General features: G+C 42.4%; 2 protein-coding genes across 6 annotated transcripts; one reads left to right on the top strand and one right to left on the bottom strand.

Annotated features, from left to right (window-relative positions):
* The first annotated feature begins 51,464 nt into the window (after positions 1 to 51,464).
* Positions 51,465 to 55,914, top strand: LOC131203968 (interleukin-36 alpha-like). Its single transcript, XM_058194710.1, has 4 exons — positions 51,465 to 51,540; positions 52,874 to 53,002; positions 54,959 to 55,086; positions 55,699 to 55,914. The coding sequence occupies exons 1-4, from the start codon at positions 51,465 to 51,467 to the stop codon at positions 55,912 to 55,914; spliced, it is 549 nt and encodes a 182-aa protein (XP_058050693.1).
* A 19,977-nt stretch (positions 55,915 to 75,891) lies between these two features.
* On the bottom strand, positions 75,892 to 140,787 carry LZTS1 (leucine zipper tumor suppressor 1). Of its 5 annotated transcripts, none has more exons than XM_058194421.1 (5): positions 135,561 to 135,724; positions 134,780 to 134,910; positions 88,783 to 89,270; positions 85,977 to 86,798; positions 75,892 to 85,280 (listed from the first exon to the last, which is right to left on the bottom strand). In XM_058194421.1, exons 3-5 carry the CDS (start codon positions 89,125 to 89,127, stop codon positions 84,612 to 84,614), a joined length of 1,836 nt encoding a protein of 611 aa, XP_058050404.1. In that variant the 5' UTR covers positions 89,128 to 89,270; positions 134,780 to 134,910; positions 135,561 to 135,724; the 3' UTR covers positions 75,892 to 84,611. The 5 variants fall into 5 exon arrangements, with proteins under 5 accessions (XP_058050404.1, XP_058050405.1, XP_058050407.1 ...); XM_058194422.1 differs by having other exon boundaries at positions 135,589 to 135,713; XM_058194424.1 differs by lacking the exons at positions 134,780 to 134,910; positions 135,561 to 135,724 and adding an exon at positions 140,692 to 140,787.
* Between the last annotated feature and the right edge of the window lie 3,392 nt (positions 140,788 to 144,179).

Genomic DNA, 144,179 nt, shown 5'->3' with positions numbered 1-144,179 from the left:
GATAGACAGCTTCCTCCAGGTACTGAGGAAACTGTCACGCCACCACACTCTCTACAACCTTCGCCACAAAGCGAAGGTTGGAGACTGGACGATAATTACCCAAAATAGCTGGGTCCAGGGAAGGCTTCTTGAGGAGGGGTCTCACCACCGCCTCTTTCAAGGCGGCGGGAAAGATCCCCTCCATCAAAGAAGCATTTATAATCCTCCGGAGCCAGCCTCGTGTCACCTCCTGAGTGGCCAGCACCAGCCAGGAGGGGCACGGGTCCAGTAAAAATGTAGTGGCATGCAGCCTCCCCAGCAACCTGTCCACATCCTCGAGAGCCACAGAATCAAACTCATCCCAAACAACATCAACAAGACATGCCTCAGTCATCTCATCCGGATCATCGCAATCTTAGTCCAAGCTATCCCGGAGCTGAGCGATTTTATCGTATAGATAACCGCTAAACTCCTCGGCACGTCCCTGTAAGGGGTCATCCCGCTTCCCCTGGTGAAGGAGGGAATGGGTTACCCAGAACAGGGCGGCCGGGCGGTTATCTGCCGACGCAATGAGGGAGGAAGCGTAAGAACGCTTTGCCACCCTCAGTGCCACTAGGTAGGTCTTTGAAAAAGACCTAACTAGTGTCCGATCAGCTTCGGAACGGCTGGACCTCCAAGTACTCTCTAGGCGTCTTCTCCGGCGTTTCATCTCTCTCAGCTCCTCAGAGAACCTGGGGAACCAGAATAAGAATTGTGCAGGAGCAGAGTTTTGGATGGAGTATTGATACCGGGTGAGTGAGTGGCCAACTCACAGGTAATAAAGAAACAATGGGAAATTTTTAAAAGGAGTCCCAGTGTGGAAATAGCAGCTAATTAGTGTTGGGGAATGTTAATGGAAGGAGAAGAACAAAGCAGAAGTAGAAACACTAAAGCCCAAAATGGAGTTTGATATTTGTAATTGGAAATTGGATTTGGAGCAATTAAAAGTATTACAAGAAAAAGAAACCTGGAAGAAAATATTTTTGAAACAGGATTGAATATAAACTTTAAGAAAAAAATTGAATCTTAAAGGAAGAATAAAGAAAAACTTACAATAGAAAAACCCCATAAAGGATATTTCAATTGGATTTGAATTGGAATGTAAACTTTGAATTTGGAATATATAAAAATTAAGAAGAGAAAGAAGGAATTAGGAAAATATCTGATAAGTGGATTTAATACACAAAACTGGATATTTTGTTAAATTTTTGATTTGAAACTTGTGGATTGGAGAGAGCCATCTACTGGTGGAAAAAAGCACTACATTGAATACTTTGAAATTCAGAAAAAATATAGTGACCTTGATCCACAAGCCGTGAGAAATTTTAAGGAGGATTTGTTTTCTTCTCATATTTTACAAACTATATAAATGGAGGGGGGAATCCCAAATATGCTTGAAAGACTCATTGAGTTAAGATGCACACCATGTTCAAACTCCAACCATGTGGATTAGGAATTGAAGATGTTATTTTCTTGCAGCTTGCTCCTAGATAGGAAACTTGTACCAGAAAGTAACACCAGATAATCTGTGTTGAGTTTCATGGCATTTGGATTGGGACCACCTGGGACATCATGATTCCTTCTCTGTTTGGATAAGACCTCATCATATTGGCCATCACTACCTTGGGGATAGTACTGATTTCCTTATTGTGAACCATTTGATCAAATAATCTATGTTTAGATGGTCAACAATTGAACTGCTTAGTGGTGTCTATTGTGATTAGATAACAGATAGATAGAAATATAGACAGAAAAACTGATGTTTGTGACCTGCACAATGCTGACCTTCAGGTTGTCAGCATTTAATATTCATAGCACATCTATATTACATATTTGATTGTTGGGAAAGTGACATATTTTTCCCCTTTTTCCCCTCCTCCCAAAACAAAACAAAACAAAACAAAACCCCTCCCTCCCCACCCCCGGCTTCCGGGTCAATCACAAGGTAAAGTTATACATAAACCAAACATAGAATAAATTTTCCTTCTCCTCCTCCTCCTCCTCCTCCTCCTCCTCCTCCTCCTCCTCCTCCTCCTCCTCCTCCTCCTCCTCCTCCTCCTCCTCCTCCTCCTCCTCCTCCTCCTCCTCCTCCTCCTCCTCCTCCTCCTCCTCCTCCTCCTCCTCCTCCTCCTCCTCCTCCTCCTCCTCCTCCTCCTCCTCCTCCTCCTCCTCCTCCTCCTCCTCCTCCTCCTCCTCCTCCTCCTCCTCCTCCTCCTCCTCCTCCTCCTCCTCCTCCTCCTCCTCCTCCTCCTCCTCCTCCTCCTCCTCCTCCTCCTCCTCCTCCTCCTCCTCCTCCTCCTCCTCCTCCTCCTCCTCCTCCTCCTCCTCCTCCTCCTCCTCCTCCTCCTCCTCCTCCTCCTCCTCCTCCTCCTCCTCCTCCTCCTCCTCCTCCTCCTCCTCCTCCTCCTCCTCCTCCTCCTCCTCCTCCTCCTCCTCCTCCTCCTCCTCCTCCTCCTCCTCCTCCTCCTCCTCCTCCTCCTCCTCCTCCTCCTCCTCCTCCTCCTCCTCCTCCTCCTCCTCCTCCTCCTCCTCCTCCTCCTCCTCCTCCTCCTCCTCCTCCTCCTCCTCCTCCTCCTCCTCCTCCTCCTCCTCCTCCTCCTCCTCCTCCTCCTCCTCCTCCTCCTCCTCCTCCTCCTCCTCCTCCTCCTCCTCCTCCTCCTCCTCCTCCTCCTCCTCCTCCTCCTCCTCCTCCTCCTCCTCCTCCTCCTCCTCCTCCTCCTCCTCCTCCTCCTCCTCCTCCTCCTCCTCCTCCTCCTCCTCCTCCTCCTCCTCCTCCTCCTCCTCCTCCTCCTCCTCCTCCTCCTCCTCCTCCTCCTCCTCCTCCTCCTCCTCCTCCTCCTCCTCCTCCTCCTCCTCCTCCTCCTCCTCCTCCTCCTCCTCCTCCTCCTCCTCCTCCTCCTCCTCCTCCTCCTCCTCCTCCTCCTCCTCCTCCTCCTCCTCCTCCTCCTCCTCCTCCTCCTCCTCCTCCTCCTCCTCCTCCTCCTCCTCCTCCTCCTCCTCCTCCTCCTCCTCCTCCTCCTCCTCCTCCTCCTCCTCCTCCTCCTCCTCCTCCTCCTCCTCCTCCTCCTCCTCCTCCTCCTCCTCCTCCTCCTCCTCCTCCTCCTCCTCCTCCTCCTCCTCCTCCTCCTCCTCCTCCTCCTCCTCCTCCTCCTCCTCCTCCTCCTCCTCCTCCTCCTCCTCCTCCTCCTCCTCCTCCTCCTCCTCCTCCTCCTCCTCCTCCTCCTCCTCCTCCTCCTCCTCCTCCTCCTCCTCCTCCTCCTCCTCCTCCTCCTCCTCCTCCTCCTCCTCCTCCTCCTCCTCCTCCTCCTCCTCCTCCTCCTCCTCCTCCTCCTCCTCCTCCTCCTCCTCCTCCTCCTCCTCCTCCTCCTCCTCCTCCTCCTCCTCCTCCTCCTCCTCCTCCTCCTCCTCCTCCTCCTCCTCCTCCTCCTCCTCCTCCTCCTCCTCCTCCTCCTCCTCCTCCTCCTCCTCCTCCTCCTCCTCCTCCTCCTCCTCCTCCTCCTCCTCCTCCTCCTCCTCCTCCTCCTCCTCCTCCTCCTCCTCCTCCTCCTCCTCCTCCTCCTCCTCCTCCTCCTCCTCCTCCTCCTCCTCCTCCTCCTCCTCCTCCTCCTCCTCCTCCTCCTCCTCCTCCTCCTCCTCCTCCTCCTCCTCCTCCTCCTCCTCCTCCTCCTCCTCCTCCTCCTCCTCCTCCTCCTCCTCCTCCTCCTCCTCCTCCTCCTCCTCCTCCTCCTCCTCCTCCTCCTCCTCCTCCTCCTCCTCCTCCTCCTCCTCCTCCTCCTCCTCCTCCTCCTCCTCCTCCTCCTCCTCCTCCTCCTCCTCCTCCTCCTCCTCCTCCTCCTCCTCCTCCTCCTCCTCCTCCTCCTCCTCCTCCTCCTCCTCCTCCTCCTCCTCCTCCTCCTCCTCCTCCTCCTCCTCCTCCTCCTCCTCCTCCTCCTCCTCCTCCTCCTCCTCCTCCTCCTCCTCCTCCTCCTCCTCCTCCTCCTCCTCCTCCTCCTCCTCCTCCTCCTCCTCCTCCTCCTCCTCCTCCTCCTCCTCCTCCTCCTCCTCCTCCTCCTCCTCCTCCTCCTCCTCCTCCTCCTCCTCCTCCTCCTCCTCCTCCTCCTCCTCCTCCTCCTCCTCCTCCTCCTCCTCCTCCTCCTCCTCCTCCTCCTCCTCCTCCTCCTCCTCCTCCTCCTCCTCCTCCTCCTCCTCCTCCTCCTCCTCCTCCTCCTCCTCCTCCTCCTCCTCCTCCTCCTCCTCCTCCTCCTCCTCCTCCTCCTCCTCCTCCTCCTCCTCCTCCTCCTCCTCCTCCTCCTCCTCCTCCTCCTCCTCCTCCTCCTCCTCCTCCTCCTCCTCCTCCTCCTCCTCCTCCTCCTCCTCCTCCTCCTCCTCCTCCTCCTCCTCCTCCTCCTCCTCCTCCTCCTCCTCCTCCTCCTCCTCCTCCTCCTCCTCCTCCTCCTCCTCCTCCTCCTCCTCCTCCTCCTCCTCCTCCTCCTCCTCCTCCTCCTCCTCCTCCTCCTCCTCCTCCTCCTCCTCCTCCTCCTCCTCCTCCTCCTCCTCCTCCTCCTCCTCCTCCTCATTTAGCAAGCTTGATCATTGGGTGCTTTGTCAAATGCTTTGCTGAAATCAAGATATGTTATGTCTACCACATTCCCACAATCTATTATGGACATTTTGGGGGATTTTTAAATTTGTTTGCTTTGGTACTTTGGACTCCTGGCAACTGTCTCCAAAAGCCCCCACGGGGATTTCTTTTGTCCAGGAATATTTTGGAATCGATTTGCTGTTTTTTGCTTCCTAGGAGTCTGGGAGGGCGTGTGACTGACCAAGATCATCCAGCTGGCATCAAGGCTAATGAAAGATGCTTTCTTGGTTTCTAGCCTTTAACCTCCACACCAAATTGATTTTCTATTAAGGAAAATCCCCTTAATCTGATCTGACTCAGTTACCCACTCAAGAACAAAGAAACCATCTGCAAGCTTACACATTGTTTTAGATGAGCACAACACAGAACTATTTCTAAGATTTTTGATAAAATTAGTATTCTGCATATGGTACCCAGGCAGTGGTGGGATTCAAATAATTTAACAACCGGTTCTCTGCACTAATGATTTCTTCCAAAAACCAGTTCATCAAACTGGTCAAAAAGTTAACAACCGGTTCTCTGCACTAATGATTTCTTCCAAAACCAGTTCATCAAACTGGTCAAAAGTTAACAACCGGTTCTCTGCACTAATGATTTCTTCCAAAACCAGTTCATCAAACTGGTCAAAAGTTAACAACCGGTTCTCTGCACTAATGATTTCTTCCAAAACCAGTTCATCAAACTGGTCAAAAGTTAACAACCGGTTCTCTGCACTAATGATTTCTTCCAAAACCAGTTCATCAAACTGGTCAAAAGTTAACAACCGGTTCTCTGCACTAATGATTTCTTCCAAAACCAGTTCATCAAACTGGTCAAAAGTTAACAACCGGTTCTCTGCACTAATGATTTCTTCCAAAACCAGTTCATCAAACTGGTCAAAAGTTAACAACCGGTTCTCTGCACTAATGATTTCTTCCAAAACCAGTTCATCAAACTGGTCAAAAGTTAACAACCGGTTCTCTGCACTAATGATTTCTTCCAAAACCAGTTCATCAAACTGGTCAAAAGTTAACAACCGGTTCTCTGCACTAATGATTTCTTCCAAAACCAGTTCATCAAACTGGTCAAAAGTTAACAACCGGTTCTCTGCACTAATGATTTCTTCCAAAACCAGTTCATCAAACTGGTCAAAAGTTAACAACCGGTTCTCTGCACTAATGATTTCTTCCAAAACCAGTTCATCAAACTGGTCAAAAGTTAACAACCGGTTCTCTGCACTAATGATTTCTTCCAAAACCAGTTCATCAAACTGGTCAAAAGTTAACAACCGGTTCTCTGCACTAATGATTTCTTCCAAAACCAGTTCATCAAACTGGTCAAAAGTTAACAACCGGTTCTCTGCACTAATGATTTCTTCCAAAACCAGTTCATCAAACTGGTCAAAAGTTAACAACCGGTTCTCTGCACTAATGATTTCTTCCAAAACCAGTTCATCAAACTGGTCAAAAGTTAACAACCGGTTCTCTGCACTAATGATTTCTTCCAAAACCAGTTCATCAAACTGGTCAAAAGTTAACAACCGGTTCTCTGCACTAATGATTTCTTCCAAAACCAGTTCATCAAACTGGTCAAAAGTTAACAACCGGTTCTCTGCACTAATGATTTCTTCCAAAACCAGTTCATCAAACTGGTCAAAAGTTAACAACCGGTTCTCTGCACTAATGATTTCTTCCAAAACCAGTTCATCAAACTGGTCAAAAGTTAACAACCGGTTCTCTGCACTAATGATTTCTTCCAAAACCAGTTCATCAAACTGGTCAAAAGTTAACAACCGGTTCTCTGCACTAATGATTTCTTCCAAAACCAGTTCATCAAACTGGTCAAAAGTTAACAACCGGTTCTCTGCACTAATGATTTCTTCCAAAACCAGTTCATCAAACTGGTCAAAAGTTAACAACCGGTTCTCTGCACTAATGATTTCTTCCAAAACCAGTTCATCAAACTGGTCAAAAGTTAACAACCGGTTCTCTGCACTAATGATTTCTTCCAAAACCAGTTCATCAAACTGGTCAAAAGTTAACAACCGGTTCTCTGCACTAATGATTTCTTCCAAAACCAGTTCATCAAACTGGTCAAAAGTTAACAACCGGTTCTCTGCACTAATGATTTCTTCCAAAACCAGTTCATCAAACTGGTCAAAAGTTAACAACCGGTTCTCTGCACTAATGATTTCTTCCAAAACCAGTTCATCAAACTGGTCAAAAGTTAACAACCGGTTCTCTGCACTAATGATTTCTTCCAAAACCAGTTCATCAAACTGGTCAAAAGTTAACAACCGGTTCTCTGCACTAATGATTTCTTCCAAAACCAGTTCATCAAACTGGTCAAAAGTTAACAACCGGTTCTCTGCACTAATGATTTCTTCCAAAACCAGTTCATCAAACTGGTCAAAAGTTAACAACCGGTTCTCTGCACTAATGATTTCTTCCAAAACCAGTTCATCAAACTGGTCAAAAGTTAACAACCGGTTCTCTGCACTAATGATTTCTTCCAAAACCAGTTCATCAAACTGGTCAAAAGTTAACAACCGGTTCTCTGCACTAATGATTTCTTCCAAAACCAGTTCATCAAACTGGTCAAAAGTTAACAACCGGTTCTCTGCACTAATGATTTCTTCCAAAACCAGTTCATCAAACTGGTCAAAAGTTAACAACCGGTTCTCTGCACTAATGATTTCTTCCAAAACCAGTTCATCAAACTGGTCAAAAGTTAACAACCGGTTCTCTGCACTAATGATTTCTTCCAAAACCAGTTCATCAAACTGGTCAAAAGTTAACAACCGGTTCTCTGCACTAATGATTTCTTCCAAAACCAGTTCATCAAACTGGTCAAAAGTTAACAACCGGTTCTCTGCACTAATGATTTCTTCCAAAACCAGTTCATCAAACTGGTCAAAAGTTAACAACCGGTTCTCTGCACTAATGATTTCTTCCAAAACCAGTTCATCAAACTGGTCAAAAGTTAACAACCGGTTCTCTGCACTAATGATTTCTTCCAAAACCAGTTCATCAAACTGGTCAAAAGTTAACAACCGGTTCTCTGCACTAATGATTTCTTCCAAAACCAGTTCATCAAACTGGTCAAAAGTTAACAACCGGTTCTCTGCACTAATGATTTCTTCCAAAACCAGTTCATCAAACTGGTCAAAAGTTAACAACCGGTTCTCTGCACTAATGATTTCTTCCAAAACCAGTTCATCAAACTGGTCAAAAGTTAACAACCGGTTCTCTGCACTAATGATTTCTTCCAAAACCAGTTCATCAAACTGGTCAAAAGTTAACAACCGGTTCTCTGCACTAATGATTTCTTCCAAAACCAGTTCATCAAACTGGTCAAAAGTTAACAACCGGTTCTCTGCACTAATGATTTCTTCCAAAACCAGTTCATCAAACTGGTCAAAAGTTAACAACCGGTTCTCTGCACTAATGATTTCTTCCAAAACCAGTTCATCAAACTGGTCAAAAGTTAACAACCGGTTCTCTGCACTAATGATTTCTTCCAAAACCAGTTCATCAAACTGGTCAAAAGTTAACAACCGGTTCTCTGCACTAATGATTTCTGTCAAACTACCATTTACTATAATCTGTGCTGTTTTGCTCTCCATAAATTGCTCTAATTATTCTCTGATGTCTGTGTCTGTCTTGTTGGGTTGCAGAACCAAACCAGACAGTTATAGAGGTGCAGATGACAGACTCAAGAATTCCTCTGTAGAACTGTACCAGCAGCTCCTTGGGCAGTTTGAGCTTTCTGCATTTGCACAGAAAGAATGTTCCTTGTTGTGGTTTTTTGATAGAAGAGAATGTTTGTAGTCCAGGTTTTTTTTTTGAAAAAGTTTTTTATTTTTAAGACATACAAACATAGAATAACAGGCTTGAAAGGGAATTTGGAGGTCTAGTCCAATCCCCGCTCAAGCAGGAGATTCTAGACCAGTGATAGCTAACCGTTTTGCCATCATGTGCCGAAAATTGGGGAGTGGGGAGGGAATGGGGATTTTAGGCTTGCTGTCAATCATCAGCCATAATACTAATGATTGTTTTGAACAATATGCAGTTGTATTACATGAATGGCTATTTTATAGGTGAAATTATGACTGAAACCTATATAGGTTCACACTGTCAGGAAGTTTGTCCTTAGTTTTAGGTTGCTTCTCTCGTTGTTGAGTTTCCATCCATTGCTTCTTGTTTTGCCTTCTGGTGCTTTGGAAAATACTCCCCCCCCTTCTTTCTAGCAGCCCCTTAAAAGACTGTTGTCTATCACACCGTTGGGCAAAGCATGTGAGCCATTTCCTCCTTTCAGTGGTCCATGAAAGTGCATCTATAGCAGAGGTCTCTAACCTTGGCCACTTTAAGACTTTAAGACAGCAAAGCTGGCTGAGGAAATCTGGGAGTTGAAGTCCATAAGTCTTAAAGTGGCCAAGTTTGGAGACCCCAATCTATAGTATGTAGATAATAAAGTTGAAAAAAGGTGAACAACATTTTTGCAGAATTATAGATAGGTTGAGGCTGGGTGTGACAAGGAATGGCTGGGAGGAGGGGCCAGGCGAGATACCCCTTGACATGAGAGACATTGAGTTGGCCACACCCAGTCATATGACCATCAAGCCACACCCACTGTCACAATTTGGTTGACTTACATCAGCGAAATATTTCGGAAGGATTGGAATTAAATTTACAGCCCTGCCTCCATGTGTGGTCACACTGAGATGACGGAAGAAGAAATTGAGGGTCCTCAGCGCTTCCTTTGCAACACTCTTGTTTTGATGGGCTGCACAGTTGACCAATGGTGTTAAGAATGGCTCCAACATCTTCTTCTGGAGGAAGAAGGAAAGAAACGAGCAATTAAACACGTTCACTGGAGTTCTCTGAGTCTACTAGCGATAATGACAAACACACAGAAGCCCACAGAACATAGAATAACAGGCTTGAAAGGGAATTTGGAGGTCTAGTCCAATCCCCCGCTCAAGCAGGAGATTCTAGACCAGTGATAGCTAACCGTTTTGCCATCATGTGCCGAAAATTGGGGGGAGTGGGGAGGAATGGGGATTTTTAAATTTGTTTGCTTTGGTACTTTGGACTCCTGGCAACTGTCTCCAAAAGCCCCCACGGGGATTTCTTTTGTCCAGGAATATTTTGGAAGCGATTTGCTGTTTTTTGCTTCCTAGGAGTCTGGGAGGGCGTGTGACTGACCAAGATCATCCAGCTGGCATCAAGGCTAATGAAAGATGCTTTCTTGGTTTCTAGCCTTTAACCTCCACACCAAATTGATTTTCTATTAAGGAAAATCCCCTTAATCTGATCTGACTCAGTTACCCACTCAAGAACAAAGAAACCATCTGCAAGCTTACACATTGTTTTAGATGAGCACAACACAGAACTATTTCTAAGATTTTTGATAAAATTAGTATTCTGCATATGGTACCCAGGCAGTGGTGGGATTCAAATAATTTAACAACCGGTTCTCTGCACTAATGATTTCTTCCAAAAACCAGTTCATCAAACTGGTCAAAAAGTTAACAACCGGTTCTCCCAAAGTGGTGCGAACTGGCTGAATTCCACCACTGTACCCAGGCCATCTTTATGGGCAGGGGGCAGGGGAGGAGAGAGAGAGAGAGAGAGAGAGAGAGAGCGACGGAGGGAGGGAGGGAGAGAGAGGAAACCACTTCGTCACAATTTGGTTGACTTACATCAGCGAAATATTTCGGAAGGATTGGAATTAAATTTACAGCCCTGCCTCCATGTGTGGTCACACTGAGATGACGGAAGAAGAAATTGAGGGTCCTCAGCGCTTCCTTTGCAACACTCTTGTTTTGATGGGCTGCACAGTTGACCAATGGTGTTAAGAATGGCTCCAACATCTTCTTCTGGAGGAAGAAGGAAAGAAACGAGCAATTAAACACGTTCACTGGAGTTCTCTGAGTCTACTAGCGATAATGACAAACACACAGAAGCCCACAGAACATAGAATAACAGGCTTGAAAGGGAATTTGGAGGTCTAGTCCAATCCCCCGCTCAAGCAGGAGACTCTAGACCAGTGATAGCTAACCTTTTTGCCATCGTGTGCCGAAAATTGGGGGGAGTGGGGAGGTCTCACACCCATAACTCACTTGTCGAAGAAGAGGGAAAAAAAAGACACCGTCCCTTTAAATTGAGAAGCCAAGAAGCCTCCCAACTGATCAGCTCACTTCTCAGCCAGGAGATCGCTCGGTAAAGAAGAAGGTGGGGGGAAATGCTGTCGTTTTAAATTGACAGAATGGCTAGAAGCTCTTTTCTCGGTCAGCTGAACAACAAATTGGATAAGAGGAGGAATTCTTATATGATTCAATGTTTTTGAAGTTTTGGGGTTTGTGCAACATGGGCTTTGTGTTTCTAAAAAGGTTTGGGTGATTTTCATTGTGTTGAATGAGTTTTCTGTCTGCTTGTAAATGGAGCCGAACTTCCGGCTTCCACTTTCTTTGATCTCTGCTTACAAAGTTTCCTTTATGCAGCTGGCAGGAATGTGGAATTGCAGGCAGGTTCCTTGCTAGCAGCTTGATTATTCCTTAATTATCTGGGATATTTTATTTGGGAAATGAAGAGGGGGGAGTTTGATTCCTTCCCAGAACAGATTAGTGGGATATGGAGGAAATGGGGATTTTGAAGTAACCTTCCCCTGGAGTGGGGAGGGAATGGGGATTTTAGGCTTGCTGTCAATCATCAGCCATAATACTAATGATTGTTTTGAACAATATGCAGTTGTATTACATGAATGGCTATTTTATAGGTGAAATTATGACTGAAACCTATATAGGTTCACACTGTCAGGAAGTTTGTCCTTAGTTTTAGGTTGCTTCTCTCGTTGTTGAGTTTCCATCCATTGCTTCTTGTTTTGCCTTCTGGTGCTTTGGAAAATACTCCCCCCCCTTCTTTCTAGCAGCCCCTTAAAAGACTGTTGTCTATCACACCGTTGGGCAAAGCATGTGAGCCATTTCCTCCTTTCAGTGGTCCATGAAAGTGCATCTATAGCAGAGGTCTCTAACCTTGGCCACTTTAAGACTTTAAGACAGCAAAGCTGGCTGAGGAAATCTGGGAGTTGAAGTCCATAAGTCTTAAAGTGGCCAAGTTTGGAGACCCCAATCTATAGTATGTAGATAATAAAGTTGAAAAAAGGTGAACAACATTTTTGCAGAATTATAGATAGGTTGAGGCTGGGTGTGACAAGGAATGGCTGGGAGGGGAGGGGCCAGGCGAGATACCCCTTGACATGAGAGACATTGAGTTGGCCACACCTACCCAGTCATATGACCATCAAGCCACACCCACTGTCACATGACCATCAAGCCACACCCACTGTCACATGACCATCAAGCCACACCCACTGTCACATGACCATCAAGCCACACCCACTGTCACATGACCATCAAGCCACACCCACTGTCACATGACCATCAAGCCACACCCACAAAATAAGCCACGCCCACAGAACATAGAATAACAGGCTTGAAAGGGAATTTGGAGGTCTAGTCCAATCCCGCTCAAGCAGGAGATTCTAGACCAGTGATAGCTAACCGTTTTGCCATCATGTGCGAAAATTGGGGAGTGGGGAGGGAATGGGGATTTTAGGCTTGCTGTCAATCATCAGCCATAATACTAATGATTGTTTTGAACAATATGCAGGTTGTATTACATGAATGGCTATTTTATATGTGAAATTATGACTGAAATCTATATAGGTTCACACTGTCAGGAAGTTTGTCCTTAGGTCTAGGTTGGTTCTCTGCTTGATTAGTTTCCATCCATTGCTTCTTGTTTTGCCTTCTGGTGCTTTGGAAAATACTCCCCCCCCCTTCTTTCTAGCAGCCCCTTAAAAGACTGTTGTCTATCACACCGTTGGGCAAAGCATGTGAGCCATTTCCTCCTTTCAGTGGTCCATGAAAGTGCATCTATAGCAGAGGTCTCTAACCTTGGCCACTTTAAGACTTTAAGACAGCAAAGCTGGCTGAGGAAATCTGGGAGTTGAAGTCCATAAGTCTTAAAGTGGCCAAGTTTGGAGACCCCAATCTATAGTATGTAGATAATAAAGTTGAAAAAAGGTGAACAACATTTTTGCAGAATTATAGATAGGTTGAGGCTGGGTGTGACAAGGAATGGCTGGGAGGGGAGGGGCCAGGCGAGATACCCCTTGACATGAGAGACATTGAGTTGGCCACACCTACCCAGTCATATGACCATCAAGCCACACCCACTGTCACATGACCATCAAGCCACACCCACTGTCACATGACCATCAAGCCACACCCACTGTCACATGACCATCAAGCCACACCCACTGTCACATGACCATCAAGCCACACCCACTGTCACATGACCATCAAGCCACACCCACTGTCACATGACCATCAAGCCACACCCACTGTCACATGACCATCAAGCCACACCCACTGTCACATGACCATCAAGCCACACCCACTGTCACATGACCATCAAGCCACACCCACTGTCACATGACCATCAAGCCACACCCACTGTCACATGACCATCAAGCCACACCCACTGTCACATGACCATCAAGCCACACCCACTGTCACATGACCATCAAGCCACACCCACTGTCACATGACCATCAAGCCACACCCACTGTCACATGACCATCAAGCCACACCCACTGTCACATGACCATCAAGCCACACCCACTGTCACATGACCATCAAGCCACACCCACTGTCACATGACCATCAAGCCACACCCACTGTCACATGACCATCAAGCCACACCCACTGTCACATGACCATCAAGCCACACCCACTGTCACATGACCATCAAGCCACACCCACTGTCACATGACCATCAAGCCACACCCACTGTCACATGACCATCAAGCCACACCCACTGTCACATGACCATCAAGCCACACCCACTGTCACATGACCATCAAGCCACACCCACTGTCACATGACCATCAAGCCACACCCACTGTCACATGACCATCAAGCCACACCCACTGTCACATGACCATCAAGCCACACCCACTGTCACATGACCATCAAGCCACACCCACTGTCACATGACCATCAAGCCACACCCACTGTCACATGACCATCAAGCCACACCCACAAAATAAGCCACGCCCACAGAACATAGAATAACAGGCTTGAAAGGGAATTTGGAGGTCTAGTCCATAAAATAAGTACGCATGCCATCCATATAACAAGTCATAACCTTCTATATTCAAAATTCTTTCCTCTGTTAAGTTAAACCAGTCACTTATTACTGATAGGGTTACTGCTTCATAATATAGTTTAAAGTTAGGCATTCTTAAACCACCTCTTTCCCCTGAATCCTGTATTATTTTCATTTTAACCTCGCCTTTTACCCTGCCATATAAATTTATTAATCCCACTCTGCCAATCTTCCAAATTTTATCCTTTTTAATTATAGGTATCATCTGGAACAGAAACAAAATCTAGGTAACACATTCATTTTAATAGCCGCAATCCTTCCCAATAGGGATAACTGCAATTTCTTCCAGCCACTCATATCATTCTGAACTTTTTGCCATAGCAAGTCATAATTATTCTTATAAAGTTTCTTGTTCGATGAGCTAATATAGACCCTAAATATTTAACCTTTTTACTACCTCAAATCCTGTCATTTCCTCTAGTTTTTGTTTCTGTTGTATAGACATATTTTTAATTATCACTTTTGTTTTATTCTGATTTATTTTAAATCCTGATACCTTTCCATATTTATCAATTACTTCCAACAAAATCTACTTGAATTTATAGGATTCATTAACGTAACCACTACATCATCTGCAAAAGCTCTAACTTTGTACTCATATTGTCTAATCTTAATTCCTCTATTTTCATTAATTCTCGTATTTTATCTAATAATGGTTCCAGAGTCAAAACAAACAATAATGGTGATAAGGGACATCCCTGTCTTGTTCCTTCGCAATCTTAATAACTTCTGTCAAACTACCATTTACTATAATCTGTGCTGTTTGCTCTCCATAAATCGCTTTAATTATTCTAATAAAACAGTCTCCAAATTGCATTTTCTCTATTAATTTAAATAAAAAATCCCAATGCAATCGATCAAAGGCTTTCTCTGCATCCAAAAAAATAAGTGCCGCTGAAGTATTCTTCTTTTCCAAATATTCCAATATATTAATAATCTGTCTAACATTATTCCTCATCTGCCTCCCTTTTATAAAACCAGATTGATCAGTATGAATTCTTTGTTGTAAAACTAACATTAATCTATTTGCTATTATTTTTACAAAAATCTTATAATCATTATTTAAAAGTGAAATCGGCCTATAGTTACCAGGTTTAGAGCAATCTTGCTCCTCTTCGTATCAGTGAAATAAAAGATGTTTTCCATGACGGGGGTATTCCCAATCCTAATTGTATCTGATTAAATAATTCTTTAAGTGGGCCTAATATTTCATCCTGTGTTTTTTTATAATAAGTTGCTGTAAGACCATCTGTACCAGGGTTTTCCCATTTTAATTGTTTAATTGCCTCCACTATTTCTCCAGTAGCTATCGGCCGGTTCAGCTCCTCCCTCTGTTCTAATGTTAGAATATTCACCTTATAATCTTTCAAATAATCATAAATGTCCCTATCCAATATTTTGTCTTTTGCATATAGTGCAGTATAAAATTCTGAGAATGCCTTTTAATTTTATCCTGTTGGTATATCTCTTTACCTTTATATTCTATTTTTTGTATGACACGTGCTTTCTGTTTCTTCCTTAAATTATATGCCAACCATCTCCCAGGTTTATTTGCATTACAAAAGGTATTATGTTTAGCATATTGTATATTCGTTGCCACCTGGTCTGCCATTAACATATTAAATTGACTCTGTAATATTTTTATAGCCTCCTTAAGTTTATGATCTTGTGGGTTTTGAATTAATAACTGTTGCTTCCTTTGAATTTCTTCTTCCAAATATCTACGCTGCCTTTGTTTATTATTCCTTTGCCTGTTGTCCAAGTAAATCAATATCCCTCTAATAAACGCTTTGCTCGCTTCCCACACAGTTCCTATAGGTGTCCCTTTGTACATATTAAAATCAAAAAATTCTTTTAACTGTTTCTTACAATAAGTTACATTATCCTCATATCTAAACAGATTTTCATTCAACCTCCATGTTCTACCACCTTTTTTCCCTTGTAATAATTCCATCCATACTGGGCTATGGTCAGTTAAACACCTCGGAAATATCTTCGTTTTCTTCACCCTAGAAAGCAAGTCATTAGAAATTAAAATAAAATCAATGCGTGAAAAAGATTGATGCCTATCAGAAAAAAGTAAAATCTCTCTCATCTGGATTCCGTAACCTCCATATATCTCTAAACTCAAAGTCTTCCATCATTTCAAAAAGGATTTTGGTAATTTTGCATGTATAGGTATCTTCTTGGAGGAGGTTCTCTTATCCTTCTTGTATCAATTACTCCATTCCAGTCTCCTAATAAAATAAACGAACTATAATCCCAGAGGGTCAACCTCTCATGTAACATTTTGTAAAACTTTTCTTGTTGCTGATTAGGTGCATAAATACCTATCAACAAAGTCTTTTTTGCATCTATCACCAGTTCAATAGCAATAAATCTTCCTTGAATATCTGCCTCAATTAGCTTAGCTGGTAAATCCTTCCTGATATATACAACAATTCCATGCTTCTTTTCCAAAGCTGATGCAACAAAATGGTTACCCAATTTTGAATTAATTAAATATTTTTGGTCTGATAATTTTATATGTGTCTCTTGCAAACAAATCACATCATTTTTAAATTGTTTCAAGTAGTGAAATATTTTCCTTCTTTTCTGAGCTGAATTCAAGCCATTAACATTCCATGACAAGATTCTATTTGCCATTACTGGCCTCCTGAAGCTTTGAAGCAGACAACGGAAGCTCCTCCTCCGGTATCTTCCGTCTAGCTCCTCCCACAGCTTCCATAATGGGATCCTGACTTTTACTTTGAGACTGTTGCTCTTCTTTACGCTTAAGGGCTCCTCTTGTCACCCTTTGCTCTTGTGGTTCCTCTAATACTGGCAGCAATAAAGGCTCTTGGGTCACCACGCCTTCTTGAGTCTCTTGAAGTTTTTCTATCACTTCTATTTCGACTTTCAAAACTGTAGAAAGAAAATCCTTTGCCTTTAAAACATTGTCAATTCTATATCTCCTTCCTTGATAGAATAGTGTCAGTCCAACTGGCACCTCCCATCTGAATTGAATCTGATGTTTTTTAAGTTCTTGTGTAAAAAAAGCAAATTCCTTCCTGTCTCTTAACATCTTTGAAGGAATCTCTTTCAACACCTTCAACTCCTGTTCTCCAATTTTTAAAGTTGTCTGATATGAAACTTGCAGAATTTGATTTCTCATAGTCCTTTTCACAAAATAAACCACAATGTCCCGAGGAAGCTTTCTCTGTCTTGCAATCCAAGAATTAACTCTATATATTTTATCAATTTGGTAAGCTACCTCTTGGGGATCCGCTTCAATAAATTCAGCCAGTGCTTCTGATATAATTTTTCTTAAATCTTCTCCACGCTCTTCTCGCATACCACGAATTCTAAGAGCTCCTTCCATAAGGACAATGGGAAATTTTTAAAAGGAGTCCCAGTGTGGAAATAGCAGCTAATTAGTGTTGGGGAATGTTAATGGAAGGAGAAGAACAAAGCAGAAGTAGAAAGACTAAAGCCCAAAATGGAGTTTGATATTTGTAATTGGAAATTGGATTTGGAGCGATTAAAAGTATTACAAGAAAAAGAAACCTGGAAGAAAATATTTTTGAAACAGGATTGAATATAAACTTTAAGAAAAAAATTGAATCTTAAAGGAAGAATAAAGAAAAACTTACAATAGAAAAACCCCATAAAGGATATTTCAATTGGATTTGAATTGGAATGTAAACTTTGAATTTGGAATATATAAAAATTAAGAAGAGAAAGAAGGAATTAGGAAAATATCTGATAAGTGGATTTAATACACAAAACTGGATATTTTGTTAAAGTTTTGATTTGAAACTTGTGGATTGGAGAGAGCCATCTACTGGTGGAAAAAAGCACTACATTGAATACTTTGAAATTCAGAAAAAATATAGTGACCTTGATCCACAAGCTGTGAGAAATTTTAAGGAGGATTTGTTTTCTTCTCATATTTTACAAACTATATAAATGGAGGGGGGAATCCCAAATATGCTTGAAAGACTCATTGAGTTAAGATGCACACCATGTTCAAACTCCAACCATGTGGATTAGGAATTGAAGATGTTATTTTCTTGCAGCTTGCTCCTAGATAGGAAACTTGTACCAGAAAGTAACACCAGATAATCTGTGTTGAGTTTCATGGCATTTGGATTGGGACTACCTGGGACAGCATGATTCCTTCTCTGTTTGGATAAGACCTCATCATATTGGCCATCACTACCTTGGGGATAGTACTGATTTCCTTATTGTGAACCATTTGATCAAATAATCTATGTTTAGATGGTCAACAATTGAACTGCTTAGTGATGTCTATTGTGATTAGATAACAGATAGATAGAAATATAGACAGAAAAACTGATGTTTGTGACCTGCACAATGCTGACCTTCAGGTTGTCAGCATTTAATATTCATAGCACATCTATATTACATATTTGATTGCTGGGAAAGTGACATATTTTGTCATTAGTTCCATAATTTGATTTCGTGTATATATGTGTGTGTGTGTGTGTGTGTGTGTGTGTTTGTGTGTTTGTGTGTGTGTGTGTGTGTGTGTGTAGGGCTTGGCATTTTTGGGTCTTTTCCCGTGTAAGTTTGAGATCTTGCCGATGTTTCAATGAGGTCTCACTCATCATCTTCAGGCTGGTGTCTTCGGCTTTGTGCTTCTCGAGCAAAGAGTGGTTGGAGCTGCTGTCTCTCTATAAATACTCGTGGGGAGGTGGGGAGTGTTGCTGTGACCAGGTTGGTTGGCTCTGTGGTTGGATCCTGATTGGTAGATGGAGGGGGTGTTTGCAGATTGGTCAGCTGTTTGGTAGCATCCTGTGTGGGTGTGGTCCTGGTCTTTTGTTCCTGAGCTTTGGTGTTGTGGCCTCTGAAATTCTGTGATGTGATATCTTGAGCAGATGGCTGTGATGCAGCATCCCGGGCCCTGGTTTGGCTCCAAGTGTGAGGTCTTGTCATGTGTTCTAGGTGTGTATCAGCCTGCTTTGTGTGAGGATCAGAGGGGGACTCAGCAGCCATTGGTGTCAGCATGGTCTGGCTTCTGGATGGTGGTTGTGTTTTGTCTGTGGGATGGGTTTGGGTTTGAATCTGGTGAGGATGATTGGTGGTGGTGTTGTGTGCTGTCCTGAGTCCGGGGTCAATTTTCGTGGCTGGAACTCATTTTTTGACCAAAGCTGGTTTCCAGAGGTCTGGTAGGTGGGAGATGTCGTCCCGTTTCTTCATATTGTGGGGGTGTTTCTCTATTTCAATGGCTTCCATAATTATTCTCTTGTTATAGTGTTCAGTTTTGGAGATTAATTTGAATCCTTCCATTTTGTATCCTGTGGTTTTAAGGTGCTGGAAAAGGGAGGAGGTTTTTTCTTCTTCTCTGACTGTTTAAGTTAATTTAATTTTAATTTATTTAATTTTGTCAAAACAATATACACAAGCATAACACAAAAAGATTATATAATATAAAAACATATATATGAGAAGAAACAAGGAAGTATAAACATATATATATATATGTAGGGAAAGAAGCAAAAGGACAGGAATGGTAGGCACATTTGTGCTCTTATGCACGCCCCTTAGAGTCCTCTTAGGAATGGGGTGAGGTCAACAGTGGATAGATTTTGTTTAAAGCTTTTGGGGTTATGAGAAGAGACCACAGAGTCAGGTAATGCATTCCAAGCACAGATAATTCTGTTACAGAAATCATATTTTCTACAATCCAAACTGGAGTGGTTGACATTAAGTTTAAATCTATTGGTAGCTCTTGTGTTATTGTAGTTGAAACTGAAGTAGTCGTTGGCAGGAAGAACATTACAACAGATGATTCTATGAGATAAAACCAGGTCCTGTCGAAGGCGACGGAGTTCCAAGTTTTCTAAACCCAGGATTTCAAGTCTGGTGGAATAAGGTATTTTGTTGGTTGCGGAGGAGTGGAGAACTCTTCTCGTAAAATACCTCTGGACACGCTCAACTGTATTGATGTCAGAAATATGGTATGGATTCCAGATAGGCGAGCTGTAATCAAGAATTGGCCTAGCAAATGTTTTACATGCTCTGGTCAGCAGTGTGGTGTTCTTGGAAAAGAAACTACGCAGGATTAGGTTAACAACTCTTAGAGCCTTTTTTGCTATGTAGTTGCAGTGGGCTTTGGCACTTAGATCATTAGATATGAGAACTCCAAGGTCTTTGACAGGGTGGGGGTCGTCTGTAAGGTAGTGTCCATCAAGCATGTACTTAGTGATTGGGTTCTTTTTACCAATATGTAAGACTGAGCATTTGCTGGTTGAGATTTGTAGTTGCCAAATTTTAGACCAAGCGGTTAGATGGTCAAGGTCTTTTTGAATGGTAGATGTATTTTCGGTGGTGTTAAACAGTTTGAGATCATCAGCAAAGAGAACACAGTTACTGGAGATATGGTCACAAAGGTCATTTATGTATATTATAAAGAGAGTTGGTCCAAGAACGCTACCTTGAGGAACACCACTCTTGACAGGAACAGGATTTGATAGAGCATTACCAATTTTAACCAGTGGTTGTCTGTTAGACAGAAAAACAGATATCTAATTGTGTAGGGGTCCTGAAATGCCATAGGATTTTAATTTTAGGAGAAGTTTATCATGTACTACTGAGTCTAAAGCTTTGCAGAAGTCTATATAGATTGTATCAATTTTTTTGCCTATGTCAAGATTTGTAGTCCATAGGTTTTTACAGTGGAGAAGTTGTAAGTTGCATGATCATTTTTTTCTGAAGCCAAATTGTTTATTAGAGAGTAGGTTGTATATTTCTAAGTGGAAGGTAATAGATTGGTTAATGATGGATTCCATTACTTCGCAGGCGACGCAGCATAGGGAGATTGGTCTGTAATTTTCAACTAAGCTGGGGTCGCCTTTTTTGAAGATTGGAATGACTGTGGCTAGAGACCAAAGATTGGGATGAGAACTGGTTGTGAAAGCTTTATCAAAGATTATACTTAGGGGTTCTGCTAAATTAGTAGAAAGTTTTTTTAAGAAGTAAGCGCATAGTCCATCAGGTCCAATGGATAGAGATGGTTTCAAGTTGCGAAGAGCTTTTCCAACGTTATCTTCTGTGAAATCAATATGTGTTAAGTCGTCATACTCATTGCTTGTACGATTTGGGAATGTCGGATATGTGTCGTCACTGTTAACAAAAACTGAGCCAAAGAATATGTTAAAGAGGTTTGCTTTAGTTGTTCGTCAATGCATTCTTTGCCGTTAGAATCTTTTAGTGGTGGGATGGATCTAGAGTCTTTAAGCTTATTGTTCACAAAATTATAAAAGGCACGATTGGAATTTGTGCTCAGAAGATCCTCTTCTTGCTTGGTGTGGTAATTTGTGCATTCAGTTTTTATTTGGTTGCATATAATTCTGTAGCGATTTTTAAAATTTGCTGCATAGCCCTTTTTGTTTCTTCTCCAGAGAGATTTTTTTTTAGATTGAAGCTTTTTTATTGATATGGGTAGTTTGCTTTTTCTGATTTTGGTGGTAGTTAGTGGTACGTATAGTTTAATGACTCTATTGATTTCAAGTAGGAAAACTCTATAGTGGTATTCAGCAGTTATACAGGTAGAGAACAGATTTTGCCAGTCCAAAGATGAAAGATCGTTGTTTATAAGGTCATAGATGGCTTTTTTGAAGTTGTAGTTAGGAATGCTATTGGTATGACGATTTATGTAAGGGCGTATATTGAGATGAAAGTCAATCATGCAGTGGTCACTGTTGGAAAAGGGTAACTGTGTTTTTGTGTTCTGCGATGCGTGCATTTATTCTCCTATTAGTTTGTCCAATGTATGTGGCTGGGCAGATTTTGCATGATATTTCATAGACTCCTTGGTTTTCTAGATGGATCTTGTCTTTGGGGTTTCTATTTGGACAGGACAATACATATCATAGCATGTATCTTGGAGACAGTGGTGACCTTCTGGTGATCCAGCTGATGCAAATGATTTCTGAAAAGATACTCAACAATTTGTCCTCTTAGTCAAGTGTTTATTTTGAGTCATTAGATGACAGACAAGCAGATCAACAAGCATTTGTGATTTGCATTTTGCAAGTGTCAAGTCTTAATATTGATAGGCAAATGTATATTAAGTAGATGATTGAAGAAATGTGATGTATTATGTCATTGGTTTCACAATTTCATATGGATTACTCCTCTCGCAATTCATGCTTCTTCACTGGAACCAGAAAAACATCTGCAATACTACACCCAATGGATTAATCACATTATTTTCTAAAGCACAACCTTTATAAGTTTGGAGAAAGAAAAGAATTGAAAGATTCAAAGAAAAATATAGGTTGGATTGAGGGTGATGTTTGGAAAAACATGCTCTGCTTTTGTTTATGGTGTGTTGCAGAGGTCATGACTGTCACAACATATGCTTTGAAAAATTCTCCCTGGTCGAATTGTGGCTTTCCCGTTACATGGCTTATTAGGCTCAAGGCACCCTTGTAAAAGAATATTTTTCAATTTTCCATCTGAAAAAGAAGAAAATCGATTAGCACATCTCCATCATCGCTTGCACAGCAAACCCTGAAGAATGAAGAACTATCCAAGAAACCTCCTTAGAACAGCTTCCCCCTTGTTGGTACAGCTTCATCCCCACAAGCTATTGGTTTCCATTCTTCATTTGGATGGCAATTCTTGAAGTTGAGATGTAAAGCAGAATGTATATGATTTCACTGCAAGAAACTGGAAATGACATACCCAACAAACACACTTTCCTTTCTACCCAGAGCACAGAAAACATGGGGGACTGGATTTTTAGTAGGATAATGTGTGTCAGGTGCGGGAGAAATATTTTTATTAGAATAATACCAGATTTTACGTAGAAACACACATACCTTCAAAATATTTGACAATCTGACATGGTTGACCCGGTTTGGCAATACACGTTTTTGATGGTTTGTTACTGACCCATTTTGAACTATTCAAATCATAATTTTTGCAATTGATGCAGGTAAGAGCTTCAGCGGCTGGAAAAAAAGTAGGAAAATCTAGGTATTATAAATATAATTAATTTCTACAGCTCCCAAATTCATTTACCTCTCATTTTCCCAATTGTTTCACTTGGTAGTCGGTACAATAGAATTATAGGCAAAATGGTGAAACAGAAAAAAAATGAGAGGCATTCACAAAGATACCCCCCCTATTTTTAAAGAATGCCACAAATGTTGAAGGTAAAACTAGAAAGCTTTATAACATCTGATGAGGTTCAGCAGAACCAGAATAGTGTGCAGTTTTTTTAAAGGGAATATACAAGTGGAAAATGATAAATTTATAGTATTTTTGTAAAATATTCCACAGAAACATCACCACTGATGACAAGGAGAACTGTGAAAAATCAGTGGAAAATGTAAATATATATATATATATGCACCGCCTGCCCCACCACATACATTGGACAAACCAACAGAAGAATAAGTGCACGCATTGAAGAACACAAGAACTCATTCAAAAAAGAGGAACCAACTTCTTCCCTGGTCCAACACTTTAAAGTCATAGGACACGATATTGACTTTAAAAAGACCAGAACTATCGCCAAAACTGAACACTTTAACAACAGAATAATCAGAGAAGCCATCGAGATAGAAAAACGCCCACACAGCATGAACAAACGAGATGATACCTCCTGCCTACCAGCCATTTGGAAACCTGCCCTTATTGACAAACGTGTCCCTAACACGAGGAATGACACCAGACCCACACTCACGAGGTCCACACAGGATGTCACCACCACACATCCACCCAGAAAGCACACCCAAACCCACACTGATCAGGAAGCACGACCAAGGACCAGAAGCCAGACTGCAGCTGCAACATTAGCCATTTCAAACCCCTCCAATCCATACATGCAGCAGACTGACACCCACTACGAAGATGTAGCACGACCACGAACACGAAGCCAAACAGCAGCAGTGCAGCTCACCAGCTCAGATCCCCCTGCAACTCAGACTAATTTGAGCACAACCAAGCCCCCACCCAAACAGGACACACCCCCAGCCAATCAGAGCACAAAAAAACCCACATCCAATCAGAGCACAGCCAAGCTCCCACCCAATCAGTTCAAACCCCCACTAGCAGTTAAAAAGGAAGAAACAGCTGCAATCCCACATTGCTCCCAGAAGCACGAAGCTGAAGCCTGAAGATGACGAATGAGACTTCGTCGAAACGTCGCCAAGACACTTCCAATTTTACGCGGGAGAAAACCCGAATAACCAAAGACCTACATACAAACACCCGCGAAAACCTCAGAAAACAAATACATACATATATATATATATATATATATATATATATATATATATATATATGTATATGTATATGTATATGTATATATATATATATATATATATATATATATATACACACACACACACACACACACACACACACACACACACACACACACACACACACACATACATACATATATATATGTAGTTCTCAGTAGTTCCCGTTTGTCTAGTAGCCATTCAAAGGAACAATGGCATTGAAAAAAATGACATGCCCAGTTTTCACCCTTTCCAGCATCAGACATTTGGCCACTGGTTCAGATTTATGACTGTTGCTGTATCCCAAAGTCAAGCAATCATATTTTGTGACTTCTGACAAGCAAAGTCAATGGGAAAGCCAGATTTACTTAACAACCATGTTTCTAACTTGAGAGCTGCAGTGATTCAATTAACAAATCTGACAAGAAAAGTCCTAAAATATCTTTAAAAAGATAATTTCCATCTTCTCCCTCCTCCCTCCCTCCCTCCCTCCCTCTCTCCTTCCTTTCTCAACAACTGCAGTGGTTCACTTAACAACTTTGGGAAGAAAGCTTGCAAAATGGGGGGAAATCCACTTAACAACTGTCTTGCTTCAGAACAGAAATGTTAGGCTCAGTTGTGTCATAAGTCGAGGACCGCCCATATATTTCTCTTGGTTGGTATCTCCCTGTGAAGGAGCAAGGGTTGCCAACTGATCTGATTGCACATAGCCTACATTGCTTCTGGGCATTTGCAGTTTTTTATCTCCAGCAATGAAAGCCTTCTGAAGCATGGAAACCCTGGTCCATTCCTGAAGTTTGCTTTTCAAGGCACAGGTAGGTAAAATGTTGGCCATTTCCCTGCATCATCTGCTGAGGAAGGAGTTGGCAAGCCACACCACACTCTCTGTGGCTGAGAGTTTAGTTGGCCATCCCTCAAGAAGGGCCTTTGTGCCACCGGAAGGGCCCGGGAACCCAGAACTGATCAAGGAAGGGGATGTTTCTAGGAGCAGCGTGTCTACAAAATTAACCCAAAGGTGCTTTTCACGGAATAACCAATTTGGAAGGGACCTTGGAAGTCTTCTAGTCCAAACCACTTCTCAGGCAGGGAATCCTGTCCCATTTCAGACAAATGGTTGTCCAATCTCTTCTTAAAAACTTCCACTGTTGGAGCATTCACAACTTCTGGAGGCAAGTTGTTCCACTGGTTAATTGTTCTCATGGTTAGGAAAGTTCTGCTTAGTTGTAGGTTGCGTCTCTCTGATTCATGACCATCCTTTGCTTCTTATCCTGCCTTCAGGTGGTTTGGAAAATAGGTTGTCCCCCACCTTTTTGTGGCAGCCCCTCAGATATCAGAACACTGCTATCATGTTCCCCCTTAATCCTTCCTTTCATTGAACTAGACAGACCCAATTCCTGCAACTCTTCTTTGTATGTTTTAGCCTCCAGTTCCGTCAGCATCTTTGTTGCTCTTCTCTGTGCTCTTTCAGAGTCTCTACATTGTTTCTACAGTGTGGTGACCCAGAAAGTTAAAAAAACAAAGAAGTCCAGTTGCCTTTTGGAAAAGCAACTTTGGGACAATCATAACCTGGATGGGTTGAGGCCTAGGAAGCCCTCAGAATTCAAATCAACTGCACAGCCAACCAGTGACTGCAATGGGTTTCAACCAACCAACCGCCCCCACCCAATCAGCACATGACCTCCCCACCACAAGACCCACCACAAAACCTTCATCAATCAACCCACAAGCTCAGAGAACCAGTCTCCACCCTCATCCTCCACCCGAGCTACAGGTATTCACCCCTATTGCAAATGACTGAGAATCTCTGTAGAATATAAGAAAACAGGAGGCATATCTCCTTGAGGTTCTTCTTACCCATTGCAGGCCACTGAGCACTCGAGGAGAATGCCCACGACTCTGTTCACCCGTTTTGATGCCAGGTGACACATTGCCTTTAGACATTCTTCTTTTGTGGCAGGGTCCGAGATCTTCAGGAGGTGCATGTAGATTTCCTTGAGGATCATGGGCAGCTAGAGCAAAAGAGAGATCAGAGGGATGAGACCGGGTGCAACCGTCATAATATGGAACAAGTTTGCTAAGTACCTGAATTTTATCTCGTGACCCTGGGTGACAACTTAATAACAATATATTTCTGTTTGGAATGGTTGAACTGGGCCTTCCCTGAACAGAGGGACAGTCTAGATAGCCTCAAGAGGTATTCCAAACCCTGCTTGACATTTGTTTTTTAATGCCAAATGAATGGATTCAGGAAAAGATGAGGAGCATCCAGAAAGACTGATCTAGAACTCATGTGCACCCCAGCCGTTGGCAAGAAATCCTGCGGTCCATAGTTCAAATTTTGGGTAGCCGCTAATTCCCCACTTCTGTGTTTTTTCTGAGTGGCTGCCTTCTGATATCTTGGACTACCATCTCCATTATCCCCAATCAAGTCCAGATGTGATGCCTGAAGACAACATTTTTATTTATTTATTTATTTATTTATTTATCCCCACCTTAATTATTCTTACGAATAATTCGGAGAACATATCCATCACGTACCTTCTCCCTCCTCTTTCCCCCACAACAACAACCCTGTGCTGTGAGTTGGGCTGAGAGAGAGAGAAGACTGGCCCAAAATCACCCATGTGGCTTTAATGGCTAAGACAGGATTTGAATTTATCTTGCTTTCTAGCCTGGTGCCTTAACCACTGCCAAACTGGCTCTCCAAATGTTAGTTTTCATTAAAACAATAGGGCTATTCTGTTTTGCCCTTATCTTCTTTCGGGAATGGTTGACCAACTTTCTCAATAGCCCTCAGCTCACCTGGTGATCTCCCATCCAGCCCTAGCTTTCTTAAAACCAGCAGAAGTGTTGTCACTAAGCCAACAAGGTCTCACTCATTCTCATCTTTGTTTTCTACAAAATCTCCTATATCCCTTTTACTCCAAACCCTGCAATTTACCTTCTCCATTTCCATCTCACATTCCTCCAAGAATAAATTGAGCAGCAGTCCCATAGTGTGTGAAACATTCTTGTCCTGGTGTGTCAGAGCCTAAGGGCTTTCAAAATCACCTCTGTTATTTGGGATGGGCCAAGATGTTCAGCAAAGGCCTATGGGAAAGAAGAAGAAAAGGAGACCATGCAGAGATGTATCAGGGTTTTGACTCCCTCCTTCTCTCAACAAGCCAGAGACTTTGATCCAGATTTAGGGACAGCACCCCATGTAGAGAGGCAGGCCTTATTCCATGTCACCCATCAGGTGAAGTTAGGATGTGGGTCAAAGAAGCCAACATGGCAGCTGCAATCGCCTGCTCCTAGACATTGTGGAGGATAGATATCCACCCTCCTACCTCTGGAGCATGCTGTCCCCACTCTGATATTGACTTTTTTGAGTATCTCCAGGTCAAGAGGAGGAGAGAAAGGAAGGTCAACAAGGAGCCAGGCAAAATGCTGCACTAATATGTACCTTAGCCATTTTGGAGATGTTATTATAAAATATTGTTGGGCCCAAAACGAAGAGGTCCTCCCTCAGCCAATGGATGATATTCCCCTTCTTGTTCTTGGGCTTCTGGTCCATTTCTTTGGCTTTTGTGGAAGGAAAACACAGAAGGTCAGATTTTGGCATTCGGAACTTCTGAACATCCTTTGTCTGACGGCCAGTTTAGTCGTTCCAATAGAAGAGAAGATCTGTAGCTCAGGCCTGACCTGAGGGGTCCCTGGTCCTCTCTGGGCTTGGTGGTTTTCTTGCAGATGTTTCATTGCCCAATTAGGGAACACCATCAGTGATGATGACCATCAACCCTGACAGGACAAAACACTTATATAGAAACCCAGAGAAAAGCTCCCTCCCTTCTAGTATTGAGGACGTTACATAGTTGGGTCATAAAACGTTCACAAGAAAACAACAAAGCTCAGAGAGCACCAAGAACTCCACAGTCCTCCTCCGCCTCCTCCTCCCTAGCTCCCTCCCTGCCTCCCTCTTTTTCTCCTCCCTCTCTCATTCTCCTTCTTCTCCTCCCTCTCCATCCTCTCTCACTCTTTCCTCCTCCCCTCTTCCTCCCCACCTCACTCTCTCTTTTCCTCTTTTTTCCCCTCCTCCTCCTACCTGCAAACCCCACTCCCTCCTACCCTTGTTTAGTAGACCTGTGCAAATCATTTTAAAAAGGAGCAAATCATTTGTAATTCATTTTTCAGTGAGATATGTATCATTCTAACATTCTTGGATTGTTCCTTCTTTAGAATGTTCCTTTTGTCTGCGTATATAATATGAGCTTGATGCATATCTCTATTGCTTCCTCATATCCAGAAAAGATAGCTATCAGCGAAGACTCTCCCCGATTATATAAATTTTGGGATCTTTATCAAAAATACTTATTTTTGTTGGAGAACACATTATGGCAGATGTGAAAATTTCTAATTCACCAGGTACAAATTAAGCTTCTTATTTTGTGCTTGAAAATCACAGCTCTTCTCTTGGTCAAAATTATTGATGGGACACCTTGAATGGTGAAAAGCTGATGGTGAATGTAGCAATATCAATAGCACTTAGACTTATATACCGCTTTACAGTGCTTTACAGCCCTCTCTAAGCAGTTTACATAGTCAGCATATTGCCCCCAACAATTTGGGTCCACATTTTATGGACGTTTAAAGGATGGAAAGCTGAGTCAACCTTCAGCCAGTCAGGCTTGAACTCCTTGAGTGAGCAGTGAGTCAGTATTCTAACCACTGCACCACCATATATCAGAACTCACTGTTGTAGTCTAGGTTACTGGCCACATTTAACACTATCACATTATTATTTATTTATTTAGAAAATTTATATAGCCGCCTACTTGCTCACAGTCACTTTAGGCAGCTTACAAACGATAAAAACACAGCATAGAAAAAGAAAATAATAATAATAATAAACAATAACCCCCTTATATTTTTTCTGCAAAGGCCCTTTGCTTTTATAAATCATAACCTAAATCAGATACCTGTAGTTCCTCATCCCAAACATCTCCATCAACAGGGGGAAAAAAACCCTATTCATTCTTTCTTAACTCCTTGACCTTGTTTCTCATTTTTAATTCTTCTCCAGAGCAGTTAATTGCTGTGCTTCCTAATAAATCTCTAGATAAAGCACAAAACCCATGTTTATGGGCCCTGAACAAAAGAAGAGCTGCTTGTCTTGTGTGAAATCTGGGAATGGCCAATATCAGATAGCGTTAAAAGTGAGTGTTTGTCTTACATTACAAACATATTTTGCTTTTTCTAGAGAAATTGTCCTTTTTTATTTATCCTTTTATTCTCAGTGATATATTCTGTACTATTATTGTATATTAGGAAGACTTCTAGAAGCTTTGGCTGATGGAATGAAATAACAAACCATAAGATAGGACCATAATTTACCCGGTAATGATCCCATTTCATTGGCTCACTTTATAGAGAATCCTAACGACACATTTACTGATCGATCATATTTTATATATTTCTTGATTCGTGGTTTCTTTTGACAAGATTGATGAAAGGGTTTTTCATTTTTGGTTTTGCAAAGAATCTCTTTCTGGACACTTGACATTAAATAAAGTTTAATGGCTGACTTGCGTTATTTTATAAGTAAAAACAGAAAACATGAATCCCATCTTGATAGACCGAAAAATCTTCTAAGGGGCTGCTAATGATCATTTATGCAACTTGCAACCAGGTTGCCCTATTGTTCCTACATAATTTCTTTCTCATGGTCTCTCCCTTTTTTTCCTAGGAGAAAGATATTAAGGATCTTTACCGGGATCCAAAAAATGGGTAAGCTTTCACTTTTTATGGTAAGAGCGCAGGCAACGGAGATACCTGCTCTTTTGAATCTGCAGAGTTCCCAGGTTGGTTCCTCAGCACTTCTTCAGAAGCAAAAAAGCCTATTGGTTTGAGTCAAAAAGGAGGACCTCAGAACATCCTTTGAAAGAAAATCATGAGTCAGAAACATTATTCTGCATCTATGTTTCTAATAGACCTTGTGTCTTGTGTATACAAATTGGAATGGAGTCAGAATGTATGTTTAGACTGATGAGTAGACTTAGATGTATCCTTCTTGCAATCAAAAAACTTTGAAAGAACTATGTCATATTTGGGGGAAGGTGCAATACATCTCATGGATGAAATGGACTTGGTTATATGGTCTTTATTTATGTAAAACAATATGCTTTCGAACAGTAGGTTTGTTTGCCCACGTGAATTAAGTTGACTGGCTGAGAGTAAGGAAAGTGATCTTTTGGTATCAAGATAGCAAGAGAAGTATCAATAGCACTTAGACTTACAGTATATGCCACCCTGTTGTGACCCAGGTTCCTGGACCCGGACTCCTGGACTCGGATGATTCAGAAAGTGAGGGAGAAGACCTGGCCAGCCCTGCTTCTCTTGAGCCCTTTCCCTCCCTGGCACCCACTCAAAGGGATGGGGAGGGGCCGGCACAGCCTGATTCCATGGAGCCTCCTTCTGATTTGGCAACGCCCCAAGAACAGTTTTGGAGTGATGCAAAGTTACGAAGGCGTGATCGCGCGCAGCAGCGGAAGAGTTGGGACAAAGCCAAGTCATAATTGTCATGCAGTGACATCTGCAGAGACTATAAATAGGAGGCGGACTTCCTGGTTTTTGTCTTGGACAAAGTAATGAGTTGGCGCGAGCTAATGAATTGCGAGCTAACTATTTCAATGGAGGAAGAATATATTCGTGAGTAATTCTGGCCTTATCTATAATTTCCTCGTTATCTCCAGAAACTTGGCAGGCCCGTGGGTAGACGTGGCCAGGACATGTATCTATGTAAATAAAAGGAAAAAAGGAAGGCCTCTGACGGACTCTTTGCTGGGAGTATTGGGGAAGGAAACAGAACATTTTGTCCAAGACCTGACTAAAACATCTTCCACCAAAGATGGATCAGCAGCAGGTACAGCAGCAGTTAGAGCAGCTACAAGCAGCTAATCAACAGCTCCAGCAGCAAGTGGCTCACTTGGCAGGCCAACTTGCTGCCAGGAATGTGCCTGCAGCCCCCATCCTCCCACCTCCTCCTCGTCATAGTGCCCGATAACCGTGCGGATAAGTTTTCTGGGCAGCCTGAGATGTTCCCGACCTTCTTGGGACAGTGCCAGTTCTACATGGCTATGAGGCCAGAGGATTTCCCAGACGACCGGGCTAAGGTGGCCTTTGTGATTAACCTTCTTTCCGGGTCGGCTGGTCGATGGGCCACGGCCCTCTTGCTCCAGGACAGCCCCTGCTGGCGGACCAACAGCGCTTTTGGCAGCACCTGCGCACCATGTATGAGGACCCGTTCGAATGCTGACGGCAACCAGGCGCCTTAAGGAACTCAGTCAAGGAAACGCCTGCAGGAGTACATCGAATTTCGCCTTTTGTGCCATGACTCTGACTTGAATGATGCAGCGCTGGTGGACGCATTCCAGGAGGGACTCTCAGAGGAATTGCAAGACGAGCTGGCCCGCGTGGAGGCTCCGCAAACCCTCGACAACTTGGTGCCCCTTTGTCTCCGCCTCGATGCCCGTCTGCAGCGGCGACCGTCCGTCGCACCCCGGGACCCTCCGTCGACATCTGCACCCCACTTCCTGCACCACCAGCACCCAGGGTCGCCCACGTTTTGTAACCGCTGCGGAAGAGCCCATGGAGTTGGGAGCGCCAGACCTCGCCTGACAGCCCAGGAGCGGAACCGAGGCGCCAAGGGGATTGTGCCTGTACTGTGGGGAGCCCGGCCGCCGCGCTTCTTGCCCCAGAAAGCGGTGGGGCACGCCGCGGTCCCGAATCACAGCGTGACCAATCGGAAGCGGAGCAGGCCCGACCTGGGGAAACCCTAGGTCGGGCACGTACTAAGCCCCACTGGACGTTGGAAGTAGACTCTGGGCCCCTCGGCATCTGATTCTGGACACACGGATATGGTTGGGGAACCAGTCGGACGGGCTCCAGGCGCATGCGCTGGTGGACTCAGGGCCACAACAAACTTTATGGACCAGGCCTTTGTGACCCAGTTTGCGGTCCCGTGGTTCCGTGGACCCTCCGATGCGGGTAGAGACAATTGATGGGCGAGAACTGGTGTCCGGCCCCATTAAATTGCCACCCAGCCTTTGCGCCTGGCTATTGGGGACCATGAGGAGGCGATCCAGTTTTATGTCACGGCGGACCTTCATTTTCCCTTGGTCCTTGGGTTGGCCTGGCTTCGGACCCACGATCCTCAGGTGGCCTGGTCGAACGCCATCTCTTTCCCGAGTCTGCAGTGCGTCGATCACATCCGCCACACCTGTGCCGGCCAGAACGTCCCCACCGCTGCCATCACCTTGCCTCCTGAGCTGACGGACTTCGCCGGCGTGTTCAGCGAGAAGGAGGCGGACCGACTACCCCGCATCGGCCCCACGATTGCCCGTGGACCTTCTGCCCAACGCACCACTGCCTGTGGGACGCCTGTATTCCATGTCGGAGCCCGAGTTGGCCGCCTCAGGGACTTCCTGGACAAAAACCTGGCCCGAGGGTTCATCCGCCTTCAAAGTCCCTCTCTCGGCCCCGGTCCTCTTGTGAAGAAGAAGACAGGGGACTTGCGCCTATGCTGTGATTACCGCCGGCTAAACGCCATTACGGTGCGGAATCGCTACCCCTGCCGCTCATCCCGGAGCTACTGGAAAGGTTGCGGAGGCCACGATCTTCACCAAGCTCGATCTCCGGGGCCTACAACCTGGTGCGGATACGAAGGAGACGAATGGAAGACGGCATTCGCACCGATACGGACACTACGAATACACTGTCATGCCATTTGGGTTGACCAATGCTCCGCCGTTTTCAGCACTTCATGAACGACGTGTTCGAGACATGTTGGATCGGTTCGTGGTTATCTACCTGACGACATCCTGATTTACTCCCGGTCCAGGAAAGCCACCTTCGACACGTCAGTCTGGTTCTGCAACGCTATGGAGCAACAACTCAATGCGAAGCTGAGAAATGCGTCTTCCGGACTTCCATAGAATTCCTCGGGCATATCATCTCGCCCGAGGGCATAGCCATGGACCCATGTAAAGTAGAAGCTTTGTGTAGCTGGGAAGCCCCTCGTCGGGTGAAGGATGTTCAGCGCCTACTGGGCTTCGCCAACTACTACCGGACCTTCATCCCGGGCTTCGCCACACTGACAGCTCCACTTACCCAGCTCCTCAGGAAGAAGGTTGCATTCCGGTGGGGTCCCCCGCAGCAAGAAGCATTCACAGCCCTCAAGAAAGCCTTCGACACGGAACCCGTCCTGAGGCATCCCGACCCGCTCCGGCCTTTTGTGGTGGAAACGGACGCGTCCAATGTGGCTCTGGGAGCGGTGCTGCTACAGGCTCCGACGAATGGCGGCACACTTTTTCCCTGCGCTTACTACTCCGGAAACTCAACCCTTCCGGCGCAACTACACTATCTGGGAAAAGAGTTGCTGGCTATCAAGGCTGCATTCGAGGCTTGGCGACACCATCTGGAGGGCCCGACATCAGGTGGAGGTCGAGCGGACCATCGGAATCTCGAGCACCTCACCACAGCTCGGAAGTTGAACCAGCGGCAGATCCGGTGGTCGTTGTTTTGCCGGTTCAACTTCCGCGTGACCTACATTCCCAGCGGTCACAACCGGAGGGCGGATGCCCTGTCCCGCAAGCCAGAGTACCTCTGCGCCAAGGACCCCTTCCTCCACGGACAGTGCTGCGGCAGAAGCCTTGGCGCAGCACGGAGCCAGTGGACTTGCGGGCCCAGGTGCGAGGCGCAGCGCCAGGGCGCCTGGTCGCAGCAAAGGAGAGCGGAGGTGGGCCCCGTCTCCTTGGACCTTGGAGGAGGACTTACTCAAGTTTGAGGCGATTATATGTGCCCACAGGACCACTCCGAGCCCTCGTCATGACCCAGTGCCACGACAACCCTGCAGCAGGACATTTTGGGTTCTTCAAGACCCTCCACCTGGTGACACGGACCTTTTGGTGGCCCAGTGCGGCATGATATACATGCCTCGTGACATCCTGCGTACCGTGCCGGCAAGCCAAGACCGCCACGGGGGCCCCTCCCGGGCTCCTTCAACCCTTGCCGACACCCGACAGACCCTGGGGGGGGATCTCTATGGATTTCCTGACAGACCTGCCGCCGTCCTCTGGGTTCACCACGGTGCTGGTGGTGGTGGACATGCTCACCAAGATGGCACACTTCATCCCATGCCGCGGACTGCCCACAGCCAAAAGCAGCCCGTCTCTTTCTGCAGCACATCTTCCGCCTCCATGGTCTACGGACAGGGTGGTTTCGGACCTGAGTTCAGTTCACAGCCCGCTTCTGGAAGAGCCTGATGGCGCGTTGGAGGTGCAGGTATGTCTGTCGTCATCGCACCATCCGGAGACCGACGGGGGTACAGAGAAGGTCATCGGTATACTGGAACAGTATCTCCGTTGCTTCATCAACCAGCAACAGGACAACTGGGCCGACTACCTGTCCCTGGCGGAGTTTGCTTTTAACAACTCTCAGCACACCTCTACTCAGATGACCCGTTCTTTGCCAATGTGGGGTACCATCCGGCTCTTCCTCTGGCACCACCGGACTCTCCTGTTCCCGAAGCAGACCTTCCTGGCGGAATTGCATGCGGTCCAACAGTTGGTACGTCAGCAGCTGAATCGGGCAAAGGAGGATTACAAGCGGTCCGCCGACCGCTCCCGACGAACGCGCCCCGCTGGCAGTTGGAGACCGGTGTGGCTCTCCACCAAACACCTCCCGTCCGACCGCCCGGTAAAGTTGGACCACCGATTCATCGGCCCGTTCCCTGTCGAGGCAGTCATCAACCCGGTAGCCTACCGACTGACCCTGCCACGATCCATGCGGATCCACCCATTTCCCCGGTCCCTTTTGGTTCCTGAGGCCACACTGAGTCCCCTTCAGTGCCCAACAGCACCTGTCACTGTCGCCGAGGACGGGTCGGAGGAATACGAAGTCCACAGCGTACGAGACTCCCGCTGGCTGAAGGGTCGTTTCCAATATTTGATCGCGTGGAAGGGATACGGGACTGATTTCTCCTGGGTAGATGCCTCCGACATTCATGCCCCTGACTTGGTGCAGGCCTTCCATGAGCAGAACCCAGCCCGATCGTCAGCCCCGGGGGAAGGGCCCTGCGGTGAGGGATAGTGTTGTGACCCAGGTTCCTGGACCCGGACTCCTGGACTCGGATGATTCAGAAAGTGAGGGAGAAGACCTGGCAAGCCCTGCTTCTCTTGGGCCCTTTCCTCCTGGCACCCACTCAAAGGGATGGGGAGGGCCGGCACAGCCTGATTCCATGGAGCCTCCTTCTGATTGTAGCGCCCCAAGAACAGTTTTGGAGCGATGCAAGTCACGAGCGAATGATCGTGCGCAGCAGCGGAAGAGTTGGGACAAAGCCAAGTCATAATTGTCATGCAGTGACATCTGCAGAGACTATAAATAGGAGGCGGACTTCCTGGTTTTTGTCTTGGACAAAGTAATGAGTTAATAATGAATTGCGCGAGCTAACTATTTCAATGGAGGAAAGAATATATTCGTGAGTAATTCTGGCCTTATCTATAATTTCCTCGTTATCTCCAGAAACTTGGCAGGCCCGTGGGTAGACGTGGCCAGGACATGTATCTATGTAAATAAAAGGGAAAAAAAAAGGAAGGCCTCTGACGGACTCTTTGCTGGGAGTATTGGGGGAAGGGAAACAGAACAACCCCATAGTGCTTTACAGCATTCTCTGGGCAGTTTACCAACATATTTACACCAACAATCTGGTTCCTCATTTTACTGACCTCAGAAGGATGGAAGGATGAGTCAACCTTCAGCCTGTCAGGATCAAATTTGTGGCTGTGGGCAAAGTTATAATACTTTATGATGTGTCCGAACCGGACAACTTTAAGACTTGTGTGGACCAACTTCAGAATTCCTCAACAGTCAGCCAGACAAGTCTTAAAGTTGCCACGGTTGGGCAGACTTGTACTATTCCATATTGTTATGAGAATCAGTTTTCTCCACTACCATCTGGTTCATTGTTTAAGGAGAATAACTCATTTTCTCCAGGGAATGGAAGATTTTGCAGATGATCCAGTCTTTCGCAATGGGAAAGGGTGTTTACTAAATTGTATAATGAGCATTATTTAGCTACTTCAGATATTGCAAATGGATCCTTAGGAAGCTAACTTAGTTTAATAAGAGAACCAATCACAGATGTTGCAGTAGAAAGTGAGAGGAAGGTTAATCTGCTCCATGCTCTTGTCAAATCCTGAAAAAGTTATTCAGTATGACTCCCATTAACTTTTGGCTTGACGCACTCCTGATGAAAAAGTCTCCATCATTATCATCACTTCATCATCATTATTATCAAACTACCTTCTAGTTATTGTTCCATTATAGTGTGATGAAATAGAGGGCATATCTACACTTTCTCTTTGGCCCATGTCAGAGACGGTGATAGTTTCCTGAGTGCAAGAATGGATGGCATCTTTTTCTTCCCATGCCCAGCCTGTTGCAAATGCATCCCATGCCAGTGTTTTCCAGCTCAAATTCAAAATGGATGCTTTCTGGCCTGAACTGCCTTACTCTTCGTGGCCCAGCAGCCACAATCTCTGATTGACAGCAGGGTCTGCACTCACTCTCTCTATATTGGAGAGTTCCTGTTCTGTGCAGCTATTTCATCCTGGCTGCCAGGCTGTTATGGTCTCTGCTGGGTGGCAGCTGCTATTTTGTGTTACAGCAATTTTGCAGTTGATCCACTTATGGCCTGTTAAATCAATGACCCTGTCTGATAATGTATCCCTTTCTGTTTCTGTCCATAATGGGTAAAACATGCTCCCTATTGCTTCCTTGCCTAACCAAGGGAGAAAAAAAGAACTGCAGAAAAAATAATTGCTACCAACCTGCCTTCCATTGAGGACCTGTATACTGCACGAATCAAGAAGAGGGCTGTGAAAATATTTGCAGATCCCTCGCATCCTGGACATAAACTGTTTCAACTCCTACCCTCAAAACGACGCTATAGAGCATTGCACACCAGAACAACTAGACACAAGAACAGTTTTTTCCCGAAGGCCATCACTCTGCTAAACAAATAATTCCATCAACACTGTCAAACTCTGCTAAACAAATAATTCCATCAACACTGTCAAACTACTGAATCTGCACTACTATTAATTGTCTCATAGTTCCCATCACCAATCTCTTTCCACTTATGACTGTATGACTATAACTTGTTGCTGGCAATCCTTATGATTTATATTGATATATTGACCATCAATTGTGTTGTAAATGTACTTTGATGAACGTATCTTTTCTTTTATGTACACTGAGAGCATATGCACCAAGACAAATTCCTTGTGTGTCCAATCACACTTGGCCAATAAAAATTCTATTCTATTTTATTCAAAGTCCTGTAAAGATTTCTTCCCCTTGTCTCATCTCACCTCACCTCACCTCACCTTGTCTTGTCTTGTCTCATCGTCTCATCCTGTGCTGTCCTATTTTATCTTATTCTATTCTGCCTGCCCTGCCCTGCCCTGCTCTGCCCTGCCCTACCCACCTTCTCTATATCTATATCTACATATGTATATCTTGGGAAAGCCTTTATTTTTATATAAAAACCTGCATGTACAAATTTTCCCTCCTTCCCCATTATTTTAGCATTTCCAGAGGAGGTACAATGTACTGTAAATCTGTTGCAGCTATGAATTAACTCTCTCCTCTCCTTCTCTCTCTCTCCTCTCCTTCTTTCTCTCCTCTATCTATCTATCTATCTATCTATCTTCTAATCAATTGCAAGGTAGTGACATGGCTACTTTATAAAAGCTGAGCTATTAATTTTCCCTGCTATATATATTCCCTGGACTTATAGAGGATTTCCTAGTCCTTTGATTATTATAGCATCAGAACAATGTGGGGGGTGGGGGGAAGAGAAAGGATCAATGTCAAAGGAGAAGATGACAGTAGAAAAGAGACAAAACTCCCCAATCCTTCCTAAAATATAAGAATGAAAATCACAATTGTATGCCCTATGTTTGATACAAGAAAATATATTTTACACATTGTGCATATCGGAAGCTTCACAGTTGCTGTTATTTTAAATACAGACTTCATTCAAACCATGGAAGCAGAAGAGCACCATCTCAGGCCCTTGAGGGGTCTGCCACAACAACTTTAGTGCAATTCCAGGAAACCTCAAAAAGGTTTTTGCAAATTGCAATACAATGGAGAAATTAGGAAACAGGTAGCTGGAAAGTGCCACACTTCCTTCCCCATAATCGGAATTGTAAACAGTTAAGCCAAGAAATAAGAATCAAAGAGATTCGGTGTTGAGTATTTATTATGAATGAACGTTACATAAGAATTCCAGCAAGCGCCCTAGTTTCAGATGAGACACTTATACATCTCACAGATCTATAACGAGACAATGTAGGTCAGCCAAACTCTTGCCAATTTCCATATTCTGTTTTGATGCAGAAGGAAGGTGTTAAGTCTCTTGCGAAGGCTCTGCTTCTGTTCCTTGTTATCAAAATTTCTGCACCTTTGATCTGTAGGAGAAATAACTCCCACAAAGACCAATCATATTATCCATATTTCATTTGAGTCAAAGTTACAATATTGAAAAGTACTGTGTCTTTATGAAAAGACATAGTACTTAAATCAGGTTTTATGCACACCTCTTATTATTTTTGCCGATGACACGGAAATGCATGTCCACCTCCTGCGTTTTTCAGAATGGGTTTTTCTTAATATCAAATAAAGAACATTGAAGCACCCATTACACAAGCTTCAACTTTGCAATAGTGAATGACAATTTGGCAACCTTTCAGTATTGAAAAAATAAACAAACCTGTGATAGTAGAATAGAATAGAATAGAATTTTATTGGCCAAGTGTGATTGGACACACAAGGAATTTGTCTTGGTGCATATGCTCTCAGTGTACATAAAAGAAAAGATACGTTCATCAAGGTACAACATTTACAACACAATTGATGATCAATATATCAATATAAATCATAAGGATTGCCAGCAACAAGTTATAGTTATACAGTCATAAGTGGAAAGAGATTGGTGATGGGAACTATGAAACGATTAACAGTAGTGCAGATTCAGTAAATAGTCTGACAGTGTTGAGGGAATTATTTGTTTAGCAGAGTGATGGCCTTCGGGGAAAAAACTGTTCTTGTGTCTAGTTGTTCTGGTGTGCAGTGCTCTATAGCGTCGTTTTGAGGGTAGGAGTTGAAACAGTTTATGTCCAGGATGCGAGGGATCTGCAAATATTTTCACAGCCCTCTTCTTGATTCGTGCAGTATACAGTCCCTCAATGGAAGGCAGGTTGGTAGCAATTATCTTTTTCTGCAGTTCTAATTATCCTCTGAAGTCTGTGTTTTTCTTGTTGGGTTGCAGAACCGAACCAGACAGTTATAGAGGTGCAAATGACAGACTCAATAATTCCTCTGTAGAATTGGATCAGCAGCTCCTTGGGCAGTTTGAGCTTACTGAGTTGGCGCAGAAAGAACATTCTTTGTTGTCCTTTTTAATGATGTTTTTGATGTTAGCTGTCCATTTTAGATCTTGCGATATGATAGAACCTAGAAATTTGAAGGTTTCTACTGTTGATACTGTGTTGTCTAGTATTGTGAGATGTGGAAGTATGGAAGGGTTTCTCCTAAAGTCTACCACCATTTCTACGGTTTTGAGTGTGTTCAGTTCCAGATTGTTTTGGTTGCACCACAAGGCTAGTCGTTCGACCTCTCGTCTATATGCGGATTCATCATTGTCTCGAATGAGACCAATCACTGTTGTGTCATCTGCGAACTTCAGTAGCTTAACAGATGGATCATTGGAGATGCAGTCATTAGTATACAGAGAGAAGAGAAGTGGGGAGAGCACACAGCCTTGGTTGGCCCCTGTGCTAATTGTACAGGTATTTGATGTGATCTTGCTTAGCTTCACCTGCTGCTTCCTGTTTGTTAGGAAGCTTGTGATCCACTTACAAGTCTGTTCCGGTACCTGTAGCTGGTTTAGCTTAGTTAGAAGAATGTCTGGAATGATGGTATTGAATGCTGAACTAAAGTCTACAAAAGGACCCTTGCATAGGTCTTTGGAGACTCAAGATGTTGTAGGATGTAGTGCAGAGCCATATTAACAGCATCATCTGTTGATCTATTTGCTCGGTATGCAAATTGCAAGGGTCTAAGAGCGGATTCGTGATGGTTTTCAGGTAGGAAAGCACTAGCCTTTCAAAGGTTTTCATGACTACAGATGTTAGAGCAACTGGTCTGTAGTCATTCAGTTCCTTGATGGTGGGCTTCTTGGCACTGGGATGATGGTAGGCGTTTGAAGCAAGAAGGAACATAGCACATCTCTAGTGATTTATTGAAAATATGGGTGAAGATGGGGCCAATTGGTCAGCACAGACTTTTAAGCAAGAAGGAGTTATCTTGTCTGGGCCTGGAGCTTTTCCTGGCTTTTGTCTGTGAAATAGGTCCTGCACTTCCTTTTCTGTGATCACTAGGGGTTGTGAACCCAATGAAATGGGGTCAGTTGTAGGAGGCTTGGCTGTTGTTGGTGTGTCTGAGATGGGGTTGTGGAGATAGGTGGCTGTAGTTTCCTTTCAAACCTGCAGTAAAACTCATTCAGGTCATCTGCCAGTTGTTGATTACCTTCAGCCTGGGAAGGAGGTTTGCCATAGCGGTGATATTTTAAGAGTTTTCCACATGTTTGCTGGTTCATTTGCTGAAAATTGATTCTTTAGCTTTTCAGAGTAGCTTCTTTTGCTGCTCTTATCTCCTTGTTAGTGCATTTCTGGCCTGATTGTACAGCATTTTATCACCTTTTCTGTAGGCTTCCTCTTTGGAATGTCGTAGCTGCTTAAGTTTAGGTGTAAACCAAGGTTTGTTGTTACTGTGTATTCGCAAGTTCCTTGTAGGTACACATAGGTCTTCACAGAAGCTGACATATGATGTTACAGTATCTGTGAGTTCATCCAGGTCTGCGGAGGTATCTTTAAAAATATTCCAATCAGTGCAGTCAAAACATGCCTGTAGCTTTAATTCTGATTCCTCCGTCCAGGTTTTCACTGATTTAATTATTGGTTTTATGGCTTTAAGTCTTTGCCTGTAAGCAGGTACAAGGTGAATCATGCAATGATCAGAGTGTCCTACAGCTGCACGTGGTAAAGACCGATAGGCATCTTTTAGTGTTGTGTAGCAGTGGTCTAGAGTATTCTTGCCTCTGGTGGGACAATTGACATGCTGAAAGTATTTTGGTAGTTCTTTCCTTAAGTTTGCCTTGTTTAGATCTCCCAAAACAATGGCCAGTGAATCAGGGTGTTTGGCTTCAGCCTCCATGATTTGGTCAGCTAGAGTTCGTAATGCCTCGTTTACACAGGCTTGTGGTGGGACATAAACAGCAATTAGAAGAAATGAGGAAAATTCACGAGGCGAATAGTAAGGTTTGCAGTTGATAATTAGAGTCTCTAAATTGTTGTCACAGAATTTGTAAATTATGTTAAAATCTTGACACCAGGTTGAATTAATATATAGGCATAAGCCTCCTCCTTTCTTATTACCAGATGTTTCTGGAATCCTGTCTGATCGTTCAATTTGAAATCCTGGAATGTTCAGGCTGCTATTTTCAATTGATTCATTTAACCAGGTTTCAGAGAAGCATAGGACTGCTGAATTGCGAAAATCAGAATAGTATTTGTTTAAGAGGAGTATTTCATCCATCTTATTTGCAAGTGAGCGTATATTTGTTAGGAAAATTGAAGGCAGAGGAGTTTTAGTGTGAGTTCTTAGCTTGATTAAGATCCCAGATCGTTTACCTCGTTTCCTTCGTTTCCGTCGTTTGGTTTTTTTAGTAATCCATGGCTCCGTGGGAATTGCCTCCTCCTGTGTTAGAATCTCCTCCGTGTTTGTAAAGACAGGCGGGGGTGAGATTAAAGAAAGCTGCTCCTTAAAGAAATGTTCCTTAATTTTTAGCAGATGGTCTCGTGAGTAGGAAATCCATAGTGAGTCACAGAGAACAATTAGAAATAAAGAAACAATTAGAGAGCATTTCACTTAGAGAGTGAAATTAGAGAGATGAAGCCTTACTCATGGGGAAGAATCCATGACTTACTTACCAATGTCTTCAGCTTTCATTTTATTGTAGTTTCAGGTTTGTGTGGGATCCCTAAGAAACACAAGAGGTGTGGCTCCCAAACTCTTGTCACGTCATACGACTTGACTTGTTCATTGCTAGCTGTCACTGTTACTTATTGGTGTGAGGTGGAAAGAAGATAACAGGTGGCAAACCAACCAATGATAAGACTCCATGAAAATGTGTCTTAATTATGAATTCCTCAGCTGCTACAAAACGTAGCATCTTCTGAGGAGATGACAGGAAACGAACCTTCAGACCAAGGCAGACATCTCCAGAGGTACCGTTTTCTGATGTATCTTTGTAGACTGGTTGCAACAAATTATTTTCTTCCAGGGCCAGATGACTGAGATGATGTCTGGGTTTAGTCCTATTTGTAGCTGATTTCTTCCTGGTGGTATAGGGAGCATTAAGACATCCATTTACATCTGTGGCGTTGTTCTCCAAGTTGAAGAATAGATAATCTCACAAGAAAAGAAACAGGTGAGTTTTTATCCCTGAAGGGATCTAATTTTTTAAAAAATAAATCCCCTTCCCCATTCCCTGAAGGCTGGTGTGAGCTTCATGGAAGAGAAAAATACTCAAGAAACTATATAATATTCCCTTCCATGTATTTTTATTTAAAAAATCAAGTTTCTTTCCCCTTTCATCATGCAATAGCACAGGGGTGTCAAACTCACATCATCATGTATCACATGATGTATCATGACTTTTCCCCCTTTGCTAAACCCGGCATGGTTGTGGCCAACGCCTGTTGCATCTAGCTCACGGGCCATGAGTTTGACACCCCTGCAATAGTACTTCTGGATTCCGAATATGATTCAAGAAATTGAATTTTTTAAAAAATGTATGGATCCTTAATTAAATGTATTAATAAAAGCATGCTTCAATTTAAATTTTAATTTCATATTAGGATGTCTTTCAAAATTCAATCTTTCTTTCTCCTTCCAACCTGCCTCTGAAGTGTGATCTCTCTGTGTCCTTTTTTACCTGTCCTTATACCAAGAGATACCTAAGCACCAGAAATTGGGACAGTAGGAATAATTGAACATACTGTTGAAATACTAGCCAGTCATACTAAATGGAAAAATGTTTTGATCCCTTTTGCTGGAAAATACTTCTGGTCAACAGACTTTTAAAATTGCACACTATACCCATTGTGGTAGTATTTGACCAAATGATAAGAGGAAGATTTTCCAGATATGCAAGCAAAATGTTGGAGATGTAATTGTGATGATGCTACATATTTTCATATTTGGTGGATTTGCAAAAATATTAAGGCTTTTTGGATAAGAATTTGGTGGATTCTACAAAATGTTTTGAAAAAGAAGATAAAGTTCCTGCCGCAAGTTTTTTTATTTATTATTTTTTTATTTATTTTATTAAATTTTTATACCGCCCTTCTCCCGAAGGACTCAGGGCGGTGTAGAGCCAGAGATAAAAAGTTGATATACATACAATTTAAAACCAAAATTTAAAACTGAGCAAATTACAAAAGGCTAATATTAAAATTTAAAAAAAAATTTAAAAACCCCAAGGCAATAAAAACCCAATTTAAAATTAATAACACTATTATGCCAGTCCCGCTTGGATAAATAGATGTGTTTTCAGCTCACGGCGAAAAGTCCGAAGATCAGGTACTTGGCGTAAGCCAGGGGGAAGTTCATTCCAGAGCGTCGGGGCTCCAGCAGAGAAGGCCCTACTCCTGGGGGCCGCCAGCCGACATTGTTTGGAGGACGGCACCCTGAGAAGACCCTCTCTGTGGGAGCGTACGGGTCGGTGGGAGGCATAAGGTAACAGCAGTCTCGTAAGTACCCGGGTCCCAAGCCATGGAGCGCTTTAAAGGTGGTAACCAAAATCTTGAAGCACACTCGAAAGACCACAGGAAGCCAGTGCAAACTGCACAGTAGCGGTGTTACATGGGAGCCACGAGTGGCTCCCATTACCACTCGCGCAGCCGCGTTCTGGACTAACTGAAGTCTCCGGGTGCACCTCAATGGCAGCCCCATGTAGAGAGCATTGCAATAATCCAACCGAGACGTAACCAGAGCGTGAGTGACCGTGCATAAGGTATCCCGGTCAAGGAAGGGACGCAACTGGCGAACCAAGCGAACTTGGTAAAAGGCCCTCCTGGAGACGGCCGCCAGATGTTCATCAAAGGACAGCCGTCCATCCAGGAGGACGCCCAAGTTGCGTACCACCTCCTTTGGGGCCAATAACTCGCCCCCAACAGTCAGCTGTGGGTACAGCTGACTGTACCGGGGTGCCGGCATCCACAGCCACTCCGTCTTGGAGGGATTGAACTTGAGTCTGTTTCTCCCCAACCAGACCCGTACGGCTTCCAAACACCGGGACAGCACTTCGACAGCTTCGTTGGGGTGGTCCGGGGTGGAAAAGTACAGCTGAGTATCATCAGCATACAGATGATAACTCACCCCGAAACCACTGATGACCTCCCCCAGCGGCTTCATATAGATGTTGAACAGGAGAGGCGAGAGAATCAACCCCTGAGGCACCCCACAAGTAAGGCGCCTCGCGGACGACCTCTGCCCTCCTGTCAACACCGTCTGCAACCGGTCAGAGAGATAGGAGGAGAACCACCGATATACGGTGCCCCCCACTCCCAATCCCTCCAACCGGAAGGGGGGAGGGGGGGAAAGGGGAAAAAATTTGTAAAACTTTTTCAATAAAAAAAAGAGGAAGATTTGTAAGTATAGATGGGAAAACTTTGGCAAGTGGATATTGTTCTATGCTGTATCTGCGGCAACTTCCACATTTTGAGTGAAGATGGCCTATAATGGAAAGGAACATCTCCATTTCACCTTGTCAGAGGCACAAACCTCTTCATGATTAAAACTCCCGGAGCATGTAAGTGAGCTTCTGCAAATGTTGCTGACTCCTAGAGAACAGATGATGGTCTCACCTTGGAATTTACCATGTTCCTTGACCATTCTTTGGGTGGATATTTTATTTTTATTTATTTATTTATTTGTCACACAGTATATATAAGCATAAGCATGAAATAATTATACAATATATAAGCATATATATGAGTATGAGTATGTAATAACTATATAATTGGATATAATGAAGGAAAACAATAGGACAGGAACAGTAGGCACGTCTGTGCTCTTATGCACGCCCCTTACAGACCTCTTAGGAATGGGGTGACGTCAATAGTAGACAGTTTTTGGTTGAAGCTTTTGAGATTTTGGGAAGAGACCACAGAATCAGGTAGTTTATTCCAAGCATTTACAACTCTGTTACTGAAGTCTTATTTTCTGCAATCAAGATTGGAGCGGTTAACATTAAGCTTAAATCTATTGTGTGCTCGTGTATTGTTGCAATTGAAGCTGAAGTAGTCTTTGACAGGAAGGACATTGTAATAGATGATTCTATGAGATAAACTCAGGTCATGTCGAAGGTGGCGTAGTTCTAAATTTTCTAAACCCAGGATTTCAAGTCTGGTGGCATAAGGTATTTTGTTGTGATCAGAGGAGTGGAGAACTCTTCTTATAAAATATTTCTGGACATGTTCAATTGTATTGATGTCAGAAATGTGGTATGGGTTCCAAAGAGTCAAGTTGTATTCAAGAATTGGTCTAGCAAATGTTTTATATGCTCTGGTTACTAGTGTAGTGTTTTTGGAGAAGAAGCTACGCAAGATTAGATTTACAACTTTTAAGGCCTTTTTTGCAATGTAGTTACAGTGGGCTTTGGCACTTAGATCATTTGATATGAAAACTCCAAGATCTTTAATAGGGTGGGGGTCATCAGTAAGGTAATGTCCATCAAGTTTGTACTTAGTGTTTAGGTTCTTTTTTCCAATATGTAAGACTGAGCATTTGCTGGCTGAGATTTGGAGTTGCCAAGTTTTAGACCATTCAGATAAGAAGTCCAGGTCTTTTTGGAGGATAGCTGTATTGTTGGTGGTGTTAAATAATTTGACATTGTCAGCAAAGAGAACACAATTACTTGTAATATGGTCACAGAGATCATTAATGTATAATATGAAGAGTGTTGGTCCAAGAACGCTGCCTTGGGGAACGCCACTTTTAACAGGAACAGGATTTGATAAGAGCATTGCCAATTTTGAACACTTGTTGTCTGTTTGATAGAAAAGCTGTTATCCAATTGTGGAGGGATCCTGAGATGCCATAGGATTTTAGTTTTAGGAGAAGTTTATCATGTACTACTGAGTCGAAGGCTTTGTAGATTGCATCTATTGCTTTGCCCTGATCAAGATTTGTAGTCCATATGTTTTTGCAATGAAGAAGTTGTAAATTACATGATAATTTCTTTCTGAAACCAAATTGTTTATTAGAGTAGGCTTTTTTTTTCTAGATGGAGGGTAATGGATTGGTTGAAGATAGATTCCATTACTTTGCAGGTGACACAACAAAGAGAGATAGGTCTGTAATTTTCAACTAGCCTGGGTTCTCCTTTTTTGAAGATAGGGATGACCGTGGCAAGTGACCAAAGTTTGGGAAGGGAACTGGTCGTGAAAGCTTTTTCAAAAATTATGCTTAGGGGTTCTGCTATATTAGTGGAAATCTTTTTTAAGAAGTATGCACATAGTCCATCTGGTCCAATAGATAAGGATGGTTTCAGTTTGCGAAGAGCTTTTTCAACATTATCTTCTGTAAAATCTATGTGTGTTAGGTCGTAGCACCATTGTTGGTACGATTGTGGAATGTTGGGTATAAGTCATTACCATTAACAAATACTGTACCAAAGAATGTGTTGAAGAGGTTTGCTTTAACTGTTTCATCATTATATTCTTTGTCGTTAGAATCTTTTAGTGGTGGGATGGATCTCGAGTCTTTAAGTTTGTTGTTCACAAAATTATAAAAATTATAAGCTCATCAGTCCTTAGGTAATGACTGCATTCTGAAGAAAAAAGTCAAACAGCAGACAAAATAAAAAGGCAATCAAAAAATCTAATGGAGAAAAGCCTGAACATTTTTTAAAAAAAAAAACATATTTTGGGCAAGAACCCAGACAGCATTCTATATGCTGCAGAGATATGGCTATTTGTTATCACTTCTTTATCTCCTGCAGTACATCTGCATCTGTAATGCAACTTGGGATTGTAGTGCACCAGTCTCCTAACACAAGCTTGCATTATGGTAACTTGCCTGAACTTTGCTGGGTAAAATTATTTCTCTGCAGGTTCTTCAATTTGTTGTTTGTTGACAAATTAATTCATTTTACCAGTGTAATTTGCTTTCTTGCTGTCTTGTAAATGCAGAATAAAGTTTATTTGGCTTTTTACTTTTGCTGTGGTTTTCATCTAATTAAAACTTTTTCACTTTTCCAAAACAACCAGTATCCTGGCCCAATCAGGATACAGTCCAGTTGCTAGGTGACATCAGTCCCCTCCTTCGGAACACCTGCAGGAATGTCCTTGGTTCCCAACAGAAAGTATTTTGTTTTAACTATACTATCCCAACTATCTATTCTCCCCTCCCTGTCCCTGTCCCTGGCTCTAGTGTGTCAGTACTGAAGACCCAAGATAGCCTGTCAGGCCAGCTTCATGGTTGACATCAGCTGCTTTTCACACACACACACTTCTTGCAATCTTCTGTTTCTGAATGTGAAAGCAACAAACTAAAGACTTAAAAAGTTGGAATAATTTGTAATTTTTTTAAAATTGATTTTTATCATTATATTATGCTTTTAGTTTAGTTACAATATACAAATGGAACAATAAGAAAATATATTGAAATTTATGTTATAATTTAATCTTAAAGAGAATTTTTATAAAATCATGTTTGGTGGTAAAAAGGCAAGAAAATTTTAGCTGGAAATACATACACTAATCCAAAGTTAGTAAAAATTAATATAAAATAGAAACCAGAGTCTTTCCTTTTTGGGATTGTTGGATAGACAGCTAGGAAAAGAGACCATGAAATTTTGTTTTTATGTATGATTAGCGGATAATTCGGCGTTGCCTGGGTATCAGACGGAGCCTCCTTGTGGAGTACTGTGAAGCCGTTACCATGGCAACTGCACTGTGCTGTACAGTAGAAGCCATTTTAAGGCACAACAGGCTGTATCTTAAGAGAACTTGAATCTAAAATGCACAGTATCACTGTCAAAAGTATTGTGATTTGACACTATAGTTATAATTCATTCCTTTTCATTTCAGCAGCCCAGGCATTCCAGAGTTATGCTGAAACATACACACACACACACCCAAGGGGTTTTAGGAGTGTCTTACCCCCACAGTGTTTTTTTCCAGAGAGTAAGTCATCTGTGTACCAAATTCTACAGGGAACAGCCTTATAGGTGATTATCTGCATTAGCAGGCACCTCCCGAACACTTGCCCTCTTTGCTTGAAGCTGAGGGCCTAGGGCGGGTGTCGGCAACCCATGGCTTGGAGCCGCATGTCCCATCACTGGTTGGCCCAGCCCCTCGCCCCTTTTATTTTTTTAGATATTTTTGGAAATCTGGGCTGGCTGAGGAATGATCACCAGCCGTGGCAGAGACTTCCCTTTGGGAGACCCTACTGCCCCTCCTCCTCTTGTGACCCCCTGGTGGGCTGTGGCTGAGTCGGGAGCATGCGTACGCATGGGAAGACCCTCCTCAAGCAAGTGCCAAAGCGCAGGAAAGCCGCGAGCGGGGCAGGTGGCCGCTCACTTAAGAAGGGGCTTTACATGTGTGTACGTGCTCATGGCTCAGCCACAGCCCACTAGGAGATCACAAGAGGAGGAGGAGGAGGGGGAGGAGGGCTGCCGGAGAGTGCGGGATCAAAACTGCCCTGTACCTGCCTTCACGCCACATTTGCGCATAAGGCAGCCTTCGCTTCCTACCACTTCGGGCAGGAGTTCGCCCCTCCCCGCTCGGCTGAAGAGCTGCAGGGGATGGGGGATGACATGGCAAAGTGATGGCCGGAGCCTCAGTGCAGGAGAGAAGCCGCCTCCTCTTAAGACCCTCCTTAAACGTGTGCGTACGCTCCCGATTCAGCCACAGCCAGCCAGGGGGTCGCGAGAGGAGGAGTGCGGGAAAGAGGAGGACAGTTGCCCAAAGGGAAGCCTCCGCTACTGCTGGCGATTTTTCCTCAGCCAGCCCGGATTTCCAAAAAGGAAAAATAAAAGGAGTGGAGAAGCGCTCCAAGAAGAGCTTGCTGGCTTGGCCCAGCCACGGCTTTCTGAGAGAGAGAGAGATACAGAGTGAGAGAGAGAGAGACATACGGGGAGAGAGGAGGGTGGGAGAGATAGAGAGAGGGGGTATAGATGGGAAGATAGGGAGAGGAACAGAGAGATACAGAAGGGGGAGTGGAGAGAGAGAGGGAGAGAGAGAGCTATAGAGAAAGAATGGTTTTGTGGCTGGGTAGGCGTGGCTAGGTGGGTCATGTGACTGGGCAGGAGTGAGTGACATTGAGTTGGCGGTGCCCACCCAAGTTTTGTGGCTGGTGTTTTTTTTTTTCTGTGGGAAATGGGTCCAAATGGCTCTTTGAGTGTTTAAGGTTGCTTAAGTGTGTTGCTTGAGTGTTTAAGGTTGAGTGTTTAAGGTTTAAGGTTGCAGACTCCTGGCCTGTTTTTTCTTTGTTTGTTTAAAAACCAATTCCCCTTACCAGAGGGAACACACCCACCCACACACTCACACACCGAGTGGTGCTAGGGGTAAAGGAAATAAATAAAGGTTATTCTTTTATAAATTGTAACAAATGTAATACCAAAGTGTGAGACTATCTGTTTGCTGTTTTCTGACTATGCAAATTGACTACAATTGGTAATGTAATCAATTGTGGAGACAATGTATTATGACTTGATAAGAGCTTCCCAGAGACAGAAACTTACGCTTGAGCCAAAAATCCTATCAGGAGACAGGAACATTGGCCCAAGGTGAAAATTATAAGTAAATAAGAAAAGATATCAGAGAATGGACGGAAATTGCCAAGATGACCCTTAAAGGTGTAAAACAACAAAAAGGACAAAGGGGATAAGGGGGGAATTTCTTAGGCGTGGCGTGCATTGTGTAGGAGTATAAAATGTGTAGCTTGAAAACTGCTTCTTGCGCTCTTTGAACTCAATCCAATTGGGAAGAGTCTAAGAGGCCGCGCTTGCAACCGCTTTTCTATTTTTTTATTTTCATATTTTTTTACAATAAATCTTTGATTTTGTTAATCAGACTTGTCGGAGTTGTGAGTATCAAAATTGGGTTTTAAATCTCACAGGGGTGTCTTACTCCCACAGTATTTTTTTCATCTGTTTGGTTATATTATATCTCAAAATTGGAAAGATTTGGCACTACCCACAATGGAGGACTGGTTGGTGAAAATGATGGAATTTGCAGACATGGCCAAATTGATTTCCCTGATTAGAGAAAAGATAACATGTATGTTTATTGCTGATTACAAACCCCTCATAGACTTATTGCATAAAATGGGGGGGGGATAGGTTTTATGATTTTTGGCTTTGAGGATTAGCAGAGCTTTTCTTTTTGCAACCTTAAAAATTACTTAAGTCATTTTGTAATTGCATTTGCTACAAAGAAAATCATAAGCTACTTCTTTCTAATTATTATTATTATTATTATTATTTAAATTTGTATTGTATTGTATAATTCTTTTCATTTCCTCTTTTTGTACTTTTTCACTTTTTCTTTTTTCCTTTCTTTACTTTATATTAGTTATTTGTTAATCTTTATCTTCTTTTCAAAACTCTTAATAGTAATATGTTATGTTTTTATCTTGGTTGCCCAGAGTTCCATAGGTTAAATGGGCAATTTGTTTAAAATCCATCCATCTAGTGGATCCATCATATTTTATAAATTTCATCACTTCAGAAATGTCCTTTGTTTGGGATAAACACAGACATTATCCTTTCTAAAACCAACCATTCTTCACAAATCCTTTTTTTTTTCTTCACGCCACGCTTTAGAGAACTTTCCTTTTTTTTCAAATACTATAGTGAGAATTTTATTTTCATTTCATTTCATTTTTTCATTCATTCAATTTACTGTATATGCCACTCTCACTCTGCAAAGCGACTTTTTAAATTAACTATATATTTTAACACATTTTTAAAAAAGAACAATAGAAAAATAAATTGTTATTTTGAATGTGTTTGATGCTTTCAGTTTTTAGTCTGCCAGGAAGCAAAGCTAAGAGAATCCTTTTTAAAAAAAAGCTCTTTCCAGGTCTATCATTGTTAAGAACAAAACAATGACATAACCTGAAGGTCAAGGAAACTTAAAGAAGTTTAAACAGTTTGAAAAGAGAAGAGACATGGCAAATAAATTATATAAGATGTCATGGGAGAAACAAATGGAAGATTTATTCAATGCATTCAAGCCAACACGAGGTAATTTTTTTCATTTTTGTTGTCCTTGAGGTGTTCCCAAACCATGAATACATCCTTAACGATTTAGTCAATATAGAAGTGAAATGTATTTTCCTGGTTTTTGAGACATATTTAATTTATCAAATTTATTTGCCACCCATCTTGCAGTTCAGGTGACTCTGAACTGAGATTAAGCATTAGAGAAATTTGGTTCTAAATTACTCAGAAAAATCCCTGTGTAGAACTGATGCCTAATATGATACATGCATACCAGTGGTGGATTCCTCTCAGTGTCAGGGTTCCAAGTAACACCCCCAATGAAATCAAACTCTGAGGCTTGTAATTCCTCAAAGCTAACTTTTTTTAGATATGTCATATCAGCACATCTGGAAAAACCCGAATTAGAGCTTCCAGGTTTTCCTCACCCAAAAGAAAACTAAAGACCTTGCCCACTTCCCCTACATGTCCACCACTGCTCCAATCAGTTCCTTCACGTACAGAAGACAGTCTCCACTTTCTTCTCTGCACAGCTGTCGGACACCTTGGTCTTGAACTCCTCTGCAAAGTTTTGTTATGGCTAATTCTACTTCACTCATGCAATCCCCCCTCCCAACTTCCCATGGTAGGATTGTCGCAGGCCTGGATCCTGAAGGCACCAAGGTAATATGGCTTCCAGGCCTGACACCCAGTTCAGTCTGGTTCTATAGAACCAGTAGTAAAACTGGCAGGAAGCTCTGCCCACCCACCCTGATGTCATCATGCGCATGTGCAGAAGCTTCTGCACATGTAGAACTGTTGCGAACCAGTACTAAAGGTACTGATGCATACATTCTGATGTCAGGTTAACCACCTACTTTTTTCAGTTTGCAGTTCTGGCCGTAACTGAGATATGGTTCATAGAGTTCTTTGGAATCAGTTTTAAGCAATTAACTGTACTTTGCTTAAAACTGATTCCAAAGAATCCTATGAATTTATTCTTTCATCTCTTCGGAAGGAAGCCAATTCAAGGTATCAGTTTTTACAGAGAAAGAGGACAAATGTAGCAATAGAGTGAGTTTGCATTCTTGCAAATATTTGGGAATATCTTGTTGGAAGATGATTTATGAATACATAAATCTGTAGTTGTCAAAGGAATAAAGAGAAGAAGGGGAATGGTGAGAGAATCTATTTTTACTTCTTTTTTAAAAAACCCATTACTGTTTCTTTCTGCAATGTCTCATTGCAATGTCTCAAGATTCTTCATCTGTATTTTAGGAATATTTTCCTTGGAATGTTCACAGGAATATTCAGAATTTGGAACATTCTCTTTGCTTGTGTTTCATATGTTGATATGTACATATGCATGTTCCTGTAGAACCTTCATTACCTGTTACAGAAATGATGGAAAAGCCCTGGCAGTTTAAATTTTGGGATATTAGCAATAAATTTCTCAATGTGGTGAACAACGTGTTGATAGCAACTCCACAAAATTCAAATTCACCAGGTAACAGTAGAATCTCTTACATTTTGCTGGAATATTTAAGTGCTAGTATTAGCCAAATTATTGATGGGATGTCTTTGATCGTAGTAATTATTGTAATCACAAGATTCAGATTGATCCAAAGGACCATCATAACAATGAACTGTCAGGATTTGCTGTCCAACAGTGAGTTAGTAAAAACTTAAAACCATGGTTTCAAGACCTCCCCTGAATGGTCCATTCTCTAATATTTCATCCCCAGCATGACATTGTTGAGCACCTATTTATCCTGGGCACCTGCCTTTCTGCCAACATGATTCTTGCCATACAGTTTTCAGAAGGATAAAAAATAAAAACAAAATATTTTTTTTCAAAAAGGTTTTCATAGGTTTTTAGCATTACTTTCATTAGATAGGCCGTGATAGCTCAGGCTGTAAGAAGCCTGTTATTAGAACACAGCAGCCTGCAATTACTGCAGGTTCAAGCCCGGCCCAAGGTTGACTCAGCCTTCCATCCTTTATAAGGTAGGTAAAATGAGGACCCAGATTGTTGGGGGGGCAATAAGTTGACTTTGTAAATATACAAATAGAATGAGACTATTGCCTTATACACTGTAAGCCGCCCTGAGTCTTCGGAGAAGGGCGGGATATAAATTTATTTATTTATTTATTTATTTTTCACATTTATATACCGCCCTATCTCCCTAGGGACTCAGGGCGGTTCACAGGCAAGTAAAAAATACATATAAATACAGACTAAAATAACAATTAAAAAACTTATTCCACATAGCCGAATTGTTAAAAACAATATAAATAATAAAACCCATTTAAAACCAGTAAATTTAAAATCTAATCCAGTCCTGCGCAGATGAATAAGTGTGTTTTAAGCTCGCGACGGAAGGTTCGGAGGTCCGGAAGTTGACGAAGTCCTGGAGGGAGTTCGTTCCAGAGGGTGGGAGCCCCCACAGAGAAGGCCCTTCCCCTGGGTGTCGCCAGACAGCACTGCCTAGCTGACGGCACCCTGAGGAGTCCCTCTCTGTGAGAGCGCACGGGTCGGTGAGAGGTATTCGGTAGCAGTAGGCGGTCCCGTAAATAGCCCGGCCTTATGTCATGGAGCGCTTTAAAGATTGTTACCAAAACCTTGAAGCGCACCCGGAAGGCCACAGGTAGCCAGTGCAGTCTGCGCAGGATAGGTGTCACGCGGGAGCCACGAGGGGCTCCCTCTATCACCCGCGCAGCCGCGTTCTGGACTAACTGAAGCCTCCGGATGCCCCTCAAGGGGAGCCCCATGTAGAGAGCATTGCAGTAATCCAGACGAGACGTCACGAGGGCGTGAGTGACTGTGCATAAGGCATCCCGGTCTAGAAAGGGGCGCAACTGGTGCACCAGGCGAACCTGGTGGAAAGCTCTCCTGGAGACGGCCGTCAAATGATCTTCAAAAGACAGCCGTTCATCCAGGAGGACGCCCAAGTTGCGCACCCTCTCCATCAGGGCCAATAAATGTAAATAAATTTTAAAAAAAAGATTTGCAAATGTGTTGTAGTAGATTTATCGCTTTCATATAATTTAACTGCTGTCTAGTTCCTATTAGTTCCTTTCTTGTTCCTAACAAGAAAAAATGGTTCCTTGTGATCAGCCTTCTCCCCCTGGGTTGTCTTACACACACACACACACACACACACACACTCACTCACTGGGTAGGGGCAAGCAGTTCAGTCATTTTTAGGAGCCTCTACAATATTCTCTAAACGTTTCTACTAGGTCTACGCTGATCTAAATAATTTGGAACTCCCAATGTTTCTTTGTGTCATGTCCACTTTCTCCTACTCCATCTCAGTTACAATTATCTGCTATTTATTTTGATAAAGCATATTGTTAGCCTTCTGTCAGTGGTTTCTCATTCAATATTTCCAAATCAATAAAACCATTTCACTTTGCCTCAAATGCATGACTCTATTTCTTTCATATTATTTTTCCCCAGGGAGTTCTTTTGATGTAATTTCTAATATCTCATTAGATTCAAAAAGGAATCCAATCTTTATAGGTGCTGATAATTGTGTTGTGTCCTGTATAAAGTCTGGTGATGGACAGCTTCAAATACAGCTCATGGTGAGTATTTCATTTATACTCATTCTTTTTTAGAATACAATTCATTGTATTCCTTATAGACCTTGGAAATCTTGGAGATTTTCTAGTCCAGCCCCTGCGCAAGCAGGAGAACCTATACTATTTCAGATAAGTGACTGTCTAGACTCTTCTTAAAAACATCCAGTGATTGAGCAGCTACAATTTCCGGAGGCAAGCTTTTCACTGGTTAATTTTTCTAGAAAAATAACTGGTATTCCTTTTTCACTAAGATTAGGATTGTGTCTAATCAATGAAATAAGAGTACTCACAATCTGCTCGTAAATAAACATGTACCAGATTATAGTAAAGCTACCTTTCTCTGTCAGTGTTTCTCCCTGATATAATTAGTGAAAAAGTTTTTTGTGTTTTCACAAATAAATTAAATTGTAGTTCTGGGCTTCATAGCATGGAAAAGCAAAGTATTGCCTAGACTACTACACATGTGATTAAAAGCTTCCTGTGATTCCAAGTTCTAAATCAGAAACGATGATACTCTTAATGGGAAGAAGCTTTCTGCAAGGCCAATCTTCATTAAGCCATGATGTCATGTGATATAATATTCTTTGTTTTGCTAAAGACACTTTCATTTTTTAGGAGGAAAATATTATGAAATTGTATAGAACACCAGAAAAGTTCAAGAATCTCACTTTCTACAGTAAAAGTGATGGCAGGCCAAAGATTTGCACTTTTGAATCTGCAGAGTTTCCAGGTTGGTTCATAAGCACTTCATCTGAGCCAAATAAGCCTACTGGTTTAAGTCAAAAAGGAGAACCTGAAAACGTCTTGTTTTATTTTACAAAGATATTTTAAATCAAATTTATAAATGGAGAAGATAGTTATTTCGGTGTAGGAGGAGGAAGAGCCTGGAGATGGAGTCAAGAAAGGATTCAGCTTAGAATTGTTATGTTCCCACAAGTGGTCCAAGTCCAACCCCTCTTGATTTCTATTAATTCTTGATAGCACCAATTTAATGCTGACTGTTAGTTAAGTAGATTCTTGTCAACTAATACATTTTGCACCTTTGATCTAGAAATTTGTAAAAATTTGTATGCACAAAGTGTACTTTGCAACCAATACAATTTTCCAGCTTGTGAGTGAGACTTTTGCATTAAAGGGTGAATTAATTTGTTGCATTTCTTTTGACCCACATTTTGTACAAGGAGCTACTGGCATTTCTTATTAATAAAAATATGTTTCACAAGTATGCTTGGTTCTTTATTCTGCTAATAATTTCCTGTTGGAAAGAAGAAAGAAGTGATCCTCATGTTCACTTGATTCCATTGAAGTTGCTAGCCCTGTTTCACTCATGCCTATACTATTTGATGTATGGGTGCCAAGACGTGTGACTGCTAAAAGAATGCAGCAACAATGGGTTTTAACCAGAAAAGCAGGGATAAAATGACACAAATCCAGCACACCAAAGAGGAACCCTCTAATCAGTGTTTTCTCAGTCTTGATGACTTGAAGATGGTGGATTTCAACTCTCAAAATCCTCAGCCAGCATAGCTCACTGGGTGATTCTGGGAGTTGAAGTCCACCCATCTTCAAGTCACCAAGGATGAGACATGCTGCTGTAACTGAAAGGAATGAGGGGTAATTTAGGAGTGCAAAGAGTAGCTAACAAAGATGTGGAAATGATAAAGTTCCACTTCCACTCCTTTATAATGTCTTTGACAGGAGAAAATTTCTTCTTCCTGACCTCCTTGTAGCTGAGGTTGAAGTTCTGGTTTGAGGAGAGTTGCTTAGCAGCAGCAACACAGATAAGTGGGTATCTTATCTGATTATCTGAGTTTCTCAAATGGGAGTATAAGGAAGGAGAGAATAAAAAAATCCTGGCATTTCCAGAGCTAAGGGAGGTATCTAACAAAAGCTAGAAACATCAGAAGCAATGTAAGACCAAGTGAGTATAACCACATTTCAGTCTGGGAAATGAATGGCTCTTAGTCAGTTATGACACAAGGGAAGAAGAGATACAAGTTTTGAAAATGTCTAGTTTAATGAAAAGAAAGACTAGGGGTGACATGATAGCATTGCTAATATCTAAGGGGCTGTCCCAAAGAAGAGGGGATCAACCTATTCTCCAAAGCACCTGTAGGCAAGAAAAGAAGCAATGGATAGAAACTAATCAAGGAGAGAATCAACCTAGAACTAAGAAGAAATTTCCTGACAGTGTGAATAATTAATTAGTGGAATGATTTGTCACCAGAAGTTGTGGGTGCTCCCATCACTCCAGGTTTTTAAGAAAAGATGGAACCAGAAGTGGTATTCAGCTGGTTCGCACGAACTGTTGGCAGAAATTTGGCCAAGGTTGCTGAACCGGTAGTGATGGCTGGCTGGCCACACCCTGACTGGTCTCCCAGTCACCGCTCGCTAGCCCCGCCTACTATGTTTGCCACTGCCATGTTGTTTGCGCACATGCATCCCATTGTCTTGCAAGTCCAATGGGATGCGCATGTGCAAAGAACATGGTGGTAACAACAGCAGCTTTTTCTATGACCTCCGGTACTTTTCAGTGGCAAAGCAACTCTCAAAGAAGCGGTGGCTAGGAGGCTTCTTTGCCAACTGCTTTCCAGACTCTGGACCAGCTGCCATGGAAGGCAAGCAGCCCAAACAAAGAGGCGGGGGGGGGGAGGAAGTGGGGCTAGGGCCGGTGCTGCTAACGGAGGGGAAACGGGAGTGAATGGCAAAGGGAGAGCTGGGGTAGATAGGTGGAAATTCCAAAAATTTTCCTACCTTTTTCTGTGAGGGTGGCTAGGTGGTGGTCGTGGTCATGAGTGATGTCAAATTGGCCATGCCCACTCAGTCACATGCCCATCCACCTAGCCACGCCCACCAAACTGGCAGCAAAATTTTTTGAAACCCACCACTAGATTGGATAAACATTTGGCTGAAATGGAACAGGGTCTCCAAAGTTCCTTCCAACTTGTTTATTCTGTTATTCTGAACCTCAAGTCTAATCTCTCTCTCTCTTTCTCTCTCTCTCTCTCCCTCCCTCCCTCTCTATGTATGTGTATTTGTGTGTATGTATGTATGTATGTATGTATGTATGTATGTATGTATGTATGTATGAATGATTGTCTGTCTGTCTGTCTCTCTCTCTCTGTGCAATAAAGTTACCTAACAGAGATATGGGCTGTAAATATGTTGTTCAGATTTTGAATTTTGGTCTGGGTGAAGTCTGACCACACAACAAAGAGAAGTGTTCAGCTGTCTTAGTAAAGCCAACTTGTTGGATTGGCTTTGATTTAGTGCCATGATGACGAACTTATGGCATGCGTGCCACAGGTGGCATGCGGAGCCATATTAGTGGGCATGTGAGCTCAGCTCTGGCACACATCCGCGCACCGGCCAGCTGATTTTTGGGCCTTATGGGCCCACTGGAAGTCAGGAAACACACTGTTTCTGGCCTCTGGAGACCTCCAGAGGGGGTGGGGAAGGCCTGTTTTTTGCTCTCCCCAGGCTCCACAGCCTTTTTCTAGGAGCCTGGGGAGGGTGAAAACAGCCTTCCCCACCCCACGGAGGCCCTCCAGAAGCCAGAAATGGCCTTTTTGCTGACTTCCGGTGGGACCGGAGGGCCCGTTTTTTGTTCTCCCCAGGCTCCAGAGGCTTCTAGGAGCCTGGGGAGGGCGAAAACAGCCTTCCCCACCCACAAGGAGGCCCTCTGGAAACCTGCCATTTCCAGCCTCCGGAGGCCTCCAAGGGGGGGGGGGGAAGGTCATTTTCGCCCTTCCCAGGCTCCTAGAAAGCCTCTGAAGCCTGGGAAGAGTGAAAAATGGGCCTACCGGGCCATCACGTGGCAAAAGCAGGGGGAGCACAGGAGGAGTCTCACGTGCATGCGCAGAGGGGCGGGCGCATAGAATTATGCGTGTGGGCACACATGTATGCAACCCTCCTTGCTCCTCCCACTTTTGGCACGCAATGGCAAAAAGATTAGCCATCACTGATTTAGTGGGTTGTATGTATCTACTGATTATAGTTTGCAAATCATAGCTTATGGTTTAGCATATTGTGCAAACTGAGCCAAGTGTAATTTGTTTACAGTCAACTGCATTTGCAACAATAAGCATCAGGAAACATTTGATATGTAGCGCTAATAAAACCCCATACACCAGCTAATTCCAGATGATACTTGAATATTTCTCTCCTTAAACTCTTTTTTTGTGGAATGTATTGAGAAATAAATAAATTGGTTTCTTTTTTAAAAATTAATTGGGGTTCAGCTAATTCTTTAACTCTCTGGAATGCTTTTAAAACAACCATTAAGGGATCTTTTAATACTTTTGACTTAGCATAAAAGAGACTTAGGACCTCCAATTTTATAAAGCTGGAACACTTGGTTAACACTGACTTTGTTACATGCTAGAAATCCTGTAGACAAATCAGATGAAGTATTTACAGGAGCAAAGTTTAAATTGAATATTTTATATTCAGAATAGTTTAAATATCTTTGAAATGTATTAACCAAACATACTGAGAATCAGGAAGGTAAGCTGAGAATTTACTGGCCTATCATTCAAAGCAATAGAAATCACAAAACTATACATCTAAAAATTAGATTAATGATGGACACTTATTTACCAAAACACAATCCGTTTTATGTTTTTTTTTAATACTCTGTTATGCCAATTAGGGACTTTTGCAACTAGACGACACATTTTTAATCTCCCAGGACTCATTGAAATACAGAATAGAATAGAAAAATATATGGATACAAACAACGACATGACAAGAAATCACAGATTGCCATCTATAAAATCATGTAAACTCTTTGAACTGTTTTCCGTTAAATGTTATAGAAATTTTATAGACTTATGGCACCAATACTGTTGGAAGTCTATAATCAATAGTTTAATCTCTTCCTTCATTGTTTTGTAAAACTTACATTACAGCAATATTACAGCCTTACAATCAGCCTTCAAAATGCAAGGTATCTTTCTTGGCTTAAAGGGGAAATTAAAATATTAAAAACAACAGGAAGTTACAGAAAGTAAACACTTTCTATAAAACATTTACCCAAGCCTGAATTCATAAAAAAATAGACAAACATCTGACAATATTTATCTGCTGATTGTTATTTCTTCCATTCAGTCATGTTGATTCTCAGAGATGGCCTGGATGAGTCCAATGTCACCCAGCTGGCTTTGTGCTTAGGAAGGATGACAGGTCATGGACTCCTGGTTTATAATAATTTTAAGGTTGATGTCTTAATCTAGTGTTTCTTAATCTTGGTAACTTTAAAATGCATGGGTTTAAATTTTCAGAATTTCCATGCGGAGTTCTCATTGAATTCTACTCAACTTTTCATGCTGACTTGGACATTTTGAGAGTTGAAATCCATGTTTTAAAGCTGCCAAGGCTGAGAAACATTGCCTTAAGTACCATACCAAACTGACTCTTATTATGAATATAGTAGATAAATAGATATTTGAAATTTAAAACAACAAAGCTCACATCTCTGTTTAATCTAGGAATGATAAAAGCAATAAGTCTTTTAGTCCTAGCTTGATGCCAACTCATGATTTGCTTTGCTGCAAAAAAAAAAAAGAAGAAGAAGGTGGGCAGGCAGGCAGGCACGCAAGAAAGAAAGAAAGAGAGAGAAAAAAAGAAAGAAAAGAAAGAAAGAAAGAAAGAAAGAAAGAAAGAAAGAAAGAAAGAAAGAAAGAAAGAAAGACATAGAGCCATCATGGACTTTAAAATATGATAATATATATGCATATTGACTGTAAAATATTATAATAAGAAAAAAGTTGGTAGGAGGAATGGTAAATTTATAATAGAAGTCAGAGCAACCTGTGGATAATTTAAAGTATAGAAAGAACAGAATCTCAGAAATTAATCTACTTTGCTTCCGTTTAATCTCCTTCTTTCTCCTTATGGAAACCTACATTTGTCTGAAATGGCATAGGTCTCCTGTTTGGGCAGAGAGTTGGACTAGAAGACCACCAAGGGCCCTTCCAACTCTATTATTCTGTTATATGCAGATGTATGGTTCAGCCTTCCCCTTGTCTTGCAAGGCAGCTTGATGCCAGACTCCTGAAAAATTCTGGCCAAAGCTTCATTTTTCTCCTATCTCATTTTCTTCAAAGACTATTTCCCCAAAACATTATCTAGCTTCAGTCATAACCATAAGTGACAGTGAAGTCATGTGTGTCATGCAAATTATATAACATGCATTTGCATGGGGAAGTCATGACGTATATGACATCATTTGCCTCCAACACTACCCCACTGCAGAAACCTTTGAGTTCAATTTCTTAAGTTCAGTCCTTGGGTAGGATTATACAACCACAATTCAGCCCATCATTGATGTTAAGTGAGACATTTGTTAAGCAAGTTTTGTCCCATTTTATGACCTTTCTTGCCACAGTTGTTAAGTGAATCACTGCAGTTGATAAGTTAATAACCTGGTTGTTAAGTGAATCTGACTTCCCTATTGATTTGTTTGTCAGAAAGTCAAAAAAGGTGATCACATGATACCAGGACACTGCAATCATCATAAATATGAATCAGTTGCCAAGCGTCCAAATTTTGATCACATGACCATGGGTATGCTGGAAAGGTCATAACTGTGAAAAATGGTCATAACTCACATTTTTCAGCGATGATGTAACTTTGAACCTGCATACAGATGGGAGGTTGAACAACTAGCCTTGCGGTGCGACTGGAACAATCTGGAACTGAACACACTCAAAACTGTAGAAATGGTGGTAGACTTTAGGAGAAACCTTTCCTTACTTCCACCTCTTTTAATACTAAACAACGCAGTATCAACAGTAGAGACCATCACATTTCTAAGTTCTACCATATCGCAAGATCTAAAATGAACAGCTAACATCAAAAACGTCATCAAAAAAGGACAACAAAGAATGTTCTTTCTGCACCAACTCAGAAAGCTCAAACTGCCCAAGGACCTGCTGATACAGTTCTATAGAGGAATTATTGAGTCTGTCGTCTGCACCTCTATAACTGTCTGGTTTGGTTCTGCAATCCAACAAGACAGACACAGACTTCAGAAGATAATTAGAACGGCAGAAAAAACAATGGCTACAACCTGCCTTCCATTGAGGACCTGTATACTGCACGAGCCAAAAAGAGGGCTGTGAAAATATTTACAGACCCCCCTCGCAGCCTGGACATAAACTGTTTCAACTCCTACCCTCAAAATGCTGCTACAGAGCACTGCACACCAGAACAACTAGACACAAGAACAGTTTTTTCCTGAATGCCATCACTCTGCTAAACAAATAATTCTCTCAACACTGTCAAACTATTTACTAAGTCTGCACTACTATTAATCTTTTCATCGTTCCCATCACCCATCTCCTTCCATTTATGACTGTATGGCTGTAACTTTGTTGCTTGTATCCTTTCGATTTATATTGATATTGATTGTTTCCTGATTGCTTATTTGTACCCTATGACTATCATTAAGTGTTGTACCTTATGATTCTTGATGACTGTATCTTTTCTTTTATGTAAACTGAGAGCATATGCACCAAGACAAATTCCTTGTGTGTCCAATCACACTTGGCCAATAAAAAAATTCTATTATTATTATTATTATTATTATTATTATTATTATTATTATTATTATTATTATTATTATTATTATTATTATTGAATCAATACTAATGTAATGAAAAATGTCATAAATATTTATTATTCCTAAAACTATTTGTAACAAGACAACACACAGTTTAATTGAAAATGGAATTTTTTAATGTTATAAAATAACTATGGCAAAAGAAGAATTGAGCACCTTCTTCTTTTGAAATGAAGGAATTTAATAGTAGCAAAGATAAGTCACTTACCAAGCTTACTAAGACCTAGTTTACTTAAACATAATATGTTGAAGAAATTGCAATTGTGTGGTTTTATAGAGTGGCTTTTGCCATTAATTTGATTCAGAGTGATCTTACGTTCTGTTTTGTAGCTCTATACTGTAGGTTTTATATAGTATGTTTAATGTAGGTTGTTGATCAGTTATAAAGAATTTGACTGAATGGGAGTGGGAAGGGAGAAAGATAATTTGTTTCAGAGACAAAAATATGGATCTTTATGCACTGCATGTCAGATATGGTTTGATCCATGATTTCAACAGACTCTGAAGATTTAATTATAGAGAAGAAATTTCACTTCTATTCCACAGAGTGGAGGTGTTGTTCAACTATTTATAATATAATTGAGAGCCAGTTTGGTGCATTGGTTAGGTTGCTAGGCTAGAAACTGGGAGACCGTGAGTTCTATTCCCATCTTAGGCACATAGCTAGCTGGGTGACCTTGCCCCAATCACTTTCTTTTAACCCTAGGATGGAGGCAATGGCAAACAATTTCTGGAAAATGTTGTAAGAAAACTGCAGAAACATGTCCAAGCAGACTCTGAGAATCAGACACAAATGAACAGAAGGGGGGGGGAATGATATAGTGAGAATACAAAACATTTTCTGTTGAAATCACTCAGTAGTAGTAACTGTAAGAGGGATCTTAGAGTCTTAGTGGACAATCACCTAAATATGAACAAGTATTCATTCTATTGACCTATTAAATGTCCTCTTTTTCTACATGTTAAAATGAATAAAATAGATTTAAAGCAAGTAAGTAACAATTTGTTCTGGAACAAAGTGATTAACTAAAGTATATTTGACACACAGTTAAACCTAGAGCTCAGCATTGCCAACTCAAAGGGTTGTAAAATTACATTTTCATGCCAGCTTGATTCAAGAGGAAAAAAAGATGCTTGAACATTGTTTTGGATGGCAAGGCAGTTAGTAAAATGAATATTTGTGAAGTACTATAGAGACAACCTAGAAAGAACCTGAACTTGATTTTTACTTTGAAAAAATCCCTTCCGTTTGCAAATTTAGGATTATCAGTGTGGACTGCAAAATTCCAGAAGATAGCAAAGAGCTCTTGGATGCTCTAAGGAGATGATAGGTACTTGATTACTCTTGGAATAGGGCTCTATGCATACCTGTTCCTATGGAGCAGGGGTGGGGAGTAATTGCTGGCTCAGGATGTCAGGGCTCCAAGTAACACCCCTAATGAAAGAAGACTCTGAGGCTAGAAGTTCCTCAAAGTTCCATTTTATTAGAGACTAGCTGGATAACCATGCTTTGCTACGAAACTATGTGATTGGGCTTGATAAATCGACACTTACAGCTTGAAAATTAATTAGTTATGATCGGCTTCTCCTCTCCCCTTCTCTCCCTCAGCCTTGCCCCACAGAAGCATCCCCATCCTATCCCTGGTTGCTGCTATAAAAGTAAAACTGAAAGTGAAACTCCTCTCCTTTGCTTGTGTTTGCATTTGGAACAGATTTCTTTTCAGGTGGAGACGGGGAGTAGAACTCCTTAACATCAGAGCGTGTTAATCATAATATAGGAAATACTAATGCTCTGATGGTCATTTTGAAAAATCCTGTCTTAGTGAACTCCTAGAAGCCAAGAGGAACATATGTGGCAAATTTCAAATTTGTAGGCTTTAGGGTTCTGGAAATTTCGTGATTACAGCTTGAGTGGTTTTTGCATTCATATATATAGATGTCATATTGGCACATCCGCGAAAACCTGAATCTGAAAGCTTCCAGGTTTTCCTCACCCAAAAGAAAGTCCAAGTTACTTCCCCTACACCCATATGTCCCTCGCAAGGTCCAATCAATTCACCGTCCCAAATGGACATGCCTCCCAGTCATGCCACTCCAGGTGCAGGCTGGATGTCCTTGACTCTCAGAGAAAGGAATGTTATTGTGGCTAGATATCTCCACCACTCCATGCAATCCCTTCTCCCAGTTTCCCACAGTACTAAGTGTGGCAGCCCTGAAGATCCCAAGAAAAAGATGGCCTCCAGAGCTGACATGGGAATTCTGGGAGTAAAAGTCCACAGGTTGTAAAAGACCATAGTTGCTCACCACTGTGACAGAGAGAAGTTTCAAAAAGCAATGCTGAGTTTAGTCATAGGAAGTTGATTTTAATTGGGTAACTATTTAAGGCAAAGAGGGAAGCATTGCTATGTGACAATTTAACCAAAGATCCAACCAATCCTTCAAAAGTAAGCACCACTTGATTGCCTGATTTCCTCTACTCAACTTCATTCCTCGATCTAGAGGATGAGTATCACAGCACCTCCAGATCTCAGAAGAAAGGCCATTTTGTAGGATGGCACTGCAATAGAGAAGGCATATCTCCTACTAGAAGGATGGTTTCATAGAAGGAAACTGGAGGAGTTGAGTTTAATCCATTTTTGACCCAATAATTCTCCAAGTATGAGTTTGGCTTCTCTAGGGGGCATAAACAGTGGCCAGTATATGAAGCCCAAAACATTTTTAGCTACCTGAATTTCCTCAGCTTTTTCAGCTTTAGAATACTTTAGGCTAAATATAGGCAAGTCATCTGATGAACTTTATAAGGAAAGGATGAAACTGTAGGATAAACTTTACAGATAGACCTTGCTTAGCAACTTTACTTGTTTAGCAATTGTTCAAAGTTATGGCAGCACTGAAAATGTAATTATGGCCAGTTTTGGGGTTTATGATAGTTGCAGCGTCCCATGGTCACATGATTGCCATTTATCTACTCCATGGCCATCTTTCAACTAGCAGTCAATGAAGACAGTAAAATAGAATAGAATAGAATAGAATAGAATAGAATTTTTTATTGGCCAAGTGTGATTGGACACACAAGGAATTTGTCTTGGTGCATATGCTCTCAGTGTACATAAAAGAAAAGATACCTTCATCAAGGTACAACATTTACAAAATCACAAATTGTAGCCACATGACGTCTCACCTAATGACCATACTGCTTAGCAACAGAGTGCTGGTTCCAATTGTGGTTTTAAGTGAGGACTACCTATATTTATTAAGTCTGGTGTAATTCCATTGCTTTCCTCAACCTAAGAATCTCTGGATTTATATCTATACCCATTTATTTATTTATTTATTTATTTATTTAGTTAGTTAGTTAGTTAGTTAGTTAGTTAGTCAAATACATATTAAATAATATATATAAGTATAAGCATGAACTGAATACATAAAATGAATAAAACTAAAGGGAACATTAGGACAGGGATGGTAGGCATGCTGGTGCTCTTATGCACACCCCTTATGAATTATGAATATTGTTTGAAGCCCATGTTGTCAGCTTCAAACTGAACCTAGCCGCAGTCATCTTTCTGTTCCTCGGTTGCCACACAGAGGGGGAGGGTGGGAAGGGGGTTGGAATGCATTAATAGACACAACAAAGAGCTTCCTCATGAGAACCAGTGTCATTTCTACTGGCAACAGATAAGGTTGGGAAAGGAGTGCCTGAAAAGCCTGGCAATTAACCCAATTGGTAAACATGACCTGTGACACTTGGGCTGGGGTTATTTCCTAGTTTAATTATACTGAAACTGTGGAAAAGATTTAGATTTGGTTTTCCATTGAAGCTGTTCCATTGAAGCTTTACTCAATAAAGAAGATCTTTGAAAAGGAGCCAAGTCTTGGAGTTCTGATTTGCTTGAGTTGGTTAGTTGGAGCCTTGACATTAAACCAAATCTCATAAACCTACCCCAGGGTCCTGAGCCCCAACCATCCTTCCACCAACACCAGAGGGGTGGAAAAGACTCAGGGAAGTTTGGAGATATAGAAGATAAGGGAAGCACCACTAATCCTAGCACTGTCCTGGCTGGGGTCATGCTGCAGGTAAGTTGCTCCAGTGAGGCGGCCCTCCCACTGGTGGCCAGGTCAAATGTCCATGTGGAAAGGATCGAGAAGTCAGTGACATGGGAGGAAGCCCTAGCCACCGAGGACCTTTACCAAGCAGTGGTGGGTGCCAGGCATAAGTGGATGCCAAAGGCCACTGAAGTGCAATTTCCTCTGAGGTCACCAGAGACAATTTTGATGGCCAGAAATGAAAAAGGACATTGAAAGCTATGTAAAAAGCTGGGTGACATGCGCAGCTATGAAAAAAGGACCTGAGAAACCCCCAGGATTTTTACAGCAGGTGGCTGAACAGTCACAACTCTAGGAGGAAATAGCAATGGACTTTATCGTGGACCTCTCAGAAAGTGGAGGAAAGTTGAGAAAACACCGTAATTTGGACAGTGATTGATCTTTTTCCCAAACAGGCTCATTTCATCACCTGCTCTAGCCTCCCTTCAGCCCATAAACTGGCTAAGCTGTTTCTGAAGCACATTTACTGACTGCATGGAATCCCAAAGAGGATCATATCTGATTGGGAAGTCCAGTTTACAGCTAAATTCTGGACGGAGTTTGTAAAGTCAGTTGGGTCTTCCCAGGGGATTAGCTCAGCTTTTCATCTGAGTGTTAATGGGGCAGCAGAATGTATGAATGCAATGATAGAGCATTACTTGAGGTGTATGTAAACTACCAACAAACCAATTGGGCTGATCTGCTACTTTTCGCTGAGGTGGCATACAGCAACAGCATACATAGCAGCACAGGCTTCATGCCTTTCAAGGTGGCACAGGGGTGGAGTTTGTCCCAATGCCTGAGTTCCCTCAGGAGCCCCCTTCCTCAGTAAGCCTGACTGAATGGGTAAACTCCCTGCAGGAGGCTTGGGGGAATGTGAAACGGGAGTTCACCAAAGCCACCGAGATGCAAAAAAAACTAAAGACCAGGCAGAAGCTATTTCATATAGGAGAAAAGTTTATCTCTCCACCAAATACTGCCATGTAGAAAACTGGGTTCTAAGTTTATAGGATCCTTTCCCAATTTAAAAATCATTAATCCAATCATAGTAGAGCTGAAACTCCCATGCCTGTTGGGGAAAATACCCCCAGTTTTCCACAGTAATCTATTGAGGCTGGTAATAGGTTCCAAGTTAAGGCCAGTAGGTCCCATCGCAGTGCAGGGAGAGACCCATTATGAAATAAAAAGGATCCTAGCCCCTATGTACAAGGGGCGGTTATAGTATTTAGTACAGTGGAAAGGCTACCGTTTCAGAAGCCACTTGTTTGAAAAATCAGAACGCAAGAGCAGACAGGCTGGTCAGAAAATTATATAAGAAAAACCCTCAGAAACCAAAAGGGCAGCCTTTTGGATGGTGGCAGAGGTGGCTAGGAGAAAATTAACCTTTCTGCATTTGGTATTTTCCAGATACTCTTCACTAACTTGTGGTGGGGGGAGCCGACTGTCAACTTCGAACTGAACCTGGCCACAGCCATCTTTCTGTTCCTCCGTTGCCACACAGAGGGGGAAAGGTGGGGGAAGGAGGTTGGAATGCATTACTAGACACAACAAAGAGTTTTCTCATGAGAACCAAGGTCATCTCTACTGACAACAGAAAGTTGTGGAAGGAGTGCCTGAAGAGCCTGCCAATTTACCCAATTGGCAAATGTGACCTGTGACACTTGGGGAAGGGGTTATTTCCTAATTTAACTATACTGAAACCGCAGGAAAGATTTAGATTTGGTTTTCCATTGAAGTTGTGCTGATGTGATGTACTCATTAAAGAAGATCTTTGAAAAGGAGCCAAGTCTCAGAGTTCTGATTTGCTTGAATTGGTTAGTTGGAGCCTTGACACACACTTCTTCAAGAGCCTCAACCAAGTAAGATGACATTTTTGTGACTTTCAATACAAGGTGGACGATATCCAAAGAAATTTTCTATTAGAAAAGTCCTTAAAATAAGCAAAACAAGAGGACCCAATTTATCTCTGGCAGAAATGCAAAGGGGTTTAACCAAATGGTAAAGATACCTTTTTTCCAGATGGATGCTGTTAATCCAGCTGATGGATTTAGCATCCCATTAAAGTGTTACACCACTGTGTTTATTCTTTTTTAGGATTAAGTGTCAGGTACGTGATGACAGCTTCCAGGATAAATTGAAGTTTTCTCTTTTTTCCTCTGTCTAAAACTCAGAAGAATAGTCCGAGCCTGTTCTGTCATGGTTTGATTGCCTCAATGGATCATGTACACTGTGCACAGGGCACTTAGCTGGGTACTAAACAAACAGCCTAATCTGTCACATCAAGCAGGCGAGGCAACAGGTAATACATTAAATGGGGCCCACAACCTGCCCAGCTGCTGCCTTGGTGCATTTCCCCACTTTAAGTCTTAATTTTTGCCAAAGTACCAATTAATGAGGACTGCCCACAGGGTCTGTCCTGCTGCCATCTGATGTCAGTCCCTTGGAGAGATGAAGAGCAGCTGGCTCTTCATTAAAGGGACAAAGCAGAACAAACATTTATTCTTGCCCCACACCTTCCCCAAGGGGGTTGATGGGGCCAAGCTGGCAGATGCAAGGCAGGGAACACTGTTGGAGGAAGCTTGCGGAGGGGGGAGATGTGCTGCGGAGGATTTGCACGTCAAAGAGGAATTTGTGGAAGAGGAGAGTCATATCCCCTATCCTCTGATCAAGATGACTTCCGTTTGTGTTACCTTTTAAAGTAGCCTTGAGGCTTTCTTGGGATTAGGGATGGTAGTTCAGGTGGGTCCTGCAATACCACTGTTTCTTGTATTTCAAAATGACATCTCATGGTCCAGGGGGATGGGGTAGTGAGGAAGACTCTTTTCCAGATGGACAAAATTCTGTGTCTCTCACAACATTTTCCCCAGCAAAAGAATCCTTCCAGTTAGATTGGTTCAAGGAAAATGGATGGAAGTGGCCTTGTCCATGCAAGCAAAGACCATGCAAAGTAAGTGTGCAATACGGGTTCCCATTTCCCGATCTGTAACCATTCATGCATGTTACATTCATTTGGAATTGAGCTGAAGATTGGATTTTGTGGATTCATCAGGAAAAGCCAAACAGACATGGGTGGCATCATCTGAGGCTACTTTAAAAAAAAAAGCTTTCTCCAAACATTGCTTTGTTTTGGGATTTTTTGGGGGTTGTAGGCTGTTAATTATGGGACGCGGTGGCTCAGGGGCTAGGACGTTGAGCTTGTCGATCGAAAGGTCGGCAGCTCAGTGGTTCGAATCCCTAGTGCTGCCGTGTAATGGAGTGAGCTCCCGTTACTTGTCCCAGTTTCTGCCAACCTAGCAGTTTGAAAGCACATAAAATATGCAAGTAGAAAAAATAGGGACCACCTTTGGTGGGAAGGGAACAGCGTTCCGTGCGCCTTTGGCGTTGAGTCATGCCAGCCACATGACCACGGAGACGTCTTTGGACAGCGCTGGCTCTTTGGCTTTGAAACGGAGATGAGCACCGCCCCCTAGAGTTGGCAACGACTAGCACGTATGTGCGAGGGGAACCTTTACCTTGACCTTTTTAGGCTGTTAATTAAAGAAGGACATCTTTCTAATCTTTTTACAGTCCACAGACCAGCAGGAAGAGGAGAGCAGAGCAAAAGGTAAGAAATTAACAACCTTTGTTAATCTCATTACCTTTATCTCATCCACATCCGCATCCAATATCAGCAAAAACTTAACCATAGATGGAAAACGAACCTTCAAAATAACATTGGAAAAAACTAGCATCAATCTTAAAGTATTTTGCACTGTGTACAAGTGCAGTCCTGATTTTGCCCCCTGATTATCAACTAGGAAGACCAGAAGATTCCAAGTGAACAACAATTTTTGATGTAGTCATTGTTTCCATGGATATGGAACTCCCAGTTCAAGCCCATTGCTTTCTCTGAAACTGACAAGCCACGAAAGCATGAACGTAGTAAAGGCAAGCCTTCTGTGAGAGGGGAGTTACTAGTCAATTTCCCCTTTAGGTAACTAGATTATACTACAGATAATCCTCCATTAGAACTATTAATTTAGTGATCATTCGAAGTTACAACGGCACCGAAAACAGTGACTTATGACTGTTTTTTACACTTATGGCCATTGTGGCATCCCCAGTCACATGATCAAAATTCAGACACTTGGCAACTGGAGTGTATTTATGATGGTTGTAGTGTCCCAGGGCTGGGTGATCGCCTTTTGCAACCTTCTGACAAGCAAAGTCAATGGGGAAGCCAGATTCACTTAACAATTGTGTCACTAACTTAATGACTGATTCACTTAACAACTGTGGCAAGAAAGGATGTAAAATGGGGGCAAAACTCACTTAACAAATGACTCGCTTAGCAACAGAAATTTTGGTTCAATAATGATCGTAAGTCAACAACTACTTGTACACATTTAAAGAGTTACAACAAAAGGGAAGTTGGATGACAGAGTTATCACCAAACAGAAAAGCTCAGATCCATCTTGGAAATAAGTAACATAAAGCTTGTGTCAGCTTTAGAAGCCATACTTAGGCCTAAGGCTTCCACACTCTGCCAGCTTGGTTATGGGAAAATGTCCCCGATCATTCTTGAAATTTGGAAGAAACTGCTTCTAGTAGCTCTGAACACCTCTGAACCTTTATTCCCTGCTGAAATGATGCCAGTGGAGGAAAAAGGATCTGCTGCTTCTCAAGAATCTAGACTTTCTTTAGACCTGTATAGACTTGTCCTCCCTCTCCACCTATATCACCTAACCTGTGGGCCACTACCAGATAACCGGGTCCCACTTATGTTCGCGTCACAGGTCCTGCCTCTACTCCCCAATCAAGAAATATGGATTCTTGAGAGAGCAGCATTTCAAAAGAACCTTTTATTGAAAGGGAGTGATTGCAAGACATAAGCAAAGGAGGGTCTGAGTCTCCCCAGGCAATTCTGTTAGGATAAAGTGGTTAGAAACCCCTCCTCTCAGTTTGATGTTGAATAAGCCAGTCCACAAGTGAGAAGATGTTGTGAAAACAGTCGTCCTGAGAAAGAGAAAAGGATTTGTTCCCATGTGATTTTTCTGTGAGGCTTCCAAACTGAAAGAAAACAAATGGCCCTCCCCCCTTGTATATCCCTCAAGGTAAATGAAAGCACAGGGCAGAATAGGTGACATGATAAAAGTTATAAACTAGGGAATTACAGGATACAAAGGAAAACAGGATGAGAGCAATAAATGAGTAAAAGGAATGGCCTTTCTCACCATTGCTGCTTCTTTGTTTGGGTCTCCCCCCCAGTTCCTCCATTCAGCCATCGGGTCCAGTCCAATGGTGAAATCTGAACCGGTTTACTACTGGTTTGCTGGATGCACATGCACGCTTTGCACACACATGCACAATGTGTCCCACGCACCAAATGCAAGGTGCATGTGCAGTGCATGCCAAAAGGAGGCATAGGGTAAGAAGAACAGTGTGCATGGGGAGGGGGGTGATCATCTGTGGTGGGCAAACTTTTTTTTACTTTTAAAAGCATTTTTAACAACCTATTCGGGCAAATACGTTGTAAAAAATGCTTTTAAAAGTTAAAAAAAGGCTCTGATGATCATGCGGCTCAGCTGTGATTGTCAGAGCCTCTTTTTTTACTTCTTAAAAGCATTTTTTAAAAGAAACGGCAAGTGGGGAAGCAGGTGACCGGGCATTGGGTGGGCATGGGCAGGGGGGGGGGCGGGCAGGGATTTTTGCTACCGGTTCTCTGAACCACCCACCACCATCACTACTGGATCGGCCGATCCAGTCTGAACTGGGAGCATTTCATCCCTTGCCAGTTACTCCCCATTGAAATCGTTAAGTCCCCTGCTTCCAGTTCACTCTGGGGTTCCACTTTCTCAACCAGGTGAGCCCTAGAATTCCGGGTGCCACAATGAAAGTGAGTCTCTCATCATGAGTCCCCATTGCTATGTTCAGGGGTTCTGTGGCAAAAAGAACGGGCCCAATTCCTCCCCAGGTGATGCTGGAATTCCTTCCCCCAATTTTGAGAGGGGGGGAACCTCTGTGGCCTCTTCACTTCTCAGTATTTTCCTCGGAGGGTTGTTTTGATGGGTTTTCCTCTGGAGAGGCATTCTGGCTTTTGGGCAGGAGTTTTTGAACAACACTCGGCTGCAGAGTGCCCCTCCTTCCCGCATTTGAAGCAGGCAGATGATCTTGGTGCCAGGGTAGTTTGTGGCTTGAATGGCTCTCGCTTCCCCTGGGATGGGGATCTCTTCCAGGCTCTTCCCCCTCGGTACTGGTTTCTGGCCAATCAATCTCCATTTCTTCGGCCAGAATATACCAGTCATGCAGACAGTCTGGAATGCCTTGAGCCAGGCAGGCATGGTAGAGGTTGTCATTCAGGACATCTTTATATCAGCTCACTAGGATGTCTTTCAGCCAGTCCACTCTGCAGGTGAGGTCTCGGAACTCTTCAGTGTATTCAACTACCGGCTGGCATCCCTGTTTCACGATTCTGATGCAATCGCGAGCTTTGCATTCTGCCAAGGGGGTCTTCAAATTGATGGCAGAGAGCAATCATGAATCGGTCAAAGTTTCACAGTTCAGGGGCATCTGTGTTGTGTAGGGTCACCATCCAATGGGCAGCTGCCCCTTCCAGGGCCAAGGTGACAACTCGGACCTGAGTGCTCTGGGTCTGGAAATCCCTCCTGTACTCCTGCATGCATGTGAGGACATGCGCCAGGAAAACCCTCAGTTGCTGTGGGTTGCCATCGTACTTCACTCCAAAGGGGGAGGGTCTTCCTCTCCAGTTATGGTGCTCTGGGCTGGCCAGGAACAATTGCAAGGGCTGTTGCTGCATGGGGTGGGTTCACCTGGATGGCTGCTGCCCGCCTCTGCCATGTCTGCTTGGACTGCAGCTGCTGGATCTGGAGCAGGGGCCCTGGCCTCATTGGATGCTGCTGCTGCCTCGCTCCATCTCTGGTGTCAATCTAATTCCTCCCTGGTTCTGAGGTTTTCAAGAGCCTCCATCACGAACCACATAATGTTTTTCTTGAGGTGGTCATCTCTGCACTGTTCTTCAATCAGCTCTTCCTGGTTGGACAAGGCTTCCAGCTCACGTTTCCAGCCTGGTTGTCAACTGCCTCTGGTGAGGGTGACTCCTTGGGTTCTTCCATCCCAGTTATCTTTTTTCCCCACCCCAATCAATCATCTGGCCTTCGTGGGGGCCTCCAAACTGGTTTCAATGTCTTTGAAAGGACAGAAGGACCTGGCTTCTGGCTGAGTGATGGTGGAGCATTCGCCCTCTTCTTGCTCACTGCTTTGCTCGGAAATTGTGTGTAGGGTCCCCTCGGTAGAGTGAGTTTGCTTTTCTGGGTTGACCACTTTTGCAGACCCTGCTTTATGTAAGGTCCTGCCTCTACTCCCCAATCAAGAAATATGGACTCTTGAGAGAGCAGCATTTCAAAAGGAACCTTTTATTGAAAGGGAGTGTTTGCAAGACAAAAGCAAAGCAGGGTCCGAGTTCCCCCCAGGCAATTCTGTTAGGATAAAGTGGTTAGAAACCCCTCCTCTCAGTTTGATGTTGAATAAGCCAGTCCACAAGCGAGAAGATGTTGTGAAAACAGTCGTCCTGAAAAAGACATAAGTATTCATTCCCATGTGATTTTTCTGTGAGGCTTCCAAACTGAAAGAAAACAGATGGCCCTCCCCCCTTGTATATCCCCCAAGGTAAATCAAAGCACAGGGCAGAATAGGTGACAGGGTAAAAATTATAAACTAGGGAATTAGAGGATACATAGGAAAACAGGATGAGAACAATAAATGAGTAAAAGGATCTGGGGTCCCCTCCCCTCTTGAATGGCAGTATCACGGTAGGGATCTGACACAGGGGCTCGCGATCCCACACATGTGAGTGCTCACGGGGCCCATTCATGCAAGCATCGCGTGTACTCATGGCCCCACTCGTGTGAGTAACAGTTGCTCATCAACTACCAAATGGGAGAAGTAAATGCAAGCCATGCTCCTGCTTTTGTGAGAGAGCAAGAATATCTTGCTTGTCCTAAATGTCTATGGAGATTCTCAGTCATCTAGGTCATGGTTGTCCCAAAAGTGCTTTTTCAAGAAGCAACTGGACTTCGTTTTTCCTGGAGGACATTTCACTTCTCATCCAAGAAGCTTTTTCAGCTCTTGCTTGACTAGAGTCCCTTAGTGGCAATCAAGGGCTGATACTCAGGTGAATTAAAATGTAGCTTAAGAAATTAGGTGTTCAGCCATCAATACAAAGAAACCCAAGGCTTGGTTTCTTAGCTACGCTGGTTAGAAATAGTGAGAATTGAAGCCCAACGCACTGAAGAGCGTAGGATGAAATTGATCTGAATCACACCTCCATTTAGATATTGAATGGATCCCTGAATGAGATATTGGGTTTTTTGTTGATTTGCTTGTTTGTTTAAATAATGAAATTATTCTGGTTCATCCAGGGCTTACTTCCCCGTAAGCTGGCCAGAGGTCAAATACTGCTGTTCCCTCTGTTCTCCAAGGATTCTTCAATCTGGTTTGAAAAAAGCAAAAAAATCAAGAAGAGAAATTGGGTTGTCCCCCACACAAATCTATAGTCGAGGCGGTAATAGTCCAGTGTGGTAGCATGTAATCTGTGGGCAAAGGTTTTTCAACATTCTTGAAACAGAGTTTGCTCATTTATACCATAAGGATTTCATAGTTAGCAGATGGGCTCCTTCTTGTTTTATTTAGTGTGAAGTTCCTTTTTGTGCTGAGTGATTAGATGGAGGACCCTGTATGTGTAGGCATAAGGCAGCATCTGCCATAAATCAGGAATCTGAGCAACTAAAGTATAGGAGAGGAAGGGGAAAGAGGAGGAGGAGGAGAAAGAGGAGGAGATATCTAAAGCTCTTGTCACTTTCAGTCTTATTATAAGAGTTTGCTAGACTCATACTGTACTTTCCCTTGCCAAAGCCATAATGTCTTGCTAGGTTTCCCTTTCCCATGTTAGTTCCTGTTTCTTCATCCTGGTCCTTCATGCTGTCATGTGGAAGATGAGGTAATTAGGAAAACAGATTATCCTGATTTATAAGCATAGGATCTATTCCAATTCAATGGATGAAAAAAAGACCATTCCAACTCAGATTTTTACAAATTTATTTATACATAAAAAACATAGAGTCCATTTACATTGCTCACCAGAAATTACACTTTAATACATGAAAAACCAGCAAGAGCTATATTGAAGAAAAAACAGTGTGATGGGAAGAACAGTACTGTGTATAGCCCAGATGATGACTACTCCCACACACAGTGGGACAAGGCAAGCAAGTGACATGCTGGCAACACATACCATCACAAATCAAACACAATATTTGTGCAAAGGTAGCAATCATTGTCACATTAAATGGGGAGGGGGCCATATGGCTCATGAGATTCCCTCCCCAATACTTCAGAGGACTAGAACAAAATAATGGAAAGTCATGGTGAATTATTTGCCTTTAGTAGCATGTAACCTCCCATATAAGGAAGCAAAACAAGGGCAGTGGAAGTGTCATTGGACACCCATGAAATTCATGATCTATGGAAGGTCCATGGCCAATTTTGGAGCTTTCTGGACATCCTATTTGTCTGTCACTGGACATTGTTGCCCACTTGCCACATTCAAGCAAATTATCTCTGCATATTTTGTTGCTTCTGTCCAGATCAGCGGTCCCCAACCTTTGCAGCTTGGCGGTCTGGCTGGAGTTGGGGGGAGAAGGGAACTGGGCCATGCGAAGAGTGGGCCAGCGCAAGTGTAGCTTGACTTGCATGAGCAGTGGCCTGGCACGCAAGCATGACTTGCTCAAGTTGAGTTGCACACGCCACATTGCTTGGGCGGCATGGTTCTTAATAGGCTATGGAACAGTAGTGGGCTGCGGTCCAGGGGTTGGGGACCTTTGGTCTAGATCAGTGGCCCCCAACCTTTTGGGCACCAGGGACCAGTTATGTGGAGAGAAGTTTTTCCACAGATTGGAGGGGCATGGTTTCATGTGCTGCCTCCATCCTGCGGAGCCCAGTTTCTGGCATGCCGTGGACCAGTGCTGGTCAACAGACCAGGGGTTGGGTACCCCGGTCTAGGTTATATAGGTCAGATACAGACTGAGAAACAAGCAACTATGCACAGTAAAATTGAGGAAGATGAAGGGGAGGTAGGTATACTCACATTAGAACTCACCATCCAGGATAGAGCATATGCTTCATCAGCAAATGTTGGATTCAATTCCTGACATCTTCCATGTTGGAAAAAGAGCAGTCTGGCTAAATTAAATGTACTAGATCACAGCAAGCCACAATATAGCTTGTCCATTTTTTGCAAACAGTTTATATGAATCCAGCCATTGTGATTTGTATTGCAGGAGTCCAGCTACTGTGGTTACTCAACAAATCCTAGTCTCAGTGTGTTATATGACCCAGCTCTTGCAACTTTCAAAAAAGCATGTTTAAAATAAATTATGGTTTAGCAAAATTGTGTGAGCTTGGCCAATGAATTCTTTAGATGGATAAATATAAGAAGAAATCCAGCAAGGAAGCTTATTTGTGGCTGGGAAAGATAATGGATGGATGAGTGGATAGATGGATAAGATTAGAGAGAGAGAGAGAAAGAAAAACTGTGATTCATAGAAGTGCTAGAATCAGTGGCAAAATATGAACCGGTTTACTACCAGTTCGCTGGCTGCGCATGCGCGCTGCATGCCAAAGTGCAAAGTGTGCACCATGCACCAAATGCGAAGTACACGGCAAAAGGATGCATGGGATAAGTAGAACAGCGGTGTGTGGGTGTGGGTGTGATCAGCTGTAGTGTGCAATCTTTTTTTTTACTTTTAAAAGTATTTTTTACAACCTATTCAGCTGAATAGGTTGAAAAAAATGCTTTTAAAAGTAAAAAAAAGGCTCTGATGATCACATGGCTCAGCTGTGATTGTCAGAGCCTTTTTTTACCTTTTAAAAGCATTTTTTACAACCTATTCCTACCATTCAGGCGGGAAAAGCAAGCAAACCAGAAAGAAGCGGTAAGTGGGGAAGCGGGGGACCTGGTGGGCATGGGTGAGGGGGGCCAGGGATTTTTGCTACCAGTTCTCCGAACCACCCGCTGCCATCACTACCGGATCATCTGATCCAGTCCGAACCGGGAGCATTTCACCCCTGGCTAGAATGGAACATGGATTCCAAAGTCATTGCTGGAATAATCTGATTTTTACAGATGCCATTCCTTAGCCCCAAAAAAATAAAAGAAAAAAACCCAACATCACCAAAGAAACTGCAACATGCTCTGGAAATTATTCCAATGCCAGGAATAATCCAGCTTCAGGTGAATATATATGGTCCCAAAGCTGTACATAATACACTATCATTAGTGAAGCAGGAAAAGTGGTTCAAGAAATCAATTTAGGGGAGTGATGAGATCACTGGTTTGCTGACCAGATTCTGGAATCATTAGATGACATCCAAAGGAAGAGCCTCAATTGACTGACTACATGATGCAGAATGTGTTAGGTGATATTTGACTGAGTAATAATTAATTATACATCCAGAGGAAGAAGCCAATGGCTAGGTAGAGATTTACCTCCTTTTTTTGTATTTTTGTCCACTGCCATGTTGGTAGCAAATTTGTGGACCTGTTTTACTATCTGTCATGCTAATGCAAATGTGGGAAACTATCAAAATTCCAGTCTGGGACTTGGGACAAGAATGATGGAAAGAACTAGAGGATGGAATTTGTAGAGTATTGGAGTATAAGGAAAGGGTTCAGTTCTCTTTATAGTGGCCTCGGCAGATGGTACCTACAGAATTAGAGGTTCATGTGAAAATCTCAATAATATGGAGTAGAGTTGAAAGACAATTCCACTCTACCTGGCCAATCACTTCCATATCATGTCAAGAAAAGATCATGGATGTGTCTATGTATGTCTTCAGGGATTGAGTTTATTATCCTGCATATTCTCCTATCTCATTGAATTAGCACCATGACGCAGAGATCTAGAAACTCTACAGCACCTTTTTTCCCACTTTAAAGATTGAGGTTTACTAAGATACCATTTTCAAAATCTAGATTGCATTATATCTCAAGGTTTTGCACAGTTCATAACTTTATAAACAGATTTGACAAATTCAATTTGCTAAGCCATCACCACAAACATGTAACCAAGTTTAAAATTAACCAAGCGTACTATGCTGTGCACTTAAATCTTTATCTGAATCAGTTAAAATCTTCTTGTTGGTTTATGATTTAGTGTATGGTACAAACCCAATAAATTGATTAATTCATTAAATATGTTTACTGTACTGTGTGAACTAGCCACTATATTTAAGGATGACCTGTTATTAGTAGAATGCCTCAAACTCAAGCTAAGTTCACACATCTGTTTTGTAGCACTGTACAGAATGTAAGAGGTGAACAGACAAACTGCTTTGACCCAATGCACCAGATTTTTTTTCTAGAAGTGGTCACTGATGCAGAAAACACTTCTTGATAGACAAATATACACACAGTTGGCTGGTCTGATGAGGACCAGGTGACCTAATTTCATGCCAATGGGAAACATAAATGTGATTTCTCACAATTTGGGTGGCTCTACTTTATTTTAGGTCAGCACATCATCCAGACAATTGAATGTATACCTATATCTAAGGCTTATCGGTTTTATTTCCACTAACATGTTTGTCTATGGTTATCCATGGTTTATTATCTTAGAACTCAAGTACTACTCCATATCATGCAGAAAGACCAGCTGAGGAAGTTCTGCTCTTAACATCGGTTTGCACCAGGACAATCAGAGGTGGGCCCCTTAAAAAATCATCCTGATTGCTCTTTGTCAGTGTGTGAGAGTTCATGAATTGGAATAGACATGGTAACAGGTCAGCCAATGGGGACTGTTTATCGACCCAGATGGCTCAGAAACTGGGCATGGCTTAGGTTCACTGGTTTATATCTATATCTATATCTATATCTATATCTATATCTATATCTATATCTATATCTGTATGTATGTATGTATGTATGCATGCATGCATGTATGTATGTATGTATATATGTGCTTCTGTAATTATTGATTCTGTGCGTCTGGATTCTGAGTTCTGGTTCTGGCTTCTGCTATATGGCATTGTATATAAAGAAGTTTCTTATATACATGAATCATGCTGAATTCTTTATTAGTATGCTGGTTGGATTGCTACAAACTCTAACACTCTTCTCTGCACTTTTTTTAGAGTCTCAATATTTGGTGTGGTGACCAAAACTGGATGTAGTACTCTAGGTGTGGTCTTACTAAGGCGTTATAGTGGTATTAGTACCTCACTTGATCTTGATTGTATCACTCTGTTAATGCAACTTAGGACTGCATTGATTTTTTTGGCTGCCACTGCACACTGCTGGCTCATATTTATTTGGTTGTCCATTAAGTCTCCAAGATCCCTCTCATAGTTACTGCTATTAAGCCTGGTTTCCCCCAGTTTATATGTGTGCTTTTGGCTTTTCTTATCTAAGTGTAAGACTTTACTTGTCTCTACATTGAATTTCATTTTGTTAGAAAGGGCCCACTGTTCAAGTCTGTCAAAATTCATCTGGTTCTTGAGCCTATCTTCTAGGATGTTAGCTATTCCTGCTAGCTTAGTAACATCTGTAAATTTGGTGTGTTCCCCTTCTCTTCCCTCATCTAAATTGTTTATAAATATATTGAAGAGGCCTAAGACAGAACCTTGTGGCACCCCACTGCTTACTCCTCTCCATGTAGACTTAGACCCATTGAGGACTACTTGTTGAGTATGGTTTGTCAGCCAGTTGAGAATCCATCTGGTGGTGAAGTTATCTATCCCACTTTTTTCTAGCTTATGAAGAAGTAGGTTGTGGTCTACTTTGTTGAATGCCTTGCTGAAGTCTAAGTATATTATGTTTAAAGTATTTTGCTGGTCTATTAATTTAGTCATTATGTTGAAAATGAAATAAGATTGGTTTGGCATGATCTGTTTTTAACAAACCCATGCTGACTGCTAGTTATTACTTTACTCATTTCTAGGTGTAAACTTCATTGGCTACATGGAGATTTTCTAAAATTTAGATCTGTGCTAAGGGCTTTAATATATGTTTACTGACAAAATCAGACTGGCAGGCAGGGCACCAACTAACACTTATTGCAATTAAAAGTGATATCCAATTTGTCTTCACTATCCCCAAACAGTTCACCACAGAAAGGGGGGGACCATTCATCCAATAGATTATTTTTGGAAACAACAACTCCTTTTAATTGTTCCTGCCAACAGCTGGGTTCCTGCCCCAATGCAAAATGAATGGAAGAGCAAACAGAATGGAGGAGAAGAACTTTTATCACTTCAGCAGGAAAATGACTATCATCCAGACTCCCTCCCATTCAGAGATAATTAAATCCCTGGGCACCACTGGGTGTTTCACCAGGGACAGGGCTGTTGTTTAAAACTGCAATTAACAATGCAAATTTTGCTAATCAGAAGCATATGTGCACAAACCCAATTAGCTGATTGGCAGGCAAGGGGTGATAAACGCTGTTAAGACTTAATATGCAGTGACGCAAGAGTGTTTCGTAGTTTGTAGCTACATAGAGAAACAGGATTGTTAGCTACTTGGGCAAGTTGCAGGGATGCTGGTTGCATGCAGGACAAAAGATTTGCAAAAAAAAATGCAAGATGCAATACATGTATTCTCTCTGAATGGAAGAAACTCATACATTCTGACATTTTGGAAATTCTCCAACATTTTGGAACTTTGAGCTTCTCAAAGTTCAAAAGGTACTGAGAACAAAGTGAAAAATGCTTTTGGCCTTGTTCACCCAATACAATGTTAGTTAAAACAAGATTTTAAGAATGTGAGAATCTCCCAAGTATGGATAGGATTGGGGTGCTGCTGTTTGCATCATATAAAATTCTCCTATTTCACAGAAACAATAGAAAAGAATTGGGTAGTCAAACAATGTTTTGAAATCACTACAAAAAAGAATGCTTATTGGGTTTCTTCACTATACAGACACAGAAAGTTAGCTCCACCAAGCTAAACCAGTGCCCTACAAAATTCTGTATTTCTCTCAAGGACTGCATTTCAAAGAGATGTCTATAAATCCTACCATAAAATACCAGGGATTGAATTTAAGCTTGAGAGCTTCTGCATGAAAAGCATCTGTTCTGCCAATGGATTATAACCTTTGAAATGTGGTTTTGAAGTACATATTTTTTTTCGGAATCAAAGAACTCAGTCATGCATCTTTTCAGGTGGCAGTAAAAAAGCTATTGCTATTTAAGTTCTAAACTGTTAATTTCTCTCTGTTTGAAGCCAGATTTTCTTTTCCCTTTTTGCATTTCTATTTTTGATATGGCATTTTATTGTAAATGATGTTTCATGGCAGGTTTCTCTAAAGGTCACAAGGAATGTTTGTGGAACAGCATGACATGGTGGTGAGATGGTCCATTTCTGATGTCGCAATAGCATCTAAAACTGTTACAACGGGGGAGCGGGGTTGTATTATTATATTACTAACAAGGTACTTTTTTGTGTCAGATGCCAAAATAATTTGGCTGCCCTTTTGTAGCTACTTTGACACAAGTCCTTTGCTGTTTTGCTTTCTTAAGCTGTCATTGGCAAGGCATAGGATGGTAGCCATATTTTCAATCTCTTTTAGACCAAATACTGTGAAGACCTTTATTAACTCTACAAGGAACATTTCTCCTCAGTGGAAAGAAGAAGGTCAAAGCTACCTAAATAGAAATCAGGTGCCAAGAAAAGTATTTTTCAAGATTCTCTTACTGGCTATTTTGTTTTGGGCTGGAGGTAAGGGAAGGAGACTAAGTATCCAAAAATACTGAACATGGAGTCAAATAAATACTTGTTTATTATGGTTTACTATGTGTGGTAGCAGTTTCAAAATTGATAGGGAACAGGGCCTTGTTTCTGGTCCCCTCTTTAAAACTTCTGGAAGTAAGAAAGAAACTTTCCTGTTTAGTAAGACAGTCATTCATATATTATTGTTTTACTGTAGTTATAACAATTGTACTGATGTTTCTTCTTTTAACCATTTCTCTTCAGTTCTCGTAATCCCTCAATATAGTAGGAATTGATGGTTTCTCCGAAAATACAACCTGCCATGAAAACAAGCCCTAGCCCAATTTTCACACCTGTGCCTAATATAAGCCCTACTCCAAAAATAAGCCCTAGTTAAGCCCTGCCCATCTTCTGGTTGTACAAGGTGAGGCGAGGTGCAGGCGTAAACAATCAAGCTCAGATGGGGCTTGGGAAAGATGGAGCTGCTCTATATGCTCAGCATACCTTAGGACTGCCACAGTCAGGCCTCCCATGTCCCAACACTTGTCACACCATTGCCTGACTTCTGCAACTTCTTGCAGCTGCTCGCAGCCAGATGCCACATGGCACATCACACTAGGACCGCTGCTCGCACAAGACAATGGAACAATGCACCCTGCAGCCTCCTGCTGCAAGTGGTGGGACCGGCACAATGAGCCATGCAGTGTCTGGCTGCAAGTGGCCACAGAAGTCGGGCAGTGGCACGAAAGGGGTCAGGATATGGGAGGCATGGCTGCAATGGTCCTAAGGTAAGTGGGTAAGACATTCCCTGAAAATAAATTTGGTGCTTATTTTGCGGCCGAAAAGAAAATAATACCAGATCTTATTTTCGGGGAAACACGGTATTTGAAGATTGTTAACTAATGGTTTTACTGTTGTTGTTGGCTGCTTTGAATTGGTGTTGATTTTTTACAAGATGTATGTTTTAAGTAAATAAAGTTAGATGGCTGTCAATTCAGTATATTCCTTGGTTCCCTCCAAGCTCTTTGCATGACCTCATTTACTTTTTAAAGAAGTTTTTAATTTTTAAAACATCAAATAGAAGCTAGCATGTTTCTAAAGAAAGCATCACTTTGAGGCAAACCTGTATTTCCAGTTATATCTATAGACATAATGGGCTCAGAAGAGCCAATATGTTTTTTTTCTCCAGGTCAAAATAGGAAATGTGGAAAAATAAATGCCAGATATTTGCAAAACAATAATACATACATATAAATATTCACATTTTAAATAAACAACTCTGAACATTCCTGTTCAAAAACACAAGAAAATTTCAAAATCCAATTCCCATCTCTAATATAGACATGTGCACTCACACAATAAATAAAAATATACCTCTCCCAAACTTCAGCTTGTTCAGAAAGGGAGGCAAATGCTAAAAGAAGGGTAAACGATGAGGAAGATCCATTGGCTGACTGACAAATTATGGCTTCCGGGACTCTAAAATATTAGCCCATCATTTCTGAAGGAGGCAGGTCCTTTGCAGACAAATAATGGAGCAATGCTACTATCGTTCCATCTGATGCTTAAATATTCCAGTAGAACACACTATGTTCTGCAAAGATGGAATGACTGGTTACCCTTGAGGACCATGATGACCAATTCTTGCTGGATGTGCAAGTCACTCTTCCTTAACTAATAGTTTAATGGGTGTGCTTTTCCCCAGAGTCCTCTCACGGGGGAATTAAGAGGGTCTTGGAATACAAGCAGGTCTTATCTCATATTATTAATGGCTCAGAGATTCTTGTAACTTTTCTACCAAAGTTGCTCCTATGTTGGATCACGTCATGACAGAAAAAGTCAGTTGGGAATTCTTCTCTTCCCTTTTCTCAATGGGTTACCCTACAACAGCAGTCAGGTACACCTGGATAAAGAAGTTGGGAGTGGAAATGCATGGACAATGGCTGGTGACTTGTTTTGGCCAGACAAGGACCTCCATTAAAAGCGCTCTGTGAAATTACACATAACCCCAAGTGAGATCTTTCTGCAGTGGGCAGCAAAACATAGCACCCTTCAGATTCAGATTTCAGTGGCAATAATGTCTTCATAAGGGACATCAGTTCCATGGAGATCAAGATCTAAGGGATCTTTACCATCCTCCCCAGTAGCCAGCTGCTGAAGCATCTTCTCCAGGTTTTGATTTCTTTTGTACATGTGAAGGTAGCTTTGCTGCAGCTGCTTCTGGTACTGGATCACTTTCTCTTTCTCCTCCTTCCAGGTTTGTCGTTCCTGCTGAAAGCTGACAGTGATCTGCTTGTTGCTGTCCTGTTCCTCCTGCAGTTCTTTTTTTAGCTTTTCTACTTCCCTCCACAGGATTTGGGCATCCTCCACCATGCTTTCCTCCAAGCCCATGGAAACCATACCACATTTCATCTCCTCCCTGAGGATGGTCAGTTCAGTTCTCAACTCTGCAATCTCCTGTTCCAGCAAGTTCACTTTCTCCCTTAGTAGCTCTGACTCATTCTTCTTGCGTTGGAGTTCATTCTCACATACCTCTAGTTCCATGGCTTTGGCATGCAACGAATCCTCCAAATCCTGAATTTTAATCTCCAACAGTTCCATCTTGGCCCGGAGGTCCTTCAGCTGAGCTTTCAGATTGAGCACCTCATTGGTCTTGCTGTTCAGCTCTGTCTGGGATTCTTTCAGTTGCTGTTTCAGGAGAGAGATCTCACCAGACTTCTGACAAACCTGTAAGAAAACATAAGACTAGAATCAGCATCGTATCTAGATATCCACCTGCCAGAGATCTAGATTGCATTGCAATTCAGTCTGCCGCACACAGGAAAATGGGTGGTGCTAAGTACGGAATATATTTATTTCAGATGAAAGATTGCATCTCTTCATGGATCAACTATGAAGATGAAGCTAGTGGAAGGCATGGCCCTAATGAAAGATAAAAGACCCTTTTTTCTCTTTGCAGGCAGCTGGGGGAACAATCTCATTGCATGAGAAGATCTCTAAAATCAGAGACACAAGCATTTAAAGACACCGAGCTTGTAAGGTTTCCAGCTGACAGCCTGGGTTTGAGATCCAAGCACCGCACGACCGGGTGAGCTCCCATCCTTGCCCCAACTCCTAGCCCCAACTCCACCTAGCAGTTTGAAAGCATGCAAATACGAGTATCTAAGTAGGTACCACTTTGCTGGGAAGGTAACAGTGTTTTGTATGTTATATATGCCTTGGCGTATAGTCATGTTGGTCGCATAACCACGGAAATGTCTTTGGACAATGCTGGCCCCTCAGCTAAGAAATGAAGATGAGTACTGCCCCCAGAGTTGGACATGACTAGACAGAGAAAACTTTTCCCTTTATCTTTAATTTTGACTAAAGAATACAGAAGGCTGGAACAAGTTTCCCCTTTACTAAGGTGCAGTAGAGTCTTACCTCCCACTGTGTTTCTTCCAGTGCAGGAGCAAAGGTGGTCTTCTCTTTCTCGTATGTCCTCAGCTTGTTCTCTAGAAGGTCCTGCTCCTTCATCAAGTTGGACAGCTCCTCCCGCAGCTGCTGCTTCTCCTGCTGCAGCTGGAACACCTGCAGTTGCAAGAGTTGTTGCGCTCGCTGGTTCTTCTGTGATGTCTGCTTCAGTTTGCTGTTGCATTTCTGCTTCAATCCTTCCATCTCCTCCCGGCAACGCCTTTGCTTCTCTTCGTAGCTTTGGCAGGAGGTGATCTCTTTCTCTTCAAAGCTGCACTGGAGCTCCTGCAGCTCACCCTCCCGCTCCATCAGCTTCTGCTCCAGCTCCTGAATGGCGGATTCCTCTGTGGAGATGGGTGAACGGACACAAACACTGTTCTCAGTCATATGGGGATGAGTGGAAGACTTGCCTGGGTTGAGGATCTTGGTGCCCCCATCGGAGAAAGACAGAGCTTTCAAGCTCATCATGTTACTCTCCTGAAGGATGGCACACTGAGTGATATTGTGAGCAGAGCCTCCAAATCGGCTGATGGGGCCAACAGGAGTAATCAGGGGGTCCAGCTGGTAGCTGCTGGCTGTACTGTGTGTGGGCAGGCTGGACATAGAATTTCTCCCCGAATCTGAAAGTCCTCCAGAACAAAGAGCAGGCTTACTCTCTAGATCTTTGGCTTTGTCTTGGGTTGGGAACTGCTGAGCAGCATTGCTGTGATCAGGAGAAGAATGGAGAACCGTGTTTGAGTGAGGGAGAACTGGTTTGAAAGCAGTGGCCCTTGCCACACTCTTCTCTGTAGCCTGGGCAGAAGGAGAGAATAGTTAATGCATATAGAGAGAGGTAATCCTCCACTTATGACCAGTTGCTTAGCAATGGTTTGAAGTTACAATGGCCTTTCGTAAAAGTACTTGCAACCCAATTTTGAAGCAACAATGGTCAGCCCTGCCCATTCCAGTCATGTGACTACATGGTTGTTGGGAAACTGCCCTGCATTTATGGCCATTTGTACAGTTCCACAGTCAGGTGACCATGTTTGCTGAAGGGATACTTCTGATTTTTGGAAAATTTGGCCTATAGCAAACCATTGGTTCACTTAACAAACATGGTGTTTGCTCACTAACCATGCAAAATACTTCACAAAATCAAGTTGATCACATGGGTGATCTGATTTACGGCCATCACAAGTTATGACCATGATGGACAGGCACCATTATGGTTGTAACTTGAGAATTATCTGTACTATCATGGGAGTTTCCACTGGCTTCCTACAATGTGTTAAACAGGTTGTGCTTGATTTTGATTGGATGACAATGGGGAAGTAGTGCTGTTTTCATTTTCATTTTTAATTTTTTTCACCTTTACATTTTTGGAGATTTTCCCCCCCAGACCTTTATATCTAAAATCCTGTTTGTAAGCTTCTCAAATGAAGCAGTTGTGTTTATACAACATGCTGTGCTAAGTAGCTTCAAAAGTTTTTTTTTAACTACCTAGAATATTATGTGTGAACCTAGCCAGCGGTGGGTTTCAAATTTTTTTACTACCGGTTCTGTGGGTGTGGCTTGGTGGGCATGGCTTGGTGGGCGTGGCAGGGGAAGAATTCTGTAAAATCTCAAATTCCTCCTGATCAGCTGGGACTTGGGAAGCAGAGAATAGATGGGGGTGGGGCCAGTCAGATACGGTATTTACCGGTTCTCCAAACTACTCAAAATTTCTGCTACTGATTCTCCAGAACTGGTCAGAACCTGCTGAAACCCACCTCTGAATCTAGCCCATCTATTTAAACTAAAGAGTCAGGGTATTATACAAATCCAGAAAACTGGTTAATTCAATGACAGACTGACCCATGGGATTAATATCAGGATGTCGCACATTACTTCATCATTTGATTCAGAAGACCAAATTCCTTAATATAGTTTGGAGAGTAAAGACTGCAAAATTTTTCTTGATTTTTTTAATGTTGATATGGACACTTTAGGTCATACAGTTTCTATATAGGTCAGTGATGGCTAACCTTTCTGCCATCGTGTGCTGGGGAGGCGGGGGGGGATTGCACGTGTGCCCACACCCATAATTCTATGTGCCCCCCCTGCAAACCCCCCCCAACACTCCTGGTAGGCACATTTTTCTCTCTCACCTGGCTCCAGAGGCTTTCTAGGAGTCTGGGGGTTGGGGCGAAAACGGCCTTCCCCACTCCCCTGGCGGTCCCACCAGAAGTTGGCAAATGGGCTGTTTCTGGCCTCCGGAGGACCTCTGGGGGTGGGGGGGAAGGCCATTTTTAACCTCCCCAGACTCCTAGAGAGGCCCTGGAGGCTGGAGACAGCAAAAAATGGGCCTTCCTGTCCCACCGGAAATTGGCAAACGGGCCATTTTCAGCCTCCGGAGCACCTCCAGGGGGGTGGGGAAGGTCATTTTCACCCTCCCCAGACTCTTAGAGAGCTCTGGAGCCAGGTGAGAGAGAAAAACAGGCCTTCCCCAAGGCTCTCCGGAGACAGAAAACAGCTTGTTTCCCTACTTCTGGCGGGCCCAGAAGGCCCGAAAATCAGCTGGTGGAGCTGAGCTCACATGCCCACTGATATTCCTACGCGTGCCACCTGTGCCATAGGTTTGTCATCAGAGATATAGGTCCTCAAAATACTTGGAAATTGGTTTTCCAGTTTTCAATCAACCTGATTAACGAGGGCTCTGAAATCTACAGAAGGGATGGGAGACCCAGGAATCTTACATAAGTTTGGGGCTACCAATTTCCTACCCTTAATTATAATGACCAAGTTTAACTCAACTCACTAGTTCCAGCTGGTTGGAGCCTGGCTTCAGTTTGGGGGGTGTTGGGGTACCGTAATCACTGCTGCTTGTCCCAGCCTGACCTTCCAGCTCACCACCCGAGAGTGGTGCATAGTCTGTTCGGTGTGCCTTCTGGTTCACTTTGATGTAAAAGAAGTCCTCGTTCTTATTGCCTTTGGAGCTGGACTTGTTGTGGCCAGCTTCTTGGGAGAAGCTGAACTTCAGCAGACCATCGGAGTACCTGTTCAGCTTTTTCAGCTGGGATGACTTACGCAGCTTGTACTGAGAGGCCCGACAATGCTTACTGTGAAAGTTGTGTCCGGAGATAAGGCTACTGACACTTCCCATGATTATAACCTTGAACAGAGAAGTAGAAAGACTGTCCGAGGGATATTGTCCAAGGATTGGTTTTTATCAGGTTGTCCTGACTGCTGGGAGGCAAGGATGGTGTGTTCATAGCCAAAGCCTTGCTGTGCCGAAAAGCAGCAACCCTGAGAGGATGAGAAGAGAACATGAGACTAAATGAGAGAAAGACAGCTAATAATTCTGCTCCAAAACAAGACACTGTGGATTTGCACTGTGGACTTGCAGGACAGAAATTGCAATGCCTTCAAGCAAGAGTAAAAGGATTGCAAATTTGTAAACTCAGAAGGCTAAATGATGAAAAATAATAAGGAAGTGGTGGAACCCACAGAGAATCCAATTGTGCTTTACAACAGTGATGGGGAGCTACTGGAGCATTTGAAGTTTTAAGTCAGTAGCATCTGGACGTCCCAAAGGTTCTTTTTCAAAAGGCAACAGGCCTTTGTTTTTTCTGAAGACATTGTGCTTCTCATCTAAGAAGCATCTTCAGTTCTGACACTTCAGAACTGACTTCACTTCAGTCAGAACTGAAGCAGATTTTAAGATGAGAAGTGAAACGTCTTTAAGGAAAAGTTTAGTTGCCTTTTGAAAAAGCACCTTTGGGATAACCATGACCTGGATGACAGAAAATATCTAGACATTTAACAATTGGTAGGTTATTATCCCTGATGGGCCACAATGGTTTCTGCATACATGTCTCCTGCCATGAAGCAACTCTTTAAAAAAATTATTTCAGGCCACCATATTATTTTTTATTAATTCTTTAATTTATTAGATTTATACCCCATTTGGGCTGTTGGTTTGAGCTCCGAGCTTGGCAATTTGGTTGCAAACGTTTCACCACCATTCGAGGAGACATCGTCAATGCGCTTTGAATTGTGCTGATCTGTCAGAGCTCTGATCTTTAAATGCCTTTTTATGTGATGCAAATTAGTATGCATGTTGTTTGTTTGGCTACTTGTGAGTCATGGTCTGACTTGGACTTTTTGAACTTTGGTTTTAAGTACCATCTGTGTGATGTAAATTAGTGTTGTTTGTTCAGATACTTCTGAGTCATGGTCTGGTTTCAGTCTGTTTAAATGGCTGGTTGTTGTTACTGAGACGTGGTCTGATTTCTTGTGAGCTGATGGGTTGTGATTTTCGTTAAATATTTTTTATTGTTTTATGTCACATATTCTATTTCTATGTTGAACAGTGTGTTTTCTAGGTGTCCAAAGTGTTAACATAAAAACATCATCATAATCATATATACATAAACATATATGCGGTATCAATCGTTATTGAAAAATATACTATCTTGATTATATAAACCATCAGTTTTTCTTTCTCATGTAGTCCATATGTCACATACATTCACTCCTCTAACCTCAGTATCTGTCAATTAACCATTTGTAGAATAGTTCCCATGTTATAAAATATTCCAAGTCTTCTTTTCCTTTGATTATTAGGGTTAACCTATCCATTTCTGCACATTCCAGAATTTTTTTGATTATAGTATCATCTATAGGGCTTTCTAGATTTTTCCAGTATTGTGCATATATAATCCTGGCTGCTGTTAGGATATGTAAAATTACCGTGTTTTCCCGAAAATAAGACCACCCCAGATAATAAGCCCAATTGGGCTTTTGAGCGAATGCACTAAAATAACCCTTCCAAATAAACCCCCCCCCCCAATATTTAAATGCATGTAGAGAAAGAGGGAGAAGAAAAAGAGAGAGAAACAGAAATGAGAGGGAGGGAGGGAGAGACCCATTTCCCACATTGCCTTATACACTGTAAGCCGCCCTGAGTCTTCGGAGAAGGGCGGGGTATAAATGTAAACAAAAAAAAACAAAAACATACAGGGAAACCAGAATTGCAAACCCTAAACCCACACACAGGGAAACCACAATGCTAAATCCCAACCAACACACCCCCAGGGTTTTGGATTAATGGATTTAATGATCTAAAATGACTTTTATTTTGACCCCCAGACAAGAAGAGTTCAAAAAGAAAGAGCTACTCCATGGAATTCAAGAAAGGAATCATGGAGGATTCTCAGGGCAAGAATCTGGCAGCTTTCTACGAGAAAATGTTGGATCTCCGTATAGTCTAAAAATGGAGAGTAGAGTACAATAACCTCAGTCAACAGGTGCAGGAGGGAAATGGTAAGAAGCAAGTGTGGATCAGGTCGGCAACCATTATTTCCTGAACTTGAAGACAGCATCTCTGAATGGATTGCTGACAGGAAAGCAAAGGCTTTGGTTGTACGCAGGGCTGATATTCAAGCATTTGCCCTTGCAATGGCACCACAATTGGAAATTACCCAGGAACAATTCAAAGCCTCTCAACCAGTGATAGGATTCAAATAATTTAACAACCGGTTCTCTGCCCTAATGATTTCTTCCAACCACCAGTTCACCAAGCTGCTCAGAAAGTTAACAACTGGTTCTCCCGAAGTGGTGCGAACTGGCTGAATCCCATTACTGCTCTCAACACTGGCTAGACAGCTTCCTTCAGCAACATGAACTGTCTCTGAGGAGATCCACCTCACTGTTCAAGCTGGAAGATGCTGAACTTGTCAAATGGGCACTTGCATTCAAGTTGTTTGTTGATGGCACTGACTTTTCCAAGTACCAGCTCTGCAACATGATTGCCATGGATGAAACTGCAGTGTTAATGGGCCAAGGAGCTCAAACAACAATTGATCAGAGGGGTGCCAAAATTGATTTATATTTCCTCAAGTGCACATGTTATGTGCATATTAGTTATTTGGCTGGATGGAAGCAAAGTCCCATCTCTAATAATCACCAAGGGAAAGAAGGAAAAAACTGAACAGGTTTCAGGGATTTACGTCCTTGAAAGTGAAAAGGCTTGGTGCTAATGCTCCCACTTGTTGTGCGAGGTGGCCAAAGAGGCATGGTAGTCTGGGATTCAGCCAGCATTCACCGTGCCAAGGACATGAAAAAGTTTCTTGCCCAGCACAGGCTGGATCTAATTATGATACCTGCAGAAATGACAGGCTACCTCCAGACACTGGACATCACTATTAACAAGCAGTTCAAGGACCATCTCCACATTCAAATTGATGAATATATTGAACACAGAATGGCAAGAAACCAGTGTGGGAATTTTGTGAAGCCTAGCTTGCCAGAGCTTGGTGTCTTGGGTCAAGAATTGCATGGGCAACACATGCAATATGAACAGGCTACATGGACAGGAGGTGCTCTTTTAAGGAGACCTCTATTGCTAAACATGAGCGATTAGGACCAACGCTTTTGAACAAAATGGACTCACAAGAAACTCAGACTGGAATTTAGGGTATGGAATGTTTTGACAATGTTATAGAAGAAGACCTCTAAAATAATAACACACACATACACACACACACACACAAATTAAGGCTAGGTGCTTATTTTGGAGTTCAAAAATTATAAGACAGGGTCTTATTTTTGGGAAAACACGGTAAATGTGTGTTACCTTATTAAAGTTTCCTGGGAGCATGCCCAACAAGAATGTCTCAGGTTTCAAATCTATGTGTTGTTTCCAACCATATGTGTATTTTCTTCCAGGTTTGTTTGTTTGTTTTTTTGCTTTGGGACATGTCCACCACAGATGATAATATGAGCCTGGTATTTGGTTGCATTTCCAAAATTTAACAGATTTATTTTTATACATATTAGCTAATCTTGCAGGTGAATAATGCCATCTATAAAATTTTATACATTGTTGACATTGTGAGTTTATGATTTCTATTCCATAATTTCTGCCACCTGTCCAAATCTATTGTATAGCCAAAATTCTTAGCCCAAATTATCAGTTTCTTTTACTTGTTCTTCCTCCAATTTGTAAGTTAATAAGTAATTGTATATCCTCTTGATTAATTTTTCATCTGTTCCCATTAGAATCTGGTCTAGCTCATTTGGTTTGTTGCAAAACTCATACTCCTATCTTTTTCATACCTGGATTGCATCTGCAACTGTGGCCACCATGATAGGTCAATCCCTAATCTTTTTAGTTCTTATTTTTAGCCCACCCTCCCATTCATATAATATGTCCTTATATGTTATAATTTTATTCATATTTATGACGTTAGGATATATCCACACCTCCATTATAGATAACCATAATGGCACTTTCAGGTAGTATTATTCTTTAATTTTGGTCCATGCTAGCAGAAATGCATGTCTAATATGATGCTGTGCATCTTGCCCTTCTCATACCATAAGAAGGCATGCCATCCCAATTGCAAATCATGACCTTCCAACGTTAATAGCCTTATACTACTCAGATTAACTCACTCTTTTACCCACATAAGTGCCAATGCTTGGTAATATAATCCTCAAGATCTTGTAACATTTTAACTTTTATTCTTGCCTGATTTCCTTGCCATACAAATTTTAATATCATTTTATTTAGGTCTTCAAAATATTTTTTCCCGAATTTTATTGGGATCGTCTAAAACAGTTATAATAATCTTGGCAGAATATTCATCTTAATTGTGGCTATTCTACCCAGTAGAGACAGTTGCAGGCTTTGCCAATTTTCCAAATCCATTTTAATTTGTGCTTTCAGTTTGTCATAGTTATATTCTTTGAGAGTCACGCATCTTGCAGTTAATTGAACCCCTAGGTATTTGACTTTCTTTACAATTTCCATGTTCATTATTCTTGTAAATTCTCTCTTTTGTTTGTCTGTAAAGTTTTTAACCAATATTTTCATTTTTTCTTTCTTTTTTTTCAAACCTGTAACTGCCCCATATTCTTCTATCTTTGTGATTCATTTAGGTCCTGTTTTCTGTGGGTCTTCTAAAATAAACACCAAGTCATCGGCCTGTCACTTGTATTCTTCCTTCTTAATTCTCATACCTTTTATTTCATTATCTTGTCTGACATTTCTAGCTAATACCTCTAAGGTCAGTATAAATAATAGTGGGGATAAGGATCTTGTCTTGTGCCTTTTGTTATGTTGAAATTCTCAGTAATGTCACCATTCATTATCACCTTTGCTGTTTGTCTATGGTATAGCGTTTTATGTTGGTAAATTCCTCTCCAAAGTCCATATATAGTATTTTAATTGTACAAACATAAACTGCCAATTCAAATTATCAAATGCTTTCTGTGTGTCCAGAAAAATCATATCGATCTGCTTTCCCGAATGTGTCTCATAATATTCCAGTGTGTTTAGAATCATCCGCATGTTATTTTTTGATTTGCCTCTTAGGTAGGAAGCCATTTAAAAAATCTTTTCAGTCTTTCTGCAATTATTGAGGCATAGATTTTGTGATTTACATTTAACAATGATATTGGTCTGTAATTTTTTATTTGTAATAAATCAGAATCTTCTTTATGTATCAATGTTATAACTGTGTCTGTCCATGTTTTAGGGATCATTGCTTCCGACAATACTTCATTGTAGATTTCAAGCATGGATGTACCTAAGATCTTTTGTAAGTGTTTCTAAAATTCTGCCGGTAGGCCATTGGGTCCTGGTATCTTGTTGGGTTTTTTTGCCTCTTAATTGCTTCCGTTAATTCCATCATTGTAATTCTTTCATTCAACATTGTTTCATCCGGCACTTTGGGTAGGTTGACTTCTTCAATATATTGTTTGATTTTATCTTCTAGTATGTTTTCTTTGCTATATAGTTTTTCATAAAATTCTATTATTATTTTTTTCTTGTCTTCATTTTTGTGTCAAATTATACCCGTCTCATCTCGTAACTTGATTGAAATTGATACAAATTTCTTTTCTTTCTCTTTTTTGGGTCTGAATGCCAACCATCTCCCCGGCTTATTTGCGTTTTCAAAGAGGTTTTGTTTAACTACTTTGATTTTTTTTTGTACCAGTTCCTTTCTCTAAAATATTTAATTCATGTTTTACTAGTTCCATTTTTTTTAATTTGAATTTATATCCCGCCCTTCTCCGAAGACTCAGGGCGGCTTACATTGTGTAAGGCAATAGTCTCATTCTATTTGTATATTTATATACAAAGTCAACGAATTGCCCCCCCCCCAACAATCTGGATCCTCATTTTACTTACCTTAAAAAGGATGGAAGGCTGAGTCAACCTTGGGCCTGGTGGGACTCGAGCCTGCAGTAATTGTAATTGCAGGCAGCTGTGTGTTAATAACAGGCTGCATTAGCCTGGTGAGCCACTTCCCAGCCCATTTGATTTATACCATTTCTTTTTTGCAGGTCTCTCTGTATTTCCGATTCCAGTCTTTTATATTCTTCTTCTAATTCATTTTGTCTTTTCTTCTTCTCCTTATTTTTCCTTCCTATATAGGAATACATACATTTTGCAGGGACGTTTCTCCATTTTTATTCTCTTCAAAAAAGAACTCCATTTCCTTCTCCATTTTCTTTATAAACTCTTTATCTTCCAATGCTGACTGCTTTAATGTCCATCTTAGTTTTCTTGTTTGACCTTTCCATTTTACTTTTATTGGGTTATTGTCTGCCCAGATATTTGACTTCACATCTACTTCTTGTATATTCTCTTGCAATTCTGGTGAAATCCACGTAATGTCAATTCTTGACCATGATTTATGCATATTTGAATAGAAAGTATATTGCTTTTTCTCCGGATTTAATTCCCTCCAAGCATCTTTAATTCCTAGTTCCTCTGTCATTTTAAAAAAGGTCTTCGGTAAAGTTCTCCTAGCTTTTTGATTTGTTTTGCTACTTTTATAGCCTAATTTTGCATCAACAAATGCGTTAAAGTCTTACACAATACAGATGTTACCATATTCTATTTCTGTAAATTTTTTTGTTTAATTGTTCATAAAAAGCTTCTTGGTTAGTATTTGGTCCATATACTACTGTTAATAATGTCTGTTTATAATTCAACATTACTTCCACTATCAAAATTCTTCCCTTCTTTTTTTTAATAAAGTTTTTTATTTGATACAGAAACAAACATTTAATACATCAGTCATTCCTTCCATCTCAGTGTTTTCTCCTTGACTTCATCTTTTTTGTTGTTTCTTCTATCTTCATTTTCATTTAATCTGTTACATTTTTTTCACGTACAATATTCTAATTATACCATTTTCTTACCTTATCTATATCTTTTTTCTAACCAATGGTAAAATTGATCCCATATCTTAAAATATTCTGAATCCTCTCTTTCTTTAATCATCAAAGTTAATCTATTCATTTCTGCACAGTCTAAATTTTTTTTAATAACTTCCTGTTCCAGAGGTATTTTCTCTGCTTTCCAATTTTGCGCAAAAACAATTCTTGCTGCTGTTATTACATGTATAATCTAGTAAATATTTTCTTTATTTATTTTCTCTGGGAGGATATCCAATAGGAACAGCTCCGATTTTAACTCAATATGTTGATGGGTCATTTCTTCTAACCATGTCTTAATTTTAATCCAACAGTTTTTAGCTTCTGGGGATGTCCACCACATATGATAATAAGTTCCTGGTAACTGGCGACATTTCCAAAATTTAACTGATTTACCTTTAAACATTTTTGCCAGTTTTTCAGGGGGCATATGCCATCTATAAAACATTTTAAATTGATTTTCTTTATATGCAGTGGACATTGTTAATTTATAGTTCCTTTCCCATAGCTGTTGCCATTTATCTAGACCAAGTGAGTATCCAAAATTTTTAGCCCACACTATCATTGTTTCCTTTACTTATTTGTCTTCTAACTCAATACCAAGTAAAAAGCTATAGATTTTTTTGATTAATTTGTCCTCTGTTTCTGTGAATATCCCATCCAGCTCTGTCTTTTCTAAGTAAAAACCATATAGTTTAACATCTTTTTCATATCTTGTTTTTATTTGCATGTACATTTGCATGCGCGACAGCTACCCCAATACCTGGATGAAGCCGTCTATCTAGACCCGTTCCAGTCCGGCTTCCAACCCGGATACAGCACGGAGACAGCTTTGGTCGCATTGGTGGATGATCTCTGGAGGGACAGGGACAGGGGTTATTCCTCTGCCCTGGTCCTATTAGACCTCTCAGCGGCTTTTGATACCATCGACCATGGTATCTTGCTGCGCCGGTTGGGGGGATTGGGAGTGGGAGGCACCGTGTATCGGTGGTTCTCCTCCTATCTCTCCGACCGGTCGCAGACGGTGTTGACAGGGGGGCAGAGGTCGACCGCGAGGTGTCTCACTTGTGGGGTGCCGCAGGGGTCGATCCTCTCGCCCCTTCTGTTCAACATCTATATGAAGCCGTTGGGTGAGATCATCAGTGGCTTCGGGGTGAGATACCAGCAGTACGCTGATGACACCCAGCTGTACTTTTCCACCCCGGGCCACCCCAATGAAGTTGTTGACGTGCTGTCCCGGTGTTTGGAAGCCGTACGGGTCTGGATGGGAAGAAATAGGCTCAAGCTTAATCCCTCCAAGACGGAGTGGCTGTGGATGCCGGCATCCCGATTCAGTCAGCTGCAGCCGCAGCTGACTGTTGGAGGCGAGTTATTGGCCCCAAAGGATAGGGTGCGCAACTTAGGTGTCCGCCTGGATGAACGGCTGTCGTTTGAAGACCATTTGACGCTGTCTCCAGGAGGGCCTTCCACCAGGTGCGCCTGGTTCGGCAGTTGCGCCCCTTCCTTGATCGGGATGCCTTGTGCACAGTCACTCATGCGCTCGTTACCTCTCGCTTGGATTATTGTAATGCTCTCTACATGGGGCTCCCCTTGAGGTGCACTCGGAGGCTTCAGTTAGTCCAGAATGCAGCTGCGCGGGTGATAGAGGGAGCTACTCGTAGCTCCCACGTAACACCGCTCCTGCGCAGACTGCACTGGCTACCTGTGGCCTTTCGAGTGCACTTTAAGGTTTTGGTTACGACCTTTAAAGCGCTCCATGGCTTAGGGCCTGGGTACTTACGGGACCGCCTGCTGTTACCGCATGCCTCCCACCGACCCGTACGCTCTCACAGAGAGGGACTTCTCAGGGTGCCGTCTGCCAAGCAATGTCGGCTGGCGGCCCCCAGGGGAAGGTCCTTCTCTGTGGGGGCTCCCACACTCTGGAACGAGCTTCCCCCAGGTTTACACCAAATACCTGACCTTCGGACCTTTCGCCGCGAACTGAAGACACATCTTTTCACTCGCGCGGGGCTGGCTTAAGTTTTATCGATTTTAAATTTCTTATTACTAATTTTAAATGGGGTTTTAGTTTTTTATATATTTTAAAGTTTTTAGGCTAATTATAATAAGTTTTTAAACTTGCATTTTAAATTGTATATTGTATTGTCTGTTTTTTTTTATTTTTGCCTGTACACCGCCCTGAGTCCTTCAGGAGAAGGGCGATATAAAAATCAAATAAATAAATAAATAAATAAATAAATAAATAAATAAATAAATAAATAAATAAATAAATAAATAAATAAACCAATCTAGTTCAATCCCCTGTTCTTCCAATTCTTGTTTCTGCTTAAATTCCACCTTATCTGTTAATAATTCCTTGTATCTAACAATATTCCTAAAATTAAAAGTATTTGGGTGTATTAAAGGTTCCATTGCTGATAACCACGTTGGAATTTTCACATAATATTTGTCTCTAACTTTCTCCCATTGCATTTCTTATATAACCATAAAAAGGCATGCCATCCCAGTTGCAAATCATGTCCTTCCAGAGTTAATAATCTTGTATTTCTTAATTCCACCCATTCCTTCATCCAAGTCAGTGCTGCTGCCTGGTAATATAATTCCCAGTTCAGCAGTCCAAATCCTCCATGTAGCCTCATATCTTGTAACATCTTTATACTTATTCTAGCTTTTTTCCTTTGCCATATAAATCTTATTATCTTGTTAAGATGTTGAAAGTAAGTTTTTTCAATTTTTATCGGTACTGTCTGGAATAAGAATAATAGTCTTGGCAGTATATTCATCTTTATGATTGCAGTCCTTCCCATAAGTTATAGTTGTAAGTTTTTCCATTTCTCCAAATCTTTCTCAATTTGTTCTTTTTAAAAAAAATCCAAATAAAAAAGAAGAGAGAGAGAGAAAAGAACCAAATATAACATCAAATGTCTTTACTTATCCTTCAGTTCCATTCAGAAAGTCAAAACCAAGTTCTTCAAAGTATTCACAAATAGGTAAATAAAAAGCTAGTCACAGAAATAAGATAATAAGGGGTAAAAGCTGAAAACAAAATTCAAAGTCCAATCTTTTCTTTTATGCATCTGCTGTCTTTATCATTCAGCCAAATGTCAAGGTCAATCTGTAGTTAGAGTCTCTTCAGTGTTAAAAACATTTTCTCTTCTGCCACTAGATGGCACTGCTGACTAGCTTTCAACAATACACAGTACTTTCAATTTCTTTTACACTCTTTAGTTTCAGCTATACAAAGTTTCCTTTTATCAATTACCACCATTCCATCATATTTAAATAGAATGTGGTTCAATCTTCACCAGTTTATTAGTCCATTGATCCAAATTATTATTATTTTTTAAAGGATTCTCCAATTCTTTTTAGTTCCAAAAAAGTAAGTTTTCCACTTCCCTCGCCGCCAAATTACCGGATGTGAGAATGAATACACACCCACTCTCACTCCTCACTCTCAGCTGCTCTTTTCCATCTTATTTTATTTTACAGGTGGATTTGGAGTGGAAACTTTTTTTCCCCAAAAAGTCAAAATCTCTCTCACTACGATGTCACACGTTGTCTCTTTTCTTCCTCTTCTGTTGCAGCTGCCCCAGCTTCCTAGCGACTTCTATGGTCGCTTTCTTCACTGCCCAGTTTGAGGAGCTTCCTTGCTCTGACCAGGGATTTTGTGATCTCCCTAAACCAGAAGTCCGTTTGTCATCCCTACAGGGCAACATAGGTCACTTGGGACCCCCAAACAGCGGAGATATTGATGGGCCCTTGAGAGACCTCAAAGAGCCCATCGTACCGCCGTGACGCTGGCCACACACCCCCTTTCCTCTTCGTCTTTATAAATTTGTTTTGATTCTATGGATTCTTTGATGTAGAGGGCAACCCCTCTTTTTTTCTGCTGTGCCAATGAGGTGTATAGCTTCCCCATTTTAGGGCTTTCCAATAGTTATATAGTGGTCCTTTTTTATATGTACTTCCTGGAGACAGATCAAATCTAAGTTCACTTTTTTTAGTTTATTGAAAAAGATTTTCCTTTTCATTGCTGAATTCTATATAGGAATTCTATATTTTGTCTGTGAAATAGGACCTATTTCACAGACAAAACCCAGGAAAAGCTCCAGGCCCAGAAAAGATAACTCCTTCTTGCTTAAAAGTCTGTGCTGACCAATTGGCCCCCATCTTCACCCATATCTTCAATAAATCACTAGAGATGTGCTATGTTCCTTCTTGCTTCAAACACTCTACCATCATCCCAGTGCCGAAGAAGCCCACCATCAAGGAACTGACTAACTACAGACCAGTTGCTTTAACATCTGTAGTCATGAAAACTTTTGAAAGGCTAGTGCTTTCCTACTTGAAAACCATCACGGATCCACTGTTAGACACCTTGCAATTTGCATACCGAGCAAATAGATCAACAGATGATGCTGTTAATATGGCTCTGCACTACATCCTACAACATCTTGAATCTCCAAAGACCTATGCAAGGGTCCTCTTTGTAAACTTTAGTTCAGCATTCAATACCATCATTCCAGACATTCTTCTAACTAAGCTAAACCAGCTACAGGTACCTGAACAGACTTGTAAGTGGATCACAAGCTTCCTAACAAACAGGAAGCAGCAGATGAAGCTAAACAGGATCACATCAGATACCTGTACAATTAGCACAGGGCTCTCCCAAGGCTGTGTGCTCTCCCCACTTCTCTTCTCTCTGTATACCAATGACTGCATCTCCAACGATCCATTTGTTAAACTACTGAAGTTCGTAGATGACACAACAGTGATCGGTCTCATTCGAGACAATGACGAATCCGCATATAGATGAGAGGCAAAACAATTAGCCTCATGGTGCGACCGAAACAATCTGGAACTGAACACACTCAAAACCGTAGAAATGGTGGTAGACTTTAGGAGAAACCCTTCCATACTTCCACCTCTCACAATACTAGACAACACAGTATCAACAGTAGAAACCTTCAAATTTCTAGGTTCTATCATATTGCAAGATCTAAAATGGACAGCTAACATCAAAAACATTACCAAAAAAGGACAACAAAGAATGTTCTTTCTGCGCCAACCCAGAAAGCTTAAACTGCCCAAGGAGCTACTGATCCAGTTCTACAGAGGAATTCTTGAGTCTGTCTGTCAGCCTCCACGCCAATCCTCACATCCTTTTGTACTCTTTATATTCAGTAGTTAGATTGCATGGGGTTTTATGTTTAATGTAAATAGCTCATGAATTCAGTTTAAGTAGAGAGGGCCCTTTAAGAGTGTCGTCTGACATAGTTTGAATTCAACAGGAATGTTAGAGCGCGCGCTTTCAATGGACATTGCATTCCTGAGATGATTGACAGCAGAGACCTGCGGAAGAAGATTACCACTGCCCCCTGGGATGCTTTCAGTTTCGAGTACTGCCGTTTGGACTGCAGGGGGCGGCCACAGTTTTCATGCAACTAATAAATGAAATACTCCATCAACATTTGTTTAAAGGGGTTCTTGTTTACCTTGACGATATACTTATCTATACAGAAACAATGGAAGAGCATATAAAGCTAGTAAGACCGGTACTCAAAAAATTGTTAGCTGCAGAACTTTATTGCAAGCTATCCAAATGTGATTTTCATCAAACAAAAATAGACTATTTAGGGTACCATATATCGGCAGATGGATTGGAAATGGACCCTGAGAAAGTAAAAGCTGTCTTAGAATGCCCCCCCCCCACGCACACGCAAACAGCTGCAAAGTTTCTTGGGATTTGAGAACTTTTATCGTCAATTCATCCCCTCCTTTGCTCAAATTGTTTTGGCAATCACCAACCTCTTAAAAACGAAAGGAGATACAAAACCCAAACCATCATTACCTCTCAAATGGTCAATGGAATGTCAAGCAGCGTTTGAAAACCTGAAACAACTGTTTGCTGCTGAACCTATTTTAAAACACCCCGACATGGATGTTCCTTTTTTGGTACAAGCAGATGCTAGTGATGTAGCGGTCGGAGCCATTTTGCTCCAAAACAATGCTGATGGTAAACTACAACCTTGTGCTTTCACTTCTCGAAAATTAACTGAAACTGAAAGAAGGTGGGCTATTTGGGAGGATTGGAGTGATGGCCTCCACTCCAATCCTCACATCCTTTTGTACTCTTTATATTCAGTAGTTAGATTGCATGGGGTTTTATGTGTAATGTAAATAGCTCATGAATTCAGTTTAAGTAGAGAGGGCCCTTTAAGAGTGTCGTCTGACATAGTTTGAATTCACCAGGAATGTTAGAGCGCACACTTTCAACGGACATTGCATTCCTGAGATGATTGACAGCCAGAGACCTGCGAAAGAAGATTACCACGGGGGCCGAGAAGGAGCTGGCATTGGACCAAACCTGCTGACCTCTTGGGAGGAGGAGGGACTAACAATGGGATATGGAATGTTAGCCATATTTTGTCTCAGATTCAACTTTACACTGCTGCAGTCACGATGTATTTAGTAAAAGTACTTTATTTGCAAATGAAGTCAAGGTGTATTCTTTCCTAAATATAATCAGAGGCAGCCTGACACTGTCATTTGCACCTCTATAATTGTCTGGTTTGGTTCTGTAACCCAACAAGAAAGACACAGACTTCAGAGGATAATTAGAACTGCAGAAAAAATAAATTGCTACCAACCTGCCTTCCATTAAGGACCTGTATACTGCATGAATCAAGAAGAGGGCTGTGAAAATATTTACACACCCCTCACATCCTGGACATAAACTGTTTCAACTGCTATCCTCAAAACGACACTATAGGGCACTGCACACCAGAACAACTAGACACAAGAACAGTTTTTTCCCGAAGGCCATTACTCTGCTAAACAAATAATTCCCTCAATACTGTCAAACTATGACTGTAACTTCGTTGCTGGTAATTCCTTATGATTTATATTGATATTGATTGTTCGTGATTGCTTATTTGTACCCTATGATCATAATTTGTGTTGTAAATGTTGTACCTTGATGAAGGTATCTTTTCTTTTATGTATACTGAAAGCATATACACCAAGACAAATTCCTTGTGTGTCCAATCACAGTTGGCCAATAAAAATTCTATTCTATTCTATTTTATTCTATTCTGTTCTGTTCTGTTCTATTCTATTCTATTCAATCCGTTAACACTGACTGACATTAAAGTAGTTTCTTCTCCTATCTTTTTACTTGTAGATTAGTCCACCAGTTCTAGTGGTTATTTCTCTTTGTTCTAACTTCTTTCCATTGTGCTCTTTCTTTTTGCTGCTTTTCATTCCCTTTCAGATGTCATGGTTCCTCTTCTTGGAACAATTACATACTTCTTGGCTTTTATCACCTATTTTCTCTCTCTTCTCCTTCTCTTCCTCCATTCCAAAGTGTTGTTCATCGAATTCAATTGCCTTATCTATTGAATCTAGCCTATATCTTTCTTCATTCCAAGTCTCCAATAAGCCTTCAGGTATTAGCCATCTAAAATGTACATCATATTTGATCAATTTTCTTGCCAGAAATTGGTATTCTCTTCTTATGCCTCACACTCTTCTCATTATCCATTATTTCTTTTTCTTTATATACCATTGGCTTTCCTTTAGCTTTTTGAAGTATTTCATTCTAGTCATTTTTTTCAGGAACCAAATATGTACTTCTTTGGGGAGTCCATTCCTCCTTACATAGCTTGTATGGACCTGAAAGTCTTCATTCATCTCTGATAATACCTCCTGCTTGCTCACTTCCTAGACATCAGCCAACAACTCTGCCATTTTATTGGGGAAGTCTTCCCCCTTCTCTTCTTTTATTTTGGAATCTTAGGAAGTGTTCAGCTTTTTCCATCTCCAGGGATATTATTGAAGCCTCCAGGCTTGTGTCCACTTGCGTTAGTCTCTGATCCATTTCATTCCCTTTTTCCTCAGTTTGCTCTCATTTTTCCTCAACCTTTTAAATTCTTTCTTCATTCTTTATCATTATTTGTTGGATATTTTCCACTTTGTCATCCACTTTCTGTATTATTTCATGTAGTTTGGCCATTGACTCATGTATTGATTGGAGTATCATTTTTTTTTCTGCTTGCATTGCATTTCTTTCCTACAATAAAAAATTTTCCAAGGATCTTTGGCTTGTCATGCTTGGGGTAGCTGCTGCTGCTGCTGAAGAGAGGGCCGAAGTAGTTTTCTTCATCTTTCTGACTTAGCACAAAAGATAAACAATAGTTTCACAACACACCCCCAAGTATTCCGCTATTCCCTGCCAGTTATTTCCCAGCTTCAATGAGCTTTTTATGGCCAAACTATTGCTATTAAATTCCTCTCTCTCTTTTTACCACTTCTGTCCATAGAGCCTATAAGATATCAATTCAAAAATACTTTTTAAATATAATTTTCCACCCTTCCTCTCTTCTTTTTTACAACATTATACAGAAATAGAATGTGAATACTAATTGGTTTCCTAAAGTCCACCGAGTCCAGGATATGTCTGTCAGATTTTATAGGGCAAACCAAAATATCTCTTACAGATCGCCTTTGATTCTTCTTCTTTTCCTCTTAGGTGAGTAGGCTATAAAATTTTATTTGTAATCCACTCAGGTCCACAAATTCCTCAAAAGTCTTTTACAAAGTGTTCCAAAAGTTCTTGCAACATTATTTTAGTCTCTTCTTTTATTCTCCTTCTCCAGTTATAATATCCAAAACTTAATCATATTCCACCAAAGTAAATTATAATTCGATCCAATTTGGAAGTTGTATTTTCCCAACTTCTAAGTTTTAAAAGTCTCAAAGGAAAGCAAGAAAAACAAAAAGAGAAGAATGAGGATTCAGAGGTGTTCTATTCAAAATGTTCCACTTGCAGCCTGCTTAATTGTTTATTAACTGGTAAAGCCAAAGAGCTGCTAATTTTGCACAGTCATAGTTCTTCCACTCTCTGCTCCAGCCTCCCAGACTAAACAGATTACAAATGTCAAAAAAATATTCTTATTTCATTTGCTGTATTCCACATCCCAAGGTCATGCCTATTCAAAAGTCCTTTCACTTTAAACACTTTCTCTTCTGGCAAGTACCAGTAGATGGCACACTTGTTCTGTTTCCTCTGATTTGGTCTGATAACTCCTTACTTTTAGGGCTTTTAAGTTTTTTCCTTTTTGCAGTCAAACGTTTTAAAATTTTTGTGAAAAGAGGACAACAGAGGCTCAACCCCACTAATACCTCAGCCTCCTATTTCTTCCACATTTCTTGTAGCAAAACAGTAAATTCTTCTGAGTCCTTTTTTAAATTAATGACTGAGTGCTTTTTCGCCACCAGCTCTGGAGGTGCAAAGTCTAAATCCCACCTCCTATTCTTTAGTCTCACTCTCAACTTAATCCAATTTGAGGGAGATCCAAATCTTTTCTTTTGAGGTAGCAGTCTGAAAAATCTTTGTTAATGAGAGTCCAGATCTGAAGAAACATAAACTTGAACGAAACAAAGTTAATAGAAGTCCAGAACCCCCAAAATTAGGGAGGGTATGGACTCTCACGCAGCGCAATGAGAAAGAACGTTCAGGGTAAGTACAACATTCCTTCTCCCTTGCACTGCTTAGAGAGTCCATTGAATGGGATATACCCAAGCTAAATATCGCTGGGGTGGAAGACGAGGAGGTAGGTGCTGAGTCTGTGGAAAGAACCTGTTGAACCACCCTGAGACCAAAGGCAGCTTCGGCCGATGCAAATTAATCCAATTTGTAGTTGCGAATGAAAGGAGTTGGCATGGCCCAAGTGGCTGCCCTGCAAATCTCCAAAAGGGAAGCCTGGGTGGCCCAGGCTGCAGTGGTTGCCGCACTGCGTGTTGAATGCACTGTGATACGGCCAGGCCAAGGTTTGTTCTTCTGTTTGTAGGCCAAGGAGATGCAGGCCTTGAGCCAGCGAGCAGTGGTGGATGATGATACCTTTGTGCCCAGCGAGCCAGGCTGGAAGGAAATGAACAATGACTCAATTTATAGAAAGCAGCAGTCCTGTCAATGTATTTTTGTAGTGCCCTGTGGACATCTAAAGAGTGCCAGCATCGTTCAGTGGGATGACTGAGTTTGGGGCAAAAATCAGGCAGGATGATTTCTTGGGATCTGTGAAACAAGGAATTGATTTTTGGAAGGAAGGTGGGATCCAGACGCAGGATGACTCGGTCAGGATGAAAAATGCACAAGTCCTTCTGTACTGACAGAGCAGCAAGCTCTGATACTCAACAGGCAGAAGTTATAGCGGCAAGAAAGGCAAACCTTGAAAGACAGAAGTTTGAGGCTGGTAGAGCCCAGCAGCTCAAAGGGTGAAGCAGTCAAGGCTTGAAGAACGAGATTGAGATCCCAGGAGGGATACCGGTGAACTGGAGGGGGGCAAATGTTGGATGTACCTTGTAGAAAACAACGGACCCGGGGATGGCATGACAGGGAGCCATGTCCTTGACGGATAGTACGGTTGCAAATACCGCGACCTGCCGGTGTAAAGTGTTAACTGCTAAACCAGCATCCAAGCCCCCTTGAAGAAAGTTGAGAACTTGAGGAATGGAGGCTTGAGTGGAAATAATCCCTTTTTTGGAACACCAGCAATGAAACAAAGACCAGGTAGCATCGTATATAAGAGTCGTAGAATGACGATGGGAGGCCAGGAGTGTAGAGATCACTCTGGGTGAAAAGTGGTCTTGTTTTAGGATCTCCCATTTAAGTGCCAGGCGGCAAGCTGAAACCACTGGGGCTCTGGGTGGTAAACTGCACCCTGGCGTAGGGAGATCCGATCTGTGGGAATCCTCCAGGCCGAGTAATGGAGAGGCCCATTAGGTCCACGAACCAGGCCCTTCAAGGCCAGTAAGGGGTGACGAGGATGACTTCGGCTCTCTCCTCCAAGATTTTCTGTACCACCCTTGGGATGAGGGGTGTCAGAAGAAATGCATACAGAAGAACTGGAGGCCATCTGCAGCGTAGGGTGTTGGTCCCCTCACTGCCCGGTGCCCAGAACTTGTTGAAAAAGCACGGAACCTGCACATTCTGGTGAAAGGTCAATCTGAGAGTGGCCAAACTGAGCTGTGATCTGTCGAAAGAGATCGGGATGCAATTGCCACTCTGCCTGATCTATAGTTTTTCTGCTCAGCCAGTCTGCTCGAGTGTTGGAGGTGCCCGATACATGTTCTGCTTGTAGAGAAAGCAAATGTTTCTCCACCCACAGTCCCAGTTCCACTGCCTCTTGCATCAGGACCCGGTAGCAAGTTCCTCCCTGCCTGTTCACATGGGCCTTGGGTGTGACATTGTCCGTGCGTAGTAGCATGCGGTGAACCAACAACTGAGGTTTGAAGTGGTGTAGTGCGAGATGAATGGCTCGTAGCTCCAGCCAATTGATATTGTTCTGAAGGTCTTTGGGCGACCATCGACCCTGAGTGATCTGGGAATTCAAATGAGCGCCCCATCTGAACTGGCTGGCATCTGTGGTGAGGACCAGGCGCTGGGGTTCGTAGAAGAAGCAACCTTTTGTCAGAGCTGTAGACGTCCACCAGGAAAGAGATTTGATTACTCTCAGGGGAACCATGATCTGAGTATTGGTGTTGCTGGTAACCCCTTTTTGGATTGGTAGAAGAAGCCACTGAAGGGGCCGTGAGTGCAATCTTACCCAAGAGACGATTGCTAAGCACAAAATCATTTGCCCCAGTAATTGCAACAGCAAGAGCAGAGGCACTCTCCTTAGCGTCTTTACTTGACGTACCATGATCTGGATGTTGGACCATTGTTCCTGTGAAAGGAAGACTTGGCTGGACACGGTATTGATGCATGCCCCCAGGTGGACCAGTTAGGTGGATGGCGTGAGCTGGCTCTTCTCCCAATTGATGGTGAAACCGTGTTCCTGGAGAGTGTTGATCATTATCTGTAGATCGTGCTCTGCCTGTTGGAATGAGGAAGATTGAATTAAAACATCATCCAGGTAACAGTGTAATCTGATTAGTGATGCCCGTAAGTGGACTGCCATCACGTCCAGGAGCTTAGTGAATGTACGGGGGCAGAGGAAAGTCCAAATGGTAAGGCCCTGTATTGATAGTGAGCGCCTTCATAACAGAATCTGAGGACTCTCCTGTGAGATGGCCTGATGTGAACATGGAGATAAGCCTCCCAGAGATCTATGATGCCAAAAAATCTCTGTGTCTGATGCCACCCAGAATACTATGCAGGGAGTGCATCTTGAAGTATCTGTATCGTATATGTATATTCAGACCCTTCAGATCTAAAACGGCTCTGCTGCCCCCCGATTTCTTTTGCACCAAGAAGAGACCCAAATAGAAGCCAGAACCATGGTGTTCCAGTGAGATGGGTTCAATGGCTTGAATGGCCAGAAGGTGTTGAATTTCGGCTTTCATTAGAGCTCTCTTAGAAGGGTCTGAAAATGTGGAACAGTGAATGAAATGCCACGGAGGATCAGAAATGAATTCCAAGGTGACCCAGAGGGAAACCCTTTGGATGGTCCAGGCATCAGTGGTCGTAGCGCGCCAGATGTTAGCAAAATTGGCAAGACGACCTCCAATGGGGTCTTGAAGGGAGGAATCACTTGTTCCTGCAGTAGGGGTAAAAATTGGAGCCCTGGAATGACCGCCTGGACTGAGGCTGATGTGTTCGCTCTCTGAAGGGCTGTCCGTCATGAGCCCTGTCTGCCGGTTGGTTGAAGGAACGTTGAAAGGTAGGGGACTGAAACCCGGGATCCGAAGACTGAAAGGACTGCCTTTGTTAAGGAAAGGCAGACCGTCTGTCGGACCGTCTGGAGGCAAATGGGAGGATTTTTCTCTTGTCCCTACCTTCAGCAAGGATTGGGTCCAGGGCCTCGCCAAAAAGGGAGCCTCCTTTGAAAGGTGTGATGGCCAAATGCCACTTGGTCTTCATGTCCGCTTGCCAATGTTATAACCACAGAAGGCACCTGGATGTGATGTTGGATGCCAGGGCTCGTAATGCAAACTTGGCTGAATTGAGAGTTGCATCTGCAGAATATTCTGCTGCTGCAATCAGTTTGTTTATGTTCTGGTGCAAGCGAGAATCCTCAGGTGATGCTCTGGCATGCATCTGACGGAGGCAGATAAGAGAAGTTCTGGCAAAAAAAGACGTGGCTGTGGCTGATTTTATCGCCCATGCAGCAGCCTGATGAGTTTTACGTTGCACGTCTATCCTCAGTGTGAAGACCTTCAGCCACATCGGATGGAAGGATGCTGGGCGAGGTCAGACTAGCCATGAGAACATCAACGACAGGAAGCTTGAGAAGGTCCTCGAGCTCCTGATCCACAGTATACAGTTTTCTATCCAAGCCACTTGGATTAGAGATTGCACCTGGTTGAGCCCATTGGCATTGCACTGTGTCCACAAAAAGCTTAGGCGATGGAATTGCATCCTGTTCTTTGACAGCCTCAGTGAAAAGCAAATTGTTAGCATCTTGAGGATCCAAAGAATCCTCAGGTTGTGCTCTTGCTCTTTTAACACTCATATTGGCAGTGGATTTTGCTTTATGCAACAAGGTTTTAAACAATTTGTGATGGAAAAGGCCTGAGGATGGAGCCTATCCGATGAAACTTCTTCCTCCCCAGAAAGATTGTAATCAAAGGCCTCCTCCTCATCTGTGAGCGACTGGTAACTGTGGAGAGAACGGAAAAGGGAGCGGGTAGCACATGCAGACTCAGTGTTTAAGTGAGAAGAAGTACGAGAAGCTGGCTATGTCCGAGCAGGAGCTGTAGTTGCAGCCAGAATGCCTCTTTGAGCGAGGGCTGTATCAATGCTTCTAGCCACTGTTAGTGCAATGAGATCGCACATTTCTTGTGGCGTACTAATGACTGACCTTTCTCTGGTGGAGCCCCACCGCAGTAGGGTAAAGGTAGCAGATGGTGTAGAGGCTTGTGTCTGTCTGGGTGATTCCAAGCTGGAACAGCAGCTTGGGCAAAAACCTCTCTGACCACAGCTTGGTTTTCCTGACCCTCAATGGAGACATTGGGAGAACAAGATGTTTGAGCCTGATGGACCTGTGGAGAAGAATCATGTCCTTGGACTGAGGCAGGAGGTGGAACCACTGCAGCAAGAGAAGGGGTTTTGCTGGATTCTGCCTTCTTTGAGTCTTGTCAAATTGCTTGGTTAAGGCTAAATGCCTTCTATGGGCATCTTTATCAGCTGCAGAGGAAGTAGAGGGAGCAGCAGAGATTTTGTATCTAGTAGAATGTCTAGTTGTGAATCTGCCTCTATGCTTAGTAGGAGATCTGGATCTGTGAGAAGGGGAACGACTACAATCGGCCATTTTGAATAGGGCTGCACCACAGATAATTGGAAGGCAGAAATATCCCTTGCAATCACTATCTGATATGCAGAATAGATGTAGCAGGGTCACAGAATAATAAGGCTAGCAGAGATGACAAAACAACTCCCAATAGCCTTTTTAAAATGGTTGTAAATGGCTAGGAGCCAGCAAAACAGCTCCAAAATGCCTAAATTTAGTCACAAAATGGTGCGGGTCAGACAGAACAGCCCCAATCACATGGAAAAGAAATGCTCAAAATGGCGCAGAGCTGACAATACAGCTCTGTAACTGCCCAAGGAAGCAACCAGGCACAGCACAGAGCCAACAGAACAGCCTTTTTCAGCCCAAAAATCAAGCCTGGGGGAATCGGAGCTGACAAAAACAGCTCCTAACAATCAGGCAATGAGCTTCAACGAAACGGGGCTTTTCTCAATCCCCACACTGCAAAGATGACACCACGGCTTCTCCATGTGCTCCGCAGCTACTCATGGCTCCAGAAATTGAAGAAATCCAAGGGAGAGCCTGAAATTTAAAGCAAAGTTGAAGAAATGCTGAAACGGGATCAAAGGGGCCGCCACTGAAGCTGCGGCTCAGCTGAGCAGCGCTAGAGGAATCGTGTCACTGCCAGAAGTCTCAGAGGCTCAGAAGCTTGAAATCAGTCCAAAAGAATCAAAAATGAAGAAATTCACTCCAAAGAGCTATTTAGAAAGTTCAATGAAGAAGCTAGAGAAAGTAGGTATCTTTAGGCTGGACTGAGTAAACAAACTGGAGCTAGACAGGAAGAGGAGGTTGTTTAAGAAAATCTTTACTCAGTCTCTGGCCAATCGGATGATGATAACCCCATTCAATGGATTCTCTAAGCAGTGCAAGGGAGAACAAACTCCATGATCTTCTTTTAACTTTCCAGTCTGGCTGCTGCATAATGACCTCCTGTCACTCCTCATAATGGCCTCCTGTCACTCCTCGACGGTCTGAGAGTTTTTCCTCTGCTCCCACAGGGATTTACAGATTCCCTGTGGTTCACAGAGTGTCCTCTCTTCTTCACCAACCCCTACAGGGTTGGCTAGGGTCTCTATGGATCACCGGACAGGGGGATTTTGACTGTTCCCAGGAACCCTGTGGAGTTCCCATCGTATTGCTGTGGCACTAGCCACACCTCTCTGATGGGTTGTGATTTTGTTGTTGTGTAGTGGGGTGCCTATTCATTTTAAATGCTATCTTTGGGATCGTGGTTGATGCAGTTCTTTCGTTCTCAGCGATTGGTGGACTGGATCGATGTCAATATTTATTGACTGGTTTTCCACCAGTAAGTCAATAAATAGACATATTGGTGGAAAACATCACAGAGGCAGTATTTAAAATCAAAGACCATGCCTCAGTAACAACAGCCAGCCAATCAAACAGTCTGAAGTCAGCCCACAACTCAGAAGTAGCCAAACAAACAACATCCACACTAATTTGCATCACATAAAAAGGCATTTAAAGATCAGTGCTCTGACAGATGAACAATCCAAAGCGCACTGATGTCTCCTCAAATGGTAATGAAACGTTTGCAACCAAATTGCCAAGCTCGGAGCTCAGCCAAACTACCAACCTGAACTTTGGAAAGAACTTAGTGAAGCATGGCTTTGGATATTAAAGATCTCAGGAAAGAGCAAAGGAGTCCATTGGAAGTGTTGGAAAACCGTATCAGTCAATATAGACCATACTGAACCAGGTGGCAAATCTGATAGATTATACCATGGCTGCTGGTGATGCACTGGTTAGAATTCAGTATTGCAGGCTGACTATGCCCACTGCTAGGAGTTCGGTTCTGACCGGCTCAAGGTTGACTCAGCCTTCCATCCTTTCAAGATCAGTAAAATCAGGACTGAGATTGTTGGGGACACTATGTTGACTCTGAAAACTGCTTAGAGAGGGCTGTAAAACACTATGGCATGGTATATAGGTCTTAGTGCTATTGCTATTAGAAAAGATAAGGCTGTCTTAAGGGACAGATGCTATAAGAAGAGGAAAGGGCTGTGATAACGTCAGGTGTAAACAATCAGAACAGAGGACAGTCTCAAGCAGAAGCTTTATTATTAGTCACCTGTTTTACAAGTATCTCATTAGATCAAATGCATTCGCTTGGAATGGTCAGATTTTGCAGTGTAGGGACTCTTAAGTTGGCCCCAGTGGTGAAATCTGAACCAGTTTACTACCAGTTTGGTGGTTGTGCATCGCAGTGCATACCATGCATCAAATGTGAGGTGCACATGCACAATGCATGCACATGGGAAGGAAGGTAAGGAGAACAGCGCATGGGGGTAATCAGTTGTGATGCGCGATCATCAGAGCCTTTTAAAAAACTTTTTAAAGCATTTTTTTACTAAATATTCAGGCGAATAGGTAATAAAACGCATTTAAAAAGTTTTAAAAAGATTCCAATGATCCTGCACCACAGCTATGATCGTCGGAGCCTTTTATTTTTTACTTTTTTAAAATGCGTTTTTTTACTACCAATTAGGTAGTAAATTTTAAAAGGTAAAAAAGGCTCTGATGATCACAGCTAAACTGTATGATTGTTAGAGCCTATTTTTTTATTTTTAAAAGCATTTTTACAACCTATTTGGCCAAATAGGTTGTAAAAAATGCTTTTAAAAGTTAAAAAAAGGCCCTGATGATCGTGTGGCTCAGCTGTGATCGTCAGAGCTTTTTGTTTTTACTTTTTAAAAGCATTTTAACAACCTATTCCTACCATTCAGGCAGGAAAAGTGAGTGAGCCAGAAAGAAGCGTTAAGTGGGCAACCAGGTGATTGGGTGGGCATGGGCGGGGGGGCCCTTGGTATTTTGCTACTGGTTCTCTGAACCACTTGCCACCATCACTACCGGATCGGCTGATCCGGTCCAAATCGGGAGCATTTCACCCCTGGCTTGCTCCCTCTTAACAGCACCCTCCCAGTCTAGCTGGAGATTCCACCACAGATAACCACCCATGGCCATTCCTTTCTGCCACTCAAACTACACTTCCATCCTTCAGTGTGATAGAAGGTGGTGCCTATAAAAGATTCATATAGCATCTATAAATGCAATGAGTTCTTAACAGGCAATATGTAGTTCTATCAATGCAGTAAACTATCTGGGGCTAGCACTGATCATAAGGCAGATTCATGAATTTCTATAGGATACAAACATTTTGCAAGGCAGGTAATTCATAGTACTGATGGACTCAATAGTGGGGAGCAACCCAAGCATCATGTAGACACATTAGCCATAATTTGTAATTAGCATGTATTTTTAAAAAAACAAGCAAACATCAGCTACTGTGAGGGGCTGATAACAATCAGGTAATTGCCAGAAGGAGATGGGGTGCTGAACCCTTTTCCTCCAGCAGAAACAATTTTCCATAGCAGAATTTTTTGTTTCAAAAGATTTTATAAGCTGGGCTCAACCAATCCATTAATAATCCACTTGCTTTCTCTGTATTTTTCTGCACGCTTTTGACCTATCTCAACATAGATACTGAAGCGGGACCTAATTACAAATAATGTCTGGAGGAGCAATCTCGAATGCAAGTAGAGTTGTGGCCCAATGGTGGCCAGCAGAGCTGGCAGCAGAGTTGGACATTGAGGAGGTTGGGAAGGAACTTGGGCCAGTCCTGGGGCTGAGGAAAGCTCGGTGGAGGGCTCTGCATTGGAGGCAAGAGAGGAAGGTAGACAGCAGCGAGGCAGAGAAACAGCTGGAGCCCGTTCCCAGTGTGCGCATGCACAGAGCTGCCAGAAGACATGAACTCAGAAAGCAGGGTTGACTCAGGAGTAAAGCCACACCTTGGAGGTGATTGGCTCCTCCCATAGGAAATAAAAGAGGAGCGAACAGGGAGTGGGCTTTTGCAGGAAACAATTCGTTCATTCCGTGACTCTGAGAGAATCTGTGCAATTTTGGCCTTGTACTACGGTTGGAAACAAGTTATGTGGTAGCTTGCCAAATGAGATAAAGTGTTTTGAGAAATATTCCTTTGAAAAACTGTTTGGACAAATCTTGCTGACTGTGGATGAACGTAATTCACAGTTGTGTAAATAAAAGAGGTTTTGCCGGGATCAATTCCTGCCTCCTTCTTGTTAAGGGAGCCTAGGTCAGAACAAGTGGTATGAAAAGCACACAGTATGTTATTATCATCCCCATAGTTCAGAAAATGCTTGGAGAGCAGGTAATATTTCCTTGGGGTGAAAAAGATAGGGTTCCTTGCAGTTCCAATGTGTCTTAGCCTGGAAGTAGAGAAACGTATTTTTCCTGATGCATACTTAGTAATCTGGAACTGATGCTACCATTACAGAGTGATGGATCATTAATATGCCAATAAAACCAACTATTTAGGTTTCTACTGGTTTTTACTGGCCATGGTGGTGAAAGTTGAGAGGCTCTGGTCCTATCTTCCTAGTAGATTCTTGAGCTGCTTTCTCCACAGAAACAACATTCAAATTCCAAGGAAATAAGCACAGGTAGACTATATGAGCCTGCCCCCCTTCTCCTCCATGCCTTCATCCACCCCCAGTTTGAAAACAAACATTTTCCAGCCAAGCAGCTGCAGAGGTCTGTGTGGGAGAGAACAAAGATTGCATGAAGTCTTGAAGGAAAAGGGTGTCTGCGACTGATGGCAGAAATAACATTATGTAGAGGAAATGGTAGGGCACAGATTCTGCTCGCCCACTTGTGAAGACAGGTTTTCAGCTTCCAACCCAACCCAAGCCTCCGTTCTGCTTTTCACTGCTGCCTATTAGCAGATTCTAATAGATAGTTCCCTTTAATCTTCAAGCAACCAAATGCTCCATGAAGTCTACAAATGCATGCAGGCAATGAATGGTCTGTAAAGCATCCACCAGGGCTGAAAGAAGGTCAGGAAAAAAAGGCTAGATCTGTTGGGGTTTTAGCAGAACAAAGGCATGGAGAGAATTTTGAATGGATGGACGTATTTCTGAGTTGGATGGAAAGAAAATAAAGCTGGAATGCTGGACTGGGTAATACTTCCTTCCCTTGGGGATGTTGAAAAACCAACAAAATTTGATTTTAGTCAGCCATCCGTTTATAGACCACATTTTACTACATCAAACTTTTATAAATGCTTCATTACGTCAAAATGCATACATAGCAAAAATTTATACAGAGGCCACTATGTATCACTCAATTAAGAGGCAACTTCTATTATAGTGAAAACATTTGTTTATTCCTCTTAACTCCGGCTTCTCATTATAATACTGGTTATTGGCTGTCAGGGTTAATAGCCTTCCTTTTATTTGGATTTGTTTTACTTTTTGTTTTTTTAATTGCATAAATATATGTTAAGATTTTATGCTATACAAAGAAGCCTAACCTAGAAATGAAATAGAGATGCAAAATAAACAAAATGCAGTGTGGTACACTTGGGTTAAAGATAGTCCTTGACTTATGGTCACAATTGGGATCAGGATTTCCACTGCTAAGTCAGGCAGTTTCTAAGTGAATCATGCCTAATTTTAGAACCTTCTTTGTCACATTTGTTAGCGAATCACTGCAGTTATTAAGCAAATCCGGCTTCCCCATTGATTTTGCTTGTTGGAAGTCAGCTGGGAAAGTCACAAATACCAATCACGTAACCCTGGGATGCCTGTTGCCAAATGTCCTAATTTTGACCACACGACCATGGAATTGTAAGTCACTTTTTCAATGCCATTGGAACTTTGAATGGTTGCTAAACAAATAATTGTAAGTTGATGACCACTGTGCAACATGTGCTGCCTTTCAAGAGACCCTTCCCCCATATGCAGTTCTATCTTTCCTATCATGGAGATGACCTATGCTGGTTCCAGAAACCATAGCACTAGCACTAAGACTTATGTACCACTTCATAGTGCTTTACAGCCCTCTCTAAGGGATTTTCAGGGTCAGCCTCTTGCCCCCAACAATCTGAGCCCCCATTTTATCAATCTCAGAAGGATGGAAGGCTGAATCAACCTTGAGCCAGTGAGAATCAAACTGCTGGCAGTTGGCAGAATTAGCCTGCAATATTACATTCTGACCACTGTGCCTTTCTACTCCAGAACAGATACGGTTCTTTTTCTTCTAGTCTGTTTTTTTATAGTGTTGGACTTTAAACATTACACAACATGGCTTGGGCCAACTGGTGGGATGAAATTCAATTAGATAGAAACTTCTTCATTAATTGGAGTGAAGAGCAAGTGGTTAGTTGCTTTGTGCCGTCTGCTTGAGAAGGGACTGGCAAATCTTCAGGCGGTGGAATACTGACCTTCAAGAGTGGTCCAGAATTTGGACAAGGGAAAGGAAGTGGGATGCAGCCCAGTTATTAGAATACAAATGGGAAAGGATAGGATGTGGGTATCCATGGGCCAACTTCTTCCCCAGGGTTACAAACAATGCTCAGATCTGCAAGCATTTTTTTCCTTGCCTGGCAGGCAAACACAGGCTGGCTGTTAGCATATGGGAGTCTTGCAACTCGAGAGACAATAATACCAGGAAAGCACCTGGCAGTGGAGCAAGCCAGTTATTACAAAAGGGCAAGGCCTGGATCCCATTCTCTGGGTTTTAAGACAAGAACTGCCTCTGCCTCCAGCTGGATGAGCTTTAACAAGATATTCAGGAGCTTATTAACTAAATTAATCAATGTTGGAGGGGAGGGGAAAAGGATAATGGGGACATATGAGGGGCTTATTAGAAGGTCACTAGAAATCCTGCTGCTCATTTTTGTGCAACAACACAAATGCCAGAATGCTGATATCTCCCCAACTGTGTGCCCGGACACATTTGTAAGGGACAAGTGGCACATCTAGGGTAGAATTTCAGGGCAGATGTCTTGTGTCCCACTCAGCAGAATGACTAAGAGGGATTTTGCTTGCTTGGAGAATCAGCTTATATTGCATTTTGCAGTTAATGAAGTAATAGCCATTAGCATCTCAAAGGGAGAAGATGCAAAACCATGAAATGCAAGCTATTAAACTTAGATGACTGAGTGGGAACATTTTGAGAGAGCTCATTTTCTCTCTGGCTCCAGCAAAGGGGTAATGAGTGGGCTTAGAAGACTTTGTTGGGAAAGTGAAAAGACCCATTTCTGTACCCAACCAATTATCTTTCTTGCCAACACAGGTAGTCCTCGAGTTACAACCACAATTGAGCCCCAAATTTATATAGCTAAGTGAAACATTTGTTCAGTGAGTTTGCTCCATTTTACAACTTTTCTTGCCTCAGTTATGAAGTGAATCATTGCCTTTGTTAAATTAGTGTTAGTTGTTAAGTGAATCTGGCTTCCCCCATCCCACATGAGCCTGGGACACTGCAACTTCAAAAATGTGAATCAGTTGTCAAATATCTGAATGTAAATCATGGGAAACAGTCATAAATGTGAAAAATGTTTATGTCACTTTTTTCAATCCCACTGTAACTTTGGTCACTAAGCAAAATATTGTAAGTCGAGGACTACCTATACTCTTGCCTAATTTCAGAAAATCAGAAAACTGAGCCCCAGATCAATTTCAGAAAATCTGAAGAACTGGTTAATTTTTGGATAGGAGCCTATCCAGAAGGAATCCTCCTAGGATTGTAAGTGATGCAGGGAAATTGAAAAAACAAATCCCAGAAAAAGCAAGTGACAAACCATCTTCATACTGTTAAGAAAATTACAGGGACATGTCCATGAAGTCCTTTGGTTCAAACTTTACCCAAAGAAGATTTTATTTTTTATTATTCAGGACATCCTCCTTTGAACCTAAAGATTCTGAAACGTAGGAGATTTTAATAAAATCTTTTTTATACGACTGTAGCCTTGTTGCTGGTATCCTTATGATTTATATTGACTGTTTCCTACTATGATTTGATTGCTTATTTATATCCTATGATATCATTAAGTGTTGTACCTTATGATTCTTGACGAATGTATCTTTTCTTTTATGTACACCAAGAGTGTATGCACCAAGACAAATTCCTTGTGTGTCCAATCACACTTGGCCAATAAAGCATAGCATAGCATAGCATAGCATAGCATAGCACAGCACAGCACAGCACAGCACAGCACAGCACAGCACAGCACAGCACAGCACAGCACAGCACAGCACAGCACAGCACAGCATTCTATTCTATTCTATTCTATTCTATTCTATTCTATTCTATTCTATTCTTATATAAATGGATACATGGCCTGGGTCCAGGTTCTTTGAAGGATCATCTGATCCAGGGGTGAAATGCTCCCGGATCGGACCGGCTCACGCGATCCGGTAGCGATGGCGGCTGCTGGTTCGGAGGACCGGGAACAAAAATCCCTGGCCCTGCCCCCCTGCCTCTGATGAGCTGCACCATCAGCAGAGGGTTTTTTTTTTTTACTTTTAAAAGAAGGTTTTGCTTCAGCATGCCTTTAAAAGTAAAAAAAAGCCTTTTAGGATCCCGCCCCTCAGCTGAGATCGGCAGAGCCTTTAAACTTAAAAAAAAAATTAAAGGCTACTCTGGGGATCTCACCTGAGTTCCTCATCAGCAGAACCTTAAAAAACATGTTTTCTGTAGAAAACATGTAGAAAAACTCCTTTTAAAAGAGTCTAAGACACTTACCTGATTACTGATCGACTTCATGGCTTTTTTCGCAGCCGGAAAGCCCCAAGTTTCATTTTCAGCACCAGACAGAACTAATCTAACTTAGCTAATCTATTTCATCACTGAGTGATTAATGCTGGCTTGCTTTCCTGGCTGAGGAACTCTGGGAATTGAACTCCACAAACCTTAATAATAAAATAAAATATTTGTGCAGCTTTCTGAGATTTGGTGTGTTTCTGTAGTGTTTCACTCTAACTACACAAACACACAAAATCTCAGAAAGCTGTATGTGGGGTTTGTGTGTGTGTGTGTGTGTCAGTTGTGTTATGTTGTGTGTGTGTAAAGTGTGAAAGTTGGTTTTTGAGCTTTTTGTGGCTATGTGAAGTGTGAAGTGCAGCTGCTTTTACATTGTGTGTGAGTCAGTTGTGTTGTGTTGTGTTGTGTGTGTGTAAAGTGTGAAAGTTGGTTTTTGGTACCTCTTACTGGTTTTTTATACTTTGTTTATTATTTTTATTATTTATTGTTATTGGCCACGCCCACCCAGTCATCTGACCACCAAGCCACACCCACCAATTAAGCCACGCCCACAGAACCAGTAGGGAAAATTTTTAGATTTCACCCCTGATCTGATCCCATTTATATCTACCCAACTCAACAGACCAGGGAGCTAGGGTACGTTAGGAGTCCCCTCTCTTAAAAAAGGTCCATCTGGTGGGACCAAGAAGAAGGGCCTTTTCTGTGATGGGCTTGTCCCTGTGGGACATCATCCCTGCAGAAATAAGATTGTCCCCCACTTTGTTACACTTTCAAAAAACCCTGAAGATGTGGTTGTGACAATGGGCCTGGGAATCCAAGGTGATATGGAGCCCATAAAGTGGTTGGTTTGATTGTTGTCACCAGAGAGGTGTATCCAGTATTGGATTTTACATCAGAGTTTTATTTCTGTAAACCAGCTGGAGTCACTGTGAATGAGTTAGGTGGCCATATAAATTTTCTTAATCAATAAATAGTACCAGGATTTTTTCAGGCCTTAGTGTGTCCCCCCTCCCCATTACTGTTTGCTTTAATGCAACTTTTACGTAATAAATAAGCCAATAATGTCTGTGCAGGCCACAAGGAAAGGAATGAGAGCTTTCAAGGTGCCACCAATTACTTTGCCAACATCTTGGAACACCTTGGAATCTCTGCAAGATTCATCCTACTTTAAGAGAGAACATATCTATATTTGAACTAAAGGAATGACAAGTAATTTCATCAAAGTGATGAGAAGAAATCAAAGCCAAAACATAGACTTCATCTTGGCAATTGCTGTCCCTCTTCTCTCTCATCTTCTTCTGGTGGGGCATTCATGAGAAAAATATACAGCCAAACTCTCATTGAAAGGACAGAGGCTTAATTATTTCTCCACGTGGACAAAGATCTTCATTAAGCAAGACCGCATTCATTATAATTCAACTTCTCCATTCATTCACTTGACATTCTCTAGTCTAGAAGGATGTTGAGTATGGGGGTCAAAGAACATCAGTTGTTGCATTATAAAGCTTCTGCTTGCATGCCTGCACACACACACACAACAAACTGTTGTCATTTGTTAGGGAGAACACTTAAAACACAATTATATCTTAACAGCTGGAAGTTCATTGTACTTCACATTCTCTCAATTGTGAGTACTGAAGAGAATTTGGACCAGGACACAACACTGAAAAAGTCCCCCCAATCACTTCCAACTAAATTTAAAACACTATAAGCTTTTAAAAAGTAAATAAATCTCCAGAACTCTGAGAAGAAGATAGGAAACTGCATCTCTTTCACAGGTAAAGGAAAATTCCAAGTAGCAATAGTAATAGTTTACTCAGCCAATACTTAGATTTGTATATCATTTCACAGTGCTTTTTAGCCCTATCTAAGGAGTTTACAGAGTCAGCATACTGCTCCCAACAATCTGGGTCCTCATTTGACCGACCTCAGAAGGATGGAAGGCTGAGTCAACCTTGCCGGTGCATATCAAACTGCTGGCAATTGGTAGAATTAACCTGAAATACTGCATTCTAACCACTGCAATACCACGGCTCAAGTAATTGAAAGTGAGATTTCATCATGACTTTAATTCATAATTACCCCACATGCAATCACAGCCACAGTGAATTTTGCACCTACAGCATTGTGTGGTAATGCCCTGCATCTTTCAGCATCAATTCACAATGTTTTCATTGGGTCCAACAATGCCTCATTTCCCCCATTACCACTAGCCATTGTATTGCTTGCTTAGTTCTGACTCAGCATCTTTGCAAATCCAGCCACAAGGGACTTTCTGTCCGCTGTTTATGGATTTGTTGGGCAAACCCAGCCATTTGCGGATTATTTGACCAATCTTATTTATGAAAGCATGGGGCAAGGAAATTCAGCTGGGACCTGCACAGCCCTCACTGTGGTATCAGTTGAACCAAAAAGGTGCCCCCTATTAGAAACAGAAGTGAAAGAAATCAATGTGGACAGCTGGAGGGATGCAGAGTTCTCAAGGGAACTTTACTCCCACTAACTCCAACTGTGAGGGATGCTCCCCTTCTTACCACTGTAGAGTTCAGAGTGCATTAAATCTCAGCTTTGTCGCTAATTTATCCCCAAAGCATTATACCCACTTCCATCGGTTTCATTAGCTATGTAGGAGGAAAAAAAGTGTGTCTGGGAGTCTAAATTAAATGGTCCAGAGAAAGGAGCTGTTTTCTGTCCATTTAATTACAGGGAGCCTTGCTCTGTTCCAGCCAGTGTACCAACTGATGCTACAACTAAATTGGCACTTTCTATATGTTCTTCTCCTGTTACAGAAAGTAGAGAAAATACTCTGCAACCTCAGACTGCATAGCATCTTTCCTCTCCACACCCTTCTGAATAACAGAATAACAGACTTGGAAAGGACCTTGGAGGTCTTCTAGTCTAACCCCTGCTCAGGCAGGAAGCTCTATACCATTTCAGGCAAACGGTTATCCAATTTCTTCTTAAAATCTTCCATTGTTGGAGCATTCACAACTTCTGGAGGCAAGTTCTGCACCATGGCTGCTGAAAGATGTCACCTTAATTCATGGCACTGATATCCCACATCAGCTGGACTCTTGAAATACACAAAAGCTATGAATTCTGTAATGGTTGCATTTCAAAATAACAAAGGAAATCTCAACCTTTCCTCCAGATGTGGTGTGCCCTATTCTCTGGAGCCCTTGTTGGGCCCTTAAAATGTTTCCCCTTTGTATCTTATGGGCTAGTCCAAGGTCTAGAGATCTTGAACATCATATACTGGGTTGCAGCATCACAATCTCTTGGGGGCCAAATGCCGTTGGTGGGGTAGGAAGAGTTTCTTTCTTGGGGAAAGGGACCAGAAACCACTACTTTGAATCAAGAGTTCCTTTTCCAGGAAATGGCTGTCATCTAACATTGTTCTAAAGCAGGGGTCTCCAACCTTGGCAACTTTAAGCCTGGTTAAGCAAAGCTGGCTGGGGAATTCTGGGAGTTGAAGTCCACCAGGCTTAAAGTTGCCATGGTTGGAGACCCCTGTTCTAAAGGGAGGAATTCTACAGAGGAATTCTACAGAGAAGCCTGCAGAAAAGCCTTGGAAGTTTCCTGGGCCACGGGTTCCTGGGGAGCCAATGGCCCATTCTCCCCCACCCATCATTACTGCAAATTCCCCACTTGAAGTATAAAAGGGGTAGGTGGGTAGGGAGAAAGAGCCTTTTAATTTTAGATTTGAGAAATTAGAGCCAGGTTGCCATGGAAACTAGATTTTCTTTGCACGCTCTCAAGTAATTTGACAACCACCTTTCTAGAATAGAGAGACAGACCTTGAGCTATGAAACACATTCAGGCCATGGAATCTGTCCATAGAGGAATCTTCTCACAATCCAATTCAGGTTCGCTATCACTATTCACATATTCTACTCTTCCTACTTTTTTACATGGGATATGGACAGGCTAATTGTGGCTGGATGTATGTTTGTGGCTTGTTTGATTTTGGCTGAGCATGCTGTGAGAACCTAGTCAATGTGGCTTATTGTCTAGCAGAGCTTATTAATTCATAAATTAAGAAATCAATTACATTATTTATAAGCTCTATCCTGACTCTGGACGTTTAATGCCTTGCTATCATGATGCGTTAAGAGATGCCTTAAATAGACATTGCAGGCTTGATAAAAACTAGTTTCCTTAATTGTACTTGGAAAACACTTAGCATATACTTCAAGTCTATTAATACCCTGGCACCTGTTAATATGAAATCAATTACTTCTTCCTATGAAACAATTATTTCAATGGAATCAAGATAACAATGGAAGGATTTACCCCCCTCAGAATTACTTTAGACTTTCATTATTTTTCCCTGCTAGCTTGGTCTATTAAGAGATGTGCATCTTCCCTTTTCAATTGCCTACTAAAGTGAACAATTATTGTGAAATTCAGAAGTGCTCAATGACAGAGGAACATTCACTAAGAAGGTTAATTCCAGCAATACTGTGTAAACCATTTACAGTTAAATATAGAATTAGCTTACAATGCCAGTTAACCTCCTGCTAAAGCTGCAACCTTCTGGCTACAGCACCACCTCCATTAATGGCCTATAAATATCATGTATAAGTTCTAAATGGACTCTGCAATTTTCATCCCTAATTAGAAGCAGTGACAGCATTTATTTGCTTATGTAATATGGAAGCAGGCCAAATGCACCCATCATGTATCTGGATGAAATATAAAATTAATTCTCCTTCAAGATATTCTCCAACAGGCAAAGCCTCTGAATCATTTTGTGGTGGTCAGGTTGAGCTGGGCATCTACTGGTATGAAAGAGAAGAGCTTGAGAGAGAGGGCACCACCAGATTAGATTAGATTAGGTTAGGTTGCACCAAAACAGAAAAATCTACCGCTGGTATATATTTTGGAAATATAACCCAACCACTCCATATCTGCCAATAGGAAATTAGCATCAAAATGATTAACTGTTCTTGATATGCCTCATTTTAGGGGAATCACATTGCTCATTGGCAAGGAAAACTAGCTGAATCTAAGGCTTCTGCATTGGGCTGTGGCCAGAGGAATGTTTAAGAGTCTGAACCTCACACGGAATTTTAATTTTAACTCTCAATAATTTTCAGAATCAGTTTGGCATAATGGTTAAGGCACCAGGCTAGAAACCTGGAGACTATGAATTCTAGTTCAGCCTTAAACTACAGGAGAAAAGTAGACAGAGCTGTGGGAGGTGGAGTTAAATCTGTCATCAGCTTAGAATTGTTGCATTCCCAAAACTGCTCCAAGTCCAACCCCTCCTGAATTCTCTTGACCCTTATCTGGCACCAATTTAGCATTGAACTTTAACTAGATTCATATATAGGGTTGAATAAATATTCTACGTTGCAATCTAACAGATAGTCCTGATTCTTTGAACCTGATGTTCAAAGCCAGATGGGTGATTTTGGACTACTTCCTCCCTCTCAGTCCTAAGGAAGAAGGCAAGGGCAAACCACTTCTGAAAAGTACTGCAAGAAAACTGCAGAGGTTGGTCCATGTAGTTGCCAGGAGTCAAGACTGACTTGAAAACACCACCACTCTTTTAAAATACAGTTATCAATACAATATTAAGGAAAAATAAAGGTAATTGTCACATGCACAAAAAAAGCCCTCTTTGCCATAGGGACAGAGATGGAGAGTAAGGCAGATCAAAAACATTATTCAAAGAATAACTCATTACTAATGGTCTGCCTGACAAGTACTGAAGACTTACAATGAGATCTAGCAAGCACTGAATCTTTAATTTCAAGGCTCATAAATCCTTAAAATAGATCTAGTTACCCAGAATATTTATATTCCACCTTTCTGTTTCTTGGAGGTCAACATAGTTTAGAAAGTAGATTAATCAATGCAATTGTTTTAAGCATTAAACCAAAAAGCAAAGGATGCATTAAAATTATATTTTAACAAAAGAAAAAAAGATAATAATAAACTTGAATCATGGCTGAAACCAACGTATTTTCACAGAAAATGGAATGCCATTCAGAATGTAGGCAACTGTTCTCATTTAATTTTGGGAGTGACAGATTGAAAAACATTTGTTGAATAGTGGATTGAATCTAGGAGGCAGGGCCCCTTAAAAGGAAATCTTTGGACTAACTCAGTATTTCTCAGACTTGGCCACTTTAAGAGAGGTGGACCAACTCCCAGAATTCCTTAGCCAACACATGCAGCCTGTACCAGCTGCACTACAGTTACATTCTACTGAAAGCAAGAAAATAAAATGGATCTGAAAGCCCAATCCTGGGGGGAGGCGGGGAGGGGGAGATACATAGAAGAACATAGAAAAAGAAATGTACAGACTGAAACTGCATCTGGTTAAAGGAGAGAGACTACCCAGAGGTTTTATGGATGCATCCATGTAATTTCCTTATTAGTACAGTAACAGCAACAACAATAGCATTTAGACTTATATACTACTTCACAGTGCTTTATAGCCCTCTCTTAAGTGGTTTACAGAGTCAGCATATTGCTCCCAACAATCTGGGTCCTCATTTTACCAACTTCAGAAGGATGGAAGGCTGAGCCAATCTTGAGCCGCTCAGAATCGAACTCCTGGAATGAGCAGTGAGTTAGCCTGCAATACTGCATTCTAACCACCACGGTTCTTTGCCAAATAAGGTGTTAGCGTTCCCGAAACCACCACCCCCAACTCCAAGTAAAAACTCTGAAACAAGGATCTTTCAAAGTTCTATTTACTAGGATAGGTAAACTGGCACATCTGAGAAAACCCGAATCGAGAGGTCCAGGTTTCCCCTCAGTAAATCAAAAAACCCCAAACCATCCCCTGACTCCGCAGTCGATCACATGCTCCAATTGCCAGCCATCCCATCTCGAGACAGCACTCTGACCACTCCTTCTCCAGATACAGGATCGGTCTGATCTTGACCAACAGGAAGAATGCTATTATGTCTAAAGACAATCCCTCTATTAAATCCCCCCTCCTACTTTCCCACACATGAGAAAGTGGCAGCACGGAAGCTTCCAGCCTAATATGGCTTCCAAAGCTAACATAAGGACTGGTTTGCTACTTTCTTTTCTAAAGTTGATTTTTCCTCAATTTTCCAGTTCAGCATAAAATCCTGGTACGAACTGGTCTTTCAGCCGAACCAGGATCCCTCTTAGTTTTGAGGAATTAGCCAACATTAACAAGATACTGTCACTTGGCTTAACTCCACAAATAAAATAAGGATAGGAAACATAGCCTCCTAGAGAAACCTCCAGGATTGAGGAAAGATTTTGTTGCTTTGCTGTACTTCAACTCTAGTTCAGTCTGCAAGATTAATGGAATAACAGAATAATACCAGAGTTGGAAGAGACCTTGGAGGTCTCTAGTCCAATACCATGTTCAAGCAGGAAACCCTGTATACGTGATGGTGAACCACGTGTGATGGCATGTGTGGTGCACACAGAGTCATCTCTCTGGGCATGCCAGCCGTTGCCTGTTGCTATTTTGGGTTCTGGTGCGCACATGCGCGCTGGCCAACTGGTTTTTGCGCGTGTGGGAGTGCTGGAAACCAGAAGAACAGGTGACCAGTGCGCATGCATGTGCTGGGGAGCTGCTCTTCCGGTTTCTTGTGCTCCCCCACGCGTGCACTCCTATTTCAGCACTTGGTGCCGAAAAGGTTCTCCAACACTGCCCTATATCATTCCAGACAAGTGACTATCCAGTCTTTCTTGAAAGCCTCCAATGAAGGAGCACCCGCAACTTCTAAAGGCAAGTTTAATTGTTCTCATTGCTAGGAAATTTCTCCTTAATTCTAGTTTGCTTCTCTCCTTTATTAGTTTGCATCCATTTCTTGTCTTGCCTTTTGGTACTTTGGAGAATAGGCCAACCCCCTCTTTGTGGCAGCCCCTCAAATATTGGAACACTGCTACTATGTCTCCTCTAGTGCTCCTTTTCACTAGACTAAACAAACCCAATTTTTGCAACCGTTTTTTGTATGTTTTAATCTTCAGGCCCTTAATTAGTTGCTCTCTCTTATTCTCTTCTCTTCCTTGCTACCCACCTAACTCCCCTCTAACCAGTAGCTTTTCAACAGCCCATTTCCAACCAAGAACACTAGCATTCATCAGCCTCCCACCATTCTCCAGTCCTGCCTGCCAGAATGGAGTGACTAAGATAGTGGGTGGAAGCGCGGTGAGTTACAAGCCAAATTTAGCAGCTTGTAGTGCCAAACTGGAGTGTATCTTGTCAGGACTGGGCTGCCTCACGCAGAGAGCTGAGTGGTTTCCACGGCGAGCAAGCTGCTAGGGTAAAAGGTACAGTACAGCACAGTTAGAATGTGCAAGACAGAGAGGGACAAAGTGTGCCATGTTGGCAAAGATAGTGTCATGAGGCAGCTTGCAACTAACCAACTTATATGTGTTTTGAGCCTTGGATTTGAGCTCTGGGAAAAAGTCGGCTCCATTTTGTAAGCTGGATGGGGAGACTGGTCATGTGCTGCAGTCGCGTTATCATGTCAGTTAATTTTTCCTCCTGAGAAGCAATCTTTCTACCCACCTCTCTCCACCCCGTGATCAATGCCATCTGTATGTTTCTATAAGAGTAACAACAGCAGGAGCCAGATAAAGATTTGGCTGCCTAAAAGCCCATCTGTGGATGAATGAGAAGTAGGTTGAAGGAACAGTTGCATGGCAGGTATCTTCTAAAAAGATACCTCCTTCATTCAGTACTCCCCAAACCATTCGCTCTGTTTTTATTTTTATTTATTTATTTATTTATTTACATTTATACCCCGCCCTTCTCCGAAGACTCAGGGCGGCTTACACTATGTTAAGCAATAGTCTTCATCCTATTTGTATATTATATATAAAGTCAACTTATTGCCCCCAACAATCTGGGTCCTCATTTTACCTACCTTATAAAGGATGGAAGGCTGAGTCAACCTTGGGCCTGGTGGGACTTGAACCTGCAATAATTGCAGGCAGCTGTTGTTAATAACAGGCTGTTTAGCAGCCTGCGCCACTCAAGGACCCTCTTTATTAATTTATTTATCAGATTATTTATTAATCTGATTTACTTTATTCCTCCAATGCATATGGCCGCCCATCTTCCAAACAGGGGGCTAATATTCTTACATTATAAAGAGCATAAAACTAAAATTTAAAAATTTAAAAAACACATAATAATAAAAGGGGAGCTACTCAATATTTTACCAGCCCCCAGGTACCTAGGACTGATGGCAGAACCAGGTCTTGAGGGACTTCTGGGCAAATAAAAGGGATGAAGCTAAACTTACTTCGGGGGAGAAAATTCAACAAAGCAGCCACCACAGAAAAACACATCTGCCTAGGACCCAACAAGTGTAGATTCCTAATCAACAGGACCCAGCAAGCTCCCTTCCCGGGATCTGGAGGGACAGAAAGATGTAATTGGGAAGAGGTGATCCCTATTTCCAAGGATCAGGCTGGATTTGCCATTGCAAGATGGCTGTACCCACAGAGAAGGTGTGAAAAAGTGCAAGGGACATACCACCAGGGGTGAAATGCTCCCAGTTTGGACCGGATCGCACAATCCGGTAGCGATGGGGGCAGGTAGTTTGGAGAACTGGTAGCAAAAATCCCTGCCCCCCCCCCACTGCCCACGCCTCGCTGTTCCTCTTCTGTCCCTGAAGCACTCGGTGGTGATATAGCTGCAAACGGCCTTAAATGACTGCCGCGGCACTTCAAAGGGCTGCACTACAGCTGATCAGCGCTGTAGACAGCTAGTAGACCAGTGCCTCTATTTTTAAAGAAGGTAGACCGGTGCCTGCCAAAAAAAGGGCACTTGGTAGACCAGTGGCTCTCAGTAAAAGGCAATTGGTAGACCGGGGCCTCTTAGTAAAAGGCAATTGGTAGACCGGGGCCTCTATTTTTAAAGAAGGTAGACCGGGGCCTCTATTCTTAAAGAAGGTAGACTGGTGCCTCCCAAGTTTTGTATACTTTATTATTTTTATTAATTATTATTATTGAGCATGCCCATTCAATCACCTGACCACCAAGCCACACTCATTAAGCCGCGCCCACAGAACCGGTAGGGAAAATTTTTAGATTTCACCCCTGCATACCACCCTCATATTTTTAAGAGATGGGAAAAAGGTAATTCAGTGAAAATGTCCCATTGAGCTGCTTTGTTAATATTTGAAACTTTTCAGTGGAATGCAATGCACAGGAGTGCCAAGGTAATTTCTTTATTAAGAAAATGTATATGGCTGCCCAACTCACTCATGGTGACTCCGAGTGGCTTTTGAGTGTTATAGATTGAGCTGTCAAAGTTCTGACTAACGAGCCCAAGCAAATCAGAACTCTAAGACTCAGATCTCTCTCAGAGAACTTCTTTATTGGGCACATCATATCGACACGATTAAATGTAAAACCAACTCTAAATGTTTCCTGCAGTTTCAGTATAATTAAAATGGAAATAACTCCTCCCCAAAAGTCCCAGCTCAGGTTGGTCAATTAGGTTAATTGGTGAGCTCTCTAGCCACTCTTCCCCATCTCTATCCATCACCTGTAGAGGTGACCTGGGTTCCCATGAAATGCATTGTAATCCCCCTCCCCATTCAGTGTGGCAATTGAGGAATAGAAAAATGGCTTCAGTTTGAAGTTGACATGAGCTGCATAAGGAAAATGGTTGTACCATTTTCAGCACAGTTAATGTCGAATTTTTAGAGATCCACAAAATATTTTCAAACTTGATAGAGGGACACTACATGAATTATACATGCATGTTCCCCAATTAAAATGACTGCATGCTATAGGGCCATGCTAAACATTCATAAACCATCTTTCACCAAGCTGGTTTTCATGAACAAAACAGCCCTCCTAGAGATATTAAAGCAGTCACATCCTCTGGAAGGTTCATACCGCTCCTTCAAAAGTTTACCTTCCCAAGTATGGCTTTCTACTTGGATTCCCAGCAAAGAGAATAGCAATAACACTTAGACACTTAGATATTACATTTTCTGGTAGGTTTACAGAGCCAGCATATTGCCCTCAACAATCTGAATTCTCATTTTATTGACCTTGGAAGGCTGTGTCAAGCTTGAGGTTGTCAGAATTGAGTGCCAGGCTGTGGGCAGAATTTGCCTGCAGTACTGCACTTTAACCACTGTCCCTTCCAAGAGAAGGGATCAGTCAGCCGTATAATGTGCAGGCAGTTGAGAAAAGGCTCTGAAGTATCAGTGCAAGCCATACTGAGCCAATCAGAGGGACTGAAATGTGGAAACCTAGTTATCTTTGGCAAACTGTACCCTAGAAAGCATGTGGAAGTGAGAAACTATTCATCCAGTATGAGTCTGTGAGAAATTCTGGACTGTCTGGTCTCCAGTTAGCAGTGTTGTTCTCAACTCTTACCACTGACGGTGTAAGCTCCATTTCTGCATTTGGCACTATCAACATGACTGGTAATCAGTATTTCTCAACCTCAGCAACTTTCAGATGGGTAGACTTCAACTCCCAGAATTCCCCAGCCAGTATGCTTGGAGTTGAAGTCCATCCTTCTTAATTTTATTGAGATTGAGAAAATCTCAAATCTGGCTTAGACAATTGCATCCTGCTCTGGATAACCTTCAACTCCATCACCACAATTCTTGGCAGCTTAGATTGAATTGTCTGCATTTTGTTGGCATTCAAGGAGGAGAGGAAAGCCAAAGAAAAATATGTCTAAGAATACAATTAACAAAAAACCCACACAATTTTGCTAAGATCTTGGGTAGAAGCCACAGCCAGGCTACACAATGAATGAGGTGTATTATGAGACACTTTGATATCTTCAGTGAAAAAGGTCCTATGCACAGCAGAAGCTCAAAGGGAGCCACTGCTAGACAATGCAGTCTTAGCTGTCCTTTTTCTCCAACAGGGCAATTGAAAGGCCAGCATGGATCTGAATAGAAAGCTTCAGGTTTCAAAGGCAAACCAAATATTACATTACAGACATGCTGAGTTCCAAAGTTTGCTACCACTGCTAACGTTCAGATAACTACAGATTCCAAACTACAAGTGTTCTCCAAATCTCTTTCTTATGGTGCTCAGCTGGTGAGAACACCAGTATTTCAGGAATATGATAATGTATACCTTAAAATAGGTTTAGCATAGGGTTTTTTTGGGGGGGGGAATCAAAACTTACCCCCACCACTACCTCCTTGCTTTAGCCATTTTGCTAATCCACTCTGATCATGCTGACCAAAAAAGGCTAAGCATATCCATTGGCCATCAAATTTTGCCTGTGCTCCAGGTGAAGATGCTTAGCAATCTGCCTATTGGAAAAGCCCATCAGCACAAAATACACCAAGCTCCTTTCCCAAATCCCAACATCTTGCTTGGGGTAGAGCAGGGGTGTCCAACCTTGGAAACATTAAGACCTGTGTACTTCTATTCCCAGAATTCCCCAGCCAGCACTGTCCACAAGTCTTAAAGTTGCCAAGGTTGGACAACCTTAGAGTAGAGACTTGTGTAATGAGGGTTCCTTTCAAAAGCAGGAGAGGCACTGGTAATGTAGAATGGTATTAATCTTGTAAAACATTTTGTATTAAAAATGTTTCATGTCTGGATGGAATTTACAACCATTGGCAAGTGTCCTAATGCTGTTCTGACCTCGCTGGAGACATTCAGACTCAGAACATGTCTGAGTTGGCTGGAACAGTATGGAAGGCTTCCTGTGAATTTGGCAGAACCCAAAATAGGGTCTTTCAACTGCACAATGTTTCAAAATCAAAATGTTCTGTATACTCCTGGTTTTCATCCTTAAAAATTAGTTCAAGGCAAGATGCAATGTGACCATTGCATTCTGTACTGTAGGGATAAGTAAATCAAGTCATGAAATGGAAAGCCATGCTACAAAGAGATGGAAGAGTCAGAATAATTTGGAGATACTTGCACCTCTTATTTAGAATGCAGAATAACAGACTCAGAAGGGACCTTAGAGATCTTCTACAGCAGTGCAACTCCCCTGCTCAAGCATTTCAGACAAGTGGCTCTTCTTAAAAGCCTCCAGTAATGAAGAACTTGCAATTTCTGGAGGCAAGCCATTCCACTGATTAATTGTTCTGTCAGGAATTTTTTTCGTTACAGTAATTGGCAAGCTCCATTACATTCGTAACTCAAGGATTACCTGTATTTCTAGATTGGTTCCTTCCTTGCTTAGTTTCCATCCATTGTTTCTTTATGTTTGTTATAATGTGACTTATACGGATAAGCATTATTTAAGCTTTATTTTGGTGGACCGATTGCTTTAGACAAATCGGTCATGATGCTAAAATTATGCCCCAAAGTTTTTTTTTCTCCTTATAATTGAAGTCACCATGAAAAAGCTTGTAAAATATAACCCGTTGAAAGTGTTTGTTTGCTGACCATTACAAGAAAAAGAAGCTACCCAGGAAACTTTTTTAATGCCTTCACATCTGGCATTTGATGATCAAATTACACACCAAAAAAAGCATCCTGCCTAAGAACAGTATGAAAAAAAATAACAAAAGTAAAACTTTCCAAGGAGTTGGTATCTTAGAAATGCTCATCTATGGGTCTTATGAACTCAGATTTTTATTTCTATAGATTTTATACAGGGGAGCAGATTGTAGCCATGTTCCACAGTGTTCCAATATCTAAGAGGCTACCACAAAGATGAATGGGTTAACCTATTCTTCAAAGGACCTGAAGGCAGAATAAGAAACAATGGATGGAAACTAACCAAGGAGAGAACCAACCTAGAACTAAGGAGAAATTTACTGATAGTTAAAACAATTAATCAGTGGAATGATTTGCCTCCAGAAGCTGTAAATGCTCCAACACTGGAGGTTTTTAAGAAGAGATTGGACAACATTGGTCTGAAATAGTATAGGGTTTCCTGTCTAAGCAGAGGATTGGACTAGAAGACCTCCAAGGTCCCTTCTGACTCTGTTATTCTGTAGTGCAATTGAAGGTCCACTAGACAAGACATCACTGCTTAGGAATGAGGGCTGGCAATTGGAAAACTCTGGCGCCAATCACTCTCTCAGCCCAACCCACCTCACAAGGTTGTTGTTCTGGGGAAAAAACAGGAGGCGGGAGGGTTATGTAAATCTTAAACACTGTTAGAGAGGAAAGGAAGAATATGGATCTGTTAAAAACCAATACTCTAAGGAGCCATCAACAAGAAAAACCCCACCCCACCAAAAACTGGCAGGGCAAGCTACTGTGTACCAGGAGCAAACCCCATAATTCTTTGCACTGATGATAATTGGTAGTGTGCAAGAAAATAGCAGAGAACAGCAAAAGCACCATAGATAAAAATCTATGAGCCACATAAAAAGTGTCTTTCAGCCACTCCTAAGATGCTGAGGAAAACCCTGATTTGGCCTAGGGGCACTTATAAAAGCATTTTATTACAAGAATCTCCACTTTTTCCACAATGAAAAGCAAGCAGGGGCCAGCAACCTGGGCCCTCACAATAACCATAAATTACATTAATTTTTTTTTACCAAAATAATCCAAATCTCACAGACATCTGAAAAAGTTGCCAAGCTCCAAGTTAACAGGCTCTTTGCTAAAATTTCCACCACCACCACATATCTGATCAATGCTCATGCAAAAGTAAATCTGGTTTGATTCCATGGGGCTTATTCAGAATCTCCCTCAATGAGAGAGCTCTCGTCTCTGTTCAATTACTAATCAATGCAATAAGGTTGGTATTTATGTAATAGTGTTAATGTCTTGAAGAATGGGAAGGAATATAAATTGAAATATCCTTTCAGAAAACCTTTCCAAATTGAGGGTCATGATTATTTTGCTGGGGAGGGAAGAGGGGGGACATTCTTTTTTTAAAAAGCAAGATCAAAACAAACTTGAAATTTAGTGTCATGTCATTAGCATTTCCATCTCATTAACCTAAATCAAAATGACTGCTTTCCAATGTTCTCTCTGACACATTCAATTTTACAATTTGGACTAGAGCCTGTTTGCACCAAGGAACCATGTTTGAAGAAAGAAACTGAAAAGTGTTTAGGATCCCTGAAACATGCTGTATGCAAGACCAGAAGCGATGCTTCAAGGTGCATCAGGCAAGCAGTCAGCAGCACTGATTCAGTTTCTGTCACCTAGGACACACAAAGCAGCAAAAAGACACAAGAAAAATCCAGTCAGCCATTCTTTAATAAGGTTCACATGGTCATCGCTGACAACATCCTGAGTCCTTCGGGAGATAGGGCGGTATACAAATATGAATAATAAATAAATAAATAAATAAATAAACATCAGCGGCTGAGTTCCAGGTGCATTATTCCTGGCCGCCCTGATATGTGAGCTTTTCATTTCCTCTAGCATATAAGAGAGGCAGTCTTGCACAGAACCAGCCAACTGGCTTCGTGTTAGCATGCACAGTTACCAGAAATAATGTCCAAGCACATGGAGAGAGGGGAAAATGCAAAAGCCTCCCTTGAAACCAGCATGTACACACTCTCTCTTCAAATTTGAAAGCCCAAACAGTCTGGTTGAGCTTTTAGACAACCAATAGATCAACACTGGCTGATCTCTTTTTATAGAACCATGCATATATATGATGCCTCAAGACAACTTATGGCAGCATCCTACAAAGGTACAATTTACCCAATTACATTATTTCTCCTTCCCACCCCCACCCCCAGGACTTTCCATTCTGCCAAAAGCTCTCCAAAAGGTCGAGCAGAGAATTTTCACCTCCCCTGCTACCAGAGCCTCTCAAGTGCAGATGATTACAACTGAACACACGCATACATGCGAAACAGGTGCTCAATCACTTACCTGTAATTTTGCCCCTAGCATCAACTCTGAATGGCGTCCAGCACTCACACTGCAACATGTGCAGACTTGTCTTGTGAACCCTTTGAAGTCAGGAGGACTCGTGTATGTAACGCTGAAGCAGGACCTTTGAACTTTGAACAAAGCAGGAGCTTTGAACGCCTCGGGTCGCAACTCACTTAATCACTAGATGGCTGACAATGCTGAGCGGGGCTTCTGTCACCCGTCCCGGGTACCCCCGTCCCAATCCCAGCAGCTGGAAGACCATCTCCGCCGCCCAAGAAATTAGCTGCAGTCACACAACCCTTCACCCTTTGCTGACTGAGTTAACCCGCTAGGCTTCACATAACGTACTGGTCCATAATTAACCAGAAGGGATTGCATTCGGAGCATAAAGTAAATCAGGTTTTAAAAAAATACCGAGCAGGCTTACCACCGACCAAACTTACTGTGTCGGGAAAGCAGCCGCACAACAATGCGCCCGACCAATCGTGCTGTGTGAGCGCCCAGCCTTTTGTTTTGTACACACTGATTTTCCGGGCTGTGGCCAAATCCCCACTGCTGCGCGCCCGCGAGTGAGAATTCCTGCAAGGAACGTCCGCCCCCCACAATAGCCCCAGAATTAGGCATCCGTAAGGACCGCGTTTGGTTGCCCGCTTCCCTGTCCTGCGCTACATTTGCACGGGGACCGCGGGGGCGCAGCAAGCGGCCGCTCCTCACACTGCGCCCCTTCCCCGCATTGCCACCGCGCGTCGCCGGGACGTTCCTCTCGCGCCGCCCTCACCTGGCTCCGGCTTTGCCCCGCGTCTTACCCGAAGATCCCCACCACCACAACGGCCGCAAATCCGGGCCAACGCCGCCCGCGGCCGCCCACCGCAGTCTCTTCACCCGCCGGGGTGCTTTAGCGCCGCCGCCCCGCGCCGCGCATCGTCGCCCGCACTTGGGGAACGGCTGGCGAGCGCGGGCCGAGCGGGGCGCGGGAGGGGAGAGAGGGCGGGGGGAGGCGGGGCGCGGTTGGGCATCCGAGGCGTTAATTGGCTGCTTAGCTCAGTTTGGGCACGCGGGGAAAGCGGGCCGGCGGCGGTAGGGGGGGAGGGGGCAGCCAAAACTGGCTTTGTTGCGCCGCTCGCTGGCAGCTGCCAGGCGGGTGGAAGAGGTCTGGGGAGAGACAGCTGTAATGATATGTGTCGGCGATGGACGGCACGCGCCGCTTCCCCACGTCGTCCCCCCCCTGCGGATCGCCTAAAGGGGTGGGAGGAGGGGGTGGGAGAAGAGCTGAACTAATTGCTCCGAAAGTCAGGAGGGGCTTTTTGTAAATTGCACACCGCCTCCGTTCCTGGAGTTCTCCGCACCCACTTGCCCCGTTCCTCCTTCTGTCTTGGGCAGCGTGAGAGGAGCGCGAGAGGATCTTCAGCAGATGGGAGGAAGGTGTCAGTTGTGCAAACAGCCCCAAATCCTAATACTTTCAGACTTCAGGGTGCAAATAGGCAGCTAGCGATATTCTGATCAAAGATTAATAGCGAGGCTTGTCGCGATGTTGGGGATGATAATCCAGCCTTATTGGTTTTTTGGGGGAAGGGGGACGAGAGAAATGGGCGAATTGGGGGAGAAGAGTCGTGCGCATCAGCTTGACTCTGGGCTGCAAAATAGAACCTCCGTGTTACGAAGACGTTGCACCTTGAAGTAGTGAGGTGGGGACAGGTCTGCCGCCTGCAAGCTCTGCTTGAGGTCCATATGATGTCCAGACAAAACACATCAAAACTACCATCTATTGACTCAGTCTGGGATCTTTTGCTAAAGCCACATGCAAGCAATATTTGAGCTCTAGCCAGAAATAATAATTTAACTTGTGATCTCTTATGTTGGTAATAGGAGTTGGATTCACATAACCTTTCTAACCTGTTTACTAAATCATTTTCTAGGTTATAGCATAATAACACATAGAACTGGAAACTAATGAAACTGTCTGGATTCATAAAACATAGTAAGCTGTAAAACTGCAACCCAAGTCAACTCAACCCAACTAAGAGTGACACTAGCTGCACATGCTTCATGAAGTTTTTTAACTGATCAAGCATTACATATTGTGTGAACCAGCTTTTAACATTTGGAAACGTTTCTACATTAAAAAATAATGTTTCTACATTTATTTTTAAAGAAAAGTTTGGAGTACAAGAAGTATCTTTGCTTTTGCTTATGTTGTGGTTGCTAGAAGACATACAAGATGAAAACAATCTTTCTAGCAGACTTTTCCCTCTTCCTTCCCATTTTCTATAGGAGTCTCTAATATTCTAATATGGAAATTTTGTACCCTGTGTTCCCAATGCCATTTGAAGTCTCTTAAGTACTTAAAAAGAAGAATCCTGCCTTAGGCCAAGACTTCTGATAGCAGTGGCTCTGATTGATAGATTTTTCTTCCATGGATTAGATTTGTCCAATCATCTTTCAAAACCTTCTATGCATTTTTTTAAAATGAATAGAAAGAGCCAAGTTTGGTACCATTATACTATGTAAAGACTACATTTCCAACAATTCCTACCCAGCATGGTAAACAAAATGTTTGCAACAAAACTCAATGAGAAAAGCTGCCAAAAGTAAACAGCCTGTGAAATGATGAAGTCACTCTTATCTGCCTTTGGTTGGTTGGTTGTTATTTTTCCCCAGTGAGTTTTGCTATCCACATGCCTTGGCTCTTCTTAAATGGTTTACTTTCGATAAAGACAAATTCCTTGTGTGTCCAATCACACTTGGCCAATAAAATTCTATTCTATTCTATTCTTTAAACAGTTTATGTTTTTTGTTCTGTTCTGTAAAAAGGTGGCCCAACCCCTTTCTCCCTGCACTCCTTTTTAGCTCTTGAGTGACCTTTTCCACAATGTAAGTATAAAAAATGAAAGGCATAAAATTAGAACACATTTTACAGCAAACATGCTTATCTGCTGAAGATTATCTCCAGTACAAATGCACAAGGTGGCAAGGTGTAAGGATATCCCACTGAATGCAAGTCCCAAGGAACAATTTCAGGCTAAGCAAAGAAAGACACTCATTTTTTCATCTTAACCAGATACCCAAGTTCTAGGTCAAGGGTGACCAACCTTGACAATTTTAAGACCTGTGGACTTCAACTCAACTTAAAGTCCCCATGTCTTAAAGTTGCCAAAGTTGGACATTGCTACTCTGCATCATGTTAATCATCTGTCTCCTCCCAATGACTTTTGAAAATTGCCCAGATTTATCCATATTCACTACCATTTTGGTTTGCTTTCACCCCAGGCAGATGATCAACAGAATGTCCCTTGCATCTTCTCTGCTTCTCACAAGGAAGACTTCAATTCTTCTACAGCAACATTAGCTGTCGGGCACAACACTTGGGGAGAAGGTAGAGAAGATCCAGAATACAAACTTCCTGCTTCATACAAGATCATGCCAACAAAACCATGCAAATAGTAAAGTCATACAAATGAGACTAGTTGAAGCTCAAATAACTAATATCGCTCAGATAGTGCAGCATATCCTGCAAGAAATATGATGCTTGATTCCACATGAGGAGGCATCCTACAAAGCTACTGTACAGGTAGTCCTCGATTTACAACCATTCATTTAGCAACAATTTAAAATCACAACAGCACTGAAAAATAAGAGACTTACGATCAGTTTTTGCGCTTACCACTGTTGCAGCATCCCCACAGTCGTGTGATCAAAATTCAGGCACTTGGTATCTATTTACGATGTTTGTAGCATCGGGATAATGTGATCACCAGTTGTGACCTTTCCGGCTGGCTTCAGACAAGCAAAGTCAATGAGGGGAGCTGGATTCGCTTAACAACTGCATGATTCACTTAACAGCAGTGATTTACTACTGTGGCAGAAATGGGGTGCGGCTTCCTTAACAACTGCCTTGCTTAGCAGTGGAAATTCTGGTCCCAGTTCTGGTGACAAGTTGAGGACTATTTGTATATCAAGCCGCAGCACTCTCCCCTCTAGGTTAACATTTTCTACTTTGGTTGCCAGCAGCTTTTCTTGATCTTGCTCTCATTTATCACACCCCATTAATTCATCTGCTCCTAATTATTCAGCTGGTTCCCTATACCTTATCCCGGAGCATTTCAAGTTGTTTTTCTACCTCTCAATCCTTCTGACGCCAGCAAAGAAGGTATCTAAGGCTCATCGGGCTGTTTTGACTACTTTCAAGCCATCAGCATCAGCACTGGCATCTGGATGAGTCTGTTGCGTGCAAGGGAACAGCCAGCCAATCAGCGATTGCCCTTTCTGGCCAATTGTTCGAGGCAGAAACTGCCAGCCAATGGGGGCTTCTTTGGAGGCTGGTAACTAAGTGTGTCCTCTTCCTCCACCTTGAGTTCAGTGCTAAAAGGGCCACCTTCCCTCCTGTTTACAAAAACAAAAGGGAATGCACTGCTATTATTTCCTGGTGATTGAATGCTTACTACAATAGCAAGCCACCATTGCCTTTTAAGCAAATGGCAGCATGCTGGCATTTATGTAATGGGGATCTCTTAATCTTTTACCAGTGCGGGGCTATGATGGAACAGAGCAGGTAGCAGAAGTCAGAAATCCCCCTCCCCCCAGCAAAGATATGAGGTGCCCCTTCATGCACAAAGGCCCTGTGCATGAAAATAACATCTCTAGCCTTGCACTGGCATTTCCCTGACCATGGATATAATAACCCTGGCAAAGGGATATTTTGACACTGCAATATTCAGTCCCACCTCACTTATCAAGTCATAAGATCAGTAGGGGATACATCTTGCAGAAATGGCAGATCGCACTTTAATTTAGAAGATCCTCTAAGAAGCCATTGCCAATGAATACAGCTGATATTACTGTGAACAAAATGGATTAACTACAGGAAGTCCTTGACTTACAACAGCTTATTTAGTGACTGTTCAAAGTTACAACGGCACTGAAAAAGTCACTTAACGACCATCATTCACACTTACGACTGTTGCAGCATCCCCAACATAATCAAAATTCAGATGCTTGGCAACTGACTGATATTTATGACGGTTGCAGTGTCTCAGGATCCTATGATCCCCTTTTGTGACCTCCTGACAAGCAAAGTCAATGGGGAAGCCAGATTCACTTAATAACCATGTTACTAACTTAACAAATGTAATGATTCACTTCACAACTGTGGCAAGTCGTAAAATGGGACAAACTCACTGACCAAATGTTTCACTTAGCAACCTAAATTTTGGGCTCAATTGTGGTCGTAACTTGAGGAGTACCTGTATTTGACTTGGCACACAGTTCTTTGTGATCTCTTAGCCTGGCTAATTTCCTGATTCATTGGTGGCTGAGGTGGAGTGTGTATAAAACCTCATATGATTTGGTGTCTTGAAAGTAGCCAACAGGGTATGGCTCTTTAGAGCTGTAAAACAGACTGGAACAAAACAGCAGCTTGCTCTATGGGAGGAGCAGAGGAGCTAGAGGGATTCAGGAGGGAAAACGAAAAAGAGAGGAGGCAGCAGGCAAGGGTTGTTTTTTCCTCTCCTTGAGGAAAAGGTAGCCATGTTGGATGTCTGAGAATGATATCTAAGTATGGTGTATGGTGGTGAGCCATCAGTGCTGTTCCAGGAGCTTCATACTTGAGAGGAGTTGTCCAGTGTTGCAGATGTCCAAGCTCTCTCTCGGCCAAATATAAGTCCTCAACTTATAACCAGTTGCATAGCGACTATTTGAAGTTATGAATTCTTCACAAAGAGACCGTCCCACTGAGTACAAGGAGCACCACCCCATGCTCACATGACTTCAATTCATGATGTTTTTGTCAGAAACCAGCAGTTGCTTCTGGTTTCCAGCAAAAACTGGCCCATAGCAAACAATGAATTCATTGGATACAACAATGGATGCAACAAAAGGTCGTAAAAAAGGCTCCAGCCACGTGATGATCTTACCTTCCTTACAGAGTGGTTTCTCCGAGCAGCTCTTTTAATCATCTCTGCAATACAGCAGTCCAATTTGTCTTCTCCTGCTGGGCTGAGCACTTTTTATCTTTCCATGTTTCTTTAGAAATGGTCAGATTCATATCTGCATTCCTCCACCCCTGCTTTGCCACCTCCTTGAAGTTCATTCCTTTCCCAAACCTGCAAGTCACAGGTTAGAACTTGCCCTGTCTCCAAGTCTCACCGCCTCGTCTGCCTTGCCTATTCTAGGTATGACTTTGCTCTATAAATTACCTGCAGAATTTCTCAGGGAGCGGCAAGTCTGCAGTTTTCAGGTAAGAAGATGGCCCAAGTGAAAGGATAGGACAAGTAGGTCCTTGAGATCAGTGAGCAGTTTCAGAGCTGGTTAAATGGTGGGCCACATAAAGAGACAGCCCCATCATTAGACAAATGAAATTGTCTCCAATGGCAACTACTGAAGATGGCATTCCAAAACAGATAGTCCTCAACTTACAATCTTTCATTTGGCAACTAAAGTTACAATAGCATTGAGAAGAAAGTAAAATAGCACTGAAAGTTGTTCCAAAGAGGAAGCCTACAGAAGAGGTGATAAAATGCTTGTACAATCAGGCCAGAAATGTATTAACAAGAGAGATCAGGGCAGCAAAAAGAAGCTATTCTGAAAAGCTAAAGAATCAGTTCTCAACAAATGAACCAGCAAACATGTGGAAAACTCTTAAAAATATCACTGGCTATGGCAAACCTCCTTCCCAGGCTGAAGGAAATTAGCAACTGGCAGATGAGCTGAATGTGTTTTACTGCAGGTTTGAAAGGAGACTACAGCCACCTTATCTCCCCCATCTCAGACACACCAACAGCCAAGCTTCCTACAACTGACTCCATCCCATTGGGTTCACAACCCCTAGTGATCACAGAAAAGGAAGTGCAGGACCTATTTCACAGACAAAAGCCAGGAAAAGCTCCAGGCCCAGACAAGATAACTCCTCCTTGCTTAAAAGTCTGTGCTGACCAATTGGCCCCCATCTTCACCTGTATCTTCAATAAATCACTAGAGATGTGCTATGTTCCTTCTTGCTTCAAACATTCTACTATCATCCCAGTGCCGAAGAAGCCCACCATCAAGGAACTGAATGACTACAGACCAGTTGCTTTAACATTTGTAGTCATGAAAACCTTTGAAAAGCTAGTGCTGTCCCACTTGAAAACCATCACAGATTCGCTGTTAGACCCCTTGCAATTTGCATACTGAGCAAGTAGATCAACAGATGATGCTGTTAATATGGCTCTGCACTACATCCTACAACTTCTTGAGTCTCCAAAGACCTATGCAAGGGTCCTCTTTGTAGACTTTAGTTCAGCATTCAATACCATCATTCCAGACACTCTTCTAACTAAGCTAAACCAGCTACAGGTACCGAAACAGACTTGTAAGTGGATCACAAGCTTCCTAACAAACAGGAAGCAGCAGGTGAAGCTAAGCAGAACCACATCAGATACCTATACAATTAGCACAGGGGCCCCCCAAGGCTGTGTGCTCTCCCCACTTCTCTCGGTATACCAATGACTGCATCTCTAACGATCCATCTGTTAAACTACTGAAGTTCACAGATGACATAACAGTGATCGGTCTTATTCGAGACAATGATGAATCCACATACAGACAGGAGGTTGAACAACTAGCATCATGCTGCACACCAAACAATCTGGAATTTAACATACTCAAAATCGTAGAAATGGTGGTACACTTTAGGAGAAATCCTTCCATACTTCCACCTCTTACAATACTAGACAACACAGTATCAACAGTAGAGACTTTCAAATTTCTAGGTTCTACCATATCGCAAGATCTAAAATGGACAGCTAATATCAAAAAGTCATCAAAAAAGCACAACAAAGAATGTTCTTTCTGCGCCAACTCAGAAAGCTCAAACTGCCCAAGGAACTGCTGATACAATTCTACAGAGGAAATATTGAGTCTGTCATCTGCACCTCTATAACTGTCTGGTTTGGTTCTGCAACGCAACAAGACAGACTTCAGAGGATAATTAGAACTGCAGAAAAAACAATTACTACCAACCTGCCTTCCATTGAGGACCTGTATACTGCACGAGTCAAAAAGAGGCTGTAAAATATTTACTCCTACCCTCAAAACGATGATACAGAGCACTGCACACCAGAACAACTAGACACAAGAACAGTTTCTTCCCAAACACCATCACTCTGCTAAACAAATAATTCCCTCAACACTGTGAAACTATTGACTAAATCTGCACTACTATTAATCTTCTCATCATTCCCATCACCCATCTCCTTCCACTTATGATTGTATGGCTATAACTTTGTTACTTGTATCCTTATGATTTATATTGATATTGTTTCCTGATTGCTTATATGTACCCTATGGCTATCATTAAGTGTTGTACCTTAGAATTCTTGATGAACATATCTTTTCTTTTATGTACCCTGAGAGCATATGCACCAAGACAAATTCCTTGTGTGTCCAATCACACTTGGCCAATAAAAATTCTATTCTATTCTATTCTATTCTGTTCTGTTCTGTTCTGCTCTGCTCTGCTCTGCTCTGCTCCGCTCCGCTCCGCTCCGCTCTGCTCTGTTCCGTTCCATTCCATTCCATTCTGCGACTTATGATTGAGGGCTGTTCTATCCGCACGGTAATTGGGAGGGGCAGATATGGCGGAAGTGGGGGCCCGTATTGTCTGCGAGCGATCACGCACTCCAGTCCCCCTTACTTTTCCCATTCCCCAAGTGGCTTGAATCCCCAGAGTCTGGGCCTTCGGCTGATGTTGTGCAATGCCAGGTCCGTGTTAAATAAAGCCCCCCTCATTTGTGATCTTATACAAGAGGGGGGTGCGGACCTGATGGGCATGTCAGAGACCTGGTTGGGCACGGAAGGGGGGTTCCCCTGGTAGAAATGTGCCCACCGGGTTTCTGTGCATTCCATTGGCCGAGGGCCCAGGGTAGGGGTGGGGGGGTGGCGGTTATTATTAATGAGAGTTTAGAGCCGAGGGAGGTCACTGTACCACAGATAGCCGGATGTGAGTCCCTCTTTGTGAAGTGGGGCCTGGGGATGCAGGTGGGTTTGCTGATCATGTACCTGGCTCCTTGCTGCATGACAGAAACCCTGCCCGAGTTGTTGGATGTGATCGCCGGGATGGCGGTTGAAACCCCCAGGCTTATAGTTATGGGGGATTTCAACCTGCCGTCGGTTGGTGAAGCATCCGCGTTGGCTCGGGAGTTCATGGCTTCCATGATGGCCTTAGACCTGACCCAGTTAGTGAATGGTCCCACCCACATCAGGGGAAACACTCTGGACTTGATTTTTGTCTCTGGACAGTGGTTGAATGATCTGGAGTTAGGGGACTTAGTTATTAAACCCCTGTCATGGTCAGACCATTCGCTCCTTCAACTCAACTTTCGAACCGCCAACCCTCACCGCAGGGAGACGGAACCGGTTTGCT

This window comes from Ahaetulla prasina, chromosome 9 (genome assembly GCF_028640845.1).
Source record: "Ahaetulla prasina isolate Xishuangbanna chromosome 9, ASM2864084v1, whole genome shotgun sequence".
Classification (NCBI taxonomy): domain Eukaryota; kingdom Metazoa; phylum Chordata; class Lepidosauria; order Squamata; family Colubridae; genus Ahaetulla; species Ahaetulla prasina.
Note: the sequence above shows the minus strand (reverse complement) of the source record. Positions and strands in the feature narration are given on the sequence as shown.

What these genes read in the sequence shown, in the direction of transcription:
- LOC131203968 (XM_058194710.1), top strand. Translation starts at nt 51,465, where the DNA reads ATGGCAAATAAATTATATAAGATGTCATGGGAGAAACAAATGGAAGAT. An exon ending in ACAAAATTCAAATTCACCAG is followed by an intron (nt 53,003 to 54,958) that starts GTAACAGTAGAA and finishes ATTTTTCCCCAG; the next exon opens with GGAGTTCTTTTGATGTAATT. An exon ending in AGCTTCAAATACAGCTCATG is followed by an intron (nt 55,087 to 55,698) that starts GTGAGTATTTCA and finishes TTCATTTTTTAG; the next exon opens with GAGGAAAATATTATGAAATT.
- LZTS1 (XM_058194424.1), bottom strand. Translation starts at nt 89,127, where the DNA reads ATGGGAAGTGTCAGTAGCCTTATCTCCGGACACAACTTTCACAGTAAG. An exon ending in GCTCCAACCAGCTGGAACTA is followed by an intron (nt 86,799 to 88,782) that starts GTGAGTTGAGTT and finishes CCTTCTGCCCAG; the next exon opens with GCTACAGAGAAGAGTGTGGC. An exon ending in TGGAAGAAACACAGTGGGAG is followed by an intron (nt 85,281 to 85,976) that starts GTAAGACTCTAC and finishes GTTTTCTTACAG; the next exon opens with GTTTGTCAGAAGTCTGGTGA.